The sequence below is a fragment of the Salmo trutta genome, chromosome 29 (genome assembly GCF_901001165.1).
Source record: "Salmo trutta chromosome 29, fSalTru1.1, whole genome shotgun sequence".
NCBI lineage: Eukaryota > Metazoa > Chordata > Actinopteri > Salmoniformes > Salmonidae > Salmo > Salmo trutta.
The window spans coordinates 775,306-919,484 of record NC_042985.1 but is presented as its reverse complement, the minus strand read 5'-3'; the positions used below and the strand labels follow the sequence as shown (position 1 = coordinate 919,484).

General features: G+C 43.6%; 6 protein-coding genes across 10 annotated transcripts; 2 read left to right on the top strand and 4 right to left on the bottom strand.

The window, feature by feature from the left end:
• Positions 1–7,558: 7,558 nt before the first annotated feature.
• On the bottom strand, positions 7,559–11,914 carry LOC115166725 (troponin I, fast skeletal muscle). 3 transcript variants are annotated; one of them, XM_029720444.1, is made up of 7 exons: positions 11,827–11,914; positions 9,509–9,541; positions 9,246–9,282; positions 8,831–8,959; positions 8,432–8,521; positions 8,012–8,188; positions 7,559–7,856 (listed from the first exon to the last, which is right to left on the bottom strand). In XM_029720444.1, the coding sequence occupies exons 2-7, from the start codon at positions 9,514–9,516 to the stop codon at positions 7,770–7,772; spliced, it is 528 nt and encodes a 175-aa protein (XP_029576304.1). In that variant the 5' UTR covers positions 9,517–9,541; positions 11,827–11,914; the 3' UTR covers positions 7,559–7,769. The 3 variants fall into 3 exon arrangements, with proteins under 3 accessions (XP_029576304.1, XP_029576306.1, XP_029576305.1); XM_029720446.1 differs by having other exon boundaries at positions 9,246–9,279; XM_029720445.1 differs by lacking the exon at positions 11,827–11,914 and having other exon boundaries at positions 9,509–10,721.
• Positions 11,915–13,427: 1,513 nt separating this feature from the next.
• On the bottom strand, positions 13,428–18,078 carry LOC115166726 (troponin I, fast skeletal muscle). The gene is made up of 7 exons (XM_029720447.1): positions 18,002–18,078; positions 16,518–16,551; positions 16,197–16,233; positions 14,891–15,019; positions 14,164–14,253; positions 13,853–14,029; positions 13,428–13,734 (listed from the first exon to the last, which is right to left on the bottom strand). Exons 2-7 carry the CDS (start codon positions 16,523–16,525, stop codon positions 13,651–13,653), a joined length of 525 nt encoding a protein of 174 aa, XP_029576307.1. The 5' UTR covers positions 16,526–16,551; positions 18,002–18,078; the 3' UTR covers positions 13,428–13,650.
• Positions 18,079–25,028: 6,950 nt separating this feature from the next.
• LOC115166724 (troponin I, fast skeletal muscle) lies at positions 25,029–36,574 on the bottom strand. 2 transcript variants are annotated; one of them, XR_003870349.1, is made up of 8 exons: positions 36,359–36,574; positions 31,119–31,152; positions 30,964–31,000; positions 30,248–30,376; positions 29,834–29,923; positions 26,001–26,177; positions 25,416–25,665; positions 25,029–25,351 (listed from the first exon to the last, which is right to left on the bottom strand). XR_003870349.1 is itself a non-coding variant. In XM_029720443.1 (7 exons), exons 2-7 carry the CDS (start codon positions 31,124–31,126, stop codon positions 25,582–25,584), a joined length of 525 nt encoding a protein of 174 aa, XP_029576303.1. In that variant the 5' UTR covers positions 31,127–31,152; positions 36,359–36,574; the 3' UTR covers positions 25,029–25,581. The 2 variants fall into 2 exon arrangements, 1 of the variants encoding a protein (XP_029576303.1); XM_029720443.1 differs by having other exon boundaries at positions 25,029–25,665.
• Positions 36,575–59,028: 22,454 nt separating this feature from the next.
• LOC115167415 (macrophage mannose receptor 1-like) lies at positions 59,029–65,415 on the top strand. The gene is made up of 2 exons (XM_029721820.1): positions 59,029–59,811; positions 64,284–65,415. The coding sequence occupies exons 1-2, from the start codon at positions 59,088–59,090 to the stop codon at positions 65,102–65,104; spliced, it is 1,545 nt and encodes a 514-aa protein (XP_029577680.1). The 5' UTR covers positions 59,029–59,087; the 3' UTR covers positions 65,105–65,415.
• A 17,275-nt stretch (positions 65,416–82,690) lies between these two features.
• On the top strand, positions 82,691–93,772 carry LOC115166723 (cathepsin D). The gene is made up of 9 exons (XM_029720441.1): positions 82,691–82,873; positions 84,959–85,121; positions 88,180–88,303; positions 88,681–88,799; positions 89,081–89,280; positions 89,562–89,684; positions 92,001–92,145; positions 92,363–92,461; positions 93,047–93,772. The coding sequence occupies exons 1-9, from the start codon at positions 82,812–82,814 to the stop codon at positions 93,206–93,208; spliced, it is 1,197 nt and encodes a 398-aa protein (XP_029576301.1). The 5' UTR covers positions 82,691–82,811; the 3' UTR covers positions 93,209–93,772.
• A 518-nt stretch (positions 93,773–94,290) lies between these two features.
• LOC115166722 (cadherin-related family member 5) lies at positions 94,291–127,860 on the bottom strand. Of its 2 annotated transcripts, XM_029720439.1 has the most exons (14): positions 127,498–127,860; positions 124,521–124,693; positions 124,043–124,108; positions 122,506–122,595; positions 122,194–122,280; positions 121,892–121,996; positions 121,380–121,565; positions 120,777–120,867; positions 119,890–119,987; positions 113,445–113,651; positions 113,002–113,115; positions 112,731–112,797; positions 98,414–98,574; positions 94,291–97,130 (listed from the first exon to the last, which is right to left on the bottom strand). In XM_029720439.1, the coding sequence occupies exons 1-14, from the start codon at positions 127,595–127,597 to the stop codon at positions 96,537–96,539; spliced, it is 2,139 nt and encodes a 712-aa protein (XP_029576299.1). In that variant the 5' UTR covers positions 127,598–127,860; the 3' UTR covers positions 94,291–96,536. The 2 variants fall into 2 exon arrangements, with proteins under 2 accessions (XP_029576299.1, XP_029576300.1); XM_029720440.1 differs by lacking the exons at positions 124,043–124,108; positions 124,521–124,693; positions 127,498–127,860 and adding an exon at positions 122,970–123,038.
• Positions 127,861–144,179: the final 16,319 nt, after the last annotated feature.

The window sequence follows — 144,179 nt, the reverse complement described above, 5'->3', positions numbered from 1 at the left end:
CTGGTGGGTAGTGGCCCTTGGCTCTTCTGACTGGCCCCTCTGGCGGGTAGAGGCCCTTGGCTCTTCTGACTGGCCCCTCTGGTGGGTAGTGTCCCTTGGCTCTTCTGACTGGCCCCTCTGGCGGGTAGAGGCCCTTGGCTCTTCTGACTGGCCCCTCTGGTGGGTAGTGGCCCTTGGCTCTTCTGACTGGCTCCTCTGGCGGGTAGTGGCCCTTGGCTCTTCTGACTGGCCCCTCTGGTGGGTAGTGGCCTTTGGCTCTTCTGACTGGCTCCTCTGGCGGGTAGTGGCTCTTGGCTCTTCTGACTGGCTCCTCTGGCGGGTAGTGTCCCTTGGATCTTCTGACTGGCTCCTCTGGCGGGTAGTGGCCCTTGGCTCTTCTGACTGGCCCCTCTGGCGGGTAGTGGGCCTTGGCTCTTCTGACTGGCCCCTCTGGCGGGTAGTGGCCCTTGACTCTTCTGACTGGCCCCTCTGGCGGGTAGAGGCCCTTCATTATCAACAGTGGAGGGGGTGGTAGACGGAGGAGGGGGGGGGGGTGGTGAGGGGTAGGTCATCACTGATAACGTTGTTCCTGTCATGATCTGTTTGTGATAGGTTCAGCATATGCATTCAACAGCCTGGCTGGCAAATGGCCTGTCTCCCCCTCATAGTCCATATCTGAACCATCACTATCACAATCACTGAGGACAGCATTTCCCTCATTTTGAGAGATAACTGCAATGTTGCATGCCTTGTCTGAGCAGTCACCTAGATCCAAAATATCCAGAACTTGACTCAAAGTGAAACTAAAAGAAATAACAGAGTAGAAAGTTAGGTACAACAAGGTCTATGTATGTGTATAAATCTGTGTATTATAAATCTGTTTATTTTATTAACCAATAGAGGCAGTTCATAATAATAATCCGTTACGAACTGGGAGGGTTTATTGTTTTTAGATTCCTATGGAGGGAGGTCAAAGTTCCCAACTCTAGTCAAAACAGACTGTTTGACACATTTTCCCATGACTAAGTTAAATAGGAACTGGTCCAAAAAGCAACACAGGTCATCTGATATCATACTCCCCTTCTCATAGGTTAATATCCAGGAAGGGAGAGGATCTGTCTGAGTCCTGTTATATCAACACACATACACATGCAGTGATCAGAATCACCTCAGTAAACCTCACACGCCCAGGACCTGGCTGTTATGTGTTTGAGCTAAAAGGAGATTGTAGATTAGAACAGGCACACCTACACCCTCTAGTGGTGAAGGGTTGAACAGATCAGGAAACGGGTGTGGGCTGTGATCGACAGCATTACAGCTTCAGTAACCTGCGGAAACCCTTGAATATCGTTGTAAATAATGTTAAAATACATAACATATCATGTGGAGAGCAGAAGCCACTCAGCATTTTATCTCCAGTCATTCTGTGAAATAATAACGGAACTGGGAATTTACATTCACTCAATCAATTGTTTAACATGAGCTCAGTTGTACAACTTTCCAGATTTGTGAAACAAGTCCAAATCATGAGCCCCAAACCACTAGACACGCCCCATTCTGACCCCAACCAGGACCTGGTCACTAGACACGCCCCATTCTGACCCCAACCAGGACCTGGTCACTAGACACGCCCCATTCTGACCCCAACCAGGACCTGGTCACTAGACACGCCCCATTCTAACCCCAACCAGGACCTGGTCACTAGACACGCCCCATTCTGACCCCAACCAGGACCTGGTCATATGTAACCACTAGACACGCCCCATTCTGACCCCAACCAGGACCTGGTCACTAGACACGCCCCATTCTGACCCCAACCAGGACCTGGTCACTAGACACGCCCCATTCTGACCCCAACCAGGACCTGGTCACTAGACACGCCCCATTCTAACCCCAACCAGGACCTGGTCACTAGACACGCCCCATTCTGACCCCAACCAGGACCTGGTCATATGTAACCACTAGACACGCCCCATTCTGACCCCAACCAGGACCTGGTCACTAGACACGCCCCATTCTGACCCCAACCAGGACCTGGTCACTAGACACGCCCCATTCGCACCCCAACCAGGACCTGGTCACTAGACACGCCCCATTCTGACCCCAACAGGACCTGGTCACTAGACACGCCCCATTCTGACCCCAACCAGGACCTGGTCACTAGACACGCCCCATTCAAACCCCAACCAGGACCTGGTCACTAGACACGCCCCATTCTGACCCCAACCAGGACCTGGTCACTAGACACGCCCCATTCGCACCCCAACCAGGACCTGGTCACTAGACACGCCCCATTCGGACCCCAACCAGGACCTGGTCACTAGACACGCCCCACTCTGACCCCAACCAGGACCTGGTCACTAGACACGCCCCATTCTGACCCCAACCAGGACCTGGTCACTAGACACGCCCCATTCTGACCCCAACCAGGACCTGGTCATATGTAGCCACTAGACACGCCCCATTCTGACCCCAACCAGGACCTGGTCACTAGACACGCCCCATTCGGACCCCAACCAGGACCTGGTCATATGTAGCCACTAGACACGCCCCATTCTGACCCCAACCAGGACCTGGCCACTAGACACGCCCCATTCGGACCCCAACCAGGACCTGGTCACTAGACACGCCCCATTCTGACCCCAACCAGGACCTGGTCACTAGACACGCCCCATTCGAACCCCAACCAGGACCTGGTCATATGTAGCCACTAGACATGCCCCATTCTGACCCCAACCAGGACCTGGTCATATGTAGCCACTAGACACGTCATATCCTGAACACAACTCCGTTATATAATTCCAAACCCGTAACATTTTTCCTAACATTGGAATCTTAAAAAAAGAAAATGGCTGTTGGGAGTACCACAGTTCCCACTCTGGAAGTCCATCACCCATCACTCCCAAAGACAGCTGTGAAGGAATCCCCCCAGTGTCTCAGAGGAATCCACCCAGCGTCTTGGACCCTTGTCTGGGCAGATATATTTAGGACATCCCTCTCCTAGGGGCTCCACTATTTCAGCCACTTGGAGGTAACTGAAGACATTACTGAGTGGGAGAGGGATTGGTTGGGGAATCAGTGAGGGGGGGCGGACCGCAGATCTTGACCGTAGAAGGAGAAGTGAGTACATTATGTGACAGCTGGTGATGAAGTGGTGATTTAAAGCTTAAAGACCGGAAACACTGTACCCTCTTACTATCTATCCTCTTACTATCTATCCTCTTACTATCTATCTTCTTACTATCTATCCTCTTACTATCTATCCCCTTACTATCTATTCTCTTACTATCTATCTTCTTACTATCTATCCTCTTACTATCTATCCTCTTACTATGTATCCTCTTACTATCTATCCTCTTACTATCTATCCTCTTACTATCTATCTTCTTACTATCTATCTTCTTACTATCTATCTTCTTACTATCTATCTTCTTACTATCTATCCTCTTACTATCTATCCTCTTACTATCTATCTTCTTACTATCTATCTTCTTACTATCTATCTTCTTACTATCTATCTTCTTACTATCTATCTTCTTACTATCTATCTTCTTACTATCTATCTTCTTACTATCTATCCTCTTACTATCTATCTTCTTACTATCTATCTTCTTACTATCTATCCTCTTACTATCTATCCTCTTACTATCTATCCTCTTGCTGTCTGTCCCCTTACTATCTATCCTCTTACTATCTATCCTCTTACTATCTATCCTCTTACTATCTATCCTCTTACTATCTATCCTCTTACTATCTATCTTCTTACTATCTATCTTACTATCTATCCTCTTGCTGTCTGTCCCCTACTCTCACTTAGCTACAGTATCTTTAGATGAAGGCACTAATTGTAAATGAAAGAAATGGAAATGTACTGAATATAGTTAGTTTGTTTGCTTTTACAGTGTCTGTGTCTGTGTGTGTCTGTGTGTGTGTGTGTGTGTGTGTGTGTGTGTGTGTGTGTGTGTGTGTGTGTGTGTGTGTGTGTGTGTGTGTGTGTGTGTGTGTGTGTGTGTGTGTGTGTGTGTGTGTGTGTGTGTGTGTGTGTGTGTGTGTGTGTGTGTGTGTGTGTGTGTGCGTGTGTGTGTGTGTGTGTGTGTGCACACGTGTATGTGTGTGTTTGTGCATCATATCATCTAGTGGAGGAAAAGCACAATGGATTATGGATTATTTATATTATGGTAACCTACAATGTCATCAAAATTTGGCCATTCCCCCATTAATTTATTAAAATGTTTTTAATTTGAGTATTTTTCTTTTACTATAATATACAGTTCGTTAGGAAAGTATTCCGACCCCTTGACTTTTTCCACATTTTGTTACGTTCCAGCCTTATTCTAAAATGGATTAAATAAATACAACATCCTTATCAATCTACACACAATACCCTATAATGACAAAGTGAAAACAGGTTTTTAGATTTTTTTTCAAATGTATTGATAACAAAAAACTGAAATACCTTATTTACATAAGTAATCAGACCTTTCGCTATCAGACTCAAAATTTAGCTCTGGTGCATCCTGTTTCCATTGATCATCCTTGAGATGTTTCTACAACTTTATTGGAGTCCACTTGTGGTAAATTCAATTGATTGGACATGATTTGGAAAGGCACACACCTGTCTATATAAGGTCCCACAGTTTACAGTGCATGTCAGATCAAAAAAACCAAGCCATGAGGTCAAAGGAATTGTCTGTAGAGCTCCGAGACCGGTTTATGTCGAGGCACAGATCTGGGGAAGGGTATCAAAACATTTTTGCAGCATTGAAGGTCCCCAAGAACACAGTGGCCTCCATCATTCTTAAATGGAAGAAGTTTGGAACCACCAATACTTTTCCTAGAGCTGACCGCCCGGACAAACTGAGCAGTCGGGGGAGAAGTGCCTTGGTCAGGGAGTTGACCAAGAACCTGATGGTCACTCTGACAGAGCTCCAGAGTTGCTCTGTGGAGATGGGAGAACCTTCCAGAAGGACAGCCATCTCTGCAGAACTCCACCAATCAGGCCTTTATGGTTGGGTGGCCAGACAGAAGCCACTCCTCAGTAAAAGGCACTGACAGCCCGCTTGGAGTTTGCCAAAAGGCACCTAAAGACTCTCAGACCACGAGAAACAAGATTCTCTGGTCTGGTGAAACCAAGATTGAACTCTTTAGCCTGAATGCCAAGTGTCACTTCTGGAGGAAACCTGGCTCCATCCCTACGGTGAAGCATGGTGGTGGCAGCATCATGCTGTAGGGATGTTCTTCAGCGGCAGGGACTGGGAGACTAGTCAGGGTCGAGGGAAAGATGAATGGAGCAAAGTACAGAGAGATCTTTGATGAATATATTCCATTCACCCAGCTCAATGTAACATTGATAGGTTTAGGCTCCTACATGATACATATTTTCCCTGTACCCATCATGAGGTTGCTACAACCTAGCCTATGAATTAAAGTTTACAATGTAGGTGGACAGGTCGAGATACATTTTTGTAATCAAGTTGACAGACAGTGACACATTCAATACCAACTTGTACACTCTTTACACTCTTGCCTGCATCTAGCTTATCTAAAGTGTAATCAGTAGTCCAACAGTTGCAAACGAGCATTTCTATTGGACAAATTCAAGTTTGTGAATCCCAGTTTTGTTCCGTTTGCTTCCATTTAAGATTTGTTTTTCAACAGAATCGGCTGAATGAATACACCCCTGATCAAACGCAAACACAGTTCATTTTCATAGCAGCCAGATTGTTGTATAATTCCTTCTGGCATCTACGTACTCTCCTCGTCTCACCTTTCCCTTCACTTGTGGACTTCAGTGCACAACACATCAGCTGTCTGTGACCAGTCGAAAAAACCTTTCCAAGCCAAACCTTCATATCATAACCGCTAACTGCTACACACAGTCTAAATCATTGTCACTATATTAGCTAACGTCAAGTCAACAACATAGCTTCTACAACTAGCACTTTAGTAAACCCGCTACAATCATGCAGTACAGTGTACAGTTAGCAACAAGCAGTTTAGCAGTTACACCGGCAGGCCACGGTGGCAATAAATGAATCAAACCAAACGCTTACCTTGATTTTTGAAGAAATTAATTAGTTTGTAACTGTTCAACTATTGTCTTTCTCTCTCTTTGAGTCAACTACTCACTACATTTTATGCACTGCAGTGCTAGCTAGTTGTAGCTTATGCTTTCAATACTAGATTAATTCTCTGATCCTTTGATTGGGTGGACAACATGTCAGTTCATGCTGCAAGAGCTCTGATAGGTTGGAGGACGTCCTGCAGAAGTTGTCATAATTACTGTGTAAGTCTATGGAAGGGGGTGAGAACCGTGAGCCTCCGAGGTTTTGTATTGAAGTCAATGTACCCAGAGGAGGATGGAAGCTAGCTGTCCTCCGGCTACAAAATGGTGCTACCCTACAGAGTGCTGCTGAGGCTACTGTAGACCTTCAATGAAAATAGTGTATTTTAATCAATTATTTGGTGACGTGAATATTTGAGTATGTTTTATCTAAAAAGGATAGCATTTTTAATGTTTCACAATTTTTATTTTTATGAAATTCACTGAGGAGGATGGTCCTCCACTTCCTCCTCTGAGGAGCCTCCACTGACTTACAGTCACGCATGCTTACATTTTACAATTCAGCCATTTCACTCCCCTCCCCATTATAAAAAAAAAATAACAAAATATTGAAGTATTTTATTTTATTAGAGTAAATAGGAATAACAAGAAGAGAATGAATCATACAGGACGACGGGTCAGATTCAAACCAACGTCCACTCTGGTTCCATTATGGTCTATAGGTGGCAGCACTAACCTCTACATGTATCATACAGGACGACGGGTCAGATTCAAACCAACGTCCACTCTGGTTCCATTATGGTCTATAGGTGGCAGCTCTAACCTCTACATGTATCATACAGGACGACGGGTCAGATTCAAACCAACGTCCACTCTGGTTCCATTATGGTCTATAGGTGGCAGCACTAACCTCTACATGTATCATACAGGACGACGGGTCAGATTCAAACCAACGTCCCCTCTGGTTCCATTATGGTCTATAGGTGGCAGCACTAACCTCTACATGTATCATACAGGACGACGGGTCAGATTCAAACCAACGTCCACTCTGGTTCCATTATGGTCTATAGGTGGCAGCACTAACCTCTACATTCTGCTCATTTAGCAGACACTGTGCCACTGACAAATCAACACAGATATGTATTGTTGTTGATGTTGATGTCGTGCTGTGCTGTATACACTGTGGTGTGTTTGATGTATGTGTTTTTAAGTGAGCCGCCCTTTTGGCCTGGTCTCCCTTGTGAAAGAGGTCTCCTGACCTCGATGGTGCGTCTTGGATAAATAACATTTAAATAAACAGAAAATGTTCACTTCTCTTCATATACATTACATTGGGGTATGTATGATAGTGGGTACCTAGTACTACTACTACTACTGCTACTACTACTACTACTACTGCTACTACTGCTACTACTACTACTACTACTACTACTGCTACTGCTACTACTACTACTACTACTACTGCTACTGCTACTACTACTACTACTACTACTACTACTGCTACTACTACTACTACTACTACTACTACTACTACTACTGCTACTACTACTACTACTACTACTGCTACTACTAATACTACTACCTGTATTCACACTTTACTACTATCCTGAGCAATCACCCATTCTTCCTCATCCTGAGCAAACACGGTCATGGGGGGGGGTAGATTAAATGGAGGATGTTATCAGATGAGACTTATGAACAGTAATACACATATTGGGGGACTTGTTTAAGGGTCAGACTCAAACATCTTCTTTCTACCATCCATGCCAGCCTTGTCCTCAATGTTCTTACGCCAGTCAGCTGCATCTTTCACCTGTGGAGTTAGAGAAGGGAGAGGAGAGGAGAGGAGATTGGATGAGGTTATGAGGCGGTTTGTGAACCCTGATATTCCAAATTGTGTCAGTCTATTTAGCATGGGGCCTCTTGGACACATTCTAACCCTACTCAGTAAAACAGAAGCAACACTACCTCTTCCTTGACCTCCTTCTTGACCTGCTTCAGGTTGGACCTCAGATCCATGGACACCTTGTGTTTGGAGCCCAGCAGAGCCTGGAGCATAGCATCAGCAGACATACGCACTCTCTTCAGGACGGGCTTCCTGAACTTTCCCTTCAGGTCCTGTAGTTTTATCTTCAGATCCTCAATCTGGAGAGAGAGAGAGAGAGAGAGAGAGAGAGAGAGAGAGAGAGAGAGAGAGAGAGAGAGAGAGAGAGAGAGAGAGAGAGAGAGAGAGAGAGAGAGGAGAGAGAGAGAGAGAGAGAGAGAGAGAGAGAGAGAGAGAGAGAGAGAGAGAGAGAGAGAGAGAGAGAGAATGCTCGTCAGTGAAATGCCCCCTTATACTGAAGAATGACCATCTGTCCAGGAATACATTTGGAAATGTAACTGTACCTCCTTATCGGACTTGGCTACTTTGCTTTGTGTGTCATATCTCTGTTCATCAACTGTATCAATGTGCTGGTGGAGCTTCTTGCACAGCTCCTAGAGGGAGAGAGAGAGGAAGAGAGACAGAAAGAGAGAGAGAGAGAGACAGAGAGACAGAGAGACAGAGAGAGAAAATGTAAGCTAGTACATTTAAAGAAAATAGGAGATATTTGTGAAATAATATAACTGTAATAACTGAATATCCTGGAAAGCTACAATCCAGCCTGATTTTGTTCCACCCTTACTTTAACACCCCTAATTGAGTAGGTCAGCTGCTCGTCAGGACCATGATTGGCTGAATCAGTTGTGTTATAGTGGGGCTGGAGCAAAAACCTGCACACCCAGTACAACTACCGCTTTTCATACCTGGAGTTCCTGCATGGATCCTGGGACGGAGAGGGAGGGGACATTCTCATCCATGTACCTGTTTTTCTCCTCCTCTGCCTGGATGGCCTCAGCCTCTATGACCCCCTGGGCAATCTGGAGCATCAAGCTCTGGGGGAAATAACACAGGGGGAAGTGGTTAGTGTCCCCAGACACAATGGTTAGCCAGTTGATCAGAAATGCTGTTGTTTAGATGTACATTTTGTCAATAATTTGACTATTTGGATTAAAGTTGGGTTTAATCTACATCCCTGTCACACTCCCCAAAAAAAACATTTATTTATTTTTATTCTGGATTTATGTTTTGAAATCTTGAATTCAGATTTTTTTGGAATTTGATAATAGATATATAAAATATAGAATCCTTTGTTGTTGTGCGTCTAGGTCTCCTCCTTACCTTCAGATGTTGCCTGCGACTCGATGACATCTTTTTACTTCAGAGAAGATTAGATGGAGGGGGAGGAAAAACATGAGTTGAGATACACAGCTTTAAGAGCTTGGGATGAAAGCCACAGAATAACAGTTGATGTACTGAATGCTCCTGAAGATCACCAAAAGTAGACATGTATAATATATGGAATTCTTGATTCTTAGAAGATATCTCAGTCAAAATGCAGTTTGAGAGAGCTGTAATTGTACTCAAACAGAATCAGTACATACTCTGACATCTTGGCCGGTGGTTGATATCACTTCCTTTGAAGAGAGATATAAATAAGTTGTCAGCTTGTGAAGATATGATAGTTATGGCATTTAACTCAATGTACCTTTATAGTCAACCCTTTGTGGAAATGATTAATTTTAACACACAGACCTCAGAGTGGAGGGGCACAACACATCTCTACATTTTAAAGTACAGGCCTCAGGGTGGAGGGGCACAACACATCTCTACATTTTAAAGTACAGGCCTCAGGGTGGAGGGGCACTAAACATCTCTACATTTTAAAGTACAGGCCTCAGGGTGGAGGGGCACAACACATCTCTACATTTTAAAGTACAGGCCTCAGGGTGGAGGGGTACAACACATCTCTACATTTTAAAGTACAGGCCTCAGGGTGGAGGGGCACAACACATCTCTACATTTTAAAGTACAGGCCTCAGGGTGGAGGGGCACAACACATCTCTACATTTTAAAGTACAGGCCTCTGAGTGGAGGAGCCCAACACATCTCTACATTTTAAAGTACAGGCCTCAGGGTGGAGGGGTACAACACATCTCTACATTTTAAAGTACAGGCCTCAGGGTGGAGGGGCACAACACATCTCTACATTTTAAAGTACAGGCCTCAGGGTGGAGGGGTACAACACATCTCTACATTTTAAAGTACAGGCCTCAGGGTGGAGGGGTACAACACATCTCTACATTTTAAAGTACAGGCCTCAGGGTGGAGGGGCACAACACATCTCTACATTTTAAAGTACAGGCCTCAGGGTGGAGGGGCACTAAACATCTCTACATTTTAAAGTACAGGCCTCAGGGTGGAGGGGCACAACACATCTCTACATTTTAAAGTACAGGCCTCAGAGTGGAGGCGCCCAACACATCTCTACATTTTAAAGTACAGGCCTCAGGGTGGAGGGGCACAACACATCTCTACATTTTAAAGTACAGGCCTCAGAGTGGAGGCGCCCAACACATCTCTACATTTTAAAGTACAGGCCTCAGAGTGGAGGGGCACAACACATCTCTACATTTTAAAGTACAGGCCTCAGGGTGGAGGGGCATAACACATCTCTACATTTTAAAGTACAGGCCTCAGAGTGGAGGGGCACAACACATCTCTACATTTTAAAGTACAGGCCTCAGGGTGGAGGGGCCCAACACATCTCTACATTTTAAAGTACAGGCCTCAGGGTGGAGGGGCCCAACACATCTCTACATTTTAAAGTACAGGCCTCAGGGTGGAGGGGCACTAAACAGCTCTACATTTAGACAGGGTGTGGTAAGGCAGTTGTCTTGTATCATGGGTCTATTTGTGTGTTCCTGTGTGATGGTGAGGGGGTAGCTGACTAACACCCGAAACCACAACAGCTGAGAACTCCCTCCCTGCCTGCCTCCTGTGGACTTTCCTTAAAGTGTCCCAAGACAGGGTGCAGCAAAGGGGCCAACACACGTCTCAGAAAATAACTGGCTGGGCTGCTGGCTCTGTCTGGCAGACATAGACCACGATCATAACCATGTAGTCTGGACACTAGTGTCCTTCTGGCTCGTCTTTTATCTTTTAAATGTTTTATTTAGAAAGTGTTTCTGGTATATCTGAGTGAAAAACAAGTTTGTCTGCCACTTCAATAATGTCTAAAAATATATACATAAATGTTTACAGTGATAAAGTAAATTCTGTCTTCAATTAATCAATCTACAGTACGTCAGTTAGACTGGATATATACCAGGAAGTCTTAAAACTATTTCCAATGAAGTGTGTAAAAAGATCATGTCATTCATTAAACCAATATTCAGTATAACAGTAAAACTATAAGAATAACATCTCTGCTATTTCTCCTAAAACCTCTACCTACTGTGTGAAGTCAGAGTTACAGAACAATTTGAACCATTTCATTAAAAAAACACTCCTTAAAACACAAAGCATTCTACCACAGTAACATATCTGTCTTCTGTGAGATGGATGGATACCCTTTTAATTCATAGATGCCAGTTGAATGTTAGAACAGCCAACCTACTAGTCAGCATCCTGATCCCAAGTGTTGAAAAAACGACCTTCTGTCAAAGTAGACAAGGCAAAGCATCTTCTTTTAGTATAAACACCAAGCTGGTTTAGTTTTTTAGGTGTAAATTCCTGTAAATTAATACCACCTACACATGTTTCAGTGAGTAGCATCTATGTACTATGTTGTGTGATAATTACAGTCAGCTAATAGAAAAATGCTAGACTATAAATCCCATTGATATTGAATCTCTACTGAATGCAGAGTTGAAACCATGAGAGGACAGGAGATAGAAGATAGGAATGGGAGGAATCTCACCTAGAAAGAAGAGAGCGTTGCAGGATGGAGGGATGAGTGACTGAGGTTGTCAAGCCAGGGAGGAGAAACATGATGAAGGGTATATATAGGCACAGTTCTGGGACCAGCTGTCTGTTTAACCCTAAAAGCGCCAACAGGGGTAAATTTTGACCTCAAGGGCACAAAAACGTCATAATTTAAAACACCTTTTTTCTTCGTCCTTCTGAAGTTTTAGGACTTGTCAAGCAACTAATAACCAACAAAAACACACCATGTACAATGATTTCTGTGTTAATATGGTGGAATGAAAAAGGTATCTCTTTAGTTAAACAGAGAAGTAGGGAGTAACCAGATTAAATCAGAGTTAAACAGAGAGGTAGGGAGTAACCAGATGAAATCAGAGTTAAACAGAGAAGTAGGGAGTAACCAGACTAAATCAGAGTTAAACAGAGAGGTAGGGAGTAACCAGACTAAATCAGAGTTAAACAGAGAGGTAGGGAGTAACCAGACTAAATCAGAGTTAAACAGAGAGGTAGGGAGTAACCAGACTAAATCAGAGTTAAACAGAGAGGTAGGGAGCAACCAGATGAAATCAGAGTTAAACAGAGAGGTAGGGAGTAACCAGACTAAATCAGAGTTAAACAGAGAGGTAGGGAGTAACCAGATGAAATCAGAGTTAAACAGAGAGGTAGGGAGTAACCAGACTAAATCAGAGTTAAACAGAGAGGTAGGGAGTAACCAGATGAAATCAGAGTTAAACAGAGAAGTAGGGAGTAACCAGATGAAATCAGAGTTAAACAGAGAGGTAGGGAGCAACCAGATGAAATCAGAGTTAAACAGAGAGGTAGGGAGTAACCAGATGAAATCAGAGTTAAACAGAGAGGTAGGGAGTAACCAGATGAAATCAGAGTTAAACAGAGAGGTAGGGAGTAACCAGATGAAATCAGAGTTAGACAGAGAAGTAGGGAGTAACCAGATGAAATCAGAGTTAAACAGAGAGGTAGGGAGTAACCAGACTAAATCAGAGTTAAACAGAGAGGTAGGGAGTAACCAGATGAAATCAGAGTTAAACAGAGAGGTAGGGAGTAACCAGACTAAATCAGAGTTAAACAGAGAGGTAGGGAGTAACCAGATGAAATCAGAGTTAAACAGAGAAGTAGGGAGTAACCAGATGAAATCAGAGTTAAACAGAGAGGTAGGGAGTAACCAGACTAAATCAGAGTTAGACAGAGAAGTAGGGAGAAAGCAGATGAAATCAGAGAGCTGCTGCCCAGTTTGACCCCAAGGAGCTGTATTTGGTAGCCACACCTGCAGAGCTCTAAACAGCTGGTGATCTGACAGAGTTAGATTCTGCCCTTTCTGACCCATGTGACCCCAGTAAGCCGTCTTCGGTAGCCACACCTGCTGGTGGTGTTTATTAGTCAGGCTGGTTCCTGAAAACAGACTGGTTAAACCACATGACAACTCCTCAGTGTGAATATGTGGTCCCTTCCAAACCCTTTGAACACGTCAGTATTACTATAGCCATGTAATTTCAAGAGCAGGTTCAACCAGTCAGGACGGTCAACTGGTCTGTTGTTGTGGAGAAGTAACAGTAGTGACTCCACAAATCACAAAAACTGTTTCTATTAGCTGACCAGGGTTTATTTGATGACAATTAGTATAAATATTGCACAATATAATTTTTTGGGTCACCTAACTGTTTTTGTGTTACGTGTGAAACAAAAGGCCAGACATCCAATGGGGGACAAACAGAAATCCGAACACATAGCTCGTTGGTCTAAACTGGAGCATTTGATTATACACGTGGATATTTGCCAGAAGAGTTCCAGACAGGTTTCATATCTACTCCTTATTAGTCTCAAACATCTTCTTTCTGTCTGATTTGTCTTCGATGTTCTTACGCCAGTCACCCACAGCATCTTTGTCCTGAGGTGGGAAGAATGGCAGAATAAATACATGAGTGAAAATGTATTTGAAATATAGAACATTTGGTGTCGGCAGTGGGATCCTCAGTGTTAGTTCTTATGTCCAGAACAACACTCACCTCCTCCTTGACCTCCTTCTTGACCTGCTTCAGGTTGGACCTCAGATCCATGGACACCTTGTGTTTGGAGCCCAGCAGAGCCTGGAGCATAGCATCAGCAGACATACGCACTCTCTTCAGGACGGGCTTCCTGAACTTGCCATTCAGTTCAACTACCTTCATCTTCAAGTCCTCAACCTGTTTGGAATTCAACAGGAAGCACTTATCACACACAGACGATTGACTGCCAAACATCATACTGTTACTCCCGTGGCTCTGTCTTAGAGAGTAAGTTAACTAATAATAGGAGTAACAGTGGTAGAAAGCCTCACCTCCTTCTCGGACTTGGTCACCTTGGTTGACATGTCGTATCTCTCCTCATCAATCCTCTCGATATTCTGATGGAGCTTCTTGCACAAGTCCTAGAGAGAGAGAGAGAGAGAGAGAGAGAGAGAGAGAGAGAGAGAGAGAGAGAGAGAGACATAAAGTCATAGTTATATAACCCTATATGATGGAATACACAGAAAACTAAGTATCTGAGAGAGAGAGAGAGAGAGAGAGAGAGAGAGAGAGAGAGAGAGACATAAAGTCATAGTTATATAACCCTATATGATGGAATACACAGAAAACTAAGTATCTGACAGAGAGAGAGAGAGAGAGAGAGAGAGAGAGAGAGAGAGAGAGAGAGAGAGAGACATAAAGTCATAGTTATATAACCCTATATGATGGAATACACAGAAAACTAAGTATCTGAGAGAGAGAGAGAGAGAGAGAGAGAGAGAGAGAGAGAGAGAGAGAGAGACATAAAGTCATAGTTATATAACCCTATATGATGGAATACACAGAAAACTAAGTATCTGAGAGAGAGAGAGAGAGAGAGAGAGAGAGAGAGAGAGAGAGAGAGAGAGAGAGAGAGAGAGACATAAAGTCATAGTTATATAACCCTATATGATGGAATACACAGAAAACTAAGTATCTGAGAGAGAGAGAGAGAGAGAGAGAGAGAGAGAGAGAGAGAGAGAGAGAGAGAGCGGGTTTGGCTTAGCGCTAATAGCTTACCGTGAGCTCTGCCATGCATACCAAGAATTGTGGGGCAGGGCAGTTCTCCTCCATGTACCTGGCCTTCTCCGCCTCAGCCTCGACCGCCTCAGCCTCGAGCAAGCCGGCAGCGATCTGGAGCATCAAGCTCTGTACGGGGGTTGGACAAATCACATCATATTACAGTACAGAGTTCAGCGGCCACTTCTGCTTGTCTATGGGGTTGTTTATATCAATCATGTATTCATATCACTTTACTTGAATGTCTCTATATCTACAGAGCTTCAGGTGAAGTGTTATGAATGATGGAGAACTTTCAGGGTTGGTTTCTACTCCTCAACTACTCAAACTAGCTCCTGCTGACCAACAAGTTGACAAGGTCTACTACAGTATGTGTGTGTGTGTGTGTGTGTGTGTGTGTGTGTGTGTGTGTGTGTGTGTGTGTGTGTGTGTGTGTGTGTGTGTGTGTGTGTGTGTTTTGGGGTGGGGCTAACACTGTCTGGATCACATAACATTTACCCTTTGACCACTCAGTGTGAATATCTCCTCTCTTCCAACTTCCAAGCGTCTGACCCCTTGACCCCTGAATATGACTAGAGCCATGCAATGTAAAGTCAGCATGGAAATCAGTCTGTGAAGTCATGCAGGTTTTTCTCTGTGTGGTAGAGGAACATGTTCAATCTAAGCCTGGGAAACCTTTATAGAACATGAAGGTCTTTATAGAACATGAAGGTCTTTATAGAACATGGTCTTTATAGAACATGAAGGTCTTTATAGAACATGAAGGTCTTTATAGAACTTGAGGGTCTTTATAGAACATGAAGGTCTTTATAGAACATGAAGGTCTTTATAGAACATGAAGGTCTTTATAGAACATGAAGGTATTTATAGAACATGAAGTTCTTTATAGAACATGAAGGTCTTTATAGAACATGAAGGTCTTTATAAAACATGAAGGTCTTTATAGAACATGAAGGTCTTTATAGAACTTGGGGTCTTTATAGAACTTGAGGGTCTTTATAGAACATGAGGGTCTTTATAGAACATGAAGGTCTTTATAGAACATGAAGGTCTTTATAGAACATGAAGGTCTTTATAGAACATGAAGGTCTTTATAAAACATGAAGGTCTTTATAGAACATGAAGGTCTTTATAGAACATGAAGGTCTTTATAAAACATGAAGGTCTTTATAGAACTTGGGGTCTTTATAGAACTTGAGGGTCTTTATAGAACATGAAGGTCTTTATAGAACATGAAGGTCTTTATAGAACATGAAGGTGTATTAACGGTTTATAAAACCATTTGTGAATGAATGGTGCTCCTTACCTTCAGGTAGTTCCTCCGGCTCGTGGTCATCTTTTTACTGATTGGATAAAACAGATCATTGGATAAAACAGGGTCATTTATGGGAAATATACAAGGTGTAGCCACAGAGACAGGTACTTGACGATCAAACAATTTTAGGACTTCATTTTATTACATTACGGTAGGAAAAATTACAACACTATTGGGAATCATCATAGCATAGTATTAATCAGTTTTACTGGCTGGTTTTCTATGTGGAAAACATGTTCACAGACAGAATACAGTAGATGAATACAGTATAGTGTAGTATATTTATCTGTAAACTGAAAAATGTAAACTTACTCAGACATTTCGGCCGGTCGTTTTGTTTTACTTCCTGTGTCAAGAGATGAACAGTAAACAGCTTATTAATTTTGAGCTATTGATATTTTATGTAGTTTGGTGGTGGTGGGGGGGGGGGGGTTGAAACCAAAGGTTTCAAGTTTGACCCAATGCAAGTCATGTGCAATTCCATATCAAACAGAAACACATCAAACATTAGACAATGAATGATCAATAATGTGATCAATAATTTGCTTGGATCAGTTTACCCAGATGTAACACAGCAGTACAACATCAATAGTATAATTCCTGCTGGTAAAAGAGGGAGAGGTTGTTTCCTGTTTAATTCATGTATTTCAATCTGTACCATGTAATCCTTCCCAAGGTTCATAGCAAATCAACAAGACTCTCATTTCCTGAAAGCTTTGGTCATGCAGGAGTCCATAAGGATTACGACACCAAAATAGGTTGTTTCAGAAAATACAGCTGACATTCACAAAATTTATGTTCAGAATTTCTGAAAATACCCAATTGGATTTTCCGTTGTATATAATTGAATCTCAACAAATCTATTGGAATAACATCAAACAATCCATAAGCCATTTGAAGTCAACTGTGAAACTACAACATAAAGTGAAGTTTACAATTAGAAGACGTACAGTGACCATCCACATCTACCATGCCAAAGCTATATTTCTGAACAAACGCCAGTCCTTTTTACATGGCTTATAAACTAGCAACTGGGCCAATAGAACCACAAGGTCCACAAGAGCCTTTAACAACACATTCACTCTGAGCTACATTGAAAACAACAGCTAAAAATCAGGTCTAGGATGTATCTCTTCCAACACTTGTCTAAAACACAGACAAACACCTCTAAATATCTGAATGCCACAACCCAAGTTGCCTCTTGAGTAAAATAAAATGATCTTCTATTCTATTGTAAAAGCATTCTAAACTATCAGAGCTCACACACCAAACACAATCTGGTCCAAAAGTCACATCTATACCCACATGGGTTGGACCACACACAATCTGGTCCAAAAGTCACATCCATTCCCACATGGGTTGGACCACACACAATCTGGTCCAAAAGTCACATCCATTCCCACATGGGTTGGACCACACACAATCTGGTCCAAAAGTCACATCCATTCCCACATGGGTTGGACCAAACACAATCTGGTCCAAAAGTCACATCTATTCCCACATGGGTTGGACCACACACAATCTGGTCCAAAAGTCACATCCATTCCCACATGGGTTGGACCACACACAATCTGGTCCAAAAGTCACATCCATTCCCACATGGGTTGGACCAAACACAATCTGGTCCAAAAGTCACATCTATTCCCACATGGGTTGGACCACACACAATCTGGTCCAAAAGTCACATCCATTCCCACATGGGTTGGATGACACACAATCTGGTACCAACAGATGAATAAATGAATATACAGCACATTCATTACAGAAGGAGCAGAGAGGAAAGAAGAACATCTCACCTATAAGCCCAGTGAAGATACAAGTAAAGGATGTCGGGGTGAGAGCTACAGGCAACACAGAGACAGGAACAGATATGGAAGGTATATACGCTGTTTTCTGAAAGCTCAGCAGAAAAGCAAAAGGGCAACGTTCTCTTTATGGGAGTGGGGCCAGGTCAGGGCCAATGGGACAGTTAGTTCCTGAAATACAACGGCATTCGTAAAACATCTGCCATCGACATTTCTGCTAAGATTTTAGTTAAAATATTCCTGACGTTAGATTTGTCTTAAAATAATCCTGACTTTAGATGTGATTTAAAATAATCCTGATTTTAGATTTGATTTAAAATAATCCTGATTTTAGATTTGATTTAAAATAATCCTGATTTTAGATTTGACTTAATCCTGACTTTTGGTGAAGGGAGCACCCACTATACGTTACCTCATAACTCTGTGTTACCTCATAACTCTGAATGTGTTTGAAATCCGTCAACCTCTGAAGTTAATAATACTGGATAAACAAGACAATGACTCTGGTTGCCGCTGGTTTCACGTCTGTTATATAGAACTTAAGGAACAATCAGCAGGTTACTTGATCAGTTTGTAAAATGTCTCCCTGTCAATTTATTGAATTAGACACTTCCAATGAATTTATAACACTGTGTGATTGGTCAAATGTATTACTACATTAGTAATTGGTAAACTATAAAGATATTATTGTCAGAGAGTGTCTTAACTCCTTAAACTGGCAGACTGGCTGAGACGAGAAAAGAAGCTGGGGGTAAGAAAGAGAGGAACCCCTCTGAACTGACATGACCCAGAGGTCACACACATGGTGTGATCAATTACCCAACCACCGTGTCAGCCTCCAGTATCTACCACCGTGTCAGCCTCCAGTATCAACCACCGTGTCAGCCTCCAGTATCTACCACCGTGTCAGCCTCCAGTATCTACCACCGTGTCAGCCTCCAGTATCTACCACCGTGTCAGCCTCCAGTATCTACCACCGTGTCAGCCTCCAGTATCTACCACCGTGTCAGCCTCCAGTATCTACCACCGTGTCAGCCTCCAGTATCTACCACCGTGTCAGCCTCCAGTATCCAACCACCGTGTCAGCCTCCAGTATCCAACCACCGTGTCAGCCTCCAGTATCCAACCACCGTGTCAGCCTCCAGTATCCAACCACCGTGTCAGCCTCCAGTATCTACCACCGTGTCAGCCTCCAGTATCTACCACCGTGTCAGCCTCCAGTATCCAACCACCATGTCAGTCTCCAGTATCCAACCACCATGTCAGCCTCCAGTATCCAACCACCATGTCAGCCTCCAGTATCCAACCACCATGTCAGCCTCCAGTATCCAACCACCGTGTCAGCCTCCAGTATCCAACCACCGTGTCAGCCTCCAGTATCCAACCACCGTGTCAGCCTCCTAACTCCAGTATCAACCACCATGTCAGCCTCCAGTATCAACCACCACGTCAGCCTCCTAACTCCAGTATCCAACCACCATGTTCAGCCTCCTAACTCCAGTATCAACCACCATGTCAGCCTCCTAACTCCAGTATCCAACCACCATGTCAGCCTCCTAACTCCAGCACCCAACCACCATGTCAGCCTCCTAACTCCAGTATCCAACCACCATGTCAGCCTCCTAACTCCAGTATCCAACCACCATGTCAGTCTCCTAACTCCAGTATCCAACCACCATGTCAGCCTCCTAACTCCAGTATCAACCACCATGTCAGCCTCCTAACTCCAGTATCCAACCACCATGTCAGCCTCCTAACTCCAGTATCCAACCACCATGTCAGCCTCCTAACTCCAGCACCCAACCACCATGTCAGCCTCCTAACTCCAGTATCCAACCACCATGTCAGTCTCCTAACTCCAGTATCAACCACCATGTCAGCCTCCTAACTCCAGTATCCAACCACCATGTCAGTCTCCTAACTCCAGTATCCAACCACCATGTCAGCCTCCTAACTCCAGTATCAACCACCATGTCAGCCTCCTAACTCCAGTATCAACCACCATGTCAGCCTCCTAACTCCAGTATCCAACCACCATGTCAGCCTCCTAACTCCAGCATCCAACCACCATGTCAGCCTCCTAACTCCAGTATCCAACCACCATGTCAGCCTCCAGTATCTACCACCGTGTCAGCCTCCTAACTCCAGTATCCAACCACCGTGTCAGCCTCCAGTATCTACCACCGTGTCAGCCTCCAGTATCCAACCACCGTGTCAGCCTCCAGTATCCAACCACCATGTCAGCCTCCAGTATCAACCACCATGTCAGCCTCCAGTATCTACCACCGTGTCAGCCTCCAGTATCCAACCACCGTGTCAGCCTCCAGTATCCAACCACCGTGTCAGCCTCCAGTATCCAACCACCATGTCAGCCTCCTAACTCCAGTATCAACCACCATGTCAGCCTCCAGTATCAACCACCATGTCAGTCTCCTAACTCCAGTATCCAACCACCATGTCAGCCTCCTAACTCCAGTATCAACCACCATGTCAGCATCCTAACTCCAGTATCCAACCACCATGTCAGCCTCCTAACTCCAGTATCAACCACCATGTCAGCCTCCTAACTCCAGTATCCAACCACCATCATTTCTCAAGCCATCCAATGTTTTCTTACTGAAACAAACATTTGCTTCAAATTCAAAAGAAAGGTTACATAACATTTAGATGAGATAAAATGAGATGAAGATTTTCAGTAAATAAAACAGTCGTGTCATAACCCCCTTCGGACATCATTACAATAATGTAGTACAAAGATCCTTCCCCAGCTATGTGTGGCTGACATACTGACATATATAGTCTGACATAACTGACATATATAGGCTGACATACTGACATATATAGGCTGACATAACTGACATATATAGGCTGACATAACTGACATATATAGGCTGACATAACTGACATATATAGGCTGACATACTGACATATATAGGCTGACATAACTGACATATATAGGCTGACATACTGACATATATAGGCTGACATACTGACATATATAGGCTGACATACTGACATTTATAGGCTGACATAACTGACATATATAGGCTGACATACTGACATATATAGGCTGACATACTGACATATATAGGCTGACATAACTGACATATATAGGCTGACATAACTGACATATATAGGCTGACATAACTGACATATATAGGCTGACATACTGACATATATAGGCTGACATAACTGACATATATAGGCTGACATAACTGACATATATAGGCTGACATAACTGACATATATATAGGCTGACATTACTGACATATATAGGCTGACATAACTGACATATATAGGCTGACATTACTGACATATATAGGCTGACATACTGACATATATAGGCTGACATAACTGACATATATAGGCTGACATAACTGACATATATAGGCTGACATAACTGACATATATAGGCTGACATAACTGACATATATAGGCTGACGTAACTGACATATATAGGCTGACATAACTGACATATATATAGGCTGACATAACTGACATATATATATAGGCTGACATAACTGACATATATAGGCTGACATAACTGACATATATAGGCTGACATAACTGACATATATATAGGCTGACATAACTGACATATATAGGCTGACATTACTGACATATATAGGCTGACATAACTGACATATATAGGCTGATATAACTGACATTTATAGGCTGACATAACTGACATTCATAGGCTGATCTGACTTACATATATAGGTTGACATAACTGACATATATAGGCTGACGTAACTGACATATATAGGCTGACATAACTGACATATATAGGCTGACATAACTGACATATATAGGCTGACATAACTGACATATATAGGTTGACATAACTGACATATATAGGCTGACATAACTGACATATATATAGGCTGACATAACTGACATATATAGGCTGACATAACTGACATATATAGGCTGACGTAACTGACATATATAGGCTGACATAACTGACATATATAGGCTGACATAACTGACATATATAGGCTGATCTGACTGACATATATAGGCTGACATAACTGACATATATAGGCTGACATAACTGACATATATAGGCTGACATAACTGACCTAAATCAGGAGGTTTGCGTATCCCTGTGCCCAAGAACACAATGGCAACCTGCCTAAATGACTACAGACCCGTAGCACTCACGTCCGTAGCCATGGAGTGCTTTGAAAGGCTGGTAATGGCTCACATCAACACCATTATCCCAGAAACCCTAGACCCACTCCAATTTGCATACCGCCCAAACAGATCCACAGATGATGCAACCTCTATTGCACTCCACACAGCCCTTTCTCACCTGTACAAAAGGAACACTTATGTGAGAAAGCTATTCATTGACTACAACTCAGCGTTCAACACCATAGTATGTTCACTAAGCTAAGGATCCTGGAACTATGCCCCTCCCTCTGCAACTGGATCCTGGACTTCTTGATGGGCCGTCCCCAGGTGGTGAGGGTAGGTAGCAACACATCTGCCACGCTGATCCTCAATACTGGAGCTCCCCAGGGTTGCGTGCTCAGTCCCCTCCTCTACTCCCTGTTCACCCACGACTGCATGGCCAGGCACGACTCCAACACCATCATTAAGTTTGCAGACAACACAACAGTGGTAGACCTGATCCCCGACAACGACGAGACAGCATATAGGGAGGAGGTCAGAGACCTGGCCGGGTGGTGCCAGAATAACAACCTATCCCTCAACGTAACCAAGACTAAGGAGATGACTGTGGACTACAGGAAAAGGAGGACCGAGCACGCCCCCATTCTCATCGACGGGGCTGTAGTGGAGCAGGTTGAGAGCTTCAATTCCTTGGTGTCCACATCAACAACAAACTAGAATGGTCCAAACACACCAATACAGTCGTGAAGAGGGTACGACAAAGCCTGTTCCCCCTCAGGAAACTAAAAAGATTTGGCATGGGTCCTGAGATCCTCAAAAGGTTCTACAGCTGCAACATCGAGAGCATCCTGACTGGTTGCATCACTGCCTGGTACAGCAATTGCTCGGCCTCTGACCGGAAGGCACTATAGAGGGTAGTGCGTACGGCCCAGTACATCACTGGGGCTAAGCTGCCTGCCATCCAGGACCTCCACAACAGGCGGTGTCAGAGGAAGGCCCTAAAAATTGTCAAAGACCCAAGCCACCCCAGTCATAGACTGTTCTCTCTACTACCGCATGGCAAGCGGTCCCGGAGTGCCAAGTCTAGGACAAAAAGGCTTCTCAACAGTTTTTACCCCCAAGCCATAAGACTCCTGAACAGGTAATCAAATGGCTACCCGGACTATTTGCATTGTGTGCCCTCCCCCTGCTACTCTCTGTTTATCATATTCGCATAGTCACTTAACTATATATTCATGTACATACTACCTCAATTGGCCTGACCAACCAGTGCTCCCGCACATTGGCTAACCGGGCTATCTGCATTGTGTCCCACCCACCACCAACCCCTCTTTTACACTACTGCTACTCTCTGTTCATCATATATGTATAGTCACTTTAACCATATCTACATGTACATACTACCTCAATCAGCCTGACTAACCGGTGTCTGTATGTAGCCTCGCTACTGTTATTTTTCACTGTCTTTTTACTGTTGTTTTATTTCTTTACTTACCTATTGTTCACCTAATACCTTTTTTGCACTATTGGTTAGAGCCTGTAAGTAAGCATTTCACTGTAAAGTCTACACCTGTTGTATTCAGCGCACGTGACAAATAAACTTTGATTTGATTTGCTGATCTTAACCATGGGTAGTAGGAAGTTACACCATCATTTTTAGTCACAATAAATGTGATGTCACCACACTCCACACCATCCACCTCTACTCTCCTCCCTCCTTCTCTCCCTGTTCTCCTCCCTCCTCTCCCTGTTCTCCTCCCTCCTCTCCCTGTTCTCCTCCCTCCTCTCCCTGTTCTCCTCCCTCCTCTCCCTGTTCTCCTCCCTCCTCTCCCTGTTTTCCTCCCTCCTCACCCTGTTCTCCTCCCTCCTCTCCCTGTTCTCCTCACTCCTTCTCTCCCTGTCCTCCTCCCTCCTCTCCCTGTCCTCCCCCTACTTCTTTCCCTGTCCTCCTCCCTCCTCTCCCTGTTCTCCTCCCTCCTTCTCTCCCTGTTCTCCTCCCTCCTTCTCTCCCTGTTCTCCCCCCTCCTTCTCTCCTAGTTCTCCTCCCTCCTTCTCTCCCTGTCCTCCCCCTCCTTCTCTCCCTGTCCTCCCACCTCCTTCTCTCCCTGTCCTCCCCTCCTTCTCTCCCTGTCCTCCCCCCTCCTTCTCTCCCTGTTCTCCCCCCTCCTTCTCTCCTAGTTCTCCTCCCTCCTTTGTCTGCTCCAGGTGGCTCTCAGATCCAGAGTCCAGCCAAGTCCCACCACGTTGTCTTCACCACTTGCTCCTCAGCTATTAGTCTTCTTCAACATATTCAACCTCAAGCTAACCTGTAAAGAGGTAGAGAAAGTACTGATTGGATATCAAAGTAGTCATGACAGTATTTAGTCATTGGAAATGTATTATATAGGTAATATTGACTTACCTAAAGTGAGAGAAAAAAAACATTTTCTTTGTTGAAGAATACATTTTACATCAAGTATTTTGTATGAAAAAGTAGGATCTGATTGTCTTGGTGTAACGTTGAAAAATGTTACAACTATTTTTCGATGTTTAACTCCTTAGATGCAGACCAATAGGACATGACCTATGGTTCACTGTGTTCTCAAACACCATATTATGTTGAGTAATAGAAACATCTGGTAACTTAGCCTCGTACTGTTATTCAGAGATTACCACCTGAACTCTAAGCTATTCCATGCTGGCATCATCAGTTCAATTAAATAATCCCCAAAAATCTGAATCCATAATGTGGTTCGGGATTATGTCCACCTCATTCCTGATAGAAAGTTTCTGTTTGACTACAAAATATTTGAAAGCAGGCATAGGTAAGGTGATGGTATAACAGCTGTGGGAAATTCAATTACCTTTTGTAGCAGTAGCAGAAAGGCATACAGAAAAGAAATCATGTTCTTTTTCACCAAATCATTTATTTTCAGAAATTGAATTGGAACAAAAGAATAAAGTACTATACAGTACTACAGGTTGTTTTGATTAAACACATGAATATCTGTCACAACAGTCCCAGAGAGATGGAACTACCTCATAGATACCATAACAATCCATTAACATCTGTCACAACAGTCCCAGAGAGATGGAACTACCTCATAGATACCATAACAATCCATTAACATCTGTCACAACAGTCCCAGAGAGATGGAACTACCTCTTAGATACCATAACAATTCATTAACATCTGTCACAACAGTCCTACAGAGATGGAACTACCTCATAGATACCATAACAATTCATTAACATCTGTCACAACAGTCCTACAGAGAGATGGAACTACCTCATAGATTAATTGAGCCAGAGACGAAAACAAACAAACGAACAAACTAGTCGTATCTGGATAACTTAGTAACCAAAGGCAGAAGGTTGTTCAAGCGGTCTGAAACATCTTCCTGTCTGGAACATCTACTCCTTATTAGTCTCAAACATCTTCCTGTCTGGAACATCTACTCCTTATTAGTCTCAAACATCTTCTTTCTGTCTGATTTGTCTTCAATGTTCTTACGCCAGTCACCCACAGATTCTTTGTCCTGAGTGGGAAGAGAAGCAGATCAAATATATGAGTGTACATTTTGTTGTGTTGGATCCATACGTACGTACGTTTGTACGTTTGTTTCTATGTGCATTTGAGTAATACAACAATTAATCCCAAATAAAAAAACAACGACTCAGAATCATCCACATTGGAGTGCTGAGTTGAAATACGGTATATACACTATAGCAGTAGTTTCACCACTTGCTAATGTATCAGATTACACTCATATTATTTGTAATATAGCATTTGGTATCAGCATTGGGATCCTCTTGAACTCTCATACAACGAACTCTACTGATATTAAGTTATAGTATTGGGAAGCAACCCTACCTCCTCCTTGACCTCCTTCTTGACCTGCTTCAGGTTGGACCTCAGATCCATGGACACCTTGTGTTTGGAGCCCAGCAGAGCCTGGAGCATAGCATCAGCAGACATACGCACTTTCTTCAGGACGGGCTTCTTGAACTTTCCCTTCAGGTCCTGTACTTTTATCTGCAGATCCTCAATCTGAACCGAGAGAGAGAGAGAGAGCGAGAGAGAGAGAGAGAGAAAGAGAGAGAGAGAGAGAGACTATACACACTATACACACTACACACACGCCACATAACAGATATAACCCCACCTCTTTATCATTACAGATCAGATATAACCCCACCTCTTTATCAATACAGATCAGATATAACCCCACCTCTTTATCAATACAGTATAACAGATATAACCCCACCTCTTTATCATTACAGATCAGATATAACCCCACCTCTTTATCATTACAGATCAGATATAACCCCACCTCTTTATCATTACAGTATAACAGATATAACCCCACCTCTTTATCATTACAGTATAACAGATATAACCCCACCTCTTTATCAATACAGATCAGATATAACCCCACCTCTTTATCATTACAGTATAACAGATATAACCCCACCTCTTTATCATTACAGTATAACAGATATAACCCCACCTCTTTATCATTACAGTATAACAGATATAACCCCACCTCTTTATCATTACAGTATAACAGATATAACCCCACCTCTTTATCAATACAGATCAGATATAACCCCACCTCTTTATCATTACAGTATAACAGATATAACCCCACCTCTTTATCATTACAGTATAACAGATATAACCCCACCTCTTCATCATTACAGTATAACAGATATAACCCCACCTCTTTATCAATACAGATCAGATATAACCCCACCTCTTTATCATTACAGATCAGATATAACCCCACCTCTTTATCATTACAGTATAACAGATATAACCCCACCTCTTTATCATTACAGATCAGATATAACCCCACCTCTTTATCATTACAGTATAACAGATATAACCCCACCTCTTTATCATTACAGATCAGATATAACCCCACCTCTTTATCATTACAGTATATCAGATATAACCCCACCTCTTTATCATTACAGATCAGATATAACCCCACCTCTTTATCATTACAGATCAGATATAACCCCACCTCTTTATCATTACAGATCAGATATAACCCCACCTCTTTATCATTACAGTATAACAGATATAACCCCACCTCTTTATCATTACAGTATAACAGATATAACCCCACCTCTTTATCATTACAGTATAACAGATATAACCCCACCTCTTTATCAATACAGATCAGATATAACCCCACCTCTTTTTCATTACAGTATAACAGATATAACCCCACCTCTTTATCATTACAGATCAGATATAACCCCACCTCTTTATCATTACAGTATAACAGATATAACCCCACCTCTTTATCAATACAGATCAGATATAACCCCACCTCTTTATCATTACAGTATAACAGATATAACCCCACCTCTTTATCATTACAGTATAACAGATACAACCCCACCTCTTTATCATTACAGTATAACAGATATAACCCCACCTCTTTATCATTACAGATCAGATATAACCCCACCTCTTTATCAATACAGATCAGATATAACCCCACCTCTTTATCATTACAGTATAACAGATATAACCCCACCTCTTTATCATTACAGTATAACAGATATAACCCCACCTCTTTATCATTACAGTATATCAGATATAACCCCACCTCTTTATCATTACAGTATAACAGATATAACCCCACCTCTTTATCAATACAGATCAGATATAACCCCACCTCTTTATCATTACAGATCAGATATAACCCCACCTCTTTATCATTACAGATCAGATATAACCCCACCTCTTTATCAATACAGATCAGATATAACCCCACCTCTTTATCATTACAGTATAACAGATATAACCCCACCTCTTTATCATTACAGATCAGATATAACCCCACCTCTTTATCATTACAGTAACCCCACCTCTTTATCAATACAGATCAGATATAACCCCACCTCTTTATCAATACAGATCAGATATAACCCCACCTCTTTATCACTACAGTATAACAGATATAACCCCACCTCTTTATCATTACAGTATAACAGATATAACCCCACCTCTTTATCATTACAGTATAACAGATATAACCCCACCTCTTTATCATTACAGATCAGATATAACCCCACCTCTTTATCAATACAGATCAGATATAACCCCACCTCTTTATCATTACAGATCAGATATAACCCCACCTCTTTATCATTACAGTATAACAGATATAACCCCACCTCTTTATCATTACAGATCAGATATAACCCCACCTCTTTATCATTACAGTATAACAGATATAACCCCACCTCTTTATCATTACAGTATAACAGATATAACCCCACCTCTTTATCATTACAGATCAGATATAACCCCACCTCTTTATCATTACAGTATAACAGATATAACCCCACCTCTTTATCATTACAGATCAGATATAACCCCACCTCTTTATCATTACAGATCAGATATAACCCCACCTCTTTATCATTACAGATCAGATATAACCCACCTCTTTATCATTACAGTATAACAGATATAACCCCACCTCTTTATCATTACAGTATAACAGATATAACCCCACCTCTTTATCATTACAGATCAGATATAACCCCACCTCTTTATCATTACAGATCAGATATAACCCCACCTCTTTATCATTACAGATCAGATATAACCCCACCTCTTTATCATTACAGTATAACAGATATAACCCCACCTCTTTATCATTACAGATCAGATATAACCCCACCTCTTTATCAATACAGATCAGATATAACCCCACCTCTTTATCATTACAGATCAGATATAACCCCACCTCTTTATCATTACAGTATAACAGATATAACCCACCTCTTTACCATTACAGATCAGATATAACCCCAACTCTTCATCATTACAGTATAACAGATATAACCCCACCTCTTTATCAATACAGATCAGATATAACCCCACCTCTTTATCATTACAGTATAACAGATATAACCCCACCTCTTTATCATTACAGATCAGATATAACCCCACCTCTTTATCAATACAGATCAGATATAACCCCACCTCTTCATCATTACAGTATAACAGATATAACCCCACCTCTTTATCACTACAGTATGTCAGATATAACCCCACCTCTTTATCATTACAGATCAGATATAACCCCACCTCTTTATCATTACAGATCAGATATAACCCCACCTCTTTATCATTACAGTATAACAGATATAACCCCACCTCTTTATCATTACAGATCAGATATAACCCCACCTCTTTATCATTACAGATCAGATATAACCCCACCTCTTTATCAATACAGATCAGATATAACCCCACCTCTTTATCATTACAGTATAACAGATATAACCCCACCTCTTTATCATTACAGATCAGATATAACCCCACCTCTTTATCATTACAGTATAACAGATATAACCCCACCTCTTTATCATTACAGTATAACAGATATAACCCCACCTCTTTATCATTACAGTATAACAGATATAACCCCACCTCTTTATCATTACAGTATAACAGATATAACCCCACCTCTTTATCATTACAGTATAACAGATATAACCCCACCTCTTTATCATTACAGATCAGATATAACCCCACCTCTTTATCATTACAGTATAACAGATATAACCCCACCTCTTTATCATTACAGTATATCAGATATAACCCCACCTCTTTATCATTACAGATCAGATATAACCCCACCTCTTTATCATTACAGTATAACAGATATAACCCACCTCTTTATCACTTTTGCCAACTTTGCTGCCCAGGTCGTATCTCTCCTCATCTATCACATCAATCCTCTGGTGCATCTTCTTACACAGGTCCTGTTCAGAGACAATCACAGCGACTCATAACACGACACAGACAGCCAATGTGTTACATTACAAACATTGTTGTTAAAAGGTATATTAATCATGTAAAATGCAATCCAATTGTACTGTTATATTGTGAAAGGAAACAATAACAACTACAACTGGCATTAACACAGACAGCCCAATTCTGATATTTTTTATACTAATTGGTCTATTGACCAATCACATCAGGTCTTTTCATATCAAATATTTTTCAGAGCTGATTGGTCAACAGAACAATTAGTGAAAAAAATGATCATAATTGGGCTGCCTGTCTCAACGCAGCCTATGTAATACCTGGAGTTCTGCAATGGATCCTGTGAGCTGCAGGGGAGCGATATTTTCACTCATGTACTGCTTCCTGTCCTCTAAAGACTGGGCTTCCTCTTCTGCTATCAGTTCCTGGGCGATCTGGAGCATCAAACTCTGAGGGACAGCAACAACACAGCAACCGGGTTTTTTTAACGTACTTGACAGATTCTTTATCTGAAGCATTTTACAGACATTTACATGAGATTTATATTTCAGTTGGTGTGTTGATCTAGTTACGGTAGAAGGTTTGAGTCCTAAGCAAACTGCCTACACATAGCTGGAAGTACAATACCAACATAGTTGCTGTAGTAGGTCAAAGCTGTGTGCTGGAAAACCTTGGTAGAGCATGGGTGGAATAGGCATTGCGGTGCTCATGTGAATCACTGTTTTTCGGCTTCAGACCAATGCCTATTCTCACTTAAAATGTAGTTTTTTTGTTTTTAATATAGTCATGTCTTACTAAAGGATAGGCCTCAAAACAGTGATTGTCTTTTATATTTTTGATTTGTTAATATAACATTTGTTGTCAGAGAGTGGTTGGATTATTTGTATAAATCGTACAAATCACAAGTGCCATTTTTGTCATGATGTTTAAGAGGTAAGAGATCTCTAAGCCGTTTATATAAGATCTCTGTTGAGTCACTAACTGGATAGAATCTTAGAGAGGTCATGAAGAGGTCATGGAAGTTGCCGTTGGTTACCTTCAGATGATGCTTGCGGCTCGATGACATCTTTTTCCTGTCAGAAAGAGTGAGTACAATTAATGTCATTCTCTTGTTGTTCAGAAAGACAATTCTGGATATATGCAAGATATTCTGTAAACGTTTTCCTAATGTTGAAATCCACTTTTACTCACTCAGACATGATGGCTGTTTGGTCTTTTCACCTTTCTGAGGAATAAGTAAAAACACTATTGTTAAATTATATTCTGCTGGTTTTAAACAATGAATTCCATCCAATGAAAAAAACAACACAAAGTTGTACGGCAGGCATGACACACATATGCCAGTTCCAAGGAAGATCCCCTATCATGTTCCTTGTTCCTTTACTTAACCACCAAATCATCAAATGATCATAATCCAGCTTTCTCCTCCAAATGCCAGAGTGGTGGATCGGATTACTATGGCTGCGTTTACACATGCAGCCCAATTCTGATCCTTTTCCACTAATTGATCTTTTGACCAATCAGATCAACTCTTTTAACCAATCAGATCAACTCCTTTGCCAATAGTTAGGCAAAAGCTCAGAATTGGTTTGCCTGTGTTGTCTAATCCCCTCACTCCCCATTGTGGTATGTTTACAGCACTACACCAGTCCACAGTTTTGTGTGCATACTGCCACCTGGTGAGAAGTTTGTGAAAAGTCAACAAATCCAAGAATATGCACTGAGTCCCAAATGGCACCCTTTCCCCTATATAGTGCACTACTTTTGACCAGAGTCCAATGGCACTCTATTCCCTATATAGTGCACTACTTTTGACCAGGGCCCGTGCACTATATAGGGGTTAGGCTGCCATTTGGGATGCAACCCTGGAGCCTTCTAGAAGTGTCTTCTGCCAGGTTTCAGATCTCAATTACACAATAAGAGCGAGTACTAAAAACAGCCTCCATAAAATCTATCAACAGCCAACTATTAAAGACATGACATGACCGTTTGTGGTGAATCTACTGAGTCACTAGACTACATTAGACTCAGTTCTAGGTGATCAATCAACCCAACAAGCAAAACAGCTTTTACAAATGACTAAAGCCAGTCTCCACAACATGAGAACCTGGTTCAAAGTGTGTTTCCACCATGCAGTAACATGACTCAACTGAGCACAACATGATGATCAGAGGCAATACAGCATGTAGACATCCTTCCCTTGGTCAGGGAGCATTCTTCCCTTGGTCAGGGAGCATTCTTCCCTTGGTCAGGGAGGACCTTCCCTTGGTCAGGGAGGATCCTTCCCTTGGTCAGGGAGCATTACTCCCTTGGTCAGGGAGCATCCTTCCCTTGGTCAGGGAGGACCTTCCCTTGGTCAGGGAGCATTCTTCCCTTGGTCAGGGAGGACCTTCCCTTGGTCAGGGAGGATCCTTCCCTTGGTCAGGGAGCATTCCTCCCTTGGTCAGGGAGCATCCTTCCCTTGGTCAGGGAGCATCCTTCCCTTGGTCAGGGAGGACCTTCCCTTGGTCAGGGAGCATTCTTCCCTTGGTCAGGGAGCATTCTTCCCTTGGTCAGGGAGCCTCCTTCCCTTGGTCAGGGAGCATTCTTCCCTTGGTCAGGGAGCATTCTTCCCTTGGTCATGGAGGATCCTTCCCTTGGTCAGGAAGAATCCTTCCCTTGGTCAGGGAGCATCCTTCCCTTGGTCAGGGAGCATCCTTCCCTTGGTCAGGAAGAATCCTTCCCTTGGTCAGGGAGCATCCTTCCCTTGGTCAGGGATCATACTAGGACCTCTTTCTATTAGTAGGCTACTAAGGTAAGCATGTCTGTCTTGGTATCATACACATACAATAAGTCTATTTATTTATCATTCCAGTGTAAATTGCTAAATTGTAATTACTTCGCCACTATTGGCCTATTTATTGCCTTACTTCCTTACTTAATTTGCATACACTGTACACAGATTTTTCTATTGTGTTATTGACTGTGCGTTTGTTTATCCTGTGATTGTTGTTTTTGTCGCACCTGGTTAAATAAAGGTGAAACATATTTGAAAAAATTCAACTACCAATCACGGCCGGTTGTGATACAGCCTGGAATAGTCTATGCCTCCCCCAGGGACCACTATGTTACAAAGTCTTCATCATCTTCAACAACAACAAGTATAACATAAAGCAAAAGGTTGGACATAAAGTATACAATGTGTTACGTCACTACATTTTCAATTCAAATTGTACATCTATGTTTTCTATCATTTTTCTGTCAACTGATAAACAGTGGAAAACACATGAAAACACTGAAAGAGACGTAGGGAATGAAACTAGCTGCTAAGTTTAGCTATAAGTCTCCTGATTGCCATTAAGATATGATACTGTGTGAGGTATCAGCTGTTCTCACCACGACTTGGCTGTTACAGACAGAAACAAACAACCTTCAGCCAGGACACGTTCTAAAGTGCATAAGATTTTTCCTAAAGGTCTTCAACTTCAAAGAGGAAATTAATATTCCTATTCACTGTAATAATTGGATTATTACTGAGTATTATTGAGTATTACTGACTACTATCAACTATTACCGGCAATTACTGACTATTACCAACTATTACTGAGTATGACTTTTTTTTTTTTTTTTTTACATTTTTAGTCATTTAGCAGACGCTCTTATCCCAGAGCGACTTACAGTAGTGAATGCATACATTTCATACATTTAATTTCATGCATTTGATTTATTTATTTATTTATTTTGTACTGGCCCCCCGTGGGAATCGAACCCACAACCCTGGCGTTGCAGACACCACGCTGGCGTTGCAGACACCACGCTGGCGTTGCAAACACCACGCTGGCGTTGCAGACACCATGCTCTACCAACTGAGCCACAGACCCGACCCGACAGGCTGTCACGTTGTCACTGTTTTGTGACCATAAGAATAAAATAGAAAATACATGTCATTTAAATAGATCACTAAAAAATAGATCTGAATTTAAAAACCATATAGTGAAACCCGAGCGATATGAAGCCAGAACCACAGATAGCCTACATATGTAAGTGAACCACAATCTATTTTCTAATCAAACATATCATCGTAGACAATATGTCTCACAGGGCCCATATTTAAAACACACCCTGGGGTAACTTAATAGGCTTGAGTGTCGGTGCTAAGTTGTTGATGAGGTCTTTGGCCCCAGTTGGTGGACGGGGCCAGAGGCAGATGGAATGGTAGCATCCTCAGATTGTAAAATAATCATGTCTGCAGGATATCTGCTGTCACCTCAGTGAGATAAACCAACATAAAGAAAAACTATCCTATGAATCTAGTCTGATTCAGGGATAGGCTGCCTGTATCATCTGTCATTAATATGAATCTAGTCTGATTCAGGGATAGGCTGCCTGTATCATCTGTCATTAATATGGATCTAGTCTGATTCAGGGATAGGCTGCCTGTATCATCTGTCATTAATATGAATCTAGTCTGATTCAGGGATAGGCTGCCTGTATTATCTGTCATTAATATGGATCTAGTCTGATTCAGTGATAGGCTGCCTGTATCATCTGTCATTAATATGAATCTAGTCGGATTCAGGGATAGGCTGCCTGTATCATCTGTCATTAATATGGATCTAGTCTGATTCAGGGATAGGCTGCCTGTATCATCTGTCATTAATATGAATCTAGTCTGATTCAGGGATAGGCCGCCTGTATCATCTGTCATTAATATGGATCTAGTCTGATTCAGGGATAGGCCGCCTGTATTTTTTTATTTTTTTATTTAACCTTTATTTAACTAGGCAAGTCAGTTAAGAACAAATTCTTATTTACAATGATGGCCTAGTGTAACAGTATAGCTTCCATCCCTCTCCTCACCCCAACCTGGGCTTGAACCAGGGACCCTCTGCACACATCAACAACAGTCACCCACGAAGCCTTGTTACCCATCGAGCCACAAAAGCAAGGGGAACAACTACTTCAGGTCTCAGAGCGAGTGACATCACCCAATTGAAACACTACTAGCGCGCACCACCGCTAACTAGCTAGCCATTTCACATCGGCTACACTAGGAACAGTGGGTTAACTGCCTTGTTCAGGGGCAGAACAACAGATTTTTACCTTGTCAGCTCTGGGATTCAATCTAGCAACCTTTCGGTTACTGGCCCAAAGCTCTAACCACTAGGCTTCCTGCCGACCCGTGATTTGCAATTTGTCATTACGGATCAGAAAATGTTCTCACTCTGAAATGCTTTTTCCTAATTGACTTTTGACATTTGGTGAATTTGGTTCACTGTGACCATCTCAGATATAATTTTTCAACATTAAGAGGATATTTAAATGTCTGTGAGGTTCCCATCCATCATTGTCAATACGAATCGTAAAAGATGGCGTTCCTTTGAAATGCCTATAACCTTTAATACTGCATGGGTCCATTATCCTGCTTCACCTACACTAAGATACTTAAAACTTTGTGAACTCACACAACTTCAGACCCAAACCCTTTCAGACAATTAATGACCGCATCGTATTAAACCGTTATGACATCGCTGTCTGATCTCTTCCTGGATTCAGACACTTCACACATGAATATGAACATTCCCCAACACACAGTTAACCAATTAACCAATCAGATACATTATGATGAGATGGTAGAGATGGGAAAATACCTTGATGAAGGAATCAGCCGTAACATATTGATTTTAAAAATGAAATGGAGATTTTTCTAATCCATTGTGCTACTAACAGCCACAACTGACAGAAACACAGGACTCCATCAGTTCAGGTGACCACAGCTCATTCCTCATGTTATCACCTCATCATGACCAAAACCACCTAACACAGAAAACAGGTGTTCCAGACCAGAGCAATGCTCGTGTTCCCAGTGGTACTATAGCTCAACTAAGACAGGGACACAACCTAATCTCACACACACACAGAGAGAGAGAGGGGCTCACCTATGAGTTAACTAATGATAGACATTTATGATTCACACGTTCAGTGTACCATAGTTGAACTAGGACAGGGGACAGACAACTATATCTCACACACACACACACACACACACACACACACACACACACACACACACACACACACACACACACACACACACACACACACACACACACACACACACACACACACAGGATCAGGCAGACCAGAGATGATCAGACAGAACAGAGAGGATCAGACAGAACAGAGAGGATCAGACAGGATCCGACAGAACAGAGAGGATCAGACAGGATCAGGCAGACCAGAGAGGATCAGACAGACCAGACAGGATCAGACAGAACAGAGAGGATCAGACAGAACAGAGAGGATCAGACAGGATCAGACAGAACAGAGAGGATCAGGCAGACCAGAGAGGATCAGGCAGACCAGAGAGGATCAGACAGACCAGAGAGGATCAGACAGAACAGAGAGGATCAGACAGACCAGACAGGATCAGACAGAACAGAGGGGCTCACCTATGAGTTAATCCGGCCAACAGGGCAGTAGTGGTACAGAACGTGGGACTGCAGTGGCAGAAGGGAGGACTGCTGTGGGTGGCTGTAACAGCCATGGACAGACGGTTGTTTTAATGCTGTCCAGTGATGGCTCAGCACTATCCTGCCTAACTCTTTATGGACTTGAAGACCAACCCAGACCAATGGGCCGACACTCTTCTGAAAGTCTATCTCATCCCCCCAGTGCCCCCACCCTGCCCCTCCACTCCCCAGTGGCCCCACCCTGCCACCCACCCCCCAGTGCCCCTGCCCCTCCACTCCCAGTGCCCCCCCCTGCCCCTCCACTCCCCAGTGCCCCCACCCTGCCCCTCCACTCCCCAGTGCCCCCACCATGCCACCCACCCCCCAGTGCCCCCCCTGCCCCTCCACTCCCCAGTGCCCCCACCCTGCCCCTCCACTCCCTAGTGCCCCCCCCCCCCACCATGCCACCCACTCCCCAGTGCCCCCACCATGCCACCCTCTCCCTCAGGCACAGACACCTACCCATCCCTTCACTTGGCAGGCTGCAGCCACTGCCCTCAGGATCCTTTCATATAAATAACCCCAGCCTTCAAGACTGTTATTCTTCTTTCATATAAATAACCCCAGCCTTCAAGACTGTTATTCTTCTTTTATGCCGTATTGACATAGTGCTGCCCCCTGCCTGTCTGACAGAGAGTAATGCCACCTAGTCCCACCTCGTCCCACCATGGGGTTTACTTCCAGGTTTACTCAACTCAGAATGACACTTATGAACAGGATATATTGTTACCGTCTAAGGGCCCAGGGTTGATTTGGAGACATGGGATTTAGTTGATTATGTTCATGGAGAACAAGTTCATCCTTTTTCTTGTTTTTTATCTCAAATGTCACCTGGCTCTCCGAGGGTGTCTTAGGGGGAGTTGGGATATGTAAAAAACTCATTTCCATTTCACACATGTATATTAATACACACTTGTACATGTGTGAAATAGGACAAATATTATGACTAGAGTTGGACTTTATAGATGTACTGTTTCTGTACAGTGGTTAAGGATAAGTGGAAGTAATATGCTTGGGTAGATCCTACTAGAGAAAAGCTTTAAACAACAGTTACATCTGAAGACGAGCCATTGCTTCCTGTTTGTTGGAAAGCCAAATGAAAGTGTATTGGTGTTATAGCAGACGTTCTAGTGGCTGCAGCAGGATGGTTATGTTACTGGCTCCTAACTACGCAGTAACACGTCAACAAGTACAGTCATTATTTCAAATGTAGAACAAATGGTCCGTGTTTAAAAGGTTTAAACAACAGTTATCTCTGAAGACGAGACATTGTCCCTGTTTCCTGGTAAAGTAGTAAACTGTAGAAACAAGATGGCTCCATGTTATGAACAGAAATTGCATCAGCTAAAAGTAAAAATCTGCCCTTCACTGCCAAGCTGTTTCAGGTCATCTGATTTAGCTTATCAATAGGAAACCCCTTCTAACTGAGAACAGTGTTTTCAATAGGAAACCCCTTCTAACTGAGAACAGTGTTTTCAATAGGAAACCCCTTCTAACTGAGAACAGTGTTTTCAATAGGAAACCCCTTCTAACTGAGAACAGTGTTTCTGCAGATAGTGAACTGTTAGAGATGCTTCTGTAGAACAGATGGTACAACCTGAATGTCTCCCTGTCCGTCAATGTGTTACCTGATGGAGCCATAGACAGGGTGGCCAGCCCTAAAGGCCTTACCTCCTGCCCTGCTCTAACCAGCCCTCAACCTGGAGAGCTACCCTCCTGCAGGCCTTACCTCCAGCCCTGCTCTAACCAGCCCTCATCCTAGAGAGCTACCCTCCTGCAGGCCTTACCTCCAGCCCTGCTCTAACCAGCCCTCATCCTGGAGAGCCACCCTCCTGCAGGCCTTACCTCCAGCCCTGCTCTAACCAGCCCTAATCCTGGAGAGCTACCCTCCTGCAGGCCTTACCTCCAGCCCTGCTCTAACCAGCCCCCTTCCTGGAGAGCTACCCTCCTCCTAGAGAGCTACCCTCCTGCAGGCCTTACCTCCAGCCCTGCTCTAACCAGCCCTCATCCTGGAGAGCTACCCTCCTCCTGGAGAGCTACCCTCCTGCAGGCCTTACCTCCAGCCCTGCTCTAACCAGCCCTCATCCTGGAGAGCTACCCTCCTCCTGGAGAGCTACCCTCCTGCAGGCCTTACCTCCAGTCCTGCTCTAACCAGCCCTCATCCTGGAGAGCTACCCTCCTGCAGGCCTTACCTCCAGCCCTGCTCTAACCAGCCCCTTCCTGGAGAGCTACCCTCCTCCTAGAGAGCTACCCTCCTGCAGGCCTTACCTCCAGCCCTGCTCTAACCAGCCCTCATCCTGGAGAGCTACCCTCCTGCAGGTCTTACCTCCAGCCCTGCTCTAACCAGCCCTCCTCCTGGAGAGCTACCCTCCTGCAGGTCTTACCTCCAGCCCTGTTCTAACCAGCCCTCCTCCTGGAGAGCTACCCTCCTGCAGGTCTTACCTCCAGTCCTGTTGTAACCAGCCCTCCTCCTGGAGAGCTACCCTCCTGCAGGCCTTACCTCCAGCCCTGTTCTAACCAGCCTATCCTCCTGGAGAGCTACCCTCCTGCAGGTCTTACCTCCAGCCCTGTTCTAACCAGCCCTCCTCCTGGAGAGCTACCCTCCTGCAGGTCTTACCTCCAGCCCTGTTCTAACCAGCCCTCCTCCTGGAGAGCTACCCTCCTGCAGGCCTTACCTCCAGCCCTGTTCTAACCAGCCCTCCTCCTGGAGAGCTACCCTACTGCAGGCCTTACCTCCAGCCCTGTTCTAACCAGCCCTCCTCCTGGAGAGCTACCCTCCTGCAGGCCTTACCTCCAGCCCTGTTCTAACCAGCCCTCCTCCTGGAGAGCTACCCTCCTGCAGGCCTTACCTCCAGCCCTGTTCTAACCAGCCCTCCTCCTGGAGAGCTACCCTCCTGCAGGTCTTACCTCCAGTCCTGCTCTAACCAGCCCTCCTCCTGGAGAGCTACCCTCCTGCAGGCCTTACCTCCAGCCCTGTTCTAACCAGCCCTCCTCCTGGAGAGCTACCCTCCTGCAGGTCTTACCTCCAGTCCTGTTCTAACCAGCCCTCCTCCTGGAGAGCTACCCTCCTGCAGGCCTTACCTCCAGCCCTGTTCTAACCAGCCCTCCTCCTGGAGAGCTACCCTCCTGCAGGTCTTACCTCCAGCCCTGTTCTAACCAGCCTTCCTCCTGGAGAGCTACCCTCCTGCAGGCCTTACCTCCAGCCCTGTTCTAACCAGCCTTCCTCCTGGAGAGCTACCCTCCTGCAGGCCTTACCTCCAGCCCTGTTCTAACCAGCCTTCCTCCTAGAGAGCTACCCTCCTGCAGGTCTTACCTCCAGTCCTGCTCTAACCAGCCCCTTCCTGGACAGCTACCCTCCTCCTAGAGAGCTACCCTCCTGCAGGCCTAACCTCCAGCCCTGCTCTAACCAGCCCTCATCCTGGAGAGCTACCCTCCTCCTGGAGAGCTACCCTCCTGCAGGCCTTACCTCCAGCCCTGTTCTAACCAGCCCTCCTCCTGGAGAGCTACCCTCCTGCAGGCCTTACCTCCAGCCCTGTTCTAACCAGCCCTCCTCCTGGAGAGCTACCCTCCTGCAGGCCTTACCTCCAGCCCTGTTCTAACCAGCCCTCCTCCTGGAGAGCGACCCTCCTGCAGGCCTTACCTCCAGCCCTGTTCTAACCAGCCCTCCTCCTGGAGAGCTACCCTCCTGCAGGCCTTACCTCCAGCCCTGTTCTAACCAGCCCTCCTCCTGGAGAGCTACCCTCCTGCAGGCCTTACCTCCAGCCCTGTTCTAACCAGCCCTCCTCCTGGAGAGCTACCCTCCTGCAGGCCTTACCTCCAGCCCTGTTCTAACCAGCCTTCCTCCTGGAGAGCTACCCTCCTGCAGGCCTTACCTCCAGCCCTGTTCTAACCAGCCCTCCTCCTGGAGAGCTACCCTCCTGCAGGCCTTACCTCCAGCCCTGTTCTAACCAGCCCTCCTCCTGGAGAGCTACCCTCCTGCAGGTCTTACCTCCAGTCCTGCTCTAACCAGCCCTCCTCCTGGAGAGCTACCCTCCTGCAGGCCTTACCTCCAGCCCTGTTCTAACCAGCCCTCCTCCTGGAGAGCTACCCTCCTGCAGGTCTTACCTCCAGTCCTGTTCTAACCAGCCCTCCTCCTGGAGAGCTACCCTCCTGCAGGCCTTACCTCCAGCCCTGTTCTAACCAGCCCTCCTCCTGGAGAGCTACCCTCCTGCAGGTCTTACCTCCAGCCCTGTTCTAACCAGCCTTCCTCCTGGAGAGCTACCCTCCTGCAGGCCTTACCTCCAGCCCTGTTCTAACCAGCCTTCCTCCTGGAGAGCTACCCTCCTGCAGGCCTTACCTCCAGCCCTGTTCTAACCAGCCTTCCTCCTGGAGAGCTACCCTCCTGCAGGTCTTACCTCCAGTCCTGCTCTAACCAGCCCCTTCCTGGAGAGCTACCCTCCTCCTAGAGAGCTACCCTCCTGCAGGCCTTACCTCCAGCCCTGCTCTAACCAGCCCTCATCCTGGAGAGCTACCCTCCTCCTGGAGAGCTACCCTCCTGCAGGCCTTACCTCCAGCCCTGTTCTAACCAGCCCTCCTCCTGGAGAGCTACCCTCCTGCAGGCCTTACCTCCAGCCCTGTTCTAACCAGCCTTCCTCCTAGAGAGCTACCCTCCTGCAGGTCTTACCTCCAGCCCTGTTCTAACCAGCCCTCCTCCTGGAGAGCTACCCTCCTGCAGGTCTTACCTCCAGCCCTGTTCTAACCAGCCCTCCTCCTGGAGAGCTACCCTCCTGCAGGCCTTACCTCCAGCCCTGTTCTAACCAGCCCTCCTCCTGGAGAGCTACCCTCCTGCAGGTCTTACCTCCAGCCCTGTTCTAACCAGCCCTCCTCCTGGAGAGCTACCCTCCTGCAGGTCTTACCTCCAGCCCTGTTCTAACCAGCCTTCCTCCTGGAGAGCTACCCTCCTGCAGGCCTTACCTCCAGCCCTGTTCTAACCAGCCCTCCTCCTGGAGAGCTACCCTCCTGCAGGCCTTACCTCCAGCCCTGTTCTAACCAGCCCTCCTCCTGGAGAGCTACCCTCCTGCAGGTCTTATCTCCAGCCCTGTTCTAACCAGCCCTCCTCCTGGAGAGCTACCCTCCTGCAGGCCTTACCTCCAGCCCTGTTCTAACCAGCCCTCCTCCTGGAGAGCTACCCTCCTGCAGGTCTTACCTCCAGTCCTGCTCTAACCAGCCCTCCTCATGGAGAGCTACCCTCCTGCAGGTCTTACCTCCAGCCCTGTTCTAACCAGCCCTCCTCCTGGAGAGCTACCTTCCTCCTGGAGAGCTACCCTCCTGCAGGTCTTACCTCCAGTCCTGTTCTAACCAGCCCTCCTCCTGGAGAGCTACCCTCCTGCAGGTCTTACCTCCAGCCCTCCTCCTGGAGAGCTACCCTCCTGCAGGTCTTACCTCCAGCCCTCCTCCTGGAGAGCTACCCTCCTGCAGGCCTTACCTCCAGCCCTGTTCTAACACACCTAATTCTACTCTACACTCTTGTTAACAGTTGGTAGTCAACATGTGATTAAGTTCTAGTGATTTCAGATATGTGTCATCAGGTGTAGTTTTACTGTAATGATGAAATGGGTGACATGAGATGTAGAGAGACCCACTCAGACATTCTGGAACGTTTGGTTGGTATCCACCCTGCAGGCGAATGAGAGGCCAGCAATTCATTCACAACAAGAAGAATAAACAACTATTTATGTATGAATAATTACAACGTCATTACTGGGAAAATAGCAAGAATTTTAGTTAGCATGAACTTTCACCGTAAGGAAACAAATAAATTATTTTGAAATTGGGGTGAACTACCCCTTTAAGAACACACGTATCTGACCTTTTAGGTCCTAAAATACATTTCAACCACATTGTTGCCATGACCTTTCTCCAAGAACACATCCGAACCGTCAGTCTAACATACTGTAGATTCATAGATCCTTTTAAAGCAAACTTTACTGTACATGAATCTACTACCACATCTCTTATCTACGTCCTTAGAGACCAAAGTAACATTTAAAGTCATCTTCCACAGAAACCTCATACCCACTCCAATAGACCAAGTCACCTTGTTCTTGGCTGCTGTTTTTCATCCCATGGAGAATGTTGAACTAGTTGAGTGTACCTATTTCAAAGATCCCAGGGAGGGGGTAACGGGTGAGGAAGGGAGGGAGGGAGGGGGTAAGGGGTGAGGAAGGGGGAGGAAGGGAGGGAGAGGGTAAGGGGTGAGGAATGGGGAGGAAGGGAGGTGGTAAGGGGAAAGGAAGGGAGAGGGTAAGGGGAGGAAGGGGGGAGGAAGGGAGGGGGTAAGGGGAGGAAGGGGGGAGGAAGGGAGGGGGTAAGGGGGAGGAAGGGGGGAGGAAGGGAGGGGGTAAGGGGAGGAAGGGGGATGGAAGGGAGGGGGTAAGAGGAAGGAAGGGGGGAAGAAAGGCGGAGGTAAGGAGGGAGGAAGGGAGGGGGTAAGGAGAGAGGAAGGGGGAAGAAGGGAATAGGTAAGGGATGAGGAAGGGAGGGGGTAAGGGGTGAGGAAGGTGTAAGGAAGGGGGAGGAAGGGTGTGCCGAGGAGGAATGATAGGTGTATTTGTCTACATTTTCGTATCTCTTTCCTGCAGTCAATGGCCAAAAGCACCCTAATTGGCCACATGGGTGAAATAATTAATGTCAAACAGTTTTGTTATAAAGTGTAATATTGGGATTCAAACTCAAAATGTAATACATTTCATCTCTATATCTGAAATGGTACAGGGGTCTTCTTTTTTTAAGTCCATAACCATGTGTGTGAGGTGTAAACTTTTGTTTCAAAGTAGATTTGTTTAAGACAACCAAGAATCACTCTGTGTGACCCTGATTTAGTCCAACGCAGTGAAAGGTTACTGTAAGTAGAGCTGTTATTATAGGCCCAGCCTCCATGGATCAAAACCCAACACCACAACTGGTCCTGCCAGTCCAGCTAGCCTCCAGACATCCTTCTAGAACATTGCTGAAACAGTCCGGACCTCACGTCAGAGTCTACTGCATGGAACCGTTTAGAACTCTGGTATAGTCCAGACCTCACGTCAGAGTCTACTGCATGGAACCGTTTAGAACTCTGGAATAGTCCAGAACTCACATCAGAGTCTACTGCATGTAACCGTTTAGAACTCTGGAATAGTCCAGAACTCACATCAGAGTCTACTGCATGGAACCGTTTAGAACTCTGGAATAGTCCAGACCTCACGTCAGAGTCTACTGCATGGAACCGTTTAGAACAGAGGAATAGTCCAGAACTCACATCAGAGTCTACTGCATGTAACCGTTTAGAACAGTGGAATAGTCCAGACCTCACGTCAGAGTCTACTGCATGGAACCGTTTAGAACTCTGGAATAGTCCAGACCTCACGTCAGAGTCTACTGCATGGAACCGTTTAGAACTCTGGAATAGTCCAGACCTCACGTCAGAGTCTACTGCATGGAACCGTTTAGAACTCTGGAATAGTCCAGACCTCACGTCAGAGTCTACTGCATGGAACCGTTTAGAACTCTGGAATAGTCCAGAACTCACGTCAGAGTCTACTGCATGGAACCGTTTAGAACTCTGGAATAGTCCAGACCTCACGTCAGAGTCTACTGCATGGAACTGTTTAGAACAGTGGAATAGTCCAGAACTCACATCAGAGTCTACTGCATGGAATCGTTTAGAACAGTGGAATAGTCCAGAACTCACGTCAGAGTCTACTGCATGGAACCGTTTAGAACTCTGGAATAGTCCAGACCTCACGTCAGAGTCTACTGCATGGAACCGTTTAGAACTCTGGAATAGTCCAGAACTCACATCAGAGTCTACTGCATGGAATCGTTTAGAACAGTGGAATAGTCCAGAACTCACATCAGAGTCTACTGCATGGAACCGTTTAGAACTCTGGAATAGTCCAGAACTCACATCAGACTCTACTGCATGGAACCGTTTAGAACTCTGGAATAGTCCAGAACTCACGTCAGAGTCTACTGCATGGAACCGTTTAGAACAGTGGAATAGTCCAGAACTCACATCAGAGTCTACTGCATGTAACCGTTTAGAACTCTGGAATAGTCCAGACCTCACGTCAGAGTCTACTGCATGGAACCGTTTAGAACAGTGGAATAGTCCAGAACTCACATCAGAGTCTACTGCATGGAACCGTTTAGAACTCTGGAATAGTCCAGACCTCACGTCAGAGTCTACTGCATGGAACCGTTTAGAACTCTGGAATAGTCCAGACCTCACGTCAGAGTCTACTGCATGGAACCGTTTAGAACAGTGGAATAGTCCAGAACTCACGTCAGAGTCTACTGCATGGAACCGTTTAGAACTCTGGAATAGTCCAGAACTCACATCAGAGTCTACTGCATGGAACCGTTTAGAACAGTGGAATAGTCCAGAACTCACATCAGAGTCTACTGCATGGAACCGTTTAGAACTCTGGAATAGTCCAGACCTCACGTCAGAGTCTACTGCATGGAACCGTTTAGAACTCTGGAATAGTCCAGACCTCACGTCAGAGTCTACTGCATGGAACCGTTTAGAACAGTGGAATAGTCCAGAACTCACGTCAGAGTCTACTGCATGGAACCGTTTAGAACTCTGGAATAGTCCAGAACTCACATCAGAGTCTACTGCATGGAACCGTTTAGAACAGTGGAATAGTCCAGAACTCACATCAGAGTCTACTGCATGTAACCGTTTAGAACTCTGGTATAGTCCAGAACTCACGTCAGAGTCTACTGCATGGAACCGTTTAGAACTCTGGAATAGTCCAGAACTCACGTCAGAGTCTACTGCATGTAACCGTTTAGAACTCTGGAATAGTCCAGAACTCACATCAGAGTCTACTGCATGGAACCGTTTAGAACTCTGGAATAGTCCAGACCTCACGTCAGAGTCTACTGCATGGAACCGTTTAGAACAGTGGAATAGTCCAGAACTCACATCAGAGTCTACTGCATGGAACCGTTTAGAACAGTGGAATAGTCCAGAACTCACATCAGAGTCTACTGCATGGAACCGTTTAGAACAGTGGAATAGTCCAGAACTCACGTCAGAGTCTACTGCATGGAACCGTTTAGAACTCTGGAATAGTCCAGACCTCACATCAGAGTCTACTGCATGGAACCGTTTAGAACTCTGGAATAGTCCAGAACTCACGTCAGAGTCTACTGCATGGAACCGTTTAGAACTCTGGAATAGTCCAGACCTCACGTCAGAGTCTACTGCATGGAACCGTTTAGAACTCTGGAATAGTCCAGAACTCACGTCAGAGTCTACTGCATGTAACCGTTTAGAACTCTGGTATAGTCCAGAACTCACGTCAGAGTCTACTGCATGGAACCGTTTAGAACTCTGGAATAGTCCAGAACTCACATCAGAGTCTACTGCATGGAATCGTTTAGAACAGTGGAATAGTCCAGAACTCACATCAGAGTCTACTGCATGGAACCGTTTAGAACTCTGGAATAGTCCAGAACTCACATCAGACTCTACTGCATGGAACCGTTTAGAACTCTGGAATAGTCCAGAACTCACGTCAGAGTCTACTGCATGGAACCGTTTAGAACAGTGGAATAGTCCAGAACTCACATCAGAGTCTACTGCATGTAACCGTTTAGAACTCTGGAATAGTCCAGACCTCACGTCAGAGTCTACTGCATGGAACCGTTTAGAACAGTGGAATAGTCCAGAACTCACATCAGAGTCTACTGCATGGAACCGTTTAGAACTCTGGAATAGTCCAGACCTCACGTCAGAGTCTACTGCATGGAACCGTTTAGAACTCTGGAATAGTCCAGACCTCACGTCAGAGTCTACTGCATGGAACCGTTTAGAACAGTGGAATAGTCCAGAACTCACGTCAGAGTCTACTGCATGGAACCGTTTAGAACTCTGGAATAGTCCAGAACTCACATCAGAGTCTACTGCATGGAACCGTTTAGAACAGTGGAATAGTCCAGAACTCACATCAGAGTCTACTGCATGGAACCGTTTAGAACTCTGGAATAGTCCAGACCTCACGTCAGAGTCTACTGCATGGAACCGTTTAGAACTCTGGAATAGTCCAGACCTCACGTCAGAGTCTACTGCATGGAACCGTTTAGAACAGTGGAATAGTCCAGAACTCACGTCAGAGTCTACTGCATGGAACCGTTTAGAACTCTGGAATAGTCCAGAACTCACATCAGAGTCTACTGCATGGAACCGTTTAGAACAGTGGAATAGTCCAGAACTCACATCAGAGTCTACTGCATGTAACCGTTTAGAACTCTGGTATAGTCCAGAACTCACGTCAGAGTCTACTGCATGGAACCGTTTAGAACTCTGGAATAGTCCAGAACTCACGTCAGAGTCTACTGCATGTAACCGTTTAGAACTCTGGAATAGTCCAGAACTCACATCAGAGTCTACTGCATGGAACCGTTTAGAACTCTGGAATAGTCCAGACCTCACGTCAGAGTCTACTGCATGGAACCGTTTAGAACAGTGGAATAGTCCAGAACTCACATCAGAGTCTACTGCATGGAACCGTTTAGAACAGTGGAATAGTCCAGAACTCACATCAGAGTCTACTGCATGGAACCGTTTAGAACAGTGGAATAGTCCAGAACTCACGTCAGAGTCTACTGCATGGAACCGTTTAGAACTCTGGAATAGTCCAGACCTCACATCAGAGTCTACTGCATGGAACCGTTTAGAACTCTGGAATAGTCCAGAACTCACGTCAGAGTCTACTGCATGGAACCGTTTAGAACTCTGGAATAGTCCAGACCTCACGTCAGAGTCTACTGCATGGAACCGTTTAGAACTCTGGAATAGTCCAGAACTCACGTCAGAGTCTACTGCATGTAACCGTTTAGAACTCTGGTATAGTCCAGAACTCACGTCAGAGTCTACTGCATGTAACCGTTTAGAACAGTGGAATAGTCCAGAACTCACATCAGAGTCTACTGCATGGAACCGTTTAGAACTCTGGAATAGTCCAGACCTCACGTCAGAGTCTACTGCATGGAACCGTTTAGAACTCTGGAATAGTCCAGACCTCACGTCAGAGTCTACTGCATGGAACCGTTTAGAACTCTGGAATAGTCCAGAACTCACGTCAGAGTCTACTGCATGGAACCGTTTAGAACTCTGGAATAGTCCAGACCTCACATCAGACTCTACTGCATGGAACCGTTTAGAACTCTGGAATAGTCCAGACCTCACGTCAGAGTCTACTGCATGGAACCGTTTAGAACTCTGGAATAGTCCAGACCTCACGTCAGAGTCTACTGCATGGAACCGTTTAGAACTCTGGAATAGTCCAGACCTCACGTCAGAGTCTACTGCATGGAACCGTTTAGAACTCTGGAATAGTCCAGACCTCACGTCAGAGTCTACTGCATGGAACCGTTTAGAACAGTGGAATAGTCCAGAACTCACATCAGAGTCTACTGCATGGAACCGTTTAGAACTCTGGAATAGTCCAGAACTCACATCAGAGTCTACTGCATGGAACCGTTTAGAACTCTGGAATAGTCCAGAACTCACATCAGAGTCTACTGCATGGAACCGTTTAGAACAGTGGAATAGTCCAGAACTCACATCAGAGTCTACTGCATGGAACCGTTTAGAACTCTGGAATAGTCCAGAACTCACATCAGACTCTACTGCATGGAACCGTTTAGAACTCTGGAATATTCCAGACCTCACGTCAGAGTCTACTGCATGGAACCGTTTAGAACTCTGGAATAGTCCAGAACTCACGTCAGAGTCTACTGCATGGAACCGTTTAGAACTCTGGAATAGTCCAGAACTCACATCAGAGTCTACTGCATGGAACCGTTTAGAACAGTGGAATAGTCCAGACCTCACATCAGAGTCTACTGCATGGAACCGTTTAGAACTCTGGAATATTCCAGACCTCACGTCAGAGTCTACTGCATGGAACCGTTTAGAACTCTGGAATAGTCCAGAACTCACGTCAGAGTCTACTGCATGGAACCGTTTAGAACAGTGGAATAGTCCAGAACTCACATCAGAGTCTACTGCATGGAACCGTTTAGAACAGTGGAATAGTCCAGACCTCACGTCAGAGTCTACTGCATGGAACCGTTTAGAACTCTTGAATAGTCCAGAACTCACATCAGAGTCTACTGCATGTAACCGTTTAGAACTCTGGAATAGTCCAGAACTCACGTCAGAGTCTACTGCATGGAACCGTTTAGAACTCTGGAATAGTCCAGAACTCACATCAGAGTCTACTGCATGGAACCGTTTAGAACTCTGGAATAGTCCAGAACTCACATCAGACTCTACTGCATGGAACCGTTTAGAACTCTGGAATATTCCAGACCTCACGTCAGAGTCTACTGCATGGAACCGTTTAGAACTCTGGAATAGTCCAGAACTCACGTCAGAGTCTACTGCATGGAACCGTTTAGAACTCTGGAATAGTCCAGAACTCACATCAGAGTCTACTGCATGGAACCGTTTAGAACAGTGGAATAGTCCAGACCTCACATCAGAGTCTACTGCATGGAACCGTTTAGAACTCTGGAATATTCCAGACCTCACGTCAGAGTCTACTGCATGGAACCGTTTAGAACTCTGGAATAGTCCAGAACTCACGTCAGAGTCTACTGCATGGAACCGTTTAGAACAGTGGAATAGTCCAGAACTCACATCAGAGTCTACTGCATGGAACCGTTTAGAACAGTGGAATAGTCCAGACCTCACGTCAGAGTCTACTGCATGGAACCGTTTAGAACTCTTGAATAGTCCAGAACTCACATCAGAGTCTACTGCATGGAACCGTTTAGAACTCTGGAATAGTCCAGAACTCACATCAGAGTCTACTGCATGGAACCGTTTAGAATTATGTTTAATCCTACTGAGAGCTTTTGTTCTTGGACTTTTTTCTTGGATGGTTTCTAAGCTTTTCTAGGAAGATTTTTTTTAAGTATTATTTATTCTCGAGTATGGTCTTCCATGATTTAAGTAGTTAAACAATTTTTTTGAAATATTTGAACTATTTGACCAAGATGACATAGGTACAGGTACAGCTGTGCATTGTTGAAGTATGGTGGGTAGAATTTTGGAAAGTTGCAGAATATTTTACCATCATTAGCAGTAACTGTAGATGTTGATATAAGTTGTAATTTTTACAATAAGGTCTCTTTCACTTAGAGGTAGTTGTCCACACACATTATAAACAGAATATCTATGAGAAACAGTTGTCCACTCACATTATAAACAGAATGTCTCTGAGAAACAGTTGTCCACTCACATTATTGACAGAATATCTCTGAGAAACAGTTGTCCACTCACATTATAAACAGAATATCTCTGAGAAACAGTTGTTCACTCACATTATAAACAGAATATCTCTGAGAAACAGAGATACAGAGAAACATAATTCCTCATATCAGCATAAACCAAAAAAAGGGTATTTCAAATTCATGAAATCCAAAATACAAAGAATTGTAGCAGAAATTGTTGCAAAACTTGTTGCAAAAATGATGAAATATCACATCTGAAGAGTATTTGCTATATTCAATATCCAGAAAATATGATTGTGTAAGACCCAAAGAAGGTGTTCAACTAAGATAAAATGTCCACCTACAATAAGTTGTTGACAGGAAAGCCTTCCCAGTAGCTCAGTTGGTAGAGCATGGTGTTTGCAACGCCAGGGTAGTGGGTTCGATTCACACGGGGGGCCAGCACAGAAAAAAATAAAAATAAATGAAATGTATGCATTCACTACTGTAAGTCGCTCTGGATAAGAGCGTCTGCTAAATGACTAAAATGTAAAAATGTAAATGTACAGAAAACATGTAAGAATCCTTTTCATATGAATTGCTGCTGGTCAAAAAAAAAAAATGTGTTGCATTGCAGCATGACATGCCAAGAAAGTAGATCAAGCATTAAATGTAATGACCCTAAACAAACAAACTGTTTACCTGTTAACAAAACTGTTTAAATGGTCTTGTTTTCTACATCACGGTTCATATTATTTTAGTTCAATGTCATTTACACTGATCCTCACCATGAGAATCAACCCCTTCCCACATTTCCAGCATCTCTTTACTCCAGTACACTGCTCTTCCACAATAATCTATTTCCTCTGATATTTTCAGACAAATGTTTCTTCATTCACAAATTAAAAAGCATCTCACAAATCTACCAGAAATACAACTTCAAACATGTATGTATGCATTTTGCAACCACAAACACAAGGAAATGAAAAGTTTCTCTGCCAGACAAGGCTCCGCTGATAACCAGGTGTAGCAGTGGTAAGGTGTTAGGACTGCTGTTGGGACTCTGCTGTTGGGCCCAAATAGTTTGTGGGCACCGTTTGTCACCGTTATAGTGCAATTAATGTATTGTTTAGTGTTGTGTCGTGACTTTGCTGTCATGCATAAGAAAATAAACATTGTTAGCCCAACCAAGATTTAGATGTTAAAAATGCCACTGTGTACCGATAAAAGAACATCTCACAAATCCACCAGAAACACAACTTCAACATGTTATGGATACATTTTGCAACCACAAAGTCAAGAAAAGGCCCAGGGACAAAGAAAAGGCCCAGGGACAAAGAAAAAGCCCGGGGCAAAGAAAAGGCCCGGGGTCAAAGAAAAGGCCTGGGGTCAAAGAAAAGTCCCGGGGACAAGGAAAAGGCCCGGGGTCAAAGAAAAGGCCCGGGGTCAAAGAAAAGGCCCGGGGTCAAAGAAAAGGCCCAGGGACAAAGAAAAGGCCCGGGATCAAAGAAAAGTCCCGGGGACAAAGAAAAGGCCCAGGGACAAAGAAAAGTCCCGGGGACAAAGAAAAGGCCCAGGGACAAAGAAAAGTCCCGGGGACAAAGAAAAGGCCCGGGGTCAAAGAAAAGGCCCGGGGTCAAAGAAAAGGCCCAGGGATAAAGAAAAGGCCCGGGGATAAATAAAAGGCCCGGGGATAAAGAAAAGGCCCGGGGACAAAGAAAAGGCCCGGGGTCAAAGAAAAGGCCCGGGGTCAAAGAAAAGGCCCGGGGATAAAGAAAAGGCCCAGGGTCAAAGAAAAGGCCCGGGGATGAAGAAAAGGCCCAGGAATAAAGAAAAGGCCCGGGGACAAAGAAAAGGCCCGGGGATAAATAAAAGGCCCGGGGATAAAGAAAAGGCCCAAAGATAAATAAAAACCTCTCAAGGCAATAGAAGAGAAGTAGAGACATTCCCACCTTGGCTTGGATGCAGGCAGACAGACAGGGAGGCAGACAGACTGACAGAGAGGCATTGTGGCAAGGGAGTCAACCTCAGCCAGCTGCTGAGAAAGAAGAACAGGTCCTGTAGTGTGGCCATGAAGTGTTACTTCACTATATATATATGCATTCTCTGATGCTCCTGCAAATGCCATCACAGCTCTTTATGGATCTGTGAACCCCTCCTCCAGACCAATGGGTTAGCGAGGGCATGAAATCTGTCCTTGCTAACTAGCCTGTATAAATAACTCATCCCCAATGACTGTCTACGTCATCGGATATTTCAATTGGTACGTTCGTTCACGCGCATTCTCGCTCAGAAACTTCCTTCACCATGAAGTGGAGTTTAGTCAGCTAGGGTAACTGATGATCGTGGTCTGGAGACTTCTTCCTTCACCATGAAGTGGAGTTTAGTCAGCTAGGCTAACTGATGATCGTGGTCTGGAGACTTCTTCCTTCACCATGAAGTGGAGTTTAGTCAGCTGGGGTAACCTGTGACTTTATCGGCAGCCATTGGAGAAAGTCAGGGTACACCTTTCCTCTTCCATGCATTTAACCTGGCTTTCATCAGGCTTCAGCTAAACGTCTCTTAACCTGGCTTTCATCAGGCTTCGGCTAAACGTCTCTTAACCTGGCTTTCATCAGGCTTCGGCTAAACGTCTCTTAACCTGGCTTCCATCGCTTCGGGCTAAACGTCTCTTAACCTGGCTTTCATCAGGCTTCGGCTAAACATCTCTTAACCTGGCTTTCATCAGGCTTCGGCTAAACATCTCTTAACCTGGCTTTCATCAGGCTTCGGCTAAACGTCTCTTAACCTGGCTTTCATCAGGCTTCGGCTAAACATCTCTTAACCTGGATTTCATCAGGCTTCGGCTAAACGTCTCTTAACCTGGCTTTCATCAGGCGTCGGCTAAACCTCTCTTAACCTGGCTTTCATCAGGCTTCGGCTAAACGTCTCTTAACCTGGCTTTCATAAGGCTTCGGCTAAACCTCTCTTAACCTGGCTTCCATCAGGCTTCGGCTAAACCTCTCTTAACCTGGCTTTCATCAGGCTTCGGCTAAACGTCTCTTAACCTGGCTTTCATCAGGCATAGGCTAAACGTCTCTTAACCTGGCTATCATCAGGCTTCGGCTATACCTCTCTTAACCTGGCTTTCATAAGGCTTCGGCTAAACGTCTCTTAACCTGGCTTTCATCGGGCTTCGGCTAAACGTCTCTTAACCTGACTTTCATCAGGCTTCGGCTAAACCTCTCTTAACCTGGCTTTCATCAGGCTTCGGCTAAACCTCTCTTAACCCGGCTTTCATCAGGCTTCGGCTAAACCTCTCTTAACCTGGCTTTCATCAGGCTTCGGCTAAACCTCTCTTAACCTGGCTTTCATCAAGCTTCGGCTAAACGTCTCTTAACCTGGCTTTCATAAGGCTTCGGCTAAACCTCTCTTAACCTGGCTTCCATCAGGCTTCAGCTAAATGTCTCTTAAACTGGCTTTCATCAGGCTTCGGCTAAACGTCTCTTAACCTGGCTTTCATCAGGCTTTGGCTAAACGTCTCTTAACCTGGCTTTCATCAGGCTTCGGCTAAACCTCTCTTAACCTGGCTTTCATCAGGCTTCGGCTAAACGTCTCTTAACCTGGCTTTCATCAGGCTTCGGTTAAACGTCTCTTAACCTGGCTTTCATCAGGCTTCGGCTAAACCTCTCTTAACCTGGCTTTCATCAGGCTTCGGCTAAACGTCTCTTAACCTGGCTTTCATCAGGCATAGGCTAAACGTCTCTTAACCTGGCTATCATCAGGCTTCGGCTATACCTCTCTTAACCTGGCTTTCATCAGGCTTCGGCTAAACGTCTCTTAACCTGGCTTTCATCGGGCTTCGGCTAAACGTCTCTTAACCTGGCTTTCATCAGGCTTCGGCTAAACCTCTCTTAACCTGGCTTTCATCAGGCTTCGGCTAAACCTCTCTTAACCCGGCTTTCATCAGGCTTCGGCTAAACCTCTCTTAACCTGGCTTTCATCAGGCTTCGGCTAAACCTCTCTTAACCTGGCTTTCATCAAGCTTCGGCTAAACGTCTCTTAACCTGGCTTTCATAAGGCTTCGGCTAAACCTCTCTTAACCTGGCTTCCATCAGGTTTCAGCTAAATGTCTCTTAAACTGGCTTTCATCAGGCTTCGGCTAAACGTCTCTTAACCTGGCTTTCATCAGGCTTTGGCTAAACGTCTCTTAACCTGGCTTTCATCAGGCTTCGGCTAAACCTCTCTTAACCTGGCTTTCATCAGGCTTCGGCTAAACCTCTCTTAACCTGGCTTTCATCAGGCTTCGGCTAAACGTCTCTTAACCTGGCTTTCATCAGGCTTCGGTTAAACGTCTCTTAACCTGGCTTTCATCAGGCTTCGGCTAAACCTCTCTTAACCTGGCTTTCATCAGGCTTCGGCTAAATGTCTCTTAAACTGGCTTTCATCAGGCTTCGGCTAAACGTCTCTTAACCTGGCTTTCACCAGGCTTCAGCTAAACGTCTCTTAACCTGGCTTTCATCGGGCTTCGGCTAAACCTCTCTTAACCTGGCTTTCATCAGGCTTCGGCTAAACCTCTCTTAACCTGGCTTTCATCAGGCTTCGGCTAAACGTCTCTTAACCTGGCTTTCATCAGGCTTCAGCTAAATGTCTCTTAAACTGGCTTTCATCAGGCTTCGGCTAAACGTCTCTTAACTTGGCTTTCATCAGGCTTCGGCTAAACCTCTCTTAACCTGGCTTTCATCAGGCTTCGGCTAAACGTCTCTCTTGCAGAAACTCAACCTGTGTAAGAAAGAACAGAGGAATGATATGTTGTTGTACAGCTAAATGTGAGAAGAAATCTGAACAATGCAAATATAAAATCCATAATTATTCCCACTTTGTTGAGGATATCCACAAGACGTAGGAGATCAAGAAAAAACAAACAAGTACTAAGAAACATGATGAAAACAACTGAACATCCAACAATAACAAATAAAGAGCTGGTTGCTAAGAGACCTCAATCACATCAATGCCAGTCTAACAGACATGATGATCTGTAGAGAAACAAACGGTAGCATTACCAGAGCTAATTGAAGCTGTGGACAGCCTTCAGCATGAACCCGGAAACATGAGAGAAGATGCATAGGAACAGAGGGGGTCTGAGGACTGACAGGGCTGGAGGCTATACAGTCTACCTGATATGATAGTCTGATATAATGATCTTTGTTCCCAAGCATTAACCTGTTCCCAAATCTTAGCCTGTTCCCAAGCATTAGCCTGCTCCCAAGCATTAGCCTGTTCCCAAACATTAGCCTGTTCCCAAGAATTAGCCTGCTCCCAAACCTTAGCCTGTTCCCAAACCTTAACCTGTTCCCAAACCTTAGCCTGTTCCCAAGCATTAGCCTGTTCCCAAACCTTAGCCTGTTCCCAAACCTTAGCCTGCTCCCAAACCTTAGCCTGTTCCCAAACCTTAGCCTGCTCCCAAACCTTAGCCTGCTCCCAAACCTTAGCCTGTTCCCAAGCATTAGCCTGTTCCCAAACCTTAGCCTGCTCCCAAACATTAACCTGTTCCCAAACATTACCCTGTTCCCAAACATTACCCTGTTTCCAAACATTACCCTGTTCCCAAACATTACCCTGTTTCCAAACATTACCCTGTTCCCAAACATTAACCTTATTCTCTAAACAATCTAATCTAATTAAACAACATAATTAAACCAATTATGATAATTGCGTGAATAAAGTAATTGTGCGTGTCTGTTTTAAAATATCCCAAAACATTCTGAGGACATGAAACTATTCTAGCTGTGAAGTAGTAAAGTCTAGTTGGTGTGCTGAAATGCTGAGAAAACATCCTGAATGTTGACATGATAGAAATCAGACTGTTTTCTAAATGTGGTCAGGATCATGATGATATGATACAGCCATCTGTCCTCTCTAGCCATCAGGCAACTTGTCTTCAGGATATTTAAGGAGAACCCGACACCCCAAACCCGACCAGTGCAGTCTGGTCTTTGGCATGCTGCAACAAATGTCAGAGACATCAGCAACTGTCTTCAGCTGTACACTACCAGTAGGGTGGATGAACAGGAACACATACAGACACACAATATAGATGAAGACCTGAAAACCTGAAAGTTCTTTACTGCTACTGAAACGCTAATAACCTCAACCTGATTGTACAGTAACCAAGTACTATGCCTCAACAATACAAACCACCATCCTCTTCACTTGCTCAGTAGGTCCCATGTTTCAAAGTGGCGCCCCTAGTGGTGGTTAGGGAGTAGCGCAGACAGAGTGTAGCTGTTGACAGGAGGGTAAACACTGGTAGGACTTATTGCCTACAGGGATAGTCTTTCACCACGCCTCAACACACTGTAGATCACACAAACCTGCCCAGATCGCTATGGAGACAACACGCCAAATAAAAGTCCCAATTGCTGCAAAATAATTCGAATTAGTCCAAGAAGGCTATAAAAGATATTGGCTGTGGTAAAATGTCAAATAATGTCCTTGTATAGTTCTCAAAAGGTAAGAAATAAAAATCATGACAATTAATCTATTAAATTTAAAGTTACACTCTAAAAGGTACAATCTGGGATATTTCTGGTTGTTCAACATTTCAATTAATGTTGTTAGGCCTATTTACTGTTATTTTATTGCCTACTTTTTATTATTTTTTTACTTTAGTTTATTGGTAAATATTTTCTTAGCTCTTCTTGAACTGCACTGTTGGTTAAGGGCTTGTAAGTAAGTATTTCACAGTAAGGGCTACACTTGTATTGATTTGATTTACCCGTTGATTCTTGGAGAATATAACGTATAAATAGCTTATGAGCTGCCTTGTGAAGTCTTAGTCCACATATTATGTACATGGAGGCCCTGTTGATCGTTCTGCACAGTGTTATTGTAGCTTTAGGCCTATGAGGCCCCAGTAAAAGCAGCATTGTTATGACACAGCTACGGCCAGGAGCCTAACTTTGGTTTCAGATGTGTTATGCTGTCACTACAGTGGTTTCAGATTTGTTATCCTGTCACTACAGTGGTTTCAGATGTGTTATCCTGTCAGATGTGTTATGCTGTCAGATGTGTTATCCTGTCACTACAGTGGTTTCAGATGTGTTATCCTGTCAGTACAGTGGTTTCAGAGGTGTTATCCTGTCAGATGTGTTATGCTGTCAGTACAATGGCGTCAGATGTGTTATCCTGTCACTACAGTGGTTTCAGATTTGTTATCCTGTCACTACAGTGGTTTCAGATGTGTTATCCTGTCAGATGTGTTATCCTGTCACTACAGGGGTTTCAGATGTGTTATCCTGTCACTACAGTGGTTTCAGATGTGTTATCCTGTCACTACAGTGGTTTCAGAGGTGTTATCCTGTCACTACAGTGGTTTCAGATTTGTTATCCTGTCACTACAGTGGTTTCAGATGTGTTATCCTGTCAGATGTGTTATCCTGTCACTACAGGGGTTTCAGATGTGTTATCCTGTCACTACAGTGGTTTCAGATGTGTTATCCTGTCACTACAGTGGTTTCAGATGTGTTATCCTGTCACTACAGTGGTTTCAGATCTGTTATCCTGTCAGATGTGTTATGCTGTCAGTACAGTGGACATTTCCCGCTGTGGACCTTTGTTTGTTCAGAGATGGCAGGCAAATCACACTTCAGGCAAAAACCTACATTTACATATTTCCTGTAAACACATGGAAAGCATTGTTTTTCTTTCTTCCCCTCTCTTCCCAAGGTCACATTACGCAAATGATCCAGACCCAGATGTTATAGGGCTACGAAAGCCCAAACTTCATTCAAAGCTTCAAATACCATTACGGAAATCAAAACGATTACATTTATGTAGTTCCTTTAATTACTGACAGTATCTTCAACATCAACACAGCAGCACTGAGCCCAGTACAGATCCACTGTATTTTGGAATGTCGGGCCATGAGATTTTCCTTGTGTCTTTAGTATGAGATTGCAAAGCTTTGGTTACTTCCTAAAGGTTTTCCAGAAATCCAACTTTAATGTCTGTAAGGATTCTCTATTTGGTTGTTCATTTGTGTGCAGGTAAGAACAGAAAAGCTGTCTAATAGCCAGCCTGTGTATACAGGGGAGCAGAGTAGACCTCTATGGGTTGGCTGTAAATGTGAGCTAAGGAATCCTCTCTGATTAGTGGGCTGGGTGTAGAGGTGGGCTAAGGAAGCCTCTCTGATTGGTTGGTTGGGTGTACAGGTGAGGGGATCGAGCAGTAGGGTCAGCTCAGCTCCACTCCACACTGACTGAGTCCTGGGACATCATGCAGAGGAAGAGCAGCTCCACTCCACACTGACTGAGTCCTGGGACATCATGCAGAGGAAGAGCAGCTCCACCCCACACTGACTGAGTACTGGGACATCATGCAGAGGAAGAGCAGCTTCACTGGGCTCCTCATCACTGCTCTGTGTGCAGTGGTCTCCTGTTGTCTGAACAAACAGTTCCACTATGTGGAGGAAGGAGGAAAGACCTGGGAAAAGGCTCAGCAGTACTGCAGAGAGAAGTACATTGACCTGGCCTTCATCAGCAACCAACAGGAAGTAGTGTGTATTACTGTAGGAATACAGTAATACACACTGTTCGGAAGAGTCCTCTTTCTGTCTGTCTTTTTAATTTGATTCATAGCTAAGGAATACAGTAATACACACTCTTAGGAAGAGTCATGTTTCTGTCTTTATCATTTGATTCATAGCTAAGGAATACAGTAATACAAACTGTTAGAAAGAGTCATGTTTGTCTGTCATCATGATTTGATTCATGGCCAAGGAATACAAATCACTTTTTAGAAAGTCTAAAGTATCTTTTTGTCTGCATGTTCCTGTAAGAGATGATTTTAGGACGACGATAAAGGAGGAAAGCGGTACTAAGCCATGTCAGGCAGTTATACACAGAGTCCTTCTAAAACCAAGAGGAAATCAACATGATGGCTAAAATATTAGGCCTACATCTAGACATAGTTCCTTTAATTACTGACAGTATCTTCAATATCAACACAGCAGCACTGAGCCCTGCACGGATCCACTGTGGAGAGATTTCCATCAACATTTTGGATAGAGGTTATTTTGGAACATTGGACCGTGATAGATTTTCCGTGTGTCTAGGGGTACAATTTTCTTTATAGATACAGGCCTTATTTTACTGCTGTATTCCAGGTTGGGAAAGAGGAGTGTGTGTTTCTTTGATGTGTTTCTAAGGAAGATTTATTTGGTTGTTCATTTGTTTACAACAACATAAAAGCTATCTAATTGGTTGCCAGTGTGTAGGAGAGCTAAGGAAGCGTTCTAATTGGAGAGTTGGGTGAACAGGTGAGTTAAGAAATCAACTCTGATTGGTGGGCTGGGGACAGAATCAGGTATATATGGCGTTCATAAGAACAGCGACAGGCTCAGCTCCACTCCACACTGACTGAGTACTGGGACATCATGCAGAGGAAGAGCAGCTTCACTGGGCTCCTCATCACTGCTCTGTGTGCAGTGGTCTCCTGTTGTCTGAACAAACAGTTCCACTATGTGAATGAAGGAGGAAAGACCTGGGAAAAGGCTCAGCAGTACTGCAGAGAGAAGTACATTGACCTGGCCTTCATCAGCAACCAACAGGAAGTAGATGAGGTCAATAACATATCAAGAACGGATTATGTTTGGATTGGTCTGTACAGAGATCCCTCTCACCCAACAGAGTGGAAGTGGTCTGGAGGGTGGAACTCATCATTCAAGTTTTGGGGGAAAGGCCAGCCAAACAATAAACATGGCAACCAGGACTGTGTCAGTGTGTGGAAGAAAAAGATGAATGATGATCAATGCACTGAACAATATCCCTTCTTGTGCTTTGATCTGAACGTGGTCCTGGTGAAGGAGAACAAGACGTGGGAGGAGGCTCTGGATCACTGCAGGGAGCACTACACTGACCTCACCAGCCTGCTGTCTGAGAATGAGCAGCTCCTCGTCCAGAGAATGATGAATTCAAAGGGGGCCCAGATGGACCATGTGTGGACAGGACTGCGCTTCCTGGCCAGCGAGTGGCTGTGGGTGAACGGGGACCCCCTGGAGTACCAGGGCTGGACCGGGGGGAGGCTGCCCCACTGCCCTGCACAACACCTGTATTGTGGGACCCTGGCCAGAGAGGGAGAGCTTTGGGGAACCAGGGACTGTGAGGAGAGGAGGAACTTCCTCTGCACAACATGAGGGACTCCTACGCCTCGATAACACCGACAGTGTCATTGCCTTTACTTACACCAGAAGTACATTCATTTCCAATGGAAAGCTGTTTGCCTTGCAGCATTGCGTTGCAGAGGCAGGGGCAGTTGCAGTGCATTTTGTGTGGTGGATATGTTGGATTTATGGAACGTTATACATCAAATAGTATATGTTGAGTAAAATGCTGCGTACCATTTTACACAATGACGCTGTAGGTATGATAGAGGCATTAGAGGAGACAGACCGGTCTATATAATTCCTATGAAATAGAGCCCCACAGTGGAAGTGTCATAATACCCATAAAACCTAGAGGTCAAACAGGGAAATGGTTCCAATCGTTTTTTCCACAGGTGAATATATTGAAAAAGTCACCTTGTCCTGACATTTTCAAAATGTCATGTCAGGGTAAGCATTCACGAAACACAGTCATTACTTTAAGTGTTTCTAAAATCCCCTATAGGAAAAACGAATGGTGGAAAAACGATTGGAACCATTTATTTCCCTGTTTGACAACTAGGTTTTATGGGTATTACGACTTATACTGTGTTACTCTATACCTAAAATGAAATCCTATGTAAGCTCAATATTTTCTACTACAAACAGTTAGTATTTCAAATGTATTTAACCAGGAAGTCCCGTTGAGGTCAAATAAATCTTTCTCAGGGTTTGTTCTCGGTTTCTTTTCCATTGTGGACTATCTATTTTTTTGTTAATGTGGAATAGCTAGCTGGTACATCAAGCTGTTATACTGCGAATAGCTAGCTGGTACATCCAGCTGTTATACTGGGAATAGCTAGCTGGAACATCCAGCTGTTATATTGGGAATAGCTAGCTGGTACATCCACCTAATATACTGGGAAAAGCTAGCTGGTACATTACATTTACATTTAAGTCATTTAGCAGACGCTCTTATCCAGAGCGACTTACAAATTGGTACATTCACCTTATGATATCCAGTGGAACAACCACTTTACAATAGTGCATCTAAATCCTTTAAGTACATCCAGCTGTTATACTGGGAATAGCTAGCTGGTACATCCAACAGTTATACTGGGAATAGCTAGCTGGTACATCCAACTGTTATATTGGGAATAGCTAGCTGGTACATCCACCTAATGTACTGGGAATAGCTAGCTGGTACATCCACCAAAAATACTGGGAAGAGCTAGCTGGTACATCCAGCTATTATACTAGGAATATCTAGCTGGTACATCCAGCTGTTATACTAGGAATAGCTAGCTGGTACATCCAACTGTTATACTGGGAATAGCTAGCTTGTACATCCAGCTGTTATACTAGGAATCGATAGCTGGTACATCCACCTAATATACTGGGAATAGCTAGCTGGTACATCCAACTGTTATATTGGGAATAGCTAGCTGGTACATCCACCTAATACACTGGGAATAGCTAGCTGGTACATCCAACTCTTATATTGGGAATGGCTAGCTGATACATCCACCTAATATACTGGGAATAGCTAGCTGGTACATCCAGCTGTTATACAGGGAATAGCTAGCTGGTACATCCAGCTGTTATACTGGGAATAGCTAGCTGGTACATCCAGCTGTTATACTGGGAATAGCTAGCTGGTACATCCACCTAACATACTGGGAATAGCTAGCTGGTATATCCAGCTGTTATACTAGGAATATATAGCTGGTACATCCAGCTGTTATACTAGGAATAGCTAGCTGGTACATCCAACTCTTATACTGGGAATATCTAACTTGTACATCAAACTGTTATACTGGGAATAGCTAGCTGTGACATCCACCTAATATACTGGGAATAGCTAGCTGGTACATCTAACTGTTATACTGGGAATAGCTAGCTGGTACATCCAAATGTAGTACTGGGAATAACTAGCTGGTACATCCACCTAATGTACTGGGAATAGCTAGCTGGTACATCCACCTAAAATACTGGGAAGAGCTAGCTGGTACATCCAGCTATTATACTAGGAATATCTAGCTGGTACATCCAGCTGTTATACTAGCAATAGCTAGCTGGTACATCCAACTGTTATACTGGGAATAGCTAGCTTGTACATCCAGCTGTTATACTAGGAATCGATAGCTGGTACATCCAACTGTTATACTGGTAATGGCTAGCTGGTACATCCACCTAATATACGGGGAATAGCTAGCTGGTACATCTAACTGTTATACTGGGAATAGCTAGCTGGTACATCTAACTATTATACTGGGAATAGCTAGCTGGTACATCCAGCTGTTATACTAGGAATCGAGAGCTGGTACATCCACCTAATATACTGGGAATAGCTAGCTGGTACATCCAACTGTTATATTGGGAATAGCTAGCTGGTACATCCAACTGTTATATTGGGAATAGCTAGCTGGTACATCCACCTAATATACTGGGAATAGCTAGCTGGTACATCAAACTGTTATATTGGGAATAGCTAGCTGGTACATCCACCTAATATACTGGGAATAGCTAGCTGGTACATCAAGCTGTTATACAGGGAATAGCTAACTGGTACATCCAGCTGTTATACTGGGAATAGCTAGCTGGTACATCCAACTGTTATACAGGGAATATCTAAGTTGTACATCCAACTGTTATACTGGGAATAGCTAGCTGTGACATCCACCTAATATACTGGGAATAGCTAGCTGGTACATCCACCTAATATACTGGTAATGGCTAGCTGGTACATCCACCTAATATACTGGGAATAGCTAGCTGGTACATCTAACTGTTATACTGGGAATAGCTAGCTGGTACATCCACCTAATATACTGGTAATGGCTAGCTGGTACATCCACCTAATATACTGGGAATAGCTAGCTGGTACATCTAACTGTTATACTGGGAATAGCTAGCTGGTACATCTAACTGTTATTCTAGGAATCGAGAGCTGGTACATCCACCTAATATACTTGGAATAGCTTGCTGGTACATCCAGCTGTTATACTAGGAATAGCTTGCTGGTACATCACACTGTTATACTGGGAATAGATAGCTGGTACATCCAGCTGTTAAACTTGGAATAGCCAGCTGGTACATCTAACTGTTATACTGGGAATAGCTAGCTGGTACATCCAACTGTTATATTGGGAACAGCTAGCTGGTACATCCACCTAATATACTGGTAATAGCTAGCTAGGACATCCACCTAATATACTGGGAATAGCTAGCTTGTACATCCACCTAATATACTGGTAATAGCTAGCTTGTACATCCAACTGTTATACTGGGAATAGCTAGCTGGTACATCCAGCTGTTATACTGGGAATCGATAGCTGGTACATCCACTTGTTAATACTGGGAATAGCTAGCTGGTACATACACCTAATATACTGGGAATAGCTAGCTGGTATATCCACCTAATATACTGGGAATAGCTAGCTGGTACATCCACCTAATATACTGGGAATAGCTAGCTGGTATATCCAGCTGTTATACTAGGAATATCTAGCTGGTACATCCAGCTGTTATACTGGGAATAGCTAGCTGGTACATCCAGCTGTTATACTGGGAATATCTAACTTGTACATCCAACTGTTATACTGGGAATAGCTAGCTGTTACATCCACCTAATATACTGGGAATAGCTAGCTGGTACATCCAACTGTTATACTGGGAATAGCTATCGGGTACATCTTGTGAAGTCTTAGTCCACATATTATGTACATGGAGGCCCTGTTGACCGGTCTGCACAGTGTTATTGTAGCTTTAGGCCTATGAGGCCCCAGCAAAAGCAGCATTGTTATGACACAGCTATGGCCCGGGGCCTAACTTTGGTTTCAGATCTGTTCCTCTGTCACTACAGTGGTTTCAGATGTGTTATCCTGTCACTACAGTGGTTTCAGATGTGTTATCCTGTCACTACAGTGGTTTCAGATGTGTTATCCTGTCACTACAGTGGTTTCAGATGTGTTATCCTGTCACTACAGTGGTTTCAGAGGTGTTATCCTGTCACTACAGTGGTTTCAGATCTGTTATCCTGTCAGATGTGTTATGCTGTCAGTACAGTGGACATTTCCTGCTGTGGACCTCTGTTTGTTCAGAGATGGCAGGCAAATCACACTTCAGGCAAAAACATACATTTACATATTTCCTGTAAACACATGGAAAGCATTGTTTTTCTTTCTTCCCCTGTCTTCCCAATGTCACATTATGCAAATTACCTTCACCCAGGGCTACGAAAGCCCGAACTTCATTCAAAGCTTCCAATACCATTACGGAAATCAAAACGATTACATTTATGTAGTTCCTTTAATTACTGACAGTATCTTCAACATCAACACAGCAGCACTGAGCCCTGCACAGATCCCCTGTGGAGAGATTTCCAACAACATTTTGGATAAATACAGAGGAAGAGCAGCTCCACTCCACACTGACTGAGTACTGGGACATCATGCAGAGGAAGAGCAGCTCCACTCCACACTGACTGAGTACTGGGACATCATGCAGAGGAAGAGCAGCTTCACTCCACACTGACTGAGTACTGGGACATCATGCAGAGGAAGAGCAGCTTCACTGGGCTCCTCGTCACTGCTCTGTGTGCAGTGGTCTCCTGTTGTCTGAACAAACAGTTCCACTATGTGAATGAAGGAGGAAAGACCTGGGAAAAGGCTCAGCAGTACTGCAGAGAGAAGTACATTGACCTGGCCTTCATCAGCAACCAACAGGAAGTAGATGAGGTCAATAACATATCAAAAACGGATTATGTTTGGATTGGTCTGTACAGAGATCCCTCTCACCCAACAGAGTGGAAGTGGTCTGGAGGGTGGAACTCATCATTCAGGTTTTGGGAGCAAGGCCAGCCAAACAATCTCAATGGCAACCAGGACTGTGTCGATGTGAATAACCATGAGATGAATGATAAGCAATGCACTGAGCAATATCCCTTCTTGTGCTTTGATCTGAACGTGGTCCTGGTGAAGGAGAACAAGACGTGGGAGGAGGCTCTGGATCACTGCAGGGAGCACTACACTGACCTCACCAGCCTGCTGTCTGAGAATGAGCAGCTCCTCGTCCAGAGAATGATGAATTCAAAGGGGGCCCAGACGGACCATGTGTGGACAGGACTGCGCTTCCTGGCCAGCGAGTGGCTGTGGGTGAACGGGGACCCCCTGGAGTACCAGGCCTGGACCGGGGGGAGGCTGCCCCACTGCCCTGCACAACACCTGTATTGTGGGACCCTGGCCAGAGAGGGAGAGCTTTGGGGAACCAGGGGCTGTGAGGAGAGGAGGAACTTCCTCTGCTCCACATGAGGGACTCCTAGCAGAGCCAGGCATTTATACCTTTGGTGATAACTGAAGTAAAAACGGATGAAAGATCAATATTTACTACGAGCAATAATTTGAATTTAAACATTATTTAACCAGAAAGACCTCTTTCCCAAGGTGTGTTCTCTGTTTGACTATATGTATTCACACTGCATTTAAAACTAAATGTTCATTAAACCTGTAATGATTAAAATAATGGACATTTTACTCTATACTGTTGTAGCAAATGTAGAATACTTAGCAGGCACTGTACAACCAACTCTGTTCTACTGTAATAAACACTGTTAGGAAGTGTCCTCTTTCTGTCTGTCTTTATCATTTGATTTATAGCTAAGGAATACAGTAATACACACTGTTAGGAAGAGTCATCTTTCTGTCTTTATCATTTGATTTATAGCTAAGGAATACAGTAATACACACTGTTAGGAAGAGTCATCTTTCTGTCTTTATCATTTGATTTATAGCTAAGGAATACAGTAATACACACTGTTAGAAAGAGTCATCTGTCTATCATTTGATTCATAGCTAAGGAATACAAATCACTTTTTAGAAAGTCTAAAGTATCTTTTTGTCTGCATGTTCCTGTAAGAGATGATTTTAGGACGATGATAAAGGAGGAAAGTGGTACTAAGCCATGTCAGGCAGTTATACAGAGTCCTTCTAAAACCATGAGGAAATCAACATGATGGCTAAAATATTAGGCCTACATTACCGTTGCTTCTATTATAGGCATTAGTTGAATCTCACTGTTAAATTCAAATCTCCCTACAATCATACCTATGCCAATATGACACCAATTTCGATTAAAATTCGCAAATCATCTTGATTGGAGGTACACCCCCCGTCCCTTCTCGTCATGAGCTTTTAACATTGTCTTTAGCGTTAGGGTCTTCAGACCAGAACTAGCTCAATATCTAGGCGTCGTTTAGGAACAAGACTACAGCGTCCATAAAGTCACCATTATACTTAGCACCTTTCGGACTCAATACGTTTGTAGGGTCAACCGTGTTGATTACATTTATGATTTATCGCTCTCATGTGAACATGTTTTGTCCGTTAAGGACCTTTTTGTAGCATTTCTGACAATGCTAACATCTTTTCAGCCAGAATCTGAGTTCTAACACCGGGTCGGTTGCTCGGCACTATGCTGCCAGTCATAAGAAGTGTATGGAACAAACCTAGGCAACTGTATATAACTAGCTCTATGGTGGTATTCAAGCTGATATATTGATTAGCTAGGTAGCTAACTAGCTAATGTTAGCTTGCGTGTACAAAGTCCAGTGGTTAGCCTCAGTAGCTAGCTAACACCCGTCAGCTGAAAGCCAACTAGCTAGCTATCAAACAGGCAAATAAAGGTAGCTAGACAATAAATGCACATTTGTTTTTATTAATTAGGTAGCAAGCTATCTAGTTAGTAATGTTATATCAGTCAGATGAGAGCTAACGTTGGCTAGGTAGCTAACCAACAAACAAGGAAAGCTAACTAGCTAGCTATATTTTGCCAATTAAGGTTTTTCATGAAGAGGCTGAAGTCATGTGTAAACTGTTGATCTAGACACATGCATGTAATTGGAGCACAAACAAACATACATAGCGAACATCATTGGCTGCTATGATATCCTGTTAACAAACATACATAGCGAACATCATTGGCTGCTATGATATCCTGTTAACAAACATACATAGCGAACATCATTGGCTGCTATGATATCCTGTTAACAAGCATACATAGCGAACATCATTGGCTGCTATGCTAGCCAGTTAACGTTAACTAGCTAGGTAACGTTATCTAACGTCTATGGCCAGTTCATGCACCACAATATATCATACTTTCTTACAAAAAAACAGCTAGTTAACAGCATCACTGTTTCAAACATATAGAATACATTCCAGCTCCTTCCTTGTCATTATTATGATACACATTTGTGCTGACTGATTAACAGTGTCAAGTTACTTTCCAGTGTGTGCTGCACACGATGCACCCAGGTAAAACCACGTTAGAATCATTAAGGGGGTTAGATTAATCTGGTCCGGGTGCGGTGTCGGCATGTATTTCCCTGGCTAAAAATGAATCGTATTCGATTTGGAACTGGACTGCCACCGGAGGTAATTAAGCACGTGTAGTAATGAGCAGTGGTGTAAAGTAGTTACGTGAAAAATACTTTAAAGTACTACTTATTAAGTATTTTTTTTGGGGGGGGGGGGGTATCTGTACTTTATTATTTATATTTTTGACAACTTTTACTTTTACTTTGCTACATTCCTAAAGAAAATCATGTGCTTTTTACTCTTTTTTCCTGACACCCAAAAGTACTCATTACATTTTTAATGCTTAGCAGGACAGGAAAATGGTCCCATTTCCAAACTTATCAAGAGAACATCCCTTGTCATCCCTACTGCCTCTGATCTGGCGGACTCACTAAACACAAAAGTGTGCCCCTGGCTATCTGTAAATTAAAAACAAAAAATTGTGTCTTCTGGTTTGCTTAATATAACGATGTTTAAATGATTTATACTTTAACTTTGATACTTACGTATATTTAAAACTAAATACTTTTAGACTTTTTCTCAAGTAGTATTTTACTGGGTGACTTTCACTTTTTGTGGAGTAATTTTCTATTAAGCCATCTTACGACAATTGGGTACTTTTCCCACCACTGGTAATGAGTGGAATTCTGTGTTTTCATATGGAAAAGGGAATGTTTTTGATGAAAATGCTTTATCTACCTCTCTCCCCACTTTCGCCCGATTGTGTACCCCGTGTCAGATTAATCGAACCACCTCTCTACTTGCTTATTGTGCACCATGCTGTGCGCAGTCAAAAGAAAATGACATGATTGCTAATGTGATTAATTTGGTCTGTTTTCAAAAAATTAACTGCTTTAGACTATTGTTTTTTTTAACCAAGCAAAATAAATAAACGAACCCATCTTCTTTGAACGAAAGCTTCAAGACTGTCTATTTTAAATGGTCTGTCGAAATCAGTGTTTTATTTTTAGTTTTGACAGCCCCCTTCCAACCCACACAACACACACCCACACGTGCATGCACACACAAACAAACACTTATTTTCATGTATTAGGTGGCTCTTAAAAGAGCCTTTAGGTTCGTGGAGGGGCAGGCAAGCGGCAGTGCGTGGTGGTGTGAACTACTGCATGTCTCTTGCTAGAACGGAGAAGAGACCAGCTCTCAGACTCTCAAGGAAGACGTCGTTGCCCTCATCCGTGAGATACACGCCCTCACTACGGTACTGCCTAGGGACACAGTGCTTTATGGCAGAGTGACGGATTGTGGGTATGCTCCAATCACTGAGAAATGCAAACTGGCTCATGTGGAACTGACAAATGACTTATGCCAATTCAAATGCACGCAGTAAACATGGTACATTGTACACCATCAACACTTAAAATGTATGTTCTGTTTCCAAATCTGTGAGTTCTCCCACTTGTTTTCATATTTACACTGCCATTTATAAATGAGCACATGTGTGCTGTTTTACTGGAGTTGGAAAGTTGTGTGCAGCATTACTTAGGACATGTGTAGCAGAAGTTTGTAGGGTTTAGAGCACCTATCCAATTTCAGATGTGTAAATATGTCAATAATTTTTCTTAAGAGTTTTGTACTTGTTGTATTTTGCAGGTGTTTCTCAGCAGTTTGTCATTTGTTTAAGTGTTTGTTTCAGGAGTTATAAAAATTGCTCTTGACCTTCCACAGGGTTATGTAAGATGTTCTGTTCATACCCAGTGCTACCACACCTGATTCTACTACTCAGCTGTTCATCAAGACCTCAGCTGTTCATCAAGACCTCAGATGTTCATCAATACCTCAGCTGTTCATCAAGACCTCAGATGTTCATCAAGACCTCAGCTGTTCATCAAGACCTCAGCTGTTCATCAATACCGCAGATGTTCATGAAGACCTCAGCTGTTCATCAAGACCTCAGCTGTTCATCAAGACCTCAGCTGTTCATCAATACCTCAGATGTTCATCAATACCTCAGCTGTTCATGAAGACCTCAGCTGTTCATCAAGACCTCAGCTGTTCATCAAGACCTCAGCTGTTCGTCGAGACCTCAGCTGTTCATTGAGACCTCAGCTGTTCATCAAGACCTCAGATGTTCATCAAGACCTCAGATGTTCATCAAGACACTGAATAGTAGAATCAGGTGTGGTAGAACTGGGCTTGAATATAAAACCTTACATAAACCTCTATATTGTCAAGAGCAGTTGTGGCCATCCTTGACTTGTATTTACAAAGTTGACTATATCTGATGAATGTACATTTGTTTGTAAATGTTATATTTAGTGATAACTCACCTTTGTTTACAGGTGTAGTACTAGGCCTTTCTTCAGTAATCTTTAAGGTACATTTTCATGTTGATTACTTGTGTATTTTCCAGGAGCTTGCTCGATTCTCTTAACCTGTTATGCAAGGGGGCAGTATTTTCACATCTGGATGAAAAGCGTGCCCAGAGTAACTGCCTGCTACTCAGGCCCAGAAGCTAGGATATGCATATTATTAGCAGATTTGTATAGAAAACACTCTGACGTTTCTAAACCTGTTTGAATGATGTCTGTGAGTATAACAGAACTCATATGGCAGGCGAAAACCTGAGAAAAATCCAACCAGGAAGTGGGAAATCTGAGGTTTGTAGTTTTTCAAGTGATTGCCTATCCAATATACAGTGTAAATGGGGTCAGATTGCGCTTCCTAGGGCTTCCAATAGATGTCAACAGTCTTTAGAACGTTGTTTCAGGCTTCTATTGGAAAAGGGGAGCGAATAAGACCACTCACAGTAAGTGCCTCAGCTGAAAGCTATGAGTTGTTTATCGCGCGCGGCCGTGAGCACGAGCTCCGTTCCCTTTCCTTTCTAATGACAAAGGACATTATTGAAGATTTATGATTAAAACATCCTAAAAATTGATTATATACAGTGGGGGAAAAAAGTATTTGATCCCCTGCTGATTTTGTACGTTTGCCCACTGATAAAGAAAGGATCAGTCCAACATTTTAATGGTACGTTTATTTGAACAGTGAGAGACAGAATAACATCAAAAATATCAAAAAAAACGCATGTCAAAAATGTTATAAATTGATTTGCATTTTAATGAGGGAAATAAGTATTTGACCCCCTCTCAATCAGAAAGATTTCTGGCTACCAGGTGTCTTTTATACAGGTAACGAGTTGAGATTAGGAGCACACTCTTAAAGGGAGTGCTCCTAACTGCAGCTTGTTACCTGTAAAAAAGACACCTGTCCACAGAAGCAATCAATCAATCAGATTCCAAACTCTCCACCATGGCCAAGACCAAAGAGCTCTCCAAGGATATCAGGGACAAGATTGTAGACCTACACAAGGCTGGAATGGGCTACAAGACCATCGCCAAACAGCTTGGTGAGAAGGTGACAACATTTGGTGCGATTATTCGCAAATGGAAGAAACACAAAAGAACTGTCAATATCCCTCGGCCTGGGGCTCCATGCAAGATCTCACATCGTGGAGTTGCAATGATCATGAGAACAGTGAGGAATCAGCCCAGAACTACACGGGAGGATCTTGTCAATGATCTCAAGGCTGCTGGGACCATAGTCACCAAGAAAACAATTGGTAACACACTACGCCGTGAAGGACTGAAATCCTGCAGCCTCCGCAAGGTCCCCCTGCTCAAGAATACATATACATGCCCGTCTGAAGTTTGCCAATGAACATCGGAATGATTCAGAGGACAACTGGTGAAAGTGTTGCGGTCAGATGAGACCAAAATGGAGCTCTTTGGCATCAACTCAACTCGCCGTGTTTGGAGGAGGAGGAATGCTGCCTATGACCCCAACAACACCATCTCCACCGTCAAACATGGAGGTGGAAACATTATGCTTTGGGGGTGTTTTTCTGCTAAGGGGACAGGACAACTTCACCGCATCATTTGACGGGGCCATGTACTGTCAAATCTTGTGTGAGAACCTCCTTCCCTCAGCCAGGGCATTGAAAATGGGTCGTGGATGGGTATTCCAGCATGACAATGACCCAAAACACACGGCCAAGGCAACAAAGGAGTGCCTCAAGAAGAAGCACATTAAGGTCCTGGAGTGGCCTAGCCAGTCTCCAGACCTTAATCCCATAGAAAATCTGTGGAGGGAGCTGAAGGTTCGAGTTGCCAAACGTCAGCCTCGAAACCTTAATGACTTGGAGAAGATCTGCAAAGAGGAGTGGGACAAAATCCCTCCTGAGATGTGTGCAAACCTGGTGGCCAACTACAAGAAACGTCTGACCTCTGTGATTGCCAACAAGGGTTTTGCCACCAAGTACTAAGTCATGTTTTGCAAAGGGGTCAAATACTTATTTCCCTCATTAAAATGCAAATCAATTTTTAACATTTTTGACATGCGTTTTTCTGGATTATTTTGTTGTTATACTGTCTCTCACTGTTCAAATAAACCTACCATTAAAATTATAGACTGATCATTTCTTTGCAAGTGGGCAAACGTACAAAATCAGCAGGGGATCAAATACTTTTTTCCCCCACTGTACATCGTTTGACATTTTTCTACAAACTTCAATGGAACTTTTTACACTTTTCGTCTGGACTTTGTGCTCGCGTCTTGTGCATTTGGATTAGTGAACTAAATGCGCAAACAAAAAGGAGGTATTTGGACATAAATATGGACTTTATCGAACAAAACAAACATTTATTGTGGAACTGGTATTCCTGGGAGTGCATTCCGATGAAGATCATCAAAGGTAAGTGAATATTTATAACGCTATTTCTGACTTTTGTTGACACCACAACATGGCGGGTATCTGTATGGCTTGTTTTGGTGGCTGAGCGCTGTACTCAGATTATCGCATGGTGTGCTTTCACCATAAAGCTTTTTTGAAATCTGACACAGCATTAAGGAGAAGTTTATCTCTAATCCTATGTATAACACCTGTATCTTATAGAAAAGTTTATGATGAGTATTTCTGTAAATTGATGTGGCTCTCTGCAAATTCATCGGATGTTTTTTAGAGGCAAAACATTACTGAACATAACGTGCCAATGTAAACTGAGATTTTTGATATAAATATGAACTTTATCGAACAAAACATACATGTATTGTGTAACATGAAGTCCTATGAGTGCCATCTGATGAAGATCATCAAAGGTTAGTGATTAATTCTATCTCTATTTCTGCTTTTTGTGACTCCTCTCTTTGGCTGGAAAATGGCTGTGTTTTTCTGTGACTAGGCGCTGACCTAACATAATCGCAAGGTATGCTTTCGCTGTAAAGCCTTTTTGAAATCGGACACTGTGGTTGGATTAACAAGAAGTTTATCTTTAAAATGGTGTATAATGCTTGTATGTTTGAGGAATTGTAATTATGAGATTTCTGTTGTTTGAATTTGGCGCCCTGCAATTTCACTGGCTGTTGTCAAATCGATCCCATTAACGGGATTTGAGCCAAAAGATGTGCTCTTAACCTGTTGGGGCTAGGGGGCAGTATTTACACGGCCGGATAAAAAACGTACCCGATTTAATCTGGTTACTAATCCTACCCAGTAACTAGAATATGCATATACTTATTATATATGGATAGAAAACACCCTAAAGTTTCTAAAACTGTTTGAATGGTGTCTGTGAGTATAACAGAACTCATTTGGCAGGCAAAAACCTGAGAGATTCCTTTACAGGAAGTGGCCTGTCTGAGCATTTATTTGCTTTCTTTGACATCTCTTCCAAAAACGGAGGATCTCTGCTGTTACGTGACACTTCCCACGTCTCCAATGGGCTCTCAGAGCCCGGGAAAAACCTGAATGACGTAATTCAAAGCCCTGGCTGAAACACAGGAGCGCTTTTGCTAAGTGGTCTATCAGCAGACAAAAGGCTTAGGCGCGTGCACTGCCTTCCCCCGCCTTTCTGTTTTTCCCTCTATTTACAGACAGGCAGATTCCCTGTCGGAATATTATCGCTTTTCTACGAGATAAATTGCATAAAAATTGATTTTAAACAGCGGTTGACATGCTTCGAAGTACGGTAATGGAATATTTAGAAATTTTTTGTCACGTTATGCGCCATGCGCACGACCGTGATTTACCATTCTGATAGTGTCTAGAACTCACGAACAAAACGTTGCTGATGGAACGTAACGATGGATTATTTGGGACCAAACCTACATTTGTTATTGAAGTAGAAGTCCTGGGAGTGCATTCTGACGAAGAACAGGAAAGGTAAGACCATTTTTCTTATAGGAAATATGATTTTGGTGAAGGCTAAACTTGCCGGGTGTCTAAATAGCTAGCCCGTGATGGCTGGGCTATGTACTTAGAATATTGCAAAATGTGCTTCATCCGAAAAGCTATTTTAAAATCGGACAAATCGAGTGCATAGAGGAGTTCTGTATCTATAATTCTTAAAATAATTGTTATGCTTTTTGTGAACGTTTATCGTGAGTAATTTAGTAAATTGTTAGTAAATTCCCCGGAAGTTTGCGGGGGGTATGCTTTTTCTGAACGTCACATGCTAATGTAAAAAGCTGTTTTTTGATATAAATATGAACTTGATTGAACAGACATGCATGTATTGTATAACATAATGTCCTAGGTGTGTCATCTGATGAAGATCATCAAAGGTTAGTGCTGCATTTAGCTGTGATTTGGGTTTTTGTGACATTATATGCTAGCTTGAAAAATGGGTGTCTGATTATTTCTGGCTGGGTACTCTGCTGACATAATCTAATGTTTTGCTTTCGTTGTAAAGCCTTTTTGAAATCGGACAGTGTGGTTAGATTAACGAGAGTCTTGTCTTTAAATAGCTGTAAAATAGTCATATGTTTGAGAAATTGAAGTAATAGCATTTCAAAGGTTTTGAAAATTGCGCCACAGGATTCAACTGGCTGTTACGTAGGTGGGACGATTTGGTGCCACCTAGCCCAGAGAGGTTTTAACATAGATAAGGAACCATTTTTCCAGTTTATTACATATTGGCTTAAATTGGTTTCTCGCTTCTCTATGGAAAATCAGCTGTTAATATTAAATAAATACTGACAACTACATTATGTATCAGGTTTGAAGGTAAGACCCAAATGCAGATTGTCTTGAAGTAACAATGTTTATTATAGCAACAGGGGCAGGCAAACGACAGGTCAAGGCAGGCAGGGGTCGATAATCCAGAGTGGTGGGGCAAAGGTACAGGAAGGCAGGCAGGCTCAGGGTCAAGGTCAGGCAAACGTTGGTAATCCAGAGTAGGGGCGAAGGTACAGGACGGCAGGCAGGGTCAGGGGCAGGCAGAGTGCTCAGACAGGCGGGCTCAGAGTCAGGACAGGCAAGGGTCAAAACCTGGAGAGCGAGAAAAAGAGAGACTGGGGAAAAGCAGGAGCAGAGACAAAACGCTGGTTGACTTGATAAACAAGACCAACTGTCAACAGACAAACAGAGAACACAGGTATAAGTACCCAGGGGATAATGGGGAAGATAGGCGACACCTGGAGGGGGGTGGAGACAAGCACAAGGACAGGTGAAACAGATCAGGGAGTGACATTATGTCTGTTACCATTGTCATTATTGTGTACTTTTACTTAACGTTTACTGCTGTGTTAAGCTGTATTATAATGCGGTACTATAATGTTGGATAATCATCTTCCGGTGTAAAAAACATGGAAATTAAAAACGAAAAACTACATTTTAAGTGACAATAGGCATTGGTCTGAAGCCGAAAAATAAAGGAAATTCACATGAGGACAAAATGCCTACTCCACCCATGCTCTACCAAGGTTTCCATTAATTAGGCTGTTTGAGAAGGTTTGAATCCTAAGCAACCTGCCTGCACATAGTTTGAAGTACAATACCAACATAGCTACTGTAGTAGGTCAAAGCTGTGTGCTGGAAAACCTTAGTAGAGCATGGGTGGAATAGGCATTGTAGTGCTCATGTGAATTTCCTTTCTTTTTCGGCTTCAGACCAATACCTATTCTCACTTAAAATGTAGTTTTTGGTTTTTAATCTTGGACGTCTTCCTTTAATTACAGACAGTATCTTCAACATCAACACAGCAGCACTGAGCCCTGCACAAATCCACTGTGGAGAGATATCCATCAACATTTTGGATACAATTTATTTTGGACCACATTTTGGATAAAGTTTATTTTGGACCATTGAACTGTGATAGATTGTCCATGTGTCTAGGGGCAACAATTTACTTTATAGATATAGGCCTTATTTTACTGCTGTATTCCAGGTTGGGAAAGAGCAGTGTGTGGTTTTTTTAATGTGTTTTTAAGGAAGATCTATTTGGTTGTTCATTTGTGTACAACAACATAAAAGCTATCTAATTGATTGCCAGTGGGTAGGTGAGCTAAGGAAGCATTCTAATTGGTGAGTTGGGTGAACAGGTGAGTTAAGGAATCCACTCTGATTGGTGGGCTGGGGACAGTATAAGGTATAATATGGTGGTCAGAAGAGCAGCAGCAGGCTCAGCTCCACTCCACACTGACTGAGTACTGGGACAGCATGCAGAGGAAGAGCAGCTCCACTCCACACTGACTGAGTACTGGGACATCACTCAGAGGAAGAGCAGCTGCACTGGGCTCCTCATCACTGCTCTGTGTCCAGTGGTCTCTGATCTGCTGCCAGAAGACAGGAGCTCTATAGTGCTGACTGCTGCCAGAAGACAGGAGCTCTATAGTGCTGACTGTTGGCAGAAGACAGGAGCTCTATAGTGCCGACTGCTGGCAGAAGACAGGAGCTCTATAGTGCTGACTGCTGGCAGAAGACAGGAGCTCTATAGTGCTGACTGCTGCCAGAAGACAGGAGCCCTATAGTGCTGACTGCTGGCAGAAGACAGGAGCTCTATAGTGCTGACTCCTGTCAGAAGACAGGAGCTCTATAGTGCTGACTGCTTTGAGAAGACAGGAGCTCTATAGTGCTGACTGCTGTCAGAAGACAGGAGCTCTATAGTGCTGACTGCTGTCAGAAGACAGGAGCTCTATAGTGCTGACTGCTTTGAGAAGACAGGAGCTCTATAGTGCTGACTGCTTTGAGAAGACAGGAGCTCTATAGTGCTGACTGCTGCCAGAAGACAGTAGCTCTATAGTGCTGACTGCTGCCAGAAGACAGGAGCCCTATAGTGCTGACTGCTGGCAGAAGACAGGAGCTCTATAGTGCTGACTCCTGTCAGAAGACAGGAGCTCTATAGTGCTGACTGCTTTGAGAAGACAGGAGCTCTATAGTGCTGACTGCTGTCAGAAGACAGGAGCTCTATAGTGCTGACTGCTGGCAGAAGACAGGAGCTCTATAGTGCTGACTGCTGTCAGAAGACAGGAGCTCTATAGTGCCGACTGCTGGCAGAAGACAGGAGCTCTATAGAGCTGACTGCTGTCAGAAGACAGGAGCTCTATAGTGCCGACTGCTGGCAGAAGAGAGAACAGCACCTTGATCAATGGTATGATCCTCTTGTCCAGTAACAACCTCTCAGCACTTCATGTAATCTGAAATCATTTTAAAAAAGTAGCCTACTCAATACGGTGGTAGCTCCACATTGTACTCTGATAAGCTTGGTGGCATGTCCACCACATTTCTTAAAAAACCTACCCATTCCTTTTAGGAGTTCAATCAAGCATCCATCCAGCTGTCAAAGGTCTATTCATTTTCTCTCTGAATAGTAAACAACATCCTATAATAGATAGGAGAGCAGGAACATGTCTACGTACAGCAACCGTTAACCCATGTAACTCATTCACATCAGTAAATCAGCAGTATCACAAGTCTAACACACTATAGACTTGATTGGTCTTCAAATATGAACTTCATTGGTCAGCATATATGGACTACATTGGTCAGCATATAGGGACTACATTGGTCAGCATATAACCTCGTCACCCATGACTAAATCTCAGCTGTCTGTCACGAGTAACTATCAGCATATAGACTTCATTGCACAAAAGGCATACTTGCCTTCTCTAAATATTAGCAAAGTCAGAGTGAAATAAAGGTTTTTTTTAGAGAAGTGAGTCACATTTCTTGAGTCATTGAGGCTAATAGGTTACAAGACATAATGTCCCCACATGATTTAGCTATTGATTGTGTAACATCTATTCAAACCACAGGTTCTAGGTTCATGTATAGGGAAACAGTCAGCATGCAGAAATATATATATATATATATATATATATGTATATATGTGTGTTTTAAAGCAACATTTATTAAATGATTAGGAGTGTTTGTAATGGGTACTGTACAAAACATGTTCTTTGTTCTACTTTTACTGAGGTGCTATGACTTCCTACAGCACAACAGTGCCTTCACATGGGCAGGGCTGAGGTGCTATCACTTCCTACAGCACAACAGTGCCTTCATATGGGCAGAGCTGAGGTGCCATCACTTCCTACAGCACAACAGTGCCTTCACATAGGCAGGGCTGAGGTGCTATCACTTCCTACAGCACAACAGTGCCTTCACATGGGCAGGGCTGAGGTGCTATCACTTCCTACAGCACAACAGTGCCTTCACATGGGCAGGGCTGAGGTGCTATCACTTCCTACAGCACAACAGTGCCTTCACATGGGCAGGGCTGAGGTGCTATCACTTCCTACAGCACAACAGTGCCTTCACATAGGCAGGGCTGAGGTGCTATCACTTCCTACAGCACAACAGTGCCTTCACATGGGCAGGGCTGAGGTGCTATCACTTCCTACAGCACAACAGTGCCTTCACATAGGCAGGTATGAGGTGCTATCACTTCCTACAGCACAACAGTGCCTTCACATGGGCAGGGCTGAGGTGCTATCACTTCCTACAGCACAACAGTGCCTTCATATGGGCAGGGCTGAGGTGCTATCACTTCCTACAGCACAACAGTGCCTTCACATAGGCAGGTATAAGGTGCTATCACTTCCTACAGCACAGCAGTGCCTTCACATAGGCAGGGCTGAGGTGCTATCACTTCCTACAGCACAACAGTGCCTTCACATAGGCAGGGCTGAGGTGCTATCACTTCCTACAGCACAACAGTGCCTTCACATAGGCAGGTATGAGGTGCTATCACTTCCTACAGCAGAACAGTGCCTTCACATAGGCAGGGCTGAGGTGCTATCACTTCCTACAGCAGAACAGTGCCTTCACATGGGCAGGGCTGAGGTGCTATCACTTCCTACAGCACAACAGTGCCTTCACATAGGCAGGTATGAGATGCTATCACTTCCTACAGCACAACAATGCCTTCACATAGGCAGGGCTGAGGTGCTATCACTTCCTACAGCACAACAGTGCCTTCACATGGGCAGGGCTGAGGTGCTATCACTTCCTACAGCACAACAGTGCCTTCACATAGACAGGTATGAGGTGCTATCACTTCCTACAGCACAGCAGTGCCTTCACATAGGCAGGGCTGAGGTGCTATCACTTCCTACAGCACAACAGTGCCTTCACATAGGCAGGTATGAGGTGCCATCACTTCCTACAGCACAACAGTGCCTTCACATGGGCAGGGCTGAGGTGCTATCACTTCCTACAGCAGAACAGTGCCTTCACATAGGCAGGGCTGAGGTGCTATCACTTCCTACAGCACAACAGTGCCTTCACATGGGCAGGGCTGAGGTGCTATCACTTCCTACAGCAGAACAGTGCCTTCACATGGGCAGGGCTGAGGTGCTATCACTTCCTACAGCACAACAGTGCCTTCACATGGGCAGGGCTGAGGTGCTATCACTTCCTACAGCACAACAGTGCCTTCACATAGGCAGGTATGAGGTGCTATCACTTCCTACAGCACAACAGTGCCTTCACATGGGCAGGGCTGAGGTGCTATCACTTCCTACAGCACAACAGTGCCTTCATATGGGCAGGGCTGAGGTGCTATCACTTCCTACAGCACAACAGTGCCTTCACATAGGCAGGTATGAGGTGCTATCACTTCCTACAGCACAGCAGTGCCTTCACATAGGCAGGGCTGAGGTGCTATCACTTCCTACAGCACAACAGTGCCTTCACATAGGCAGGTATGAGGTGCTATCACTTCCTACAGCAGAACAGTGCCTTCACATAGGCAGGGCTGAGGTGCTATCACTTCCTACAGCAGAACAGTGCCTTCACATGGGCAGGGCTGAGGTGCTATCACTTCCTACAGCACAACAGTGCCTTCACATAGGCAGGTATGAGATGCTATCACTTCCTACAGCACAACAATGCCTTCACATAGGCAGGTATGAGGTGCTATCACTTCCTACAGCAGAACAGTGCCTTCACATGGGCAGGGCTGAGGTGCTATCACTGCCTACAGCACAACAGTGCCTTCACATAGGCAGGGCTGAGGTGCTATCACTTCCTACAGCACAACAGTGCCTTCACATAGGCAGGGCTGAGGTGCTATCACTTCCTACAGCACAACAGTGCCTTCACATAGGCAGGTATGAGGTGCTATCACTTCCTACAGCACAGCAGTGCCTTCACATAGGCAGGGCTGAGGTGCTATCACTTCCTACAGCACAACAGTGCCTTCACATAGGCAGGGCTGAGGTGCTATCACTTCCTACAGCACAGCAGTGCCTTCACATAGGCAGGGCTGAGGTGCCATCACTTCCTACAGCACAACAGTGCCTTCACATGGGCAGGGCTGAGGTGCTATCACTTCCTACAGCAGAACAGTGCCTTCACATAGGCAGGGCTGAGGTGCTATCACTTCCTACAGCAGAACAGTGCCTTCACATAGGCAGGGCTGAGGTGCTATCACTTCCTACAGCACAACAGTGCCTTCACATAGGCAGGTATGAGGTGCCATCACTTCCTACAGCACAACAGTGCCTTCACATGGGCAGGGCTGAGGTGCTATCACTTCCTACAGCAGAACAGTGCCTTCACATGGGCAGGGCTGAGGTGCTATCACTTCCTACAGCACAACAGTGCCTTCACATGGGCAGGGCTGAGGTGCTATCACTTCCTACAGCAGAACAGTGCCTTCACATGGGCAGGGCTGAGGTGCTATCACTTCCTACAGCACAACAGTGCCTTCACATGGGCAGGGCTGAGGTGCTATCACTTCCTACAGCAGAACAGTGCCTTCACATGGGCAGGGCTGAGGTGCTATCACTTCCTACAGCAGAACAGTGCCTTCACATGGGCAGGGCTGAGGTGCTATCACTTCCTACAGCACAACAGTGCCTTCACATAGGCAGGTATGAGGTGCCATCACTTCCTACATAGGCAGGTCCAGACTTCAGGTTTACTTGTAGCTGGCCAAGTTCACAACACTTCAACCAAAAAGAGTGACAAACAAAAGTTCTGAATGAATTGCATTTACAAAGAAATAGTCATTGCAATATAAATACAACAATTAAAAGACATTAACTTTAATGGCGTTAGGATTGGCTTGGATACCCATTTGCCACTCTTCAAACACATGGAATAAACTGCAATTCAAAGGAAAAAACATTACTGCAGTGGCATAACTTCACAGAATATCAAATCAAATGTATTTATATAGCCCTTCAGCTGATATCTCAACGTGCTGTACAGAAACCCAGCCTAAAACCCCAAACAGCAAGCAATGCAGGTGTAGAAGCACGGTGGCTAGGAAAAACTCCCTAGAAAGGCCAAAACCTAGGAAGAAACCTAGAGAGGAAACAGGCTATAAGGGGTGGCCAGTCCTCTTCTGGCTGTGCCGGGTGGAGATTATAACAGAACATGACCAAGATGTTCAAACGTTCATAGATGACCAGCAGGGTCAAATAATAATAATCACAGTAGTTGTCGAGGGTGCAACAAGTCAGCACCTCAGGAGTAAATGTCAGTTGGCGTTTCATAGCCGATCATTCATACCGCTCCTGCTGTCTCTAGAGAGTTGAAAACAGCAGGTCTGGGACAGGTAGCACGTGAACAGGTCAGGGTTCCATAGCCGCAGGCAGAACAGTTGAAACTGGAGCAGCAGCACGGCCAGGTGGACTGGGAACAGCAAGGAGTCATCATGCCAGGTAGTCCTGAGGCATGGTCCTAGGGCTCAGGTCCTCCGAGAGAGAGAAAGAAAGAGAAAAAGAGAGCATTAGAGAGAGCATACTTAAATTCACACAGGACACCGGATAAGACAGGAGAAATACTCCAGATATAACAGACTGACCCTAGCCCCCCGACACATAAACTTCTGCAGCATAAATACTGGAGGCTGAGACAGGAGGGGTCAGGAGACACTGTGGCCCCATCCGATGATACCCCCGGACAGGGCCAAACAGGCAGGATATAACCCCACCCACTTTGCCAAAGCACAGCCCCCACACCACTAGAGGGATATCTTCAATCACCAACTCACCATCCTGAGACAAGGCCGAGTATAGCCCACAAATATCATGTGGAATATTGTCCAATTAAAACACAGAGAGGAATGAAGAAACATATCTTCTCAGAAAACTCTCAACCACATCCCAAACACAAAATAGTTGCTCTCACAAATAAACTAGGTCCCTACAGCACAACGCAGCACATCAGGAACTAAAAGAAAAGCTCTCATCTGAACAGGTGTAAGGGGTGAGTTTTTATACCATTTCACATTAGAGGTCCAGGGGAAACACAGATCAACACTATGGTTCTTATCCTGATATATTCTATCCTATCCTGATATATCTTATCCTATCCTGATATATCCTATCCTATCCTATCCTATCCTGATATATCCTATTCTATCCTGATATATCCTATCCTATCCTGATAAATCCTATCCTATCCTATCCTATCCTGATATATCCTATCCTATCCTGATATATCCTATCCTGATATTTCCTATCCTAATATATCCTATCCTATCATGACATATCCTATCCTATCCTATCCTATCTTGATATATCCTATCCTTTCATATCCTGATATATCCTATCCTACCCTGATATTTCCTATCCTGATATATCCTATCCTATCCTGATATATCCTATCCTATCCTATCTTGATATATCCTATCCTATCTTGATATATCCTATCCTATCCTATCCTGATATATCCTATCTTGATATATCCTATCCTGTCCCACAATATAAATGACTTGTAGCCTATGCAGTACAAAGCCATCAAGACAATTTTATTGTCTGCAAACAGTGTCAAATATCAAATATGTTTATGTCAAATTCTGGTCTGCATTGACGATACATTGTGTCTTGGTTTACACTTTACTTTATTGAGATTATTTTTGCAGGGACAGAGCACATCACAGGAGGTTGGCGGTAATGGCTGGAGCTGAATCAGTGGAATTACATTCGCTCAGTTCCAGACACTATTATGAGCTGTCCTCCCCTCAGCAGCCTCCACTGGTGAACATTAATCAACATTTCAGTAAAAGTACTGGTTTTAGCCAACCAGATTAATTTTCAACTGTAAATCCCTGGGCAGGTTACTAAAATCTTTATTCCCACAATTTGATAGACACATACATCTCTGACAGCATGCCGGCACGGATTGGGTGCGTTCAAGAAATACACATTTGGAGACCGTAAGCGCTTTTGCAGACGTTGTAAATCTATGACATTCAGCGCAGGTCTGCGCCAAATGTGTGTATCTGGAACGCACCCATTGGCAATGCAAACGCGCAGCTGCCTTAACTCCTGGAACGCACCCATCATCACATGATTTTGACTCAACGTCGACACAGTCAGGTGATAAAGTTCTGTTGTTGTTATCTCAAGTCAAATTGTCTAGTCATTGTGCTGGCGGATCAGGTTGTAGCTAAGGTTATTCTGCAGCTGTAAAATGAAGGTTTTGTACCTGTGTCTTTTCGCGGCACTTGCTTTGGCATCTGATGCACTCGTCCGGTAAGTCAAGTCATATTAGCCAAGCTAGCTTCTCAGCTAGAAAAGCAATGATCTTCAAACAGTTGAGCTAACGTTACGTCCTCAGTCAAATAGCTAGCCAGTATGACAAAATAGATAGGCCTAGCTAGGTTTGTGAATATTTACTTTGCTGAATGAATAGTGAAGACGACCTGGGGCTACAAAGTGACGTTAATTATATTATATAATATTTACTTTGCTGAATGAATAGTGAAGACGACCTGGGGCTACAAAGTGACGTTAATTAAATGTTAACAAGTCGCACTAGAGCAAGGTGCTTGTTGTTGTTTTCCGTTAGCTAGTGCTAAGTTTCTCGCCCGAGCAAACATGTGACAATGTCAAAATAGAAATCAGCTAAGGTCAATATCCCAAACACGAGTTAAGGCTGGTTTACAGACCGTCTGACCTGTGTCATGTAGTAACAAATCAAATGTATTTGTATAGCCCTTCTTACATCAGCTGATATTTCAAAGTGGTGTACAGAAACCCAGCCTAAAACCCCCAAACAGCAAGCAATGCAGGTGTAGAAGCAAGGTGGCTTGGAAAAACTCCCTAGAAAGGACAGAACCTAGGAAGAAACCTAGAGAGGAACCAGGCTCTGAGGGGTGGCCATGCCTCTTCTGGCTGTGCCGGGTGGAGATTATAACAGAACATGGCCAAGATGTTCATAAGTGACCAGCATGGTCAAATAATAATAATCACAGTGGTTGTAGAGGGTGCAACAAGTCAGCACCTCAAGAGTAAATGTCAGTTGGCTTTTCATAGCTGATAATTGAGAGTATCTCTACCGCTCCTGCTGTCTCTAGAGAGTTGAAAACAGCAGGTCTGGGACAGGTAGCACGTCCGGTGAACAGGTCAGGGTTCCATAGCCGCAGGCAGAACAGTTGAAACTGGAGCAGCAGCACGGCCAGGTGGACTGGGGACAGCAAGGAGTCATCATGTCAGGTAGTCCTGAGGCATGGTCCTAGGGCAAAGGTCCTCCGAGAGATAGAGAGAGAATTAGAGAGAGCATACTTACACAACTGTCGTAGCGAGATTATGAACATTCTTTTGTCGTCCGAAATCAAACTTGTCGTATGTGTGCATTAAATCAGCACAGCAGCCCGATGCTCCAAATTGTATACTTTATCTATTTTAACAAAAATAAACCCATCCGTTCAAAAGTTAATTAATGGCAAGCCAGGCAACTAAAAGCTATTTTCTTAACAATGTTTTGGTTCGTTGCTAGCTTGCCAGCTGGCTAGCTAGGTCAAATAACGTTAATGACCATTGTATAGCTGACGTCTTAACTTTACCTACTTTTTATTCATTATTACAGGAAACTAAACCCACAACATTATTTACACGGTAGTGGTAAATTTACAAAAAATTATCTGATGAAATAAAAGTAGGTCATTCTATCGGAGAATTGTTAATTAACTCCTGCACCAACTTGTCACAGTAAGACTTGGTCTGGTTGCTGTGGCTGTCCGGTAACCACGACAACGAACGTTGCGACAGTTGCAGATAACTTTAAATGTCGTTCAGACCAGTGACACTTGTTGCATTATAAATGTCTACAGACATGTCGTTAGACCATGTATAAACTGGCCTTAACCTGTCTGATAACAATACCATCTGCTTCATCAATTGAACTGGGAACTTCCTATGTAATCTTGTCATGTTATCTTTGATTAGTGTATGCCCCATTGATTGTTATATTGTTTCTGTTTCCCATTCGTCAATGTCCTTGTAAAACAGATATTACACATAGCTAGGTTGCCACATGCAGCACTTGTTCTAGCTAGCAAAGTATGTTGGCAGCAGTGTTCTTCACTGTGTCTGTCTGAGATTAGGAGACCTGTAACTATTCAGAAGTTGTTTCCCAGCAGGAACTAGGTTGGGTAGACACTAGACAGGGCTGACCAGTAGGCCTGCTGAGATTCTGCTTGACCTACCAACTGTTCAGGGCTGCCTAACCATTTCAAAGGAGTTCTCTAATAGATTCTCTCTCGCTATGTCTCCCTCTCTTTCCCTCCCCCTGTATCTATCTCTCTTCCCCTTTCTCTCATTCTCTCTCTCCTACAGAATTCCGTTGAGGAAGTTCCGTTCCATCAGGCGTACCCTGACTGACTCGGGGAGGGCAGCAGAAGAGCTGTTGGCCGGGAAGGAACACACTAAGTACAACAACCTGGGCTTCCCCTCCTCTAGCAATGGACCCACTCCAGAAACCCTGAAGAACTTTATGGATGTAAGAAGATCCTCTAGTCACTACTAACCAGGGACCTGGGAGTGGAGTAGTTACCCTTGGTATGCGTCCCAAATGGCGCCCTATTCCCTACGTAGTGCACTACTTTTGATTAGAGCCTTGCTATGGGCCCTGGTCAAAAATAGTGCACTTTAATAGGAAGTAGGGTGCCATTTGGGACGTAGGTGACCTGTGCCAATGGAGTGGTCACCCTTGACTTCCCTAATGTACTGTAGCACAAGCTAAAAGCCAGGCAGGCAGGCCAGGAGAAATCCAACAAAGAATCTCTTGTCGCCAGTCCGGCCTTTCCGGCTAGTTTTCCGAGCTAGCTGAATTAGGAACGTTACAAGGCGAAGCCCAGTCCCCCTCCCTGTCCTGAAGGGAAGATGGAAGATCCCTTCCGATTTAACATTTCCCATTAAAGTTGGGTAATCAGATTTGTTAGTTTCTAAGTGTGACGGAACAAGAACGTTTGTCATGTGACAAGTAACTCAGCTTCCCATCAGTGTTGGGTCTAGTGACGGGATCGTTTTCTCTGTGTGACCGAACAGGAACTAGGAATAGTTGGTCATATGACCGTTGACTGAGAGCAAGGAAGGCCTGATCTTCTAAGCTCCCTGAGCCTGATCAGCTGACAATTTGTAGACATAATGTACGGTTTATCCTCGGCAAATCCACTAGGCTGTGTCGTTTTATGTAGTTTAATCTAAACACCAGAAAAAAGAGGGCCTTGTACACTCTAGGGACAGTTTTATTTAGGTCACCATCTAGTACTGGGTCAGACCCCCCCCCCCCTTGCATCCAGAACAGCTCAAATTCTTCGGGGCATAGCATGTTGCTCAATTGGTATCAAGGGACCTAACGTGTGCCATGAAAACATTCCCCACACCATTACGCCACCAGCCTGTACCGTTGACACCAGGCAGGATGGGGCCATGAACTCATGCTGCTTACACCAAATCCTGACTGCCATCAAGTGTTGCTTTTCCTCTCCTCAATTGTCCAGTGTTGGTTCATGCGTTCCCACTTGAGCCGCTTCTTCTTGTTTTTAGCTGATAGGAGAGGAACCCGGTGTGGTCGTCTGCTGCAATGGCCCATTTGTGAGGAAGACTGACGAGTTGTGCGTTCCGAGATGCCGTTCTGCACACCACTATTGTACTGCGCCATTATTTGTCTGTTTGTGGCACGCCTGTTAACTTGCACGATTTGTCATTCTCCTTCCACCTCTCATCAATGAGCTGTTTTTGCCCACAGGACTGCCGCTGAGTCTCGGTATACCCTAGACCCAGGCTAGGCAACCCTGGTCCTGGAATGCCACAGGCATTTCATGTTTTTGATTTAACAGACCTGGAAGACCAGGTGTGTTGACTAAATTCAATCTTTGAACTAATTGATTATCTCAGTTGGTCAGGTGTGGTGCCTAGTTGCAGTACCAGTGGCACGCCAAGAACAGGGTTGGTTAGCCCTGCTCTAGACACTGTTGTGCATAAAAAGCCCAGGAGGCCGGCTGTTTCTGAGATACTGGAATCGGCGTGCCTGGCACTGACTCATACCACGTTCAGTCGCTTAGGGGTCTCATTCTGCCCATTTCTAACGTTCAATCGAACAGTAACTGAATGCCTCGATGCCGGTCTGCCTGCTTTATATAGCGAGCCCTGGCCACTTGACTCACTGTCTGTAGGAGTGAACCATTTTTGTGAATGGAGTAGTGTACCTAATAAACTGGCCAATGTGTGTGTTCATGATATCAGTTCCCCAGCATTGGATAAACATTCTGAGCAGCCTACACAGTACAGTAATCGTTCTGGTTTCTGAGTGTTTTGTCCGGGACTAGTTCCTTCCACCGAGCTGAGGGATGCGCAAACACAGGAAATGGTTGTGGTTTCCACTGTTTCCTAGACTCTCACAGAAAGTGAGTTGCGATATGTAGATTAATCCAACGGTAGGAACAAGGTTACACACACACACATCTACCATGTAAAATTGAATGCAATTCCTCCTATGAAGCTTGAAAAGTTGGAACTGTGAATGAATACAGTTTTAAACATGGAATGGTTTCAGCCACTTCATAACAACTTGCAGAGTAATTGAACTTTCACATCAAACCACTTGGATATCAACCAACCAAAATACAACCACAGTAAATGAATTAACCCATTGTCTCTTCAAAAGTCAGCTTGTTAATAAGAGAAAGGTTGTGTCCAAAAATGGCTCCCTATTCTCCACAAGGCTCTGGTCAAAAGTAGTGCGCTATTATAGGAAGTTGGGCCATTTCATACGCACACACTAAGACTGCTAATCTAATCACAATGAAGTGGTCAAGCAGTCTCAAGAGATTGAATTGACTGAAGAGGTTCATTTCCTATGAGTCCTAGAAAAAGGAAGTTGAGTCACGTATTGAAAAATGTTGAGTAATCGTTCATTCTCTGCTTGCAACAGAAGGTTAGCTGACTGTTAGAACGTGACTAGGAGAAGATAAATCACTGAGACCTGTTGGATTGACCGAAGATATAAAGTGCTAGATTGGAGTCCTAGAAAGAGGGAAGTTGACTCATCGTTAAACTGTGTAATTATTATTATTATTTTCTCTTGAACAGAAGGTTAACGGACTTGTATGTTCAACAGCGTGACTAGGAAAAGAGATCACTCTGACCTGTTTTACTTCAGACAAACCGTTTCTGACACTGGCAGAGCCAACTTCTCTATCCGTCTTGGAAGTAGAATGAACTGAAGTAATCACATGACGTGCATGAACAGAGAAGTTTAGGTAGATCTTGCCAGATGTGTTCAGGCCAGCTCTACCTGTTGGAAGGGATTGCCTTCACTGTATCCCTACAACGTGACAATAGCAAAGCATAGTGGAGCTTGTTCTTCTGAGGGAATAGGTATATGAAGAACCAGCAGAAACTGGGCCTCCGTCCTCCATCAGTTTGGTGTACACTTTATTGTAAAGATCCTACTACCTGCTTTCTAGTCCGGGAGCAGTATGATTGATTGGGTCCTTGAAACCACAGTTATTTTAGTTGTTTTTATTTCATGCAGCTGTGTGTGTGTGTTCCAGGCCCAGTACTATGGTGAGATCGGCCTGGGGACTCCCGCCCAGACGTTTACTGTGGTGTTTGATACAGGCTCCTCCAACTTGTGGGTTCCTTCTGTCCACTGCTCCTTCACAGACATCGCCTGCTGTAAGTCCACACTACACTGACTCAATCCCATATGTGTTCATACAGTTGTCACGTCCTCTCAGATCCTCCACAAGTCCATAGGGGTCTAGGGTTCCATTTTGGACACATGACTGGAGCTAGTAGGACCTACTCACGTCCAGATTTTTTTTTATAAGCAGCATAAATATTAACAAGCTGTATGTTCCTCTTAGTCCAATTCTAGGTTTAATCTGTGTCTAAGAATCTTCTGTTTTATTGTTTCTTTGTTCTTTCTGCCAAATGCCTCTCCTCCATTAATTGAATGCTTCAACGTGCTTTTCCTTCTAGGTTATATAACCATTGATATTGGCAATTTTTGACCGATTTTTAAAGTGACACTTCCCTTCTTTGTCTGTCAGTGCTTCACCACAAGTATAACGGTGCCAAGTCCAGCACGTATGTAAAGAATGGAACGGCCTTCGCCATCCAGTATGGGTCTGGCAGTCTGTCTGGGTACCTCAGCCAAGACACATGCACGGTAGGTTCCAAGGTTACACACTTGTTAAATAGCCTAGCATCTAAAAAGGTGCTGTGTAAATCAAATCCATTGTCACTATTGTACTATTCTCCAAAGCAATGCCCATTTTAAGGCGCTTTTTTTGTGTCCTTAATGATTTTTAAACAGCGTTTCCACTTTTCTGCCTGAAATTGATTTTATTTGTTGATATAAAAATACAATCTCTCTGTGTTAGGTGTCAGTTTGGAGACCTGATGGTCTATAGCCTTTTTTTATGAATGTGCTGCTCATCTCTCTGGTAGATTGGAGGACTGTCCATAGAGAAGCAGGTGTTCGGTGAGGCCATCAAGCAGCCTGGTGTAGCCTTCATCGCTGCTAAGTTTGATGGCATCCTGGGCATGGCCTACCCCCGTATCTCTGTGGACGGGGTCGCCCCACCATTTGACAACATCATGAGCCAGAAGAAAGTAGAGCAGAACGTGTTCTCCTTCTACCTCAACAGGTAGGAGTGCCTCACAGAGAGGAGTGCCTCACCAATTATATATTTTTTTGGTCTCCGTAGTCCTGTTCGGAGATTTAGGCCTGGTTTCCTGGACACGGATTAAGCCTAGTACTTATTTTTATTTAACTAGGCAAGTCAGTTAAGAAACGGCCTACCAAAAGGCCTCAAGTACCAGGTTTAATCTGTATCTAGGAAACTAGCGCAACAAGTTTGAGTTTGTTTCTGCTCTGCAAAGACATTATAAAAATAGTAAAATCACTGTTTGGTCCTGTGTGTGTCAGGAACCCAGACTCTGAGCCCGGCGGTGAGCTCCTGCTGGGAGGAACTGACCCTAAGTACTACAGTGGAGACTTCCAATACCTCAACGTCAGCCGCCAGGCCTACTGGCAGGTCCACATGGACGGGTGAGTGCTCTGCCATTGTCTATATGATGCCACTTCTGCTGCTGCTTGTGTTAGTTAGTGTATTGTAACACCACCATAACAATCTCCTTCTATATTAACCATCTGTTGTTGGTGGCCACTATACTAGTATGTCTGGTCAGTTCTGTGTCAGAATTATTCAGTTTACAACTTTTTTGAGCAAATGAAATGGACGCCACAAACATTTTGTGAATACCCACCTCATTCCCTTGGGAATCTCAGGAAACTTACCCGCCACCTCTGGCTCCACACATCAAACAGAAGCTTCTGGAAAACAACATTCTGCGAGCTAGAAGCCTTCTAAGATGAACCAAGGCTGGCCGAGGTAAACAAAGATTTGCACTGTTGGTTTCAGTCTCATGTAGAAGTGCCAAGGGACCGAGTCTTAACTGCAATTAAGAAGGCATAAGATGCTAAATCTCCCCACTGTCTGCTAAATATCCTAACCTGCAATTCTATATCTTTGCAAAAACAAAGTGGATGAGTTTGAACTTCTGCTCAGATCATCCAGGACAGAAATTGGTTGTGTAACAGAATCATGGATACATGAGAACATTCCAGATGAGTCCCCAAACATAGAGGCAGAAATCTGTCTCAATGTGAAAGGATGGCTGTATGTTTATAGTCTCCAGGTTAGGAGACGGGCAGACCTGAAGAGATGAGTTTGTGTCGATACAGTTGCACCCGGAGCGGCTAATGAGAAGAAACTGTAACAGGAAGCAATTGACGATCTCATTAACACCATCGACTCTGAAGTTGAAGTCACCTGAAGCAGGTGTTGTCTTATGTGGGGATTTCAATCATCTACCTACTAAGGCCCTCATCAAATCCCACCCAGGTCTAAAACAGGTTGACAAAAACAAGACCAGCTGTTGTGATGCTGTAGTTGTAGTTGCCTTCTGTTCTGCCTGAGTCAAACGCCTCTGGAGACGACTGTTCTTCTCCTGATACTCTGCCATCTGCCTCTCGTACTCTACTATGGTCTCGTGGTCAGTCACCAGCTGGATCTCCAGTTCCTGACAACGTTGCTTCTGTCGATTCAGCTCACCCTTGAGGCTCCATGATTGATCTGATGATAACAAACAAAATTGAAAAAGGCAAGGAACTCTGTTCAAAGGCTCATCTGAAGGACTAAGAATCCACTAGACGACAAAATGTAAATTCAAGCACTCCAAAAAAGAAGAATCCAAAAAGGGTTGTGGGACATCATCACAGAGCTGGTTGATCAAAATCACCTGGAGGTACGACACCGATTTGATGGTGTGGAAACTGACGAGGTTGAGGTCCTGAACAACATCTTTGCTGAAGAATGGACAGGAAGTACATCCCCCTCCTTAGTTACCACCTATCAACTGGGCTCTGTACCTTCAGTCTGGAAGACCACTAACACCCCCCCCCCATCCAGCTCCACTAATCCTGGACCCTCTACATGATCTGGTGCACTTTACAAAATAGATGGCATCATGAGGGAGGAAAATATGTGGATATATTGAAGCAACATTTCAAAACATCATTCAGGAAGTTAAAGCTTGGTCGCAAATGGGTCTTCCAAATGGACAATGACCCCAAGCATATTTCCAAAGTTGTGGCAAAATGGCTTAAGGACAACAAAGTCAAGGTATTGGAGTGGCCATCACAAAGCCCTGACCTCAATCCTATAGAACATTTGTGGGCAGAACTGAAAAAGCATGTGCAAGCAAGGAGGCCTACAAACCTGACTCAGTTACACCAGCTCTGTCAGGAGGAATGGGCCAAAATTCACCCAACTTATTGTGGGAAGCTTGTGGAAGGCTACCTGAAACATTTGACATAAAATGTTTCACTTATAGGCAATGCTACCAAATACTAATTGAGTGCATGTAAACTTCTGACCCACTGGGAATGTGATGAAAGAAATAAAAGCTGAAATGAATAATTCTCTACTATTATTCTGACATTTAAAATAAATGGTGATCCTAACTGACCTAAGACAGGGAATTTTTACTAGGATTAAATGTCAGGAATTGTGAAAACTGAGTTCAAATGTATTTGGCTACGGTGTATGTAAACTTCCGACTGTAACTGTGCATTCTGCAAAATTCAGTCTTGTCGGCTATGAGCACGAATTAAATAAATGCTGTTTTCACTATGTAGGGAGGGAACTGTAAACCCAAATGATGAGTTATTGGTTTAAATAGAGAAGCCTGTGAAAAGGCATTTACTGCTCTGAGGACAATAGCTCTATTGTTACCTTGTGTAACCATGCAACCCTTCTACCACCAAGGGAGCTGGATTTAAACCTGTGTGTGTTTTGTACAGGATGGGTGTGGGGAGCCAGCTGAGTCTGTGTAAGGGAGGCTGTGAGGCCATCGTGGACACCGGCACGTCCCTCATCACCGGCCCCACAGCCGAGGTCAAGGCCCTGCAGAAGGCCATCGGAGCAACCCCACTCATCCAGGGAGAGGTAAGACACAGGATCAACCCCACTCATCTAGTTCAACACTGTGGTCCCGACTACAGCTACGTTCCTCCTCTAGTTCAACACTGTGGGCCCCGACTACAGCTACGTTCCTCCTCTAGTTCAACACTGTGGGCCCCGACTCCTATTACTTAGAACTATACTCCACTTTATTTCCTGAATACAGTAGCACCTTCACTGACTGTTTCTGCTTGTGTTTCAGTACATGGTGAACTGTGATAAGATTCCCACCATGCCTGACATCACATTCAACCTGGGAGGACAGTCCTACAGTCTGACTGCAGAGCAGTACGTTCTCAAGGTGAGTCTCTCTCGCTCTTTATTTTTTTCCCTCCTCTCTGTCTCTCTAGAGATTCTACATTGTTTTTCTACACGTAAATGTCCAGTAGAGGCAGATATCCAGCAGAGGGCGGTAGAGTCTAATTCAACAACCATAGCAACAGTGTCTGCTCAGTCAGTCACTATACCACACAAACAGGGCATTGTTTAGTTCACTAAGCTATTCTCAGAACCATGGGAGACAACGTACATTGATTTGAATGTTGGTCTCAGAATGTAATTGTTATTTCAACAATTATTACTGCGTAATAATGGCCTAACTTTCTTTACAAACCGTCCCTCTGTTGGCTACGATGTTAGTATTTCTGTTGTTTGGTCATTACATATCAGGTTCTTGTTCATTAGTGCACACCGTAGCAAAACATTGTGCAACAGAAAACAAAAATGAGCATTTCAGCAATGAACAAGTTCAGATACATACTACCCCTCTGTTTTAAACTGTTTGGTGCTTACTGGACATGATGTGGGACTGTGTGCGTCTCTGTATTCCTTCCCCCTTCTGCTCTGCGTCTGACTGTGAGTCTCTGTATTCCTTCCCCCACTCCAGGAGAGCCAGGCTGGTAAGACCATCTGCCTGAGTGGCTTCATGGGCCTGGACATCCCCGCCCCCGCCGGGCCGCTTTGGATCCTGGGAGATGTATTCATTGGCCAATACTACACTGTGTTCGACCGTGACAACAACAGGGTGGGCTTCGCTAAGTCCAAGTAGAACTACAACGATGGCTACGTCCCCATTCTCCACTATCCATCATCTACCCTTCTCCTGAAGTGTACACTTGTTCTGCACACTACATGTCATGGATTTGGAGAATTGGGAAGTAGTCAAGGTTTTAGGACAATGTTTTGCGGTACATTTAAAGTGGATCAAGATTTTACGATTTTAGACGGGCAAAATCAAAGTGTGGGGGAAAGACACTACTTGTAACTTGCACAAGCTTTCCGTTGCTTTTCTGAAATCTTTAAACTAGCAATTCGATTTGTGTAGAGTTCAAATGCACTGATCTAAACAAGCATTCATTTCTGAGTTATTTGCTGTGAAAGTGAAACAGAAAATGTGGTGTTGGAGGTACAGGATCGGGAGTCAAAGACTGAGTTTTACCATCTATCTGAGTGATCTGCTGTATGTGTTAAATCAGGGACTTGTTTTATTTTTAAAGCAACCGAACAATGTAACATTTTAATTTGCGTTTTATGAGGCAATGGACCTCTTGTCAATGACTTTAAGATGTATCTTCAAATGATTGCATTCAATAAAATAATTGTAAAAAGTGAAGTTCCCCTTTCTTTAATGTCACTGTGATTCCTCCTTCTAATAGATGCTGTAGAGTAGGAGTACTCCACTCCTGTTTCAGAAGTTCAGCTCACACAAATGTCAGGATTGATATTGTCATTTACCAGCGTAGTAACAAATCCCCACCAAGCGACCCATGTGGTCACACCACTCTCGTTAGTGGCGTTAGATTTTTCTGTTTTAGAAATTCATTTCCTGCAATTCTACACGTTTTGACATGCTTTGTGTGTTCATATGATACCTGAGTGACAAAATCAATGATTGGGGGGGGGGCACTGGGGTTGAGGCCTCTGGTCATGTGATCTGGATGACTACAAGATTTTAGATGGGTAAGTTAGCTGGTTAGCCTATCTCGCTAACATGACCAGTAGTTGATCAACTGGACATTTCAGACAGGTTATAAACAGCTCTATAAGATCTGTCAGTAACTGACATAACAAGAGGAAAAACTGCTCAAGCACAACCACATTTCAAAATTGAACCTTGTACATTTTCCCACATCAGTCACTTCAATCAAACTTTATTATTTCATCAAATCTCTGTAATAACCAGGGTTGGGGTCCAGTCAATTCATAGAGTAAACCAAATTCTAATTAGAAATGTTCCCCTTTTAAAAGGTGTTGAAGAGAATTGGAATGTCTGTGTACTTCCTGAACTGACCACAAGCCTGCTTAATAACTCATAAATAGTATAAAATGTCAGAATTTCTATCCACATACTTTACATACTGTAATAAGGTTATTACATTTCATACTTTTTCTTCCAACATAAATATAAATGCAATACAATATGTCCTCAATTTGTTTAGTATTCAGTAGACGTGTTCTCCTTACAAACTTTTTTTTCAGTGGTAAAAAATGTCCAGATTTTCAAAGTATTTTTTTCCTCATTAGTAATAGTCAAATCTTTCCCAAGGACTTGATGGGTTCGCTCTCAGAACGATCATTAAAAGATACCAAGTTAAAAAGCATTGTGTCCAACTTGATCCCCTTCTTGTGGTTCTTCATGGAAACTGTCTTTATATATTGAATAACTCACCATATATTGAAAGGAATATCTCACCATAGTGTGATGGAAGCCACATAATGTAGACACACACTTATCCAAAAAGGGTCATTCCCTCCAATCTGTGTGAACTAATGTCCATGTTCTAGAATCCCACTCTGGAATCAGGTTTTCCCATGATGATGGAAACTCCCCTTCTCTTCCCGGCTGGGGTATGTTCTTTAGAGGGGTCCGTTCGTACTGGACATCTTCAGATGCCTCCCTGTTTTACTGTTTTCTTCTGTTTTGTGCCTTTAACACATATCCTCTCCCTATTTAATATAACCCAGATATCCTCTCCCTATTTAATATAACCCAGATGTTCCTCTCCCTATAGAATATAACCCAGATATCCTCTCCCTATTTAATATAACCCAGATATTCTCTCCCTATAGAATATAACCCAGATATCCTCTCCCTATTTAATATAACCCAGATGTTCCTCTCCCTATAGAATATAACCCAGATATCCTCTCCCTATTTAATATAACCCAGATATTCTCTCCCTATAGAATATAACCCAGATATCCTCTCCCTATTTAATATAACCCAGATATCCTCTCCCTATTTAATATAACCCAGATATTCTCTCCCTATAGAATATAACCCAGATATCCTCTCCCTATAGAATATAACCCAGATTTCCTCTCCCTATTTAATATAACCCAGATATCCTCTCCCTATAGAATATAACCCAGATATCCTCTCCCTATTTAATATAACCCAGATATTCTCTCCCTATAGACTATAACCCAGATATCCTCTCCCTATAGAATATAACCCAGATATCCTCTCCCTATTTAATATAACCCAGATATTCTCTCCCTATAGAATATAACCCAGATATCCTCTCCCTATAGAATATAACCCAGATATCCTCTCCCTATTTAATATAACCCAGATATCCTCTCCCTATTTAATATAACCCAGATATCCTCTCCCTATAGAATATAACCCAGATATCCTCTCCCTATAGACTATAACCCAGATATCCTCTCCCTATAGAATATAACCCAGATATCCTCTCCCTATAGAATATAACCCAGATATCCTCTCCCTATAGACTATAACCCAGATATCTTCTCCCTATTTAATATAACCCAGATATCCTCTCCCTATAGACTATAACCCAGATATCCTCTCCCTATTTAATATAACCCAGATATCCTCTCCCTATAGAATATAACCCAGATATCCTCCTGCCTATGGAATATAACCCAGATATCCTCTCCCTATAGACTATTACCCAGATATCCTCTCCCTATAGACTATAATCCAGATATCCTCCTGCCTATAGAATATAACCCAGATATCCTCTCCCTATAGACTATAACCCAGATATCCTCTCCCTATTTAATATAACCCAGATATCCTCTCCCTATAGACTATAACCCAGAAATCCTCCTGCCTATAGACTATAATCCAGATATCCTCCTGCCTATAGAATATAACCCAGATATCCTCTCCCTATTTAATATAACCCAGATATCCTCTCCCTATAGAATATAACCCAGATATCATCTCCCTATTTAATATAACCCAGATATCCTCTCCCTATTTAATATAACCCAGATACCCTCTCCCTATTTAATATAACCTAGATATCCTCCTGCCTATAGACTATAACCCAGATATCCTCTCCCTATTTAATATAACCCAGATATCCTCTCCCTATTTAATATAACCCAGATATCGTCTGCTCTCAACCCTCCTTCTCTTTTTCCTCTTTAGCAGCTGAATCAGACTCTCCATGGCTCTCCTGGTCCCCGTGCCCACCATCGATCTCTGTCTGGCTAGCCATGCTCCTGTCTCCCCCCTCCATCTCCTCCATGTCCAACACCTCCTCCTCAGTCTCCTCCTCCTGACCCAGAGTATCCGGGATGATCTCCACCTCGATCCCAGAAGCATCCTCGTTCTCCTTAAACCACACTGACTTCCCTCCTTCCTTCCTTCCCCCCTTGGCGAGGATGGACCTCATCCCGTCCTTGTCTCCTCCTCCTCTCCCCCCTCCCCTAGCAGGGCTGCTGGCCGGGCTGGGCTTGGCATGGTGGTTGTGGTTGGCGTACAGGCCGCAGAAGCCACAGTGGCGGTCGCTCCGGCGTCGCTCCAGGGGGATGGCCCTGCCTCTGTCCCCAGGGACAGTAGCACCTCGGCCCCTCTTGTCTACCGGCTCTGGACGTCTGGGTCCGCCGCGCAGGGCATCACCCTCGGTACCCTGGTAGCCATCGTTGGTGTACTGCAGGGTGTCCTTGGGTCTCCCATGGGGTCTCGCCATCTTCAGACATGGAGCCAAACACTACAGACAGGACAGAATACAGGACAGCAACCATGTCAAATCTGACAAGTACAAGGATCACAGGATAAGGGCTTTATGTGTTGTGTATATCATTTGGTTGAATAAAGAGTAACAAATAAATAATAAAAGGTGATAAATAGTCATAAATAATAGTAATAAAGTTGTCCTATGAGTTAAAAACTGAAGCACTAGAGAGAGAGGAGTAGAGAGAGAGAGAAAGCTGTCATTTACACACAAGTGAATGAACCATTGATCTCTAGGCATTGTTCAATGTCACAGATGCTTCTGCCTTCCTATAGCGTTAGGTTCATTTATTCTGCTTTAACACAGAGAGCCCTTCTGTGAAGTACCACTCATAAATATTCAGTGAAGCTGTTCAATTCGATCAGGATAAATTCCTTGCTCACAGGCCTTCCATCAGCGTCTCATCCTATCCAGGGATATTCAACCAGCCTTCACTATTCCATCCAACAGCCCCGGCTAGCCTGCTAACCTGGTCCCAGATCTGTTTGTTAAGTCCTGCCAAGGTGTTGGCAAGACAACACAAACAGTTCTGACGCTAGGTTACCTTCCTGTTAGGGCTAAGGCCGCTTCAAAAACACTTGCAGGACAGGACTTTCACCAAGTGTCATGCTGCGGAACTTCCTCAATACCAGCATCCCACTGGGAGAAACTCGCATGAACGCCCCTCCAACTGGTATTACTAGTGGGGAAACTCACCTATCATCTCTGACTTCTCCCACATACTGACCTCTGATGTCACATCCCACTGGGAGAAACCCACATGAACGCCCCTCCAACTGGTATTACTAGTGGGGAAACTCACCTATCATCTCTGACTTCTCCCACATACTGACCTCTGATGTCACATCCCACTGGGTGAAACCCACATGAACGCCCCTCCAACTGGTATTACTAGTGGGGAAACTCACCTATCATCTCTGACTTCTCCCACATACTGACCTCTGATGTCACATACTAAGGAAATTACCTCTATAACAGCAATTTTGGCAGTTAAATACAACAAAACATTATTCATGCAGAAAATTATCCATTAAAATGGTTTTTGAACACTATAATTAGTCTGCGAGGCTGCTAGCTGTGCTGTTAGTGTATGGTTTACGCAGCTTGTTTGCCATTAGCCAACAGGCCTACTCAACGAGTTTAAAGCACATCAACGCATACAACTCGTTGATCCCAGTTTACAAGTAGTATTTTCGGAGTTTCCCACTTGTCATGAACGCAGCATAAGTTCTGAGCTGAACTCACAGAATGGTGCTGACCTCAGTTATGTTGTCCAGGTTGGTGCCTCCTTTCTTCAGGCGGGAGATCAGGAAGCCAATCACGATGAAGCAGAGAACCAAGATGGCTGCCATGACCAATCCTAGCAGAGCCATGTCCCCCGCCCGGTACCCTGCCCCAGAAGGCAAGGGAAGCGCCACAGCTGTAGAGGGTCAGAGGTCAGGGAAAATAATAGTCAGTCAAGGCAACCAGTCAACATATCAATCAATCAAGATATAAAATCAAGATATCAATCAAGTTATCAATCAACCAATATATTAGTCAATCAATCAAGCCGTTACAGCAGACAATGGCCTTTGAGATGTACCTAAGCTCTACTCCACTTCACTTCTAACTTGAACCACATCATAGCATATCAATACAGGGTTTAATATGGAGAGTACAGAGTCTGCTGTTGGTAGGAGTAGATCCCCACCATAGTATATTAATACAGGCTTTAATATGGAGAGTACAGAGTCTGCTGTTGGTAGGAGTAGATCCCCACCATAGTATATTAATACAGGCTTTAATATGGAGAGTACAGAGTCTGCTGTTGGTAGGAGTAGATCCCCACCATAGTATATTAATACAGGCTTTAATATGGAGAGTGCAGAGTCTGCTGTTGGTAGGAGTAGATCCCCACCATAGTATATTAATACAGGCTTTAATATGGAGAGTACAGAGTCTGCTGTTGGTAGGAGTAGATCCCCACCATAGTATATCAATACAGGCTTTAATATGGAGAGTACAGAGCCTGCTGTTGGTAGGAGTAGATCCCCACCATAGTATATTAATACAGGCTTTAATATGGAGAGTACAGAGTCTGCTGTTGGTAGGAGTAGATCCCCACCATAGTATATTAATACAGGCTTTAATATGGAGAGTACAGAGTCTGCTGTTGGTAGGAGTAGATACCCACCATAGTATATTAATACAGGCTTTAATATGGAGAGTACAGAGTCTGCTGTTGGTAGGAGTAGATCCCCACCATAGTATATTAATACAGGCTTTAATATGGAGAGTACAGAGCCTGCTGTTGGTAGGAGTAGATCCCCACCATAGTATATTAATACAGGCTTTAATATGGAGAGTACAGAGCCTGCTGTTGGTAGGAGTAGATCCCCACCATAGTATATTAATACAGGCTTTAATATGGAGAGTACAGAGCCTGCTGTTGGTAGGAGTAGATCCCCACCATAGTATATTAATACAGGCTTTAATAAGGAGAGTACAGAGTCTGCTGTTGGTAGGAGTAGATCCCCACCATAGTATATTAATACAGGCTTTAATATGGAGAGTACAGAGTCTGCTGTTGGTAGGAGTAGATCCCCACCATAGTATATTAATACAGGCTTTAATATGGAGAGTACAGAGTCTGCTGTTGGTAGGAGTAGATCCCCACCATAGTATATTAATACAGGCTTTAATATGGAGAGTACAGAGTCTGCTGTTGGTAGGAGTAGATCCCCACCATAGTATATTAATACAGGCTTTAATATGGAGAGTACAGAGTCTGCTGTTGGTAGGAGTAGATCCCCACCATAGTATATTAATACAGGCTTTAATATGGAGAGTACAGAGCCTGCTGTTGGTAGGAGTAGATCCCCACCATAGTATATTAATACAGGCTTTAATATGGAGAGTACAGAGTCTGCTGTTGGTAGGAGTAGATCCCCACCATAGTATATTAATACAGGCTTTAATATGGAGAGTACAGAGTCTGCTGTTGGTAGGAGTAGATCCCCACCATAGTATATTAATACAGGCTTTAATATGGAGAGTACAGAGTCTGCTGTTGGTAGGAGTAGATCCCCACCATAGCATATCAATACAGGCTTTAATATGGAGAGTACAGAGTCTGCTGTTGGTAGGAGTAGATCCCCACCATAGTATATTAATACAGGCTTTAATATGGAGAGTACAGAGCCTGCTGTTGGTAGGAGTAGATCCCCACCATAGTATATTAATACAGGCTTTAATATGGAGAGTACAGAGTCTGCTGTTGGTAGGAGGAGATCCCCACCATAGTATATTAATACAGGCTTTAATATGGAGAGTACAGAGTCTGCTGTTGGTAGGAGTAGATCCCCACCATAGTATATTAATACAGGCTTTAATATGGAGAGTACAGAGTCTGCTGTTGGTAGGAGTAGATCCCCACCATAGTATATTAATACAGGCTTTAATAGGGAGAGTACAGAGCCTGCTGTTGGTAGGAGTAGATCCCCACCATAGTATATTAATACAGGCTTTAATATGGAGAGTACAGAGTCTGCTGTTGGTAGGAGTAGATCCCCACCATAGTATATTAATACAGGCTTTAATATGGAGAGTACAGAGCCTGCTGTTGGTAGGAGTAGATCCCCACCATAGTATATTAATACAGGCTTTAATATGGAGAGTACAGAGCCTGCTGTTGGTAGGAGTAGATCCCCACCATAGTATATTAATACAGGCTTTAATATGGAGAGTACAGAGTCTGCTGTTGGTAGGAGTAGATCCCCACCATAGTATATCAATACAGGCTTTAATATGGAGAGTACAGAGCCTGCTGTTGGTAGGAGTAGATCCCCACCATAGTATATTAATACAGGCTTTAATATGGAGAGTACAGAGTCTGCTGTTGGTAGGAGTAGATCCCCACCATAGTATATTAATACAGGCTTTAATATGGAGAGTACAGAGTCTGCTGTTGGTAGGAGTAGATACCCACCATAGTATATTAATACAGGCTTTAATATGGAGAGTACAGAGTCTGCTGTTGGTAGGAGTAGATCCCCACCATAGTATATTAATACAGGCTTTAATATGGAGAGTACAGAGCCTGCTGTTGGTAGGAGTAGATCCCCACCATAGTATATTAATACAGGCTTTAATATGGAGAGTACAGAGCCTGCTGTTGGTAGGAGTAGATCCCCACCATAGTATATTAATACAGGCTTTAATATGGAGAGTACAGAGCCTGCTGTTGGTAGGAGTAGATCCCCACCATAGTATATTAATACAGGCTTTAATATGGAGAGTACAGAGCCTGCTGTTGGTAGGAGTAGATCCCCACCATAGTATATTAATACAGGCTTTAATATGGAGAGTACAGAGTCTGCTGTTGGTAGGAGTAGATCCCCACCATAGTATATTAATACAGGCTTTAATATGGAGAGTACAGAGTCTGCTGTTGGTAGGAGTAGATCCCCACCATAGTATATTAATACAGGCTTTAATATGGAGAGTACAGAGTCTGCTGTTGGTAGGAGTAGATCCCCACCATAGTATATTAATACAGGCTTTAATATGGAGAGTACAGAGTCTGCTGTTGGTAGGAGTAGATCCCCACCATAGTATATTAATACAGGCTTTAATATGGAGAGTACAGAGCCTGCTGTTGGTAGGAGTAGATCCCCACCATAGTATATTAATACAGGCTTTAATATGGAGAGTACAGAGTCTGCTGTTGGTAGGAGTAGATACCCACCATAGTATATTAATACAGGCTTTAATATGGAGAGTACAGAGTCTGCTGTTGGTAGGAGTAGATCCCCACCATAGTATATTAATACAGGCTTTAATATGGAGAGTACAGAGTCTGCTGTTGGTAGGAGTAGATCCCCACCATAGCATATCAATACAGGCTTTAATATGGAGAGTACAGAGTCTGCTGTTGGTAGGAGTAGATCCCCACCATAGTATATTAATACAGGCTTTAATATGGAGAGTACAGAGCCTGCTGTTGGTAGGAGTAGATCCCCACCATAGTATATTAATACAGGCTTTAATATGGAGAGTACAGAGTCTGCTGTTGGTAGGAGTAGATCCCCACCATAGTATATTAATACAGGCTTTAATATGGAGAGTACAGAGTCTGCTGTTGGTAGGAGTAGATCCCCACCATAGTATATTAATACAGGCTTTAATATGGAGAGTACAGAGTCTGCTGTTGGTAGGAGTAGATCCCCACCATAGTATATTAATACAGGCTTTAATAGGGAGAGTACAGAGCCTGCTGTTGGTAGGAGTAGATCCCCACCATAGTATATTAATACAGGCTTTAATATGGAGAGTACAGAGTCTGCTGTTGGTAGGAGTAGATCCCCACCATAGTATATTAATACAGGCTTTAATATGGAGAGTACAGAGCCTGCTGTTGGTAGGAGTAGATCCCCACCATAGTATATTAATACAGGCTTTAATATGGAGAGTACAGAGTCTGCTGTTGGTAGGAGTAGATCCCCACCATAGTATATTAATACAGGCTTTAATATGGAGAGTACAGAGTCTGCTGTTGGTAGGAGTAGATCCCCACCATAGTATATTAATACAGGCTTTAATAGGGAGAGTACAGAGACTGCTGTTGGTAGGAGTAGATCCCCACCAGAGTATATTAATACAGGCTTTAATATGGAGAGTACAGAGCCTGCTGTTGGTAGGAGTAGATCCCCACCATAGTATATTAATACAGGCTTTAATATGGAGAGTACAGAGCCTGCTGTTGGTAGGAGTAGATCCCCACCATAGTATATTAATACAGGCTTTAATATGGAGAGTACAGATTCTGCTGTTGGTAGGAGTAGATCCCCACCATAGTATATTAATACAGGCTTTAATATGGAGAGTACAGAGTCTGCTGTTGGTAGGAGTAGATCCCCACCATAGTACATTAATACAGGCTTTAATATGGAGAGTACAGAGCCTGCTGTTGGTAGGAGTAGATCCCCACCATAGTACATTAATACAGGCTTTAATAGGGAGAGTACAGAGCCTGCTGTTGGTAGGAGTAGATCCCCACCATAGTATATTAATACAGGCTTTAATATGGAGAGTACAGAGTCTGCTGTTGGTAGGAGTAGATCCCCACCATAGTATATTAATACAGGCTTTAATATGGAGAGTACAGAGCCTGCTGTTGGTAGGAGTAGATCCCCACCATAGTATATTAATACAGGCTTTAATATGGAGAGTACAGAGTCTGCTGTTGGTAGGAGTAGATCCCCACCATAGTATATTAATACAGGCTTTAATAGGGAGAGTACAGAGCCTGCTGTTGGTAGGAGTAGATCCCCACCATAGTATATTAATACAGGCTTTAATATGGAGAGTACAGAGTCTGCTGTTGGTAGGAGTAGATCCCCACCATAGTATATTAATACAGGCTTTAATATGGAGAGTACAGAGTCTGCTGTTGGTAGGAGTAGATCCCCACCATAGTATATTAATACAGGCTTTAATATGGAGAGTACAGAGCCTGCTGTTGGTAGGAGTAGATCCCCACCATAGTATATTAATACAGGCTTTAATATGGAGAGTACAGAGCCTGCTGTTGGTAGGAGTAGATCCCCACCATAGTATATTAATACAGGCTTTAATATGGAGAGTACAGAGCCTGCTGTTGGTAGGAGTAGATCCCCACCATAGTATATTAATACAGGCTTTAATATGGAGAGTACAGAGTCTGCTGTTGGTAGGAGTAGATCCCCACCATAGTATATTAATACAGGCTTTAATATGGAGAGTACAGAGCCTGCTGTCTGTAGGAGTAGATCCCCACCATAGTATATTAATACAGGCTTTAATATGGAGAGTACAGAGTCTGCTGTTGGTAGGAGTAGATCCCCACCATAGTATATTAATACAGGCTTTAATATGGAGAGTACAGAGTCTGCTGTTGGTAGGAGTAGATCCCCACCATAGTATATTAATACAGGCTTTAATATGGAGAGTACAGAGTCTGCTGTTGGTAGGAGTAGATCCCCACCATAGTATATTAATACAGGCTTTAATAGGGAGAATACAGAGCCTGCTGTTGGTAGGAGTAGATCCCCACCATAGTATATTAATACAGGCTTTAATATGGAGAGTACAGAGTCTGCTGTTGGTAGGAGTAGATCCCCACCATAGTATATTAATACAGGCTTTAATATGGAGAGTACAGAGTCTGCTGTTGGTAGGAGTAGATCCCCACCATAGTATATTAATACAGGCTTTAATATGGAGAGTACAGAGCCTGCTGTTGGTAGGAGTAGATCCCCACCATAGTATATTAATACAGGGTTTAATATGGAGAGTACAGAGTCTGCTGTTGGTAGGAGTAGATCCCCACCATAGTATATTAATACAGGCTTTAATATCGAGAGTACAGAGCCTGCTGTTGGTAGGAGTAGATCCCCACCATAGTATATTAATACAGGCTTTAATATGGAGAGTACAGAGTCTGCTGTTGGTAGGAGTAGATCCCCACCATAGTATATTAATACAGGCTTTAATATGGAGAGTACAGAGCCTGCTGTTGGTAGGAGTAGATCCCCACCATAGTATATTAATACAGGCTTTAATATGGAGAGTACAGAGCCTGCTGTTGGTAGGAGTAGATCCCCACCATAGTATATTAATACAGGCTTTAATATGGAGAGTACAGAGCCTGCTGTTGGTAGCAGTAGATCCCCACCATAGTATATTAATACAGGCTTTAATATGGAGAGTACAGAGCCTGCTGTTGGTAGGAGTAGATCCCCACCATAGTATATTAATACAGGCTTTAATATGGAGAGTACAGATTCTGCTGTTGGTAGGAGTAGATCCCCACCATAGTATATTAATACAGGCTTTAATATGGAGAGTACAGAGTCTGCTGTTGGTAGGAGTAGATCCCCACCATAGTATATTAATACAGGCTTTAATATGGAGAGTACAGAGTCTGCTGTTGGTAGGAGTAGATCCCCACCATAGTATATTAATACAGGCTTTAATATGGAGAGTACAGAGCCTGCTGTCTGTAGGAGTAGATCCCCACCATAGTATATTAATACAGGCTTTAATATGGAGAGTACAGAGTCTGCTGTTGGTAGGAGTAGATCCCCACCATAGTATATTAATACAGGCTTTAATATGGAGAGTACAGAGTCTGCTGTTGGTAGGAGTAGATCCCCACCATAGTATATTAATACAGGCTTTAATATGGCGAGTACAGAGTCTGCTGTTGGTAGGAGTAGATCCCCACCATAGTATATTAATACAGGCTTTAATAGGGAGAGTACAGAGCCTGCTGTTGGTAGGAGTAGATCCCCACCATAGTATATTAATACAGGCTTTAATATGGAGAGTACAGAGTCTGCTGTTGGTAGGAGTAGATCCCCACCATAGTATATTAATACAGGCTTTAATATGGAGAGTACAGAGTCTGCTGTTGGTAGGAGTAGATCCCCACCATAGTATATTAATACAGGCTTTAATATGGAGAGTACAGAGCCTGCTGTTGGTAGGAGTAGATCCCCACCATAGTATATTAATACAGGGTTTAATATGGAGAGTACAGAGTCTGCTGTTGGTAGGAGTAGATCCCCACCATAGTATATTAATACAGGCTTTAATATGGAGAGTACAGAGCCTGCTGTTGGTAGGAGTAGATCCCCACCATAGTATATTAATACAGGCTTTAATATGGAGAGTACAGAGTCTGCTGTTGGTAGGAGTAGATCCCCACCATAGTATATTAATACAGGCTTTAATATGGAGAGTACAGAGCCTGCTGTTGGTAGGAGTAGATCCCCACCATAGTATATTAATACAGGCTTTAATATGGAGAGTACAGAGCCTGCTGTTGGTAGGAGTAGATCCCCACCATAGTATATTAATACAGGCTTTAATATGGAGAGTACAGAGCCTGCTGTTGGTAGCAGTAGATCCCCACCATAGTATATTAATACAGGCTTTAATATGGAGAGTACAGAGCCTGCTGTTGGTAGGAGTAGATCCCCACCATAGTATATTAATACAGGCTTTAATATGGAGAGTACAGATTCTGCTGTTGGTAGGAGTAGATCCCCACCATAGTATATTAATACAGGCTTTAATATGGAGAGTACAGAGTCTGCTGTTGGTAGGAGTAGATCCCCACCATAGTACATTAATACAGGCTTTAATATGGAGAGTACAGAGCCTGCTGTTGGTAGGAGTAGATCCCCACCATAGTATATTAATACAGGCTTTAATAGGGAGAGTACAGAGCCTGCTGTTGGTAGGAGTAGATCCCCACCATAGTATATTAATACAGTCTTTAATATGGAGAGTACAGAGCCTGCTGTTGGTAGGAGTAGATCCCCACCATAGTATATTAATACAGGCTTTAATATGGAGAGTACAGAGTCTGCTGTTGGTAGGAGTAGATCCCCACCATAGTATATTAATACAGGCTTTAATATGGAGAGTACAGAGCCTGCTGTTGGTAGCAGTAGATCCCCACCATAGTATATTAATACAGGCTTTAATATGGAGAGTACAGAGTCTGCTGTTGGTAGGAGTAGATCCCCACCATAGTATATTAATACAGGCTTTAATATGGAGAGTACAGAGTCTGCTGTTGGTAGCAGTAGATCCCCACCATAGTATATTAATACAGGCTTTAATATGGAGAGTACAGAGCCTGCTGTTGGTAGCAGTAGATCCCCACCATAGTATATTAATACAGGCTTTAATATGGAGAGTACAGAGTCTGCTGTTGGTAGGAGTAGATCCCCACCATAGTATATTAATACAGGCTTTAATATGGAGAGTACAGAGCCTGCTGTTGGTAGGAGTAGATCCCCACCATAGTATATTAATACAGGCTTTAATATGGAGAGTACAGAGTCTGCTGTTGGTAGGAGTAGATCCCCACCATAGTATATTAATACAGGCTTTAATATGGAGAGTACAGAGTCTGCTGTTGGTAGGAGTAGATCCCCACCATAGTATATTAATACAGGCTTTAATAGGGAGAGTACAGAGCCTGCTGTTGGTAGGAGTAGATCCCCACCATAGTATATTAATACAGGCTTTAATATGGAGAGTACAGAGTCTGCTGTTGGTAGGAGTAGATCCCCACCATAGTATATTAATACAGGCTTTAATATGGAGAGTACAGAGCCTGCTGTTGGTAGGAGTAGATCCCCACCATAGTATATTAATACAGGCTTTAATATGGAGAGTACAGAGCCTGCTGTTGGTAGGAGTAGATCCCCACCATAGTATATTAATACAGGCTTTAATATGGAGAGTACAGAGCCTGCTGTTGGTAGCAGTAGATCCCCACCATAGTATATTAATACAGGCTTTAATATGGAGAGTACAGAGCCTGCTGTTGGTAGGAGTAGATCCCCACCATAGTATATTAATACAGGCTTTAATATGGAGAGTACAGAGTCTGCTGTTGGTAGGAGTAGATCCCCACCATAGTATATTAATACAGGCTTTAATATGGAGAGTACAGAGCCTGCTGTTGGTAGGAGTAGATCCCCACCATAGTATATTAATACAGGCTTTAATAGGGAGAGTACAGAGCCTGCTGTTGGTAGGAGTAGATCCCCACCATAGTATATTAATACAGGCTTTAATATGGAGAGTACAGAGCCTGCTGTTGGTAGGAGTAGATCCCCACCATAGTATATTAATACAGGCTTTAATATGGAGAGTACAGAGTCTGCTGTTGGTAGGAGTAGATCCCCACCATAGTATATTAATACAGGCTTTAATATGGAGAGTACAGAGCCTGCTGTTGGTAGGAGTAGATCCCGACCATAGTATATTAATACAGGCTTTAATATGGTGAGTACAGAGTCTGCTGTTGGTAGGAGTAGATCCCCACCATAGTATATTAATACAGGCTTTAATATGGAGAGTACAGAGCCTGCTGTTGGTAGGAGTAGATCCCCACCATAGTATATTAATACAGGCTTTAATATGGAGAGTACAGAGCCTGCTGTTGGTAGGAGTAGATCCCCACCATAGTATATTAATACAGGCTTTAATATGGAGAGTACAGAGCCTGCTGTTGGTAGGAGTAGATCCCCACCATAGTATATTAATACAGACTTTAATATGGAGAGTACAGAGCCTGCTGTTGGTAGGAGTAGATCCCCACCATAGTATATTAATACAGGCTTTAATATGGAGAGTACAGAGCCTGCTGTTGGTAGCAGTAGATCCCCACCATAGTATATTAATACAGGCTTTAATATGGAGAGTACAGAGCCTGCTGTTGGTAGGAGTAGATCCCCACCATAGTATATTAATACAGGCTTTAATATGGAGAGTACAGAGTCTGCTGTTGGTAGGAGTAGATCCCCACCATAGTATATTAATACAGGCTTTAATATGGAGAGTACAGAGCCTGCTGTTGGTAGGAGTAGATCCCCACCATAGTATATTAATACAGGCTTTAATAGGGAGAGTACAGAGCCTGCTGTTGGTAGGAGTAGATCCCCACCATAGTATATTAATACAGGCTTTAATATGGAGAGTACAGAGCCTGCTGTTGGTAGGAGTAGATCCCCACCATAGTATATTAATACAGGCTTTAATATGGAGAGTACAGAGTCTGCTGTTGGTAGGAGTAGATCCCCACCATAGTATATTAATACAGGCTTTAATATGGAGAGTACAGAGCCTGCTGTTGGTAGGAGTAGATCCCCACCATAGTATATTAATACAGGCTTTAATATGGAGAGTACAGAGTCTGCTGTTGGTAGGAGTAGATCCCCACCATAGTATATTAATACAGGCTTTAATATGGAGAGTACAGAGCCTGCTGTTGGTAGGAGTAGATCCCCACCATAGTATATTAATACAGGCTTTAATATGGAGAGTACAGAGCCTGCTGTTGGTAGGAGTAGATCCCCACCATAGTATATTAATACAGGCTTTAATATGGAGAGTACAGAGTCTGCTGTTGGTAGGAGTAGATCCCCACCATAGTATATTAATACAGGCTTTAATATGGAGAGTACAGAGTCTGCTGTTGGTAGGAGTAGATCCCCACCATAGTATATTAATACAGGCTTTAATATGGAGAGTACAGAGTCTGCTGTTGGTAGGAGTAGATACCCACCATAGTATATTAATACAGGCTTTAATATGGAGAGTACAGAGTCTGCTGTTGGTAGGAGTAGATCCCCACCATAGTATATTAATACAGGCTTTAATATGGAGAGTACAGAGCCTGCTGTTGGTAGGAGTAGATCCCCACCATAGTATATTAATACAGGCTTTAATATGGAGAGTACAGAGCCTGCTGTTGGTAGGAGTAGATCCCCACCATAGTATATTAATACAGGCTTTAATATGGAGAGTACAGAGTCTGCTGTTGGTAGGAGTAGATCCCCACCATAGTATATTAATACAGGCTTTAATATGGAGAGTACAGAGCCTGCTGTTGGTAGGAGTAGATCCCCACCATAGTATATTAATACAGGCTTTAATATGGAGAGTACAGAGTCTGCTGTTGGTAGGAGTAGATCCCCACCATAGTATATTAATACAGGCTTTAATATGGAGAGTACAGAGCCTGCTGTTGGTAGGAGTAGATCCCCACCATAGTATATTAATACAGGCTTTAATAGGGAGAGTACAGAGCCTGCTGTTGGTAGGAGTAGATCCCCACCATAGTATATTAATACAGGCTTTAATATGGAGAGTACAGAGCCTGCTGTTGGTAGGAGTAGATCCCCACCATAGTATATTAATACAGGGTTTAATATGGAGAGTACAGAGTCTGCTGTTGGTAGGAGTAGATCCCCACCATAGTATATTAATACAGGCTTTAATATGGAGAGTACAGAGCCTGCTGTTGGTAGGAGTAGATCCCCACCATAGTATATTAATACAGGCTTTAATATGGAGAGTACAGAGCCTGCTGTTGGTAGGAGTAGATCCCCACCATAGTATATTAATACAGGCTTTAATATGGAGAGTACAGAGCCTGCTGTTGGTAGGAGTAGATCCCCACCATAGTATATTAATACAGGCTTTAATATGGAGAGTACAGAGCCTGCTGTTGGTAGGAGTAGATCCCCACCATAGTATATTAATACAGGCTTTAATATGGAGAGTACAGAGTCTGCTGTTGGTAGGAGTAGATCCCCACCATAGTATATTAATACAGGCTTTAATATGGAGAGTACAGAGTCTGCTGTTGGTAGGAGTAGATCCCCACCATAGTATATTAATACAGGCTTTAATATGGAGAGTACAGAGTCTGCTGTTGGTAGGAGTAGATACCCACCATAGTATATTAATACAGGCTTTAATATGGAGAGTACAGAGTCTGCTGTTGGTAGGAGTAGATCCCCACCATAGTATATTAATACAGGCTTTAATATGGAGAGTACAGAGCCTGCTGTTGGTAGGAGTAGATCCCCACCATAGTATATTAATACAGGCTTTAATATGGAGAGTACAGAGCCTGCTGTTGGTAGGAGTAGATCCCCACCATAGTATATTAATACAGGCTTTAATATGGAGAGTACAGAGTCTGCTGTTGGTAGGAGTAGATCCCCACCATAGTATATTAATACAGGCTTTAATATGGAGCGTACAGAGCCTGCTGTTGGTAGGAGTAGATCCCCACCATAGTATATTAATACAGGCTTTAATATGGAGAGTACAGAGTCTGCTGTTGGTAGGAGTAGATCCCCACCATAGTATATTAATACAGGCTTTAATATGGAGAGTACAGAGCCTGCTGTTGGTAGGAGTAGATCCCCACCATAGTATATTAATACAGGCTTTAATATGGAGAGTACAGAGCCTGCTGTTGGTAGGACTAGATCCCCACCATAGTATATTAATACAGGCTTTAATATGGAGAGTACAGAGTCTGCTGTTGGTAGGAGTAGATCCCCACCATAGTATATTAATACAGGCTTTAATATGGAGAGTACAGAGTCTGCTGTTGGTAGGAGTAGATCCCCACCATAGTATATTAATACAGGCTTTAATATGGAGAGTACAGAGCCTGCTGTTGGTAGGAGTAGATCCCCACCATAGTATATTAATACAGGCTTTAATATGGAGAGTACAGAGTCTGCTGTTGGTAGGAGTAGATCCCCACCATAGTATATTAATACAGGCTTTAATATGGAGAGTACAGAGTCTGCTGTTGGTAGGAGTAGATCCCCACCATAGTATATTAATACAGGCTTTAATATGGAGAGTACAGAGTCTGCTGTTGGTAGGAGTAGATCCCCACCATAGTATATTAATACAGGCTTTAATATGGAGAGTACAGAGTCTGCTGTTGGTAGGAGTAGATCCCCACCATAGTATATTAATACAGGCTTTAATAGGGAGAGTACAGAGCCTGCTGTTGGTAGGAGTAGATCCCCACCATAGTATATTAATACAGGCTTTAATATGGAGAGTACAGAGCCTGCTGTTGGTAGGAGTAGATCCCCACCATAGTATATTAATACAGGCTTTAATATGGAGAGTACAGAGTCTGCTGTTGGTAGGAGTAGATCCCCACCATAGTATATTAATACAGGCTTTAATATGGAGAGTACAGAGTCTGCTGTTGGTAGGAGTAGATCCCCACCATAGTATATTAATACAGGCTTTAATATGGAGAGTACAGAGCCTGCTGTTGGTAGGAGTAGATCCCCACCATAGTATATTAATACAGGCTTTAATATGGAGAGTACAGAGCCTGCTGTTGGTAGGAGTAGATCCCCACCATAGTATATTAATACAGGCTTTAATATGGAGAGTACAGAGTCTGCTGTTGGTAGGAGTAGATCCCCACCATAGTATATTAATACAGGCTTTAATATGGAGAGTACAGAGTCTGCTGTTGGTAGGAGTAGATCCCCACCATAGTATATTAATACAGGCTTTAATAGGGAGAGTACAGAGCCTGCTGTTGGTAGGAGTAGATCCCCACCAGAGTATATTAATACAGGCTTTAATATGGAGAGTACAGAGCCTGCTGTTGGTAGGAGTAGATCCCCACCATAGTATATTAATACAGGCTTTAATATGGAGAGTACAGAGCCTGCTGTTGGTAGGAGTAGATCCCCACCATAGTATATTAATACAGGCTTTAATATGGAGAGTACAGAGTCTGCTGTTGGTAGGAGTAGATCCCCACCATTGTATATTAATACAGGCTTTAATATGGAGAGTACAGAGTCTGCTGTTGGTAGGAGTAGATCCCCACCATAGTATATTAATACAGGCTTTAATATGGAGAGTACAGAGTCTGCTGTTGGTAGGAGTAGATCCCCACCATAGTATATTAATACAGGCTTTAATATGGAGAGTACAGAGTCTGCTGTTGGTAGGAGTAGATCCCCACCATAGTATATTAATACAGGCTTTAATATGGAGAGTACAGAGTCTGCTGTTGGTAGGAGTAGATCCCCACCATAGTATATTAATACAGGCTTTAATATGGAGAGTACAGAGTCTGCTGTTGGTAGGAGTAGATCATCTGAACAGTCAGTCGTCCACCATCAAGGGCTCATTTCTCTTTGCTATGAATGAACCTTCCCTTGTGGTGCTATGTGAAAGTCGTACCTGGTATAACTAGGACAGAGAGGGCCGCTGTACCAAACTCCCCTGTAGACAGGTCCATAGCACGAATCTACACACACATCACAAGGAAAAATACATTATAAAAATACATTATTGCCTACGAACGTCTCTGCAACCCCCCAGCATTACCCAAAACATTTATCAAAACAATTATAGTAGTCTAGTAAGAGGCAGGTTACTACTCAGCTGCAGAGCGAAGGACTCTGTCTTCACTATCCCCTTCAGAAGAACAATGAGACTGGTAACCACTCACCTGCAGAGCGAAGGACTCTGTCTTCACTATCCTCTTCAGAAGAACAAACCCTTCGGTTGTCACGTTGACATAACTGCTGTACTGCACCTCATATCTCATGTCTGGGTTTACACCCTGAAACACACGCACAACCACACACACGCACAAACATATATACACACACACACACACACACACACAAATAAACACACACACACAAACAAGCTGATTAAAGTTGTGTGTCAGTGTTTCAAATCCCACACAGAACAGAAGCGTAACTACCCAGAATTGCTGGTAATTGTGTCATTTCTAGGACTGTCACGTTGCCAGACGAGTATGTCTCTACTGTATATAAGACGTGACATTACATTTAGAGGTCCCATGAACAAACACAGACTGAGATTGTAAGACAAGTGTCTGCTAAAATGATTCAAATGTAAATGTTGATCTCTTCTGACTCTTACGGTGGCAAAGTCCTCGTCTCTGGCCCTGACCCTGAAGGGTCTGTTGGAGGTTCTGTCTCGTAGGATCATGGTCTCTGGGACTGAGTTACTGTAGATGTATCCTTCATAACGCTCCTTCTCAAACCGCGGAGGGTTCCTGCTCTTCTTCTGCACCTCGATGGTGACCTGAGTCACCGCAAACTGGTCCCTGTTGGTGACCTGGGAGGCCTGGGAGAGGTGGGAGAGGTGGGAGAGGTGGGAGAGATGAGAGAGGTGGGAGAGGTGGGAGAGGTGGGAGAGAGGTGGGAGAGAGGTGGGAGAGGTGGGAGAGAGGTGGGGGAGGTGGGAGAGGTGGGAGAGGTGGGAGAGATGGGGGAGGTGGGGGAGGTGGGGGAGGTGGGGGAGAGGTGGGGGAGAGGTGGGAGAGGTGGGAGAGAGGTGGGGGAGGTGGGAGAGATGGGGAGGTGGGAGAGGTGGGAGAGGTGGGAGAGATGGGAGAGATGGGGGAGATGGGAGAGGTGGGGGAGATGGGAGAGATGGGAGAGATGGGGGAGATGGGAGAGGTGGGGGAGGTGGGAGAGGTGGGAGAGGTGGGAGAGGTGGTGAGAGATTTGGGGGAGATAGGAGAGGTGGTTAGAGATGGAGAGAGGTGGGAGAGATGGGAGAGGTGGGAGAGGTGGGAGAGGTGGGAGAGGTGGGAGAGAAGGGAGAGGTGGGAGAGAAGGGAGAGGTGGGGGAGGTGGGAGAGGTGGGAGAGATGGGAGAGGTGGGAGAGATGGGAGAGGTGGGAGAGGTGGGAGAGGTGGGGGAGGTGGGAGAGGTGGGGGAGAGGTGGGAGAGGTGGGAGAGGTGGGAGAGATGGGGGAGATGGGAGAGAGTATTGTCCATCTCCAGTCCCCGAGGGCCTAGTGTCTGCAGGTTATTACTTCCCCCTTGTGATCATTGATTGGTTAGGAACTCCTGTTGTGGAAATTCTAACCAAGTGAGAAAGACTGTTAATTCTTCAAACAATCAACCTTTATTTAATAAGAATTGCAATAATGTAGCTAGTCGATCCCAACACTCTGAAGTCTGATGCCAAGAGCTCAATCATACAGAGAATACAGAGGTCTACATGACAAACAACAGATGTGTGGAATGGGTCAGAAGGTGAGGCTTGGTATATGAGAAAGGAGCCAGATAGCATTTGCTGTGAAGACTGTTCTAATTGTATAGAAACCAGTGTTTGGCCCCATCATGATCCCACTATTTATAAAGGCAACATCTAATGTAGTCTATGTGCCATTAACACAAACCTTTTTTTAATTTAAGTAGGCAAGTCAGTTAAGAACATATTCTTATTTTCAATGACAGCCTAGGAACAGTGGGTTAACTGCCTTGTTCAGGGGCAGAACAACAGATTTGTACCTTGTCAGCTCAGGGATTCAATCTAGCAACCTTTCAGTTACTGGCCCAACACTCTAACCACTAGGCTACGTGCTGCCCCAAAAACTTGCTCTAGTTCCTGAGTATCATCATTATCATCAAAATGTCCTTTTGTAACACATATATGTAGGCCAAATAGATGAGGATCAGATTCCCTCTCAGGATCAGAGGGTTCCTCCTCTCCATTCAGCAGGGACATGATAAAAAGAACCTGGTCTCAGGGGCCAAACCCTGCTTTCTATACAATTACAACAGTCTTCACAGCAAATGATATCTGGCTGGGGGGATACTCCTTTCTCATATACTGTACCAAGCGTCACCTTTTGACCTATCATCTGCTGTCTCGTGCACGGGAGTTGCATTAGATGCAGCTGGGGAAGCCATACCTGGCTGGGAGCATCAGCAGAATGGATACGTCATTTCCAACTGAATTATGGGTGAGACTAATGTTTCTTGAAAACAATCGATAAAGAAATCCTAAGGGGGCTGCTGTGAATCTAAGTGGACCTGCGGGTTGCCATCATAGAGAATTATGTGGGGTTCTGAAACAGGGACGACTACGACTAGTTAAAAGCCTTGGGTTTAGGGGTTCTGAAATAGGAATACCTACGACTAGTTAAACTAGTAAGACCATCTAAAAGCCTGGGGTTTAGGGTTCTGGAATAGGAATACCTACAACTAGTTAAACTAGTAAGACCATCTAAAAGCCTTGGGTTTAGGGTTCTGGAAACAGGACACCTACAACTAGTTAAACTAGTAAGACCATCTAAAAGCCTGGGGTTTAGGGTTCTGGAAACGGGACACCTACGACTAGTTAAACTAGTAAGACCATCTAAAAGCCTGGGGTTTAGGGTTCTGGAAACGGGACACCTACGACTAGTTAAACTAGTAAGACCATCTAAAAGCCTGGGGTTTAGGGTTCTGAAAAGTTAGGACTGATTAAAAGCCTAGGGTGAGGGGTTCTGAAATAGGAATACCTACGACTAGTTAAACTAGTAAGACCATCTAAAAGCCTGGGGTTTAGGGTTCTGGAAACAGGACACCTATGACTAGTTAAACTAGTAAGACCATCTAAAAGCCTGGGGTTTAGGGTTCTGGAAACGGGACACCTATGACTAGTGAAGTTAGGACTGATTAAAAGCCTAGGCTGTGGGAGTTCTGAGAGATACCCATGACTAATGAAATCAGTGAAAATATAGTATGTAAATAATAAAATACAGGTAATGCCCTGGGTTAGTATAGTAAGATGTAAATGTATGAGTTACGGTATCCCAGGAACTAACCCTGAGATAGAAATTTGAAAATATTCCTACAGGTTATATTGTAGAAAACGAATTGATTATTGTGTTTTGGGAACAGTACAGTGTGAATGTGATATGAGAGTTACAGGATAATAAAAGATGACTATAACGTTATTGATGGATTCTGTGAATATATATATTAAAAAAATGAATAATTGTATGTGTGTATTGTAATGAAACAGCAGGGAGCAGGCCTCGAACCCTCAACCTTCTAGCCCGAGGTCCGGTGCGCTATCGACTGTACCACAGAAGTATGCCCGAGCGTCAAAGTCGATTCCCGTGCTTATGAACCCAGGGTCGTTACAGTATAACCGATTACTGGAGATTTGATCAAGTAATAATGGAAATAATAATGATATGCAACTTTTAAAAAAAAAATCATACGTAGATGTACATATGGGGTATAACATTTTTTTTTTATAAAAAGTATTCTGAAAGATTCAGCGTGGTCCCTCTATGGATCATTTGATAAAGATACGGTTATTAAGCATTGACCATTATATGACTGTCTAAAGGGTCTGGGAAATAAGAGTTTTTTTTTAAAATTAAATAAAAGATTGGCGTATGTTCACTTTTGGTAAAAGTACGGTGAATTGATTTACCCTAACCAATAAAACTATAAAAAGCTAATGGGTTTTTCTCCGTCCTGGTAATACATTTGGGGGGGAAACCTGCCCATAATGCCTGAAAATGAGTTTTTCAACCTCTCTTTTTCGCAGCAAGAGACGAGTTGCTACATATTACCGGATAATCCATTTTTCTATAAAGTCAGAGAGAATTCAGATGGAATATCGACGTAGCTGTTACGGAGTCGAGTTGATAGGTAATCGACTAGCCGGACTGTTCCCCGGACTCCGCGTGTAGGGATTTGTACGATGCATGAACAAGGCTATTGAACTAGACATTGGTGTCTGTCTTTATTACTTTATCCAATATATCATACTGAAACAGTAACTTGGATCGACGTAAAAAGCCTAAGTAGGTTTTCTATCAAAGTAATTGTCATTGCGGTGCAAATTTGATGTAATACAGGAATTTCAATATGTCGCAAGAGAAAATATAATCCGCTTTTATTGACAGATCTGTTTCCAAATCAGTGGATGTCCATTTACTCGTTTGACTGCCCTGATTGTAAATAAATCCCTTTGCGCGTATAACATTTCAGCAAATGTTGGACGAACTGGTAATTGTGTCATTTGGTAGATGTTAAGACTACAAACTATTATAAATGGTCTATTTGCGGGATTTACTTGTCATTTCAATAGCATTGGGTCTGTGTTACTGACTCAAATCTGGGTTTCTGATTGTAATTCAACTGTTGCCATGGGTTTCTTAGCTAGATACAGCAGCGGGTGTTTGTTTTAACAGGTAAACTGAACGATTTAGCAGCTCGCTCAGTTCAAATGAACAGACTCATTTATTCAACATCAATAGCAAGGCGATTTCAAGATAATAAGTTTTTGTGTTGCCTAATAGCCTGCTAGAATAGGCTACTGAGAATGGTGTCGTAATTTCAATCCCTGAATGAAATATTAATAGTATGGATATGAATTGAATATATCCTTGTCAACAACAGCCAGGGTTTGTTTTATTACCTGTAGTCTAATCAGAAGGGACTGTTACCTACATGTAATGCATTTTAAATCAGCAAGCTGTAACCCTGACGGAGGGGCAAATTGCGAGAGCTGTAACCCTGATTATGATAAAACAAGGCTACAACTGCAATGGATTGAAGTTGTGGGCAGTAAGAGGCTCTAGTTTTGTGAACTATTTTAGCTCCCATCAAAATGTATCTTTTCCCTTAGGAATTGGCTGATGTATTTTATACATGTGGCGCATTACATGTTAAATCTTAAAATAATAGACATTTAATAAGTGTGAAGCAGATGTGTGGAATGGGTCAAAAGGTGAGGCTTGGTGTATGAGAAAGGAATGGGTCAAAAGGTGAGGCTTGGTGTATGAGAAAGGAATGGGTCAAAAGGTGAGGCTTGGTGTATGTGAAAGGAATGGGTCAAAAGGTGAGGCTTGGTGTATGTGAAAGGAATGGGTCAAAAGGTGAGGCTTGGTGTATGTGAAAGGAATGGGTCAAAAGGTGAGGCTTGCTATATGAGAAAGGAATGGGTCAAAAGGTGAGGCTTGGTGTATGTGAAAGGAATGGGTCAAAAGGTGAGGCTTGGTGTATGTGAAAGGAATGGGTCAAAAGGTGAGGCTTGGTGTATGAGAAAGGAATGGGTCAAAAGGTGAGGCTTGGTGTATGAGAAAGGAATGGGTCAAAAGGTGAGGCTTGGTGTATGAGAAAGGAATGGGTCAAAAGGTGAGGCTTGGTGTATGAGAAAGGAATGGGTCAAAAGGTGAGGCTTGGTATATGAGAAAGGAATGGGTCAAAAGGTGAGGCTTGCTATATGAGAAAGGAGTATCCCCGAGCCAGATAGCATTTGCTGTGAAGACTGTTCCAATTCTATAGAAAGCAGGGTTTGGCCCCTAAGACCAGGTTCTTCTCATCAGCTATCCATACCAGAGACATCTCCTTCCTGGTACCTCATAGTACAAGAAACGCCAGCTCATTCTATGTAATGCAGGCTGTAGGTTCTATCAGCGAGCCATCATAAATCAATTGCCAGCGCCAAGCCCCAGAGGCCGAACTCAGGCCACACAGACACAGAAGAGAGAGTACTGAGAAACCTTAGTCGATGAATAAACAGTATTAAAACATCATCTTGTCATTTTCTACCAAACTCCCTTAACCCTGTTGTCTAGGTCTTAATTGGACATGTTTTAACTCCCACCTTGTAATTAAGGTAATTAAGTCTAGTAGAGGGAGGTGGTCTATCTAGTAGAGAGGGGGAGGTAGTCAGTCTAGTCCTTGTATTTTTCTGTAATTTTTACCAGGTAAGTTGACTGAGAACACATTCTCATTTACAGCAACAACCTGGGGAATAGTTTCAGGGGAGAATGAATGAGCCAATTGTAAGCTGGGGATGATTAGGTGACCATGATGGTATGTGGGACAGCTTGGGCATTTTTGCCAGGACACCAGGGTTAACACCCCTACTCTTATGATAAGTGCCATGGGATCTTCAGTGACCACAGAGAGTCAGGACACCTGTTCAACATCCCATCTGAAAGATGGCACCCTACACAGTGCAGTGCAGTGTCACAATCACTGCCCTGGGGTATTGGGATACATATATTTTTTTTAGACCAGAGGAAAGAGTGCATCCTACTGGCCCTCCAACACCACTTCCAGCAGCACCTGGTCTCCCATCCAGGGACTGACCAGGACCAAGCCTGCTTAGCTTCAGAAGCAAGCCAGCAGTGGGATGCAGGGTGGTAAGCTGCTGGCTATCTGTAGTCTCCTGTGACAGACTGTTAATATAAATATCAAATAGCATGACCAACACATACAAGATTAGGTTCCGGGTTTCCAGATTACTATATCATAAACTAGAATTCTTCTCAAACCCAAATGGGATCAGATCAAGTCACCACAATGTATTTTATATTAGTGACTTTTAGAAATCTATAGCTACTTTATGAACTATATGTTTATAAAATGTATTCTGAAACCCTAAATTATGTTCTAGTAAGAAAAATGCATCTCATTCATCATCATGTGAAAAGATCCATGATCTGAAGATCAATTTCAATGTTGAACACAATCATAGCTTTCAATTGATTAAATGCCAAAAGAAGAAATTGAGTCCACAGATGGAAATACAGATTGAAAAGACATCTCTTACCAGGACAGTGAGGGTTATTGGGCCTGCTATGTCTGCGGCTTTGGTCATGGAGATGTTCCCCGTCTCCTCATCGATCTGGAAGATGCTGCCTTCATTCCCTGGGAGGGAAAGATACACAAACCATGAAGTCAAGATCAGTCTGTTATGAGATACAGAGGAGAAACCATGAAGTCAAGGTCAGTCTGTTATGAGATACAGAGGAGAAACCATGAAGTCAAGGTCAGTCTGTTATGAGATACAGAGGAGAAACCATGAAGTCAAGGTCAGTCTGTTATGAGATACAGAGGAGAAACCATGAAGTCAAGGTCAGTCTGTTATGAGATACAAAGGAGAAACCATGAAGTCAAGGTCAGTCTGTTATGAGATGCAAAACTAGATTACTGTGGGGAGAACATCACAACTAGATTACTGTGGGGAGAACATCAAAACTAGATTACTGTGGGGAGAACATCAAAACTAGATTACTGTGGAGAGAACATCACAACTAGATTACTGTGGAGAGAACATCACAACTAGATTACTGTGGAGAGAACATCACAACTAGATTACTGTGGAGAGAACATCACAACTAGATTACTGTGGAGAGAACATCACAACTAGATTACTGTGGGGAGAACATCACAACTAGATTACTGTGGAGAGAACATCACAACTAGATTACTGTGGAGAGAACATCACAACTAGATTACTGTGGAGAGCACATCACAACTAGATTACTGTGGAGAGAACATCACAACTAGATTACTGTGGAGAGAACATCACAACTAGATTACTGTGGAGAGCACATCACAACTAGATTACTGTGGAGAGAACATCACAACTAGATTACTGTGGAGAGAACATCACAACTAGATTACTGTGGAGAGAACATAAACAACCCGTTGTACCTCTAAGTATCCTGTAGCTGATCAGCTCACTCCTGTTTTTGTCTCCATCCTTGGCGTATAACGGACCAGGCTCCAGAGATAAAGCACCATCCTGTGGACAACAACAGACCTGGGTCAAATACATACTGTATGTGAATACAAATACATAATGGAACCAATTGAATAGTCCCAAAAGTGCAAACTCTACGCTAAATCAAACTCACCGCGATTACTAAAATACACTATAAGTACTCTACAAGTGGATGTTGCACTTCTATAAGATGTGCGATGTGGACTGATGAAGCAGAACGGGTCAACTTTAACAAGAAGAAGAAGAGATGTTCCTCTCTCTGTTCAGTTACACAGATATACTGTAACACACACCTCTCTCTGTTCAGTTACACAGATATACTGTAACACACACCTCTCTCTGTTCAGTTACACAGATATACTGTAACACACACCTCTCTCTGTTCAGTTACACAGATATACTGTAACACACACCTCTCTCTGTTCAGTTACACAGATATACTGTAACACACACCTCTCTCTGTTCAGTTACACAGATATACTGTAACACACACCTCTCTCTGTTCAGTTACACATATATACTGTAACACACACCTCTTTCTCTGTGAGGTTGACCTTTGCCCTGTAGCCGGAGCTGACACACAGTTTGGCTATCCCCAGGTTGGTTCTGACACAGGGCTGGAACCACGGTGGACGGTTGTCAATGTCCTTCACGTTAACCGTGATGGTCACCACAGCAGTGAACGAAGGCTCGCCAGACTCAGAAACGTTATACGTGTCCTGGGAAAGGGTATTCATAGATTGTCAAAGAAGGTCAAGGGGCATTGAGCTGAGGACAGCAGATCCTGGTTCTCTACTATAGGATTATGTTATTTTACAGATTCTAGTATATTTCTAGAATATTTTTCAGATTCTAGTATATTTCTTGAATACTTTACAGATTCTAGTATATTTCTAGAATACTTTTCAGATTCTAGTATATTTCTTGAATACTTTACAGATTCTAGTATATTTCTTGAACACTTTACAGATTCTAGTATATTTCTAGAATACTTTGAAATCCCATTTCACATAAACAGTAGGGCAGAATGTAAAGAACAGTATACCTGTACATGTAAGACAAGGGAGATCTTTTGGATGGAGTCGTAGTCAATGATGTTTTGCACCAGTATGTTGGGGGTGTTGGCATTCTCCAGTCGTAGATACCTGTTCTGGTGACACCAACAATGACAAACGTGTCTATTTAATCTCCTAACTGCTGAGCAATGATTTGACTGAACCTTTATTTATACCAGGTTAGTCTTGTTGAGATAAAAAAAAAAGCTATTTTTCAGGAAAGAGCTGGACCAAGACAGCAGCATCAACAGATCAGTGATGGTGTTCATCGGTGATGGAGGGAAGGTCTTACCGTGGCTGACTCTAAACGATAGTACAGTGGCTCAGAATCAATGTCTGTGGCCTCTATCCGACCAACACTGGTGTTCACAGGAGTCAGCTGTGGGAGAGAGGGCCCAGAATCAACATATTATGTTACACAAATGTTACTTCTTGGAAATGTACCGATTTGGAAAGTTAATTCATACAAACTGATGTGGTATTATATGAAGGGTGCAAGTAGTTTATTACTATAGTCATCATAACATAGTCACCATTGCATTTTTAGGCCCACATATAAGTGTCTAATGCTATAAAATATATAGTAAATGAAAGATGGTCTCACCTCGTTCACCTGGAGAACGTAATGACTCTGAGCGAAGTTTGGAGGATTATCGTTCACATTTTCAATGAAAACTTCAACAGACACGTTCACCTTAGAAAATAAAATAAATAAAATAAATTTTATTTATTTTGCTCCTTTGCACCATATTATTTATATTTTAACTTTAACTTTCTTCAAACTACAAATCTACCATTCCAGTGTTTTTTTTCTTGCCATACTTTATTTACTTTGCCACCATGGCATTTTTTTGCTTTTACCTCCATTATCTCACATCATTTGCTCACATTGTATATAGTCTTATTTTTTTCTACTGCATCATTGATTGTATGTTGTTTTACTCCATGTGTAACTCTGTGTTTTTGTATGTTGTCGAACTGCTTTGCTTTATCTTGGCCAGGTCGCAATTGTAAATGAGAACTTGTTCTCAACTTGCCTACCTGGTTAAATAAAGGTGAAATAAAAACCTTAGAAAAGAGTGAATCGTTATTAGTTTGCATTTGAAAGCAGCAAAACATTTTATAGAACCTACTTATTTTTAGAGTTGAAGATTTGATGTGAAAGCAAATTGATATTCTACACATTGAAGTTCTTCACCCATAGCTTCAGAGCAGAAATATGGTTTGACCATTGACAGGTACAGCCCAGAAATAGCGAGGCCAAATAATGCTTAGGAATCCAGAGTCCTATTCCCTATATAGTGCACTACTATAGACCAGAGCCCTATTCCCTGTATAGTGGTACTACTATAGACCAGAGCCCTATTCCCTATATAGTGGTACCACTATAGACCAGAGCCCTATTCCCTATATAGTGGTACTACTATAGATCAGAGCCCTATTCCCTATATAGTGGTACTACTATAGACCAGAGCCCTATTCCCTATATAGTGAACTAGTATATACCAGAGCCCTATTCCTTATATAGTGCACTACTGTAGACTAGAGCCCTATTCCCTATATAGTGGTACTACTACAGACCAGAGCCCTATTCCCTATATACTTTAGACCAGAGCCCTATTCCCTATATAGTGAACTAGTATATACCAGAGCCCTATTCCTTATATAGTGCACTACTGTAGACCAGAGCCCTATTCCCTATATAGTGGTACTACTATAGACCAGAGCCCTATTCCCTATATAGTGGTACTACTATAGACCAGAGCCCTATTCCCTATATAGTGGTACTACTATAGACCAGAGCCCTATTCCCTATATAGTGGTACTACTTTAGACCAGAGCCCTATAAGGTACAATTTGGGACATAACCCATGACTATGAGACATGTCATCACTACTACTCACTGATCTGGAGCCAGTTCTGTTGCAGCGCACCCGGACTCACAGCCCCATGACCATGAGACATGTCATCACTACTACTCACTGATCTGGAGCCAGTTCTGTTGCAGCGCACCCGGACTCACAGCCCCATGACCATGAGACATGTCATCACTACTACTCACTGATCTGGAGCCAGTTCTGTTGCAGCGCACCCGGACTCACAGCCCCATGACCATGAGACATGTCATCACTACTACTCACTGATCTGGAGCCAGTTCTGTTGCAGCGCACCCGGACCCACAGAGCATCATCCATACTGGGCAGGGACTGGGAAACAAACACAAAAGCAGCAGCAGTTATTTCTCATCATAGACAGAATGCATCGGCATAGTCCCTCCACCTTTCTTTTGACCTTTTTGTCAATGGAAAAATGACCTTTGACCCCATAACTGAGTCAGTTCATGGCCACGTTCCAGTCCAACTACTTTGCAGTTGGCATGCAAGCCAGATCTCACAACACTACCTGAACTTGTCCAAGAAGAAAACACAGTTTTAAAATAAATGCACTTTGTGACATGTTAAAAATGCTATAAATGTTAAAGTTCTGACACTGTACGTATAAAGTGTCTCAGAGTAGGAGTTCTGATCCAGAATCAGGCTCCCCCTGCTTGTATTCTTTGTATTCTACAAAGCAAAACTGATCCTAGATCAGCTTGATACATTGTCCATGAGCTCTCACCTCAAAGTCCAGTCCTCTCTTGGCGATGATGTCCGTCCTCCGCAGGTAGAAAGCCTCCGCAGGGTTCTCTGTGATGGTCAGCTGAACATCATCACTACAGTTGATCCTGGCTACTAGAATGTCCACAGTGCTGTTCTCTTTTATAGACACAGGGTCAGGAGAAACTGTACAGACTGAGAGAGATGTATAACAGACACAGACACAGGGGTCAGGAGAAACTGTACAGACTGAGAGAGATGTATAACAGACACAGATACAGGGGTCAGGAGAAACTATACAGACTGAGAGAGATGTATAACAGACACAGATACAGGGGTAAGGAGAAACTGTACAGACTGAGAGAGATGTATAACAGACACAGATACAGGGGTCAGGAGAAACTGTACAGACTGAGAGAGATGTATAACAGACACAGACACAGATACAGGGGTCAGGAGAAACTGTACAGACTGAGAGAGATGTGAAACAGACACAGATACAGGGGTCAGGAGAAACTGTACAGACTGAGAGATATGTATAACAGACACAGACACAGATACAGGGGTCAGGAGAAACTGTATAGACTGAGAGAGATGTGAAACAGACACAGATACAGGGGTCAGGAGAAACTGTACAGACTGAGAGAGATGTATAACAGACACAGATACAGGGGTCAGGAGAAACTGTACAGACTGAGAGAGATGTATAACAGACACAGATACAGGGGTCAGGAGAAACTGTACAGACTCTAGAAACTGCTGAAAGTCCCCACAAACATCGGTAAATTCAAAGGGTTTATTACGTAAATTGTACTTAATTCTTTTCAGCAAGCTATGTTATGTGTGATGATTGTGAGGCGCTAAATTCGACATTTACAAGATGGGGACTTCGAATATGCCTATGGCGTGTCAAGGGAACTGTACTCAACTATTCTGATGGGTTAAACGAAAAACGGAAATCTGGACACTGATTGTAGGTCTATAACCTCTCGCGTAGCCTTAATATTAACTCCTGCAGAATTTCTTGCAGTAAAACGATAGGCCGAAACCAAATGTAAGCTACATTTTCACTTGGGAAGAGGAGTGGAGAAATATGATTTATTTCTTTCAGCATCTTGACAGTATGTGAATGCTCAGCATGCAAATACGTAGTTAGATACACTACATGGCCACTACTCGACAAACCATTTCTGTATGCACCTCGCTTTAAGCACGGGGGCATTGTCATGCTGAAACAGGAAATGGCCTTCCCCAAACTGTTGCCACAAAGTTGGAAGAACAGAATCGTCTAGAATATCATTGTATCCTGTAGCGTTAAGATTTCCCTTCAATGGAGCTAAGGGGCCTAGCTCGAACCATGGAAAACAGCCCCTGACCAGTATTCCTCCTCCACCAAACTTTACAGTTGGCACTATGCATTCGGGCAGGTAGCGTTCTCCTGGCATCTGCCAAACCCAGATTCGTCAATCGGACTACCAGATGGTGAGGCGTCATTCATCATTCCAGAGAACGCGTTTCTACTGCTCCAGAGTCCAATGGTGGCGAGCTTTACACCACTCCAGTCGACGTTTGGCATTGCGCATGGTTATCTTAGTCTTGTGTGTGGCTGCTCAGCCATGGAAACCCCTTTCATGAAGCTCTCGACAAACAGTTATTGCGCTGACATTACTTCCAGATGCAGTCGGTAGGGAGTGTTGTGAGTGTTGCAACCAAGGACAGATGATTTTTACTCGCTACGGTGCTTCAGCACTCGGCAGTCATGTCCTGTCAGCTTGTGTGGCCTACCACTTCCCGGCTGAGCCGTTGTTGCTTCTAGACATTTCCACTTCACAATAACAAGACTTACAGTTGACCAGGGTAGCTCTAGCAGAGCAGACATTTGACGAACTGGCTTGAATGACGGTGCCACCTTGAAAGTCACTGAGCTCTTCAGTACGGCCCATTCTACTGACAATGTTTGTCTATGGAGATTGCATGGCTGTGTGTTCGATTTTATACACCTGTCAGCAACGAGTGTGGCTGAAATAGCCGAAATACAGTCATTTGAAGGGGTGTCCACATACCTTTGGCCATGTAGTGGACCATCTGTAGAGATGCTGTCTTTATCAGCATCATAAAACCTGATAGCGTGGATAGGGACCGTCTCTAAAGGTGAAGGTGCTGTCTTTATCAGCATCATAAAACCTCATACTATTTCAAACACATAAAATATGCATCTAAGCCAAACTGAAATCTTATCAGAAACATGTTGGGTCGTTTTCACAGATTTCTATTTTCTTGCATTTTATCGCTGATCCCTAAAGGTCTTGCAGAAAGAATCAGAGATGACAGAGAAAACGTTACGGATGTCAACTATATTGAAGCATTCTAGCGATCTATCAATTACATTATTCTGTTGAGCAAGGGTTGATTTAATCTTCTAGGTCCATTTATAATGACATAAGAGAAGCTGCATCTAATTATAGACAAGTTGACTAACAAATAGCCTACCAAAATGTTGGAAATTATAAGCAGAAACATATCTAAATCAGGCAACAACAAAAATATCCTGCACCTCCTGTTAATTAAAAAAAATCCTTCTGCTGTCTCTGACTAGCCTACAGCACATTTTGTATATTAGTGGGTTAGGGTTGGGTGCGGGTCTCAGATGTTCACTTTATCACATATAGTTGGGCGGTTGCGGATGGGTTATTAGCAATTGCGGGCGGGTGCGGGTGAGCCAACAGCTGACCTAAGCACGGCTAGCGTGTGGAGGAAAGGCATAACTTCCTAAGTCAGAATCAGGCCCATCGTCAGTATGACGTACAGGCCTCAAGGCCTGTGAAACAGTGACAGAGGTAGTTATCAATGTATAAAACCATTTTTGATAGAGGTCAGATTGCACTGTGCTTGAGTACAGTATCCCCCCCATTAAACAAGAAACCACAATCCACAACCCCTCTCATAACACACTAAGATGACCACCTGACCAAAGCAGCCAATAGAACATCACTACTCACGTTTCTCAGCTGGACAAAGTATAGAAAGTAAAAACAACACCAGACAACCCAGGAGGATATTTGCAGTTTGCTGTTTTCCTTTATAATTATATAGTTCCATGTCCTGGTTTTCAAGACGACACAACAAATGAAGTCCGTAGAGAGGACGAGGAGAGGAGACGATGGTACCAGCTGGTACTCACTGGGCATAATGCTTTGTCTGTGTTGCCCTGCCTGACGTGTGGGAGTCGACTACAGTTGCAATGTTTGTGACTTCATCTTAGGGTCATATTATTGCCTAAAGAGCCTGCCAATAGTGACCCGCTAGCCTCCTACTAAAATACTTGCATCTGTTTTGCTGCTTGAAGGGATCACACTGGAAGTGTCTGAAATGGCATCCTATTCCTTACGGGCCCTGGTTAAAAGTAGTGCACTATATAGGGAATAGGGCCCTGGTTAAAAGTAGTGCACTATATAGGGAACAGGGCGCTGGTTAAAAGTAGTGCACTATATAGGGAATAGGGCTCTGGTTAAAAGTAGTGCACTATATAGGGAATAGGGCCCTGGTTAAAAGTAGTGCACTATATAGGGAATAGGGCCCTGGTTAAAAGTAGTGCACTATATAGGGAATAGGGTGCCATCCATCCCAGATTACCTCCACTCAAAAAGAGACCGCTTCTGGATGGATCGGTGGGTGGATGGATGAATGCGTGGGCGGGTGGATGGGAGGATAGATGGATAGATGGATGAATGGGTGGATGGATGGATGAATGTGTGGGCGGGTGGATGGGAGGATAGATGGATGGATGGATGAATGGGTGGATGGATGGATGAATGGATGAATGGATTGATTGGTGGGTGGATGGATGGATGGGGCATTTGAATACCTTTTATTTCATATTTGTGAAACTGAAATGTCAGATGTAACCAGTCAGATGTAACCAGTCAGATGTAACCAGTCAGATGTAACCAGTCAGATGTAACCAGTCAGATGTAACCAGTCAGATGTAACCAGTCAGATGTAACCAGTTAGATGTAACCAGTCAGATGTAACCAGTCAGATCTAACCAGTCAGATGTAACCAGTCAGATGTAACCAGTCAGATGTAACCAGTTAGATGTAACCAGTCAGATGTAACCAGTTAGATGTAACCAGTCAGATGTAACCAGTCAGATGTAACCAGTCAGACGTAACCAGTCAGATGTAACCAGTGTAATGTTTAGAAGTACTGACTCTACAACAACACGTGGATCACATTAACCCATGGCTGAAATCAAAAGCTCTGCGTGCCATCATGATCAAAAACACGTCATCTTATTACTAAATCATATTGAGGTGTTTATAAAAAGGACTTGTTTTCTGGACTTGGTCCTGTTTAGAGTGTCACTAGGACATATTTCACATGAATATAGCCACCACCATCCACTTTCTCCCATTCTCTCAAGGGGTTTGAAAAAAATAGGCACCCTATTCCCTATATAGCGCCCTACTTTTCACCAAAGTGTACTATAAGGTATAGGGTGCCCAACCCGTCCCCCGTCTCCGTCCCGTTGGACATCTAATGACATACACACTGATGCATAATGGAAGACATGTACCCCTTCACACAGGAACCATATATCACTCCCCCCCCCCCACACACCACTCACCACTCCCACGCCCGTTCACCCCCCACTATAGACCTGCTGTGTGTCATTGTGTAATAGTGTCACATGAAACAAACACATTGTGTTGTGGGAGGCTGCCATACACCAGACACCATGGCATAATGACATGCTATAGGAGGGAGGGAGCCCCTAGCAACACCCAGCTGTTGGCTTGGAACAGTGTGGCTTCATTCTTCATGTCATTGCAGATTGAACTGTATGACTTACCTGGATGAATTGAATTGATTTACCTGACTACCCAGTGCTTGACTTGGGCAGGAGTTCACAGGAACTGAGTACCGGGCCAGCACATCAAATGTTCTACTGAGTTCCTGAACCTCTTATCAGGTCAAAAGTATTGTGGAGTTCCTGAACCTCTTATCAGGTCAAAAGTATTGTGGAGTTCCGGAACTTCTTATCAGGTCAAAAGTATTGTGGAGTTCCGGAACCTCTTATCAGGTCAAAAGTATTGTGGAATTCCGGAACTTCTTATCAGGTCAAAAGTATTGTGGAGTTCCTGAACCTCTTATCAGGTCAAAAGTATTGTGGAGTTCCGGAAGCTCTTATCAGGTCAAAAGTATTGTGGAGTTCCGGAAACCTCTTATCAGGTCAAAAGTATTGTGGAGTTCCGGAAACCTCTTATCAGGTCAAAAGTATTGTGGAGTTCCAGAAACCTCTTATCAGGTCAAAAGTATTGTGGAGTTCCGGAACTTCTTATCAGGTCAAAAGTATTGTGGAGTTCCTGAACCTCTTATCAGGTCAAAAGTATCGTGGAGTTCCTGAACCTCTTATCAGGTCAAAAGTATTGTGGAGTTCCGAAACTTCTTATCAGGTCAAAAGTATTGTGGAGTTCCGGAACTTCTTATCAGGTCAAAAGTATTGTGGAGTTCCTGAACCTCTTATCAGGTCAAAAGTATTGTGGAGTTCCTGAACCTCTTATCAGGTCAAAAGTATTGTGGAGTTCCGGAACCTCTTATCAGGTCAAAAGTATTGTGGAGTTCCGGAACCTCTTATCAGGTCAAAAGTATTGTGGAGTTCCTCAATCTCTTATCAGGTCAAAAGTATTGTGGAGTTCCGAAACCTCTTATCAGGTCAAAAGTATTGTGGAGATCCGGAACTTCTTATCAGGTCAAAAGTATTGTGGAGTTCCGGAACTTCTTATCAGGTCAAAAGTATTGTGGAGTTCCTGAACCTCTTATCAGGTCAAAAGTATTGTGGAGTTCCTGAACCTCTTATCAGGTCAAAAGTATTGTGGAGTTCCGGAACCTCTTATCAGGTCAAAAGTATTGTGGAGATCCGGAACCTCTTATCAGGTCAAAAGTATTGTGGAGTTCCTCAATCTCTTATCAGGTCAAAAGTATTGTGGAGTTCCTGAACCTCTTATCAGGTCAAAAGTATTGTGGAGTTCCGGAACTTCTTATCAGGTCAAAAGTATTGTGGAGTTCCTGAACCTCTTATCAGGTCAAAAGTATTGTGGAGTTCCGGAACCTCTTATCAGGTCAAAAGTATTGTGGAGTTCCTGAACCTCTTATCAGGTCAAAAGTATTGTGGAGTTCCGGAACTTCTTATCAGGTCAAAAGTATTGTGGAGTTCCGAAACCTCTTATCAGGTCAAAAGTAGTGTGGAGGTCCGGAAACCTCTTATCAGGTCAAAAGTATTGTGGAGTTCCGGAAACCTCTTATCAGGTCAAAAGTATTGTGGAGTTCCTGAACCTCTTATCAGGTCAAAAGTATTGTGGAGTTCCAGAAACCTCTTATCAGGTCAAAAGTATTGTGGAGTTCCTGAACCTCTTATAAGGTCAAAAGTATTGTGGAGTTCCTGAACCTCTTATCAGGTCAAAAGTATTGTGGAGTTCCAGAACTTCTTATCAGGTCAAAAGTATTGTGGAGTTCCTGAACCTCTTATCAGGTCAAAAGTATTGTGGAGTTCCTGAACCTCTTATCAGGTCAAAAGTATTGTGGAGTTCCGGAAGCTCTTATCAGGTCAAAAGTATTGTGGAGTTCCGGAAACCTCTTATCAGGTCAAAAGTATTGTGGAGTTCCAGAACTTCTTATCAGGTCAAAAGTATTGTGGAGTTCCGGAAGCTCTTATCAGGTCAAAAGTATTGTGGAGTTCCGGAATCCTCTTATCAGGTCAAAAGTATTGTGGAGTTCCGGAAACCTCTTATCAGGTCAAAAGTATTGTGGAGTTCCGGAAACCTCTTATCAGGTCAAAAGTATTGTGGAGTTCCGGAACCTCTTATCAGGTCAAAAGTATTGTGGAGTTCCAGAAACCTCTTATCAGGTCAAAAGTATTGTGGAGTTCCGGAACTTCTTATCAGGTCAAAAGTATTGTGGAGTTCCTGAACCTCTTATCAGGTCAAAAGTATTGTGGAGTTCCTGAACCTCTTATCAGGTCAAAAGTATTGTGGAGTTCCGGAACTTCTTATCAGGTCAAAAGTATTGTGGAGTTCCGGAACTTCTTATCAGGTCAAAAGTATTGTGGAGTTCCTGAACCTCTTATCAGGTCAAAAGTATTGTGGAGTTCCTGAACCTCTTATCAGGTCAAAAGTATTGTGGAGTTCCGGAACCTCTTATCAGGTCAAAAGTATTGTGGAGTTCCGGAACCTCTTATCAGGTCAAAAGTATTGTGGAGTTCCTCAATCTCTTATCAGGTCAAAAGTATTGTGGAGTTCCGGAAACCTCTTATCAGGTCAAAAGTATTGTGGAGTTCTGGAAACCTCTTATCAGGTCAAAAGTATTGTGGAGTTCCGGAACTTCTTATCAGGTCAATAGTATTGTGGAGTTCCGAAACCTCTTATCAGGTCAAAAGTATTGTGGAGTTCCGGAACTTCTTATCAGGTCAAAAGTATTGTGGAGTTCCTGAACCTCTTATCAGGTCAAAAGTATTGTGGAGTTCCTGAACCTCTTATCAGGTCAAAAGTTTTGTGGAGTTCCGGAACTTCTTATCAGGTCAAAAGTATTGTGGAGTTCCTGAACCTCTTATCAGGTCAAAAGTATTGTGGAGTTCCGGAACCTCTTATCAGGTCAAAAGTATTGTGGAGTTCCTGAACCTCTTATCAGGTCAAAAGTAGTGTGGAGTTCCGGAACTTCTTATCAGGTCAAAAGTATTGTGGAGTTCCGAAACCTCTTATCAGGTCAAAAGTATTGTGGAGGTCCGGAAACCTCTTATCAGGTCAAAAGTATTGTGGAGTTCCGGAAACCTCTTATCAGGTCAAAAGTATTGTGGAATTCCAGAAACCTCTTATCAGGTCAAAAGTATTGTGGAGTTCCTGAACCTCTTATAGGGTCAAAAGTATTGTGGAGTTCCTGAACCTCTTATCAGGTCAAAAGTATTGTGGAGTTCCGGAACTTCTTATCAGGTCAAAAGTATTGTGGAGTTCCTGAACCTCTTATCAGGTCAAAAGTATTGTGGAGTTCCTGAACCTCTTATCAGGTCAAAAGTATTGTGGAGTTCCGGAACTTCTTATCAGGTCAAAAGTATTGTGGAGTTCCGGAACTTCTTATCAGGTCAAAAGTATTGTGGAGTTCCTGAACTTCTTATCAGGTCAAAAGTATTGTGGAGTTCCTGAACCTCTTATCAGGTCAAAAGTATTGTGGAGTTCCGGAACCTCTCATCAGGTCAAAAGTATTGTGGAGTTCCGGAACCTCTTATCAGGTCAAAAGTATTGTGGAGTTCCTCAATCTCTTATCAGGTCAAAAGTATTGTGGAGTTCCGGAACTTCTTATCAGGTCAAAAGTATTGTGGAGTTCCGGAACCTCTTATCAGGTCAAAAGTATTGTGGAGTTCCTGAACCTCTTATCAGGTCAAAAGTATTGTGGAGTTCTGGAAACCTCTTATCAGGTCAAAAGTATTGTGGAGTTCCGGAACTTCTTATCAGGTCAATAGTATTGTGGAGTTCCGAAACCTCTTATCAGGTCGAAAGTATTGTGGAGTTCCGGAAACCTCTTATCAGGTCAAAAGTATTGTGGAGTTCCGGAAACCTCTTATCAGGTCAAAAGTATTGTGGAGTTCTGGAACCTCTTATCAGGTCAAAAGTATTGTGGAGTTCCTGCACCTAAATATATAAACAGTACCACCACCTATTTCAGTCCAAATCAAGCACTGGACTTACCATGAAATGTAAAACTGTTGACACTTTAAAAGGTGAAATCAAGAATAGTTAACTGTCTCTCACGTGAGGGCTGTGTAACCAGGACACTGGGGAGGTGTGATGTCATTATGAATATGTAATGAAGCTTAATTTTGCCATTTTGCCATTTTGAGACAGACATGTCTACAGTAACCACTACTACCAGGACTGTAGCATGGTGAGACAGACAGGTCTACAGTAACCACGACTACCAGTACTGTAGCATGGTGAGACAGACAGGTCTACAGTAACCACTACTACCAGTACTGTAGCATGGTGAGACAGACAGGTCTACAGTAACCAATACTACCAGGACTGTAGAATGGTGAGACAGACAGGTCTACAGTAACCACTACTACCAGGACTGTAGCATGGTGAGACAGACAGGTCTACAGTAACCACTACTACCAGGACTGTAGCATGGTGAGACAGACAGGTCTACAGTAACCACTACTACCAGGACTGTAGCATGGTGAGACAGACAGGTCTGCAGTAACCACTACTACCAGGACTGTAGCATGGTGAGACAGACAGGTCTACAGTAACCACTACTACCATGACTGTAGCATGGTGAGACAGACAGGTCTACAGTAACCACTACTACCAGGACTGTAGCATGGTGAGACAGACAGGTCTACAGTAACCACTACTACCAGGACTGTAGCATGGTGAGACAGACAGGTCTACAGTAACCACTACTACCAGCAGAGAGCAGCACAGTAGAGGTTAGAACAGAACAGCCTGTGGTTACAGTAACAGCTCTTTAATTTTCAACATAGTTGAAGTTTCAAGTCAGATAAAGCAGGACTAGGCTGGGTGATGAACTATGAACAGTCTCACAGACTAGCTGAACAACCTAGCCCACTCAAACCAATCACAACAATAGATTGTAGTAGGAATATCATCCCATTATCCCACACTTGTCTGGCTCTAAGGGTATAACTGTTCTGAGTGGGATTTGATTCAGCTGTTGCTATGTAACCAGTCAACATGCACTGACAGGCCTAATCAACTTAATCAGACAAGGTAAACAATCTATACAGTGAGACTTTCAGACAGGCAGTTTCCAGGATAGGATTTGAGTATCCCTGCCCTTATAGGCCCAAGACAGTAGGAAAACGACCCGGGTCCAGGTTCCATACCCTGTCATCTCATACAGTAAGAAAACAACCCGGGTCCAGCTTCTAGACCCAGTCAGTCTTATACAGTAGGAATACGACCCGGGCCCAGGTTCCATACCCTGTCATCTCATACAGTAAGAAAACAACCCGGGTCCAGCTTCTAGACCCAGTCAGTCTTATACAGTAGGAAAACGACCCGGGTCCAGGTTCTAGACCCAGTCAGTCTTATACAGTAGGAAAACGACCCAGGTCCAGGTTCTAGACCCAGTCAGTCTTATACAGTAGGAATACGACCCGGGCCCAGGTTCCATACCCTGTCATCTCATGCAGTAGGAAAACGACCCAGGTCCAGGTTCTAGACCCAGTCAGTCTTATACAGTAGGAATACGACCCGGGCCCAGGTTCCATACCCTGTCATCTCATGCAGTAGGAAAACGACCCGGGCCCAGGTTCCATACCCTGTCATCTCATGCAGTAGGAAAACAACCCGGGCCCAGGTTCCAGACCCAGTCAGTCCTATACAGTAGGAAAACGACCCGGGTCCAGGTTCCATACCCTGTCAGTCTTATACACTACACAGCTCCAGTATCGAGGTACACAGCCCAGGGCAACACAGTTTCAACAGTAACAAAATGAGCCTCAGCAGTCTTAAGACTCCCTCCCAGAATTCTTTGCGCTAATCTACAGTAGCTGCTTACAGTGGCTGGAGGCTCACCCTGGGTTAGGGTTAGAGTTAGACGAGGTTAGCCATGCATGAGTCCTGTTCGGGACAGGATCACTGCCTGGTCTGGTGTTGTCTAAGGACACTTATCTAGGTCAGCCATGTATGAGTCCTGCTTGGGACAGGATCACTGCCTGGTCTGTTGTTGTCTAAGGACGTTTATCTAGGTCAGCCATGTATGAGTCCTGCTTCCGGAGACACCTGAAACCCCACCTCTTTAAGGAATACCTGGGATAGGATAAAGTAATCCTTCTAACCCCCCCCCTCAAAAGATTTAGATGCACTATTGTAAAGTGGTTGTTCCACTGGATATCTTAAGGTGAATGCACCAATTTGTAAGTCGCTCTGGATAAGAGCGTCTGCTAAATGACTTAAATGTAAATGTATGAGTCCTGCTTGGGACAGGATCACTGCCTGGTCTGGTGTTGTCTAAGGACACTTCTCTAGGTCAGCCATGTATGAGTCCTGCTTGGGACAGGATCACTGCCTGGTCTGGTGTTGTCTACGGACGCTTGTCTACTAAACTCTTATGAGGTGAGACAGAGTCCATCTGAGGACAAGGAGATCCTATAATCCTACTGTACATACAGTATATCCTCAGTGATAACTCTTATGAGCTGAGACAGAGTCCATCTGAGAACAAGGAGATCCTACAAGCATACAGTCTAGGGACTTGAACCCACAAAACTTGACATGTAATTGAACTTGCATAATGTTCACTTTAGCGATTATGTGATGTATTGAATTGAATAGAAGGTGGTGCATAATTGCTGTTGTTTGTTATCACATATTGGAGGGTATTATTACAGGACCACATGACTTGCATCAGAGAAGGTCGCTTTTTCTAAACAGGTTGTTCATCAGATCACACTGCGTGCACAATTATTAGGCAAGTGAGTATTCTGATCTTATCATTACTTCTATGCACATTTTCCAACTCCAAACCATATAAACTTGAATGCTTATAGGATGTAATCATTTTCAGGTGATATGAATTTGTGTCACACCCTGATCTGTTTCACCTGTCCTCGTTATTGTCTCCACCCCCTCCAGGTGTCGCTTGTTTTCCCCAGTGTATTTATCCCTGTGTTTCCTGTCTCGCTGTGCCAGTGTGTTTATCCCTGTGTTTCCTGTCTCTCTGTGACAGTTCGTCTTGTATGTTTCCATGTCAACCAGCGGTTTCCCCCATTTTCCTGCTTTTTGCATTCTCCTTTTTCTAGTCCTCTTGGTTTTGACCCTTGCCTGTTTCTGGACGTTGTACCCGCCTGCCTGACCATTCTGCCTGCCTTGGCCACGAGCCTGTCTGCCACTCTGTACCTCCTGGACTCTGATCTGGTTTTGACCTTTTTGCCTGTCCTCGACCATTCTCTTGCCTATCCCTTTGGATGAATAAACATTGTAAGACTCCAACCATCTGCCTCCTGTGTCTGCATTTGGGTCTCACCTAGTGTCATGATATATTTGTGTAATGAGGGAGGGTGTGGCGAAAGTTAATATCACCTTATATCAAGGTGTGCATCATTATTAGGCAGCTTCATTACCTCAGGTAAAATGGGCCAAAAAAGAGATTTAACTGACACTGAAAAGTAAAAAATTGTAAAATGCCTTTCAGACGGATGCAACACTCTTGAAATAGCTAAACTATTGAGGGGTGAACACCTGACAATCAAACGTTTTGTTGCGAATAGTTAACTAGGGGCGAGAGGAAAGAAAACGCATGGAGAAGAAAGGGCGCAAATTAACTGCAAAAGACTTGAAAATAATAAAATGTCAAGCTACCAGGAACCCATTATCCTCCAGTGCCACCATATTCCAGAACTGCAACCTACCTGGAGTGTCCAGAAGTACAACCTACCTGGAGTGTCCAGAAGTACAACCTACCTGGAGTGTCCAGAAGTACAACCTATCTGGAGTGTCCAGAAGTACAACCTACCTGGAGTGTCCAGAAGTACAACCTACCTGGAGTGTCCAGAAGTACAACCTACCTGGAGTGTCCAGAAATACAACCTACCTGGAGTGTCCAGAAGTACAACCTACCTGGAGTGTCCAGAAATACAACCTACCTGGAGTGTCCAGAAGTACAATCTACCTGGAGTGTCCAGAAGTACAACCTACCTGGAGTGTCCAGAAGTACAACCTACCTGGAGTGTCCAGAAATACAACCTACCTGGAGTGTCCAGAAGTACAACCTACCTGGAGTGTCCAGAAATACAACCTACCTGGAGTGTCCAGAAGTACAACCTACCTGGAGTGTCCAGAAGTACAATCTACCTGGAGTGTCCAGAAATACAACCTACCTGGAGTGTCCAGAAGTACAACCTACCTGGAGTGTCCAGAAGTACAACCTACCTGGAGTGTCCAGAAGTACAATCTACCTGGAGTGTCCAGAAATACAACCTACCTGGAGTGTCCAGAAGTACAACCTACCTGGAGTGTCCAGAAATACAACCTACCTGGAGTGTCCAGAAGTACACCTACCTGGAGTGTCCAGAAGTACAACCTACCTGGAGTGTCCAGAAGTACAACCTACCTGGAGTGTCCAGAAGTACAACCTACCTGGAGTGTCCAGAAGTACAACCTACCTGGAGTGTCCAGAAATACAACCTACCTGGAGTGTCCAGAAGTACAAACCTACCTGGAGTGTCCAGAAATACAACCTACCTGGAGTGTCCAGAAGTACAACCTACCTGGAGTGTCCAGAAGTACAATCTACCTGGAGTGTCCAGAAATACAACCTACCTGGAGTGTCCAGAAGTACAACCTACCTGGAGTGTCCAGAAATACAACCTACCTGGAGTGTCCAGAAGTACAACCTACCTGGAGTGTCCAGAAGTACAACCTACCTGGAGTGTCCAGAAGTACAACCTACCTGGAGTGTCCAGAAGTACAACCTACCTGGAGTGTCCAGAAGTACAACCTACCTGGAGTGTCCAGAAATACAACCTACCTGGAGTGTCCAGAAGTACAACCTACCTGGAGTGTCCAGAAGTACAACCTACCTGGAGTGTCCAGAAATACAACCTACCTGGAGTGTCCAGAAATACAACCTACCTGGAGTGTCCAGAAGTACAACCTACCTGGAGTGTCCAGAAATACAACCTACCTGGAGTGTCCAGAAATACAACCTACCTGGAGTGTCCAGAAGTACAAGGTGTCAAGTGCTCAGAGACATGGCCAAGGTCAAGAAGGCTGAAACACGGCCACCCCTGAATAAGATTGACAAGAAGAAGCAGATCGAGAAACTGACAGACTCCATGGCTATATTGGTCACTGAATATTTTTGAAAGGCCAAAAATGTTATTTAATTGTCATTTTGTGTTACTTATTTGTTACACTTACTCTAACAATGGAGAATAAACAAGTGAGTTGGGAGAAATTATTTTTGTAATTTAGTTGACTAATAATTGTGCACACTAATAGTTGCCTAATAATTGTGCACACATATATTCCCCTGAGAAAGACAAAACTCCCTTTTTCTTTGTTAAACATTCAGGTTTGAGATTCTTTAACATTTTGGATTGACTGAGAGCATTGTGTTTGTTCAACAATAAAACTAATCCTAAGGAATACAATTTGCCTAATAATTGTCCACACATTGTACATGCCAGCGGATTGACTTGTTGATCTGTAAAACACACTAAAGCAACTTTGTTTTTTGCCCTTTCATAACCATCAACAACAAGATGTTTCACACGGGATATAAGGTGTTAGTCCATAAGCTACAGTGGTATGCAAACAGAAAGAAGATTTCATACTTCTCAACTGTATTTCCGAAGGATGAAGTTGGTCCTAGAACACTGATCTTAGATCAGTTTTGCATTCCCTCCCTAAGAATGAATTCATGTTTAGGATGAGGGCAAGCTGATCCTAGATCAGTGTTTAGGGCCAACTTCTACTCAGACTGTGTTGCTCTCCTCTCAGAGCTCTGGGCTAAAGGAATGCTGGTTCAGTTAGTAGATTCTGAATCATCTCCAGAGGAATTAGCATTGGGTTACTAGCTGCAATAAACCTACTAGCGTTAATGTGCGTCCTAAATGGCACCCTATTCCCTATACAGTGCACCAAATGGCACCCTATTCCCTATACAGTGCACCAAATGGCACCCTATTCCCTATACAGTGCACCAAATGGCACCCTATTCCCTATATGGTGCACTACTTTTGACCAGGGCCCATGGGGAAAGGGTTCCATTAAGGATGCCGCCACTGTTGTGTCCCCTGTCACTATGTAGTACACAATCCTACTTCACAAACCAGTGCATGAAATGGGTCAGAACTGAACCAATAGAAGACATGCTATACTGTGGAAGTGTGCCATACCTTACGCCAACATGTGCTTAATATTCTGCTAAGAGACAAAAGACCAATTAAAAAAATTATTCTGAATGAAAAAAACAGCTTGGTGTTTGTTCTGAATAAAACAATATTAATGTGTTTTGTGTTTTGATACTGACCATAATTGGGGAACATTCTGAAGTTTCTGGGCAATCATGCAGATATACTTTCTGAAGTAGAGATGCTTGTCTCAATACTAACTACTACTCTGTCAGAAAGAAAACCTAACAGAAGTATGAATTGACCTTTTCTGGAAGAGTTGAGGTTCCTTTGACATTGACTCTCATTTACTAAGATATAGAACAGACGGTTTCAGAAGCTCCTATATGTTTCAGAAGATGCCATATGTTTCAGGAGATCCTATATGTTTCAGAAGATGCTATATGTTTCAGAAGATGCTATATGTTTCAGGAGATCCTATGTTTCAGAAGATGCCATATGTTTCAGAAGATGCTATATGTTTCAGGAGATCCTATGTTTCAGAAGATGCCATATGTTTCAGGAGATCCTATATGTTTCAGAAGATGCCATATGTTTCAGGATATCCTATATGTTTCAGAAGATCCTATATGTTTCAGAAGATGCCATATGTTTCAGAAGATCCTATAAGTTTCAGGAGATCCTATATGTTTCAGGAGATCCTATATGTTTCAGAAGATGCCATATATTTCAGGAGATCCTATATGTTTCAGGAGATCCTGTATGTTTCAGAAGATGCTATATATTTCAGGAGATCCTATATGTTTCAGAAGATGCTATATGTTTCAGAAGATGCTATATGTTTCAGGAGATCCTATGTTTCAGAAGATGCCATATGTTTCAGGAGATCCTATATGTTTCAGAAGATGCCATATGTTTCAGGAGATCCTATATGTTTCAGAAGATCCTATATGTTTCAAAAGATGCCATATGTTTCAGAAGATGCTATATGTTTCAGAAGATGCCATATGTTTCAGGAGGTCCTATATGTTTCAGAAGATCCTATATGTTTCAGAAGATGCCATATGTTTCAGAAGATCCTATACGTTTCAGGAGATCCTATATGTTTCAGCCGATCCTATATGTTTCAGAAGATCCTATATGTTTCAGCAGATCCTATATGTTTCAGCAGATCCTATATCTTTCAGAAGATGCCATATGTTTCAGAAGATGCCATATGTTTGAGAAGATGCCATATGTTTCAGAAGATGTTATATGTTTCAGGAGATCCTATATCTTTCAGAAGATCCTATATATCCCCTTGATTAGAGAGAACAGCTCTTAGGATTCTGTGACCTGAGAGTTTGGAGTGAACATTTGATCAAAAACTGCCACCCCAGCAGATAACGTGATTAGATATCGATACGACCTGGAGAGCAGCTTCCTGGTCATCTCTGCTTTCAAGCTTTCTCTTTGTTCCACTCTACATCTCAAATACGTCTATGGCCTGTTTCTCAGACACAGATCAAGCCTAGTCATCAAATAGAAACCTCTTTCAATGGAGAAACGTCCATTGCTTTTTAGTCCAGGACTTAACTTAGTCTGTGTCTGGGAAACCAGCCGCAAAAGTCACAAAGTTCCATATCTCCTTTGTTTCCTTGTTGTCATTTTGCCATGGGTGGAGAGAAGTTAAGCAATTTAATAACTTCCTGCAATTCTACAAATTTTGCCAATACTTGTCATGCTAATGATATCTAAGTGTCTAACGGAATCAATGGGACACTCTCTAGAGACAGCAGGAGCGGTAGAGATACTCTGAATGAACGGCTATGAAAAGCCAACTGACATTTACTCCTGAGGTGCTGACCTGTTGCACCCTCTACAACCACTGTGATTATTATTATTTGACCCTGCTGGTCATCTATGCACATTTGAACATCTTGGCCATGTTCTGTTATAATATCCACCCGGCACAGCCAGAAGAGGACTGGCCACCCCTCATAGCCTGGTTCCTCTCTAGGTTTCTTCATAGATTCTGGCCTTTCTAGGGAGTTTTTCCTAGCCACCGTGCTTCTACACCTGCATTGCTTGTGGTTTGGGGTTTTAGGCTGGGTTTCTGTACAGCACTTTGTGACATCAGCTGATGTAAGAAGGGCTTTATAAATACATTTGATTGATTGAATTTGATTGACACCCCTGGTCAGCGACCCTGGGCACATGCCCTGCGTGCCCAGGTCTGTACTCGGACATGATTACTACAAGTTTAGATAGCTGGCTAGAATAATTCACCAATCTACAATTTTTTTACCTGACATGCCCAAATCATGTGACTGTCAGTGACTGTTATAACAAGAGGAAAACTGCTGATGCACAACCACATTTCGAAATCGCACCATGTGTATTCTACTATTCTACCTAGCAACAGGAAGTTGAGACCCCGGCTGAGCTCCTTTTTTTGGGGTCGGTGTGACCTCTTATGTTTCTAATGCCTGGAGCCGGCCCTGCTTCTTCTATAGGTGTAAAAACCTAGCTCCCATGACCCTAAACATCTTCTAGAGGTGTAACTGTAACCGATGTGAAATGGCTAGCTAGTTAGCGGGGTGTGCGCTAATAGTGTTTCAATCGGTGACGTCACTCGCTCTGAGACCTTTAAATAGTTGTTCCCCTTGCGCTGCAAGGGTGGGGCTTTTGTGGAACTATGGGTAACGATGCTTCAAGGGTGGCTGTTGTCGATGTGTGCAGAGGGTCCCTGGTTTGAGCCCAGATAGGGGCGAGGAGAGGGACGGAAGTGAAACTGTTACATGGATGGTGGGTATCATGGAGGAGACAGTGGTCTGGATGGTGGGTATCATGGAGGAGACAGTGGTCTGGATGGTGGGAAGTCTGGAGGAGACAGTGGTCTGGATGGTGGGTATCATGGAGGAGACAGTGGTCTGGATGGTGGGAAGTCTGGAGGAGACAGTGGTCTGGATGGTGGGGTATCATGGAGGAGACAGTGGTCTGGATGGTGGGTATCATGGAGGAGACAGTGGTCTGGATGGTGGGTATCATGGAGGAGACGGTGGTCTGGATGGTGGGTATCATGGAGGAGACAGTGGTCTGGATGGTGGGTATCATGGAGGAGACAGTGGTCTGGATGGTGGGTATCATGGAGGAGACAGTGGTCTGGATGGTGGGAAGTCTGGAGGAGACAGTGGTCTGGATGGTGGGTATCATGGAGGAGACAGTGGTCTGGATGGTGGGTATCATGGAGGAGACAGTGGTCTGGATGGTGGGTATCATGGAGGAGACAGTGGTCTGGATGGTGGGTATCATACAGGAGACAGTGGTCTGGATGGTGGGGTATCATGGAGGAGACAGTGGTCTGGATGGTGGGTATCATGGAGGAGACAGTGGTCTGGATGGTGGGTATAATGGAGGAGGCAGTGGTCTGGATGGTGGGGTATCAGGGAGGAGACAGTGTCTGGATGGTGGGTATCATGGAGGGAGACAGTGGTCTGGATGGTGGGTGTCATGGAGGAGACAGTGGTCTGGATGGTGGGTATCATGGAGGAGACAGTGGTCTGGATGGTGGGTATCATGGAGGAGACAGTGGTCTGGATGGTGGGTATCATGGAGGAACGTGTCCTGTGATGGTGGTTATCATGGAGGAGACAGTGGTCTGGATGGTGGGTATCATGGAGGAGACAGTGGTCTGGATGGTGGGTATCATGGAGGAGACAGTGGTCTGGATGGTGGTATCATGGAGAGACAGTGGTCTGGATGGTGGGTAATCATGGTAGGAGACAAATGGTCGATTGGGTAGTGGTCTGGATGGGGTATCATGAGGAGACAGTGGTCTGGGATGGTGGGTATCATGGAGGAGACAGTGGTCTGGATGGTGGGTATCATGGAGGAGACAGTGGTCCTGGATGGTGGGGTATCATGGGAGGAGACAGTGTCTGGATGGTGGGTATCATGGAGGAGACAGTGGTCTGGATGGTGGGTATCATGGAGGAGACAGTGTCTGGATGGTGGGTATCAGGGAGGAGACAGTGGTCTGGATGGTGGGTATCATGGAGGAGACAGTGGTCTGGATGGTGGGTATCATGGAGGAGACAGTGGTCTGGATGGTGGGTATCATGGAGGAGACAGTGGTCTGGATGGTGGGTATCATGGAGGAGACAGTGGTCTGGATGGTGGGTATCATGGAGGAGACAGTGGTCCGGATGGTGGGTATCATGAGGAGACAGTGGTCTGGATGGTGGGTATCATGGAGGAGACAGTGGTCTGGATGGTGGGTATCATGGAGGAGACAGTGGTCTGGATGTTGGAGGAGGGTAGTGGAGGGAGACAGTGTTCTGGATGGTGGGAATCATGGAGGAGGACAGTGGTCTGGATGGTGGGCTAATCATGGAGGAGACAGTGTGGTCCTGGATGGGTCGGGGTAGTATGGAGGAGACAGTGGTCTGGATGGTGGGTATCATGGAGGAGATACCAGTGGTTCTGGATGGTGGGTATCATGGAGGAGACAGTGTCTGGATGGTGGGTATCATGGAGGAGACAGTGGTCTGGATGGTGGGTTACATGAGGAGATAAGTGGTCGGATGGTGGGTATCATGGAGGAGACAGTGGTCTGGATGGTGGTACATGGAGGAGACAGTGGTCCGGATGGGTGGGTATCATGGAGGAGTACAGTTGGGTCTGGAATTGGTTGGGGTATCATGGAGGAGACAGTGGTCCTGGATGGTGGGTATCATGGGGGGGGGAGGGAGACAGTGGGTCTGGGATGGTGGTATCATGGAGGAGTACAGTGGTTCGGGATGGTGGGTAAGGCATGGAGGAAGACAG

What these genes read in the sequence shown, in the direction of transcription:
- LOC115166725 (XM_029720444.1), bottom strand. An exon ending in GTCGCAGGCAACATCTGAAG is followed by an intron (nt 8,960 to 9,245) that starts GTAAGGAGGAGA and finishes TATTTCCCCCAG; the next exon opens with AGCTTGATGCTCCAGATTGC. An exon ending in TAGCCAAGTCCGATAAGGAG is followed by an intron (nt 8,189 to 8,431) that starts GTACAGTTACAT and finishes CTCTCTCTCCAG; the next exon opens with ATTGAGGATCTGAAGATAAA.
- LOC115166726 (XM_029720447.1), bottom strand. An exon ending in TGACCAAGTCCGAGAAGGAG is followed by an intron (nt 14,030 to 14,163) that starts GTGAGGCTTTCT and finishes AATTCCAAACAG; the next exon opens with GTTGAGGACTTGAAGATGAA. An exon ending in AGAAGGAGGTCAAGGAGGAG is followed by an intron (nt 13,735 to 13,852) that starts GTGAGTGTTGTT and finishes TTCCCACCTCAG; the next exon opens with GACAAAGATGCTGTGGGTGA.
- LOC115166724 (XM_029720443.1), bottom strand. An exon ending in GATCCATTGCAGAACTCCAG is followed by an intron (nt 29,924 to 30,247) that starts GTATTACATAGG and finishes GTCTCTGAACAG; the next exon opens with GACCTGTGTAAGAAGATGCA. An exon ending in TTGGCAAAAGTGATAAAGAG is followed by an intron (nt 26,178 to 29,833) that starts GTGGGTTATATC and finishes CTCTCGGTTCAG; the next exon opens with ATTGAGGATCTGCAGATAAA.
- LOC115167415 (XM_029721820.1), top strand. Translation starts at nt 59,088, where the DNA reads ATGCAGAGGAAGAGCAGCTTCACTGGGCTCCTCATCACTGCTCTGTGT. An exon ending in GCTTTGGGGAACCAGGGACT is followed by an intron (nt 59,812 to 64,283) that starts GTGAGGAGAGGA and finishes ACACTGACTGAG; the next exon opens with TACTGGGACATCATGCAGAG.
- LOC115166723 (XM_029720441.1), top strand. Translation starts at nt 82,812, where the DNA reads ATGAAGGTTTTGTACCTGTGTCTTTTCGCGGCACTTGCTTTGGCATCT. An exon ending in CCCTGAAGAACTTTATGGAT is followed by an intron (nt 85,122 to 88,179) that starts GTAAGAAGATCC and finishes TGTGTGTTCCAG; the next exon opens with GCCCAGTACTATGGTGAGAT. An exon ending in CCCCACTCATCCAGGGAGAG is followed by an intron (nt 92,146 to 92,362) that starts GTAAGACACAGG and finishes CTTGTGTTTCAG; the next exon opens with TACATGGTGAACTGTGATAA.
- LOC115166722 (XM_029720439.1), bottom strand. Translation starts at nt 127,597, where the DNA reads ATGGAACTATATAATTATAAAGGAAAACAGCAAACTGCAAATATCCTC. An exon ending in TCAACCTCACAGAGAAAGAG is followed by an intron (nt 120,868 to 121,379) that starts GTGTGTGTTACA and finishes TGTTGTCCACAG; the next exon opens with GATGGTGCTTTATCTCTGGA. An exon ending in CTCTGTCCTAGTTATACCAG is followed by an intron (nt 98,575 to 112,730) that starts GTACGACTTTCA and finishes GACCCTCTACAG; the next exon opens with CTGTGGCGCTTCCCTTGCCT.